Source organism: Scyliorhinus canicula, chromosome 17 (assembly GCF_902713615.1).
Source record: "Scyliorhinus canicula chromosome 17, sScyCan1.1, whole genome shotgun sequence".
NCBI lineage: Eukaryota > Metazoa > Chordata > Chondrichthyes > Carcharhiniformes > Scyliorhinidae > Scyliorhinus > Scyliorhinus canicula.
In genome coordinates this window covers 105788279-105926418 of record NC_052162.1, presented here as the reverse complement: position 1 = coordinate 105926418, position 138140 = coordinate 105788279, and the positions used below count along the sequence as shown (strand labels likewise).

Genomic DNA, 138140 nt, shown 5'->3' with positions numbered 1-138140 from the left:
CAGGATGACATCCGGGCAATAGTAAGGGATGACATCGGTGCTATGGAGGATAAGGTTGAATCCATTTGGGTGGAAATCAGGAATAGTAAGGCAAAAAAGTCACTGATAGGAGTAGTCTATCGGCCACCAAATAGTAACGTTATGGTGGGGCAGGCAATAAACAAAGAAATAACTGATGCATGTGGCAGGGGGATGGGAACCAATGCTGGAAGTTGGAAGGTAGTAAAACAGGGACAGAAACAAAAGGAAGTAAGGGGAAAAGTGCAAGGCAGAGAAGACATAGTCAGAAATCCATAAGGGCGACAGTACAAGGTACAGTGACTGAGGGGAGCACAGTGAATAGGCCCAGTAATAACAAAAGGAATAAAACTGGAGATGTTAAGATTCAAAACAGAGGTAAAAAAAACCAACATAAGTGGACTTTACCTGAATGCTCGTAGTATTCGGAATAAAGTAAATGAGTTGGTGGCACAAATCATCGTAAATGACTATGATTTAGTGGCCATTACTGAAACATGGTTAAAGGATGGTCACGACTGGGAGTTAAATATCCGAGGGTATCAAACTATTCGGAAGGACAGAGTGGATGGTAAGGGAGGTGGTGTTGCTCTGTTATTTAAGGATGACATCCGGGCAATAGTAAGGGATGACATCGGTGCTATGGAGGATAAGGTTGAATCCATTTGGGTGGAAATCAGGAATAGTAAGGCGAAAAAGTCACTGATACGAGTAGTCTATCGGCCACCAAATAGTAACGATATGGTGGGGCAGGCAATAAACAAAGAAATAACTGATGCATGTAGAAATGGTACAGCAGTTATCATGGGGGATTTTAATCTACATATCAATTGGTTTAACCAGGTCGGTCAAGGCAACCGTGAGGAGGAGTTGATAGAATGTATCCGCGATAGTTTCCTAGAACAGTATGTAATGGAACCTACGAGGGAACAAGCGGTCCTAGATCTTGTCCTGTGTAATGAGACAGGATTGATTCATGATCTCATAGTTAGGGATCCTCTCGGAAGGAGCGATCACAATATGGTGGAATTTAAAATACAGATGGAGGGTGAGAAAGTAAAATCGAATACTAGTGTTTTGTGTTTAAACAAAGGAGATTACAAGGGGATGAGAGAAGAACTAGCTAAGGTAGACTGGGAGCTAAGACTTTATGGTGGAACAGTTGAGGAACAGTGGAGAACCTTCCAAGCGATTTTTCACAGTGCTCAGCAAAGGTTTATACCAACAAAAAGGAAGGACGGAAGAAAGAGGGAAAATCGACCGTGGATATCTAAGGAAATAAGGGAGAGTATCAAATTGAAGGAAAAAGCATATAAAGTGGCAAAGATTGCTGGGAGATTAGAGGACTGGGAAATCTTTAGGGGGCAACAGAAAGCTACTAAAAAAGCTATAAAGAAGAGTAAGATAGAGTATGAGAGTAAACTTGCTCAGAATATAAAAACAGACAGTAAAAGTTTTTACAAATATATAAGACAAAAAAGAGTGGCTAAGGTAAATATTGGTCCTTTAGAGGATGAGAAGGGAGTTTTAATAATGGGAAATGAGGAAATGGCTGAGGAACTGAACAGGTTTTTTGGGTCGGTCTTCACAGTGGAAGACACAAATAACATGCCAGCGACTGATAGAAATGAGGCTATGACAGGTGAGGACCTTGAGAGGATTGTTATCACTAAGGAGGGAGTGATGGGCAAGCTAATGGGGCTAAAGGTAGACAAGTCTCCTGGCCCTGATGGAATGCATCCCAGAGTGCTAAAAGAGATGGCTAGGGAAATTGCAGATGCACTAGTGATAATTTACCGAAATTCACTAGACTCTGGGGTGGTCCCGGTGGATTGGAAATTAGCAAACGTGACGCCACTGTTTAAAAAAGGAGGTAGGCAGAAAGCAGGAAATTATAGGCCAGTGAGTTTAACTTCGGTAATAGGGAAGATGCTGGAATCTATCATCAAGGAAGAAATTGCGAGGCATCTGGATAGAAATTGTCCCATTGGGCAGACGCAGCATGGGTTCGTTAAAGGCAGGTCATGCCTAACTAATTTAGTGGAATTTTTTGAGGACATTACCAGTGCAGTAGATAACGGGGAGCCGATGGATGTGGTATATCTGGATTTCCAGAAAGCCTTTGACAAGGTGCCACACAAAAGGTTGCTGCATAAGATAAAGATGCATGGCATTAAGGGTAAAGTAGTAGCATGGATAGAGGATTGGTTAATTAATAGAAAGCAAAGAGTTGGGATAAATGGGTGTTTCTCTGGTTGGCAATCAGTAGCTAGTGGTGTCCCTCAGGGATCCGTGTTGGGCCCACAATTGTTCACAATTTACATTGATGATTTGGAGTTGGGGACCAAGGGCAGTATGTCCAAGTTTGCAGATGACACTAAGATGAGTGGTAAAGCGAAAAGTGCAGAGGATACTGGAAGTCTGCAGAGGGATCTGGATAGGTTAAGTGAATGGGCTCGGGTCTGGCAGATGGAATACAATGTTGACAAATGTGAGATTATCCATTTTGGTAGGAATAACAGCAAACGGGATTATTATTTAAACGACAAAATATGCCGCTGTTCAGAGAGACTTGGGTGTGCTAGTGCATGAGTCACAGAAGGTTGGTTTACAAGTGCAACAGGTGATTAAGAAGGCAAATTGAATTTTGTCCTTCATTGCTAGAGGGATGGAGTTTAAGACTAGGGAGGTTATGTTGCAAATGTATAAGGTGTTAGTGCGGCCACACCTGGAGTATTGTGTTCAGTTTTGGTCTCCTTACTTGAGAAAGGACGTACTGGCACTGGAGGGTGTGCAGAGGAGATTCACTAGGTTAATCCCAGAGCTGAAGGGGTTGGATTATGAGGAGAGGTTGAGTAGACTGGGACTGTACTCATTGGAATTTAGAAGGATGAGGGGGGATCTTATAGAAACATTTAAAATTATGAAGGGAATAGATAGGATAGATGCGGGCAGGTTGTTTCCACTGGCGGGTGACAGCAGAACTAGGGGGCATAGCCTCAAAATAAGGGGAAGTAGATTTAGGACTGAGTTTAGGAGGAACTTCTTCACCCAAAGGGTTGTGAATCTATGGAATTCCTTGCCCAGTGAAGCAGTTGAGGCTCCTTCATTACATGTTTTTAAGGTAAAGATAGATAGTTTTTTGAAGAATAAAGGGATTAAGGGTTATGGTGTTCGGGCCGGAAAGTGGAGCTGAGTCCACAAAAGATCAGCCATGATCTCATTGAATGGCGGAGCAGGCTCGAGGGGCCAGATGGCCTACTCCTGCTCCTAGTTCTTATGTTCTTATGTTCTTATGTTCTTATGTAGAAATGGTACAGCAGTTATCATGGGGGATTTTAATCTACATGTCGATTGGTTTAACCAGGTCAGTTAAGGCAATCTTGAGGAGGCGTTTATAGAATGTATCCGCGATAGTTTCCTAGAACAGTATGTAATGTTCCATTACATTCCCTACGTAGGTTCCCTACGAGGGAACAAACGGTACTAGATCTTGTCCTGTGTAATGAGACAGGATTGATTCATGATCTCATAGTTAGGGATCCTCTCGGAAGGAGTGATCACAATATGGTGGAATTTAAAATACAGATGGAGGGTGAGAATGTAAAATCAAATACTAGTATTTTGTGTTTAAATAAAGGAGATTACAATGGGATGAGAGAAGAACTAGCTAAGGTAGACTGGGAGCAAAGACTTTATGGTGGAACAGTTGAGGAACAGTGGAGAACCTTCCAAGCGATTTTTCACAGTGCTCAGCAAAGGTTTCAGCAAAGTGCTCAACAAAAAGGAAGGACAGTAGAAAGAGGGAAAATCGACTGTGGATATCTAAGGAAATAAGGGAGAGTATCAAATTGAAGGAAAAAGCATACAAAGTGGCAAAGATTGGTGGGAAACTAGAGGACTGGTAAATCTTTAGGGGGCAACAGAAAGCTACTAAAAAAGCTATAAAGAAGAGTAGGATAGAGTATGAGAGTAGGGACCTGGAGCTGGAGCTGGATGAACTTCGGATCATTCGGGAGGCGGAGGGGTTATTGAGAGGAGTTATAGGGAGGTAGTCACACCTCAGGTAAACGAAGAAGGTAGATGGGTTACCGTCAGGGGAGGGAGAGGGAACCGGCAGGCAGTGCAGGGATCCCCTGTGGTCGATCCACTCTATAACAAGTATACCATTTTGGATACTGTTGCGGGGGATGACTTACCAGGAGTAAGCAATGGGGCACAGGTCTCTGGCACAGAGTCTGTCCCTGTTGCTCAGAAGGGAAGGGAGAAGAGGAACAGAGCACTTGTCATTGGGGACGCCATAGTTAGAGGAACAGACAGGAGGTTCTGTGGGAACGAAAGAGACTCACGGTTGATGTGTTGCCTCCCAGGTGCCAGGGTTCGTGATGTCTCTGATTGTGTTTTTGGGATTGTTAAGGGGGAGGGGGAGCAGCCCCAAGTCGTGGTCCACAAAGGTACCAACGACATAGGTAGGAAGAGAGATGGGGATTTGAGACAGAAATTCAGGGAGCTAGGGTGGAAGCTGAGAGCTAGAACAAACAGAGTTGTTATCTCTGGGTTGTTACCCGTGCCACGTGCTAGCGAAGTGAGAAATAAGGAGAGAGAGGAGTTGAACACGTTGCTACAGGGATGGTGCAGGAGGGAGGGGTTTGGTTTCCTGGATAATTGGGGCTCATTCTGGGGTAGGTGGGACCTCTACAAACAGGATGGTCTTCACCTGAACCAGAGGGGTACCAATATCCTGGGGGGGAGATTTGCTAGTGCTCTTCGGGGGGGTTTAAACTAATTCAGCAGGGGGATGGGAACCTAAATTGTAGTCCCAGTGTACAGGATGTTGAGAGTAGTGAGGTCAGGGATAGGGTTAAAAGTTCAAAAGAGGGCACCGGCAAGCAAGACGCTGGTTTGAAGTGTCTCTACTTCAATGCCAGGAGCATCCGGAATAAGGTGGGTGAGCTTGCAGCATGGGTTGGTACCTGGGATCTCGATGTTGTGGCGATTTTGGAGACATGGGTAGAGCAGGGACAGGAATGGTTGTTGCAGGTTCCAGGATTTAGATGTTTCTGTAAGAACAGAGAAGATGGTAAAAGAGGGGGGGGGGGAGGGTGGCATTGTTAATCAAGGAAAGTATTACGGTGGTAGAAAGGACGTTTGAGGACTCGTCTACTGAGGTAGTATGGGCCGAGGTTAGGAACAGGAGAGGAGAGGTCACCCTGTTGGGAGTTGTCTATAGACCTCCGAATAGTTCCAGAGATGTAGAGGAAAGGATTGCAAAGATGATTCTCGACAGGAGCGAGAGTAACAGGGTAGTTGTTATGGGGGACTTTAACTTTCCAAATATTGACTGGAAATACTATAGTTCGAGTACTATAGATGGGTCAGTTTTTGTGCAGTGTGTGCAGGAGGGTTTTCTGACACAGTATGTAGACAGGCCAACAAGGGGCGAGGCCACATTGGATTTGGTACTGGGTAATGAACCCGGCCAGGTGTTAGATTTAGATGTAGGTGAGCACTTTGGTGATAGTGATCACAACTCGGTTATGTTTACTTTAGCAATGGGCAGGGATAGGTATATACCTCAAGGCAAGAATTATAGCTGGGGGAAAGGCAATTATGATGCTATTCGGCAAGATTTAGGATGTATAGGATGGGGAAGGAAACTGCAGGGGATGGGTACAATCGAAATGTGGAGCTTTTTCAAGGAACAGCTACTGCGTGTCCTTGATAAGTATGTACCTGTTAGGCAGGGAGGAAGTTGTCGAGCAAGGGAACCATGTTTCACTAAGGAAGTTGAAGCACTTGTCAAGAGGAAGAAGAAGGCTTATGTTTGGATGAGACATGAAGGCTCAGTTAGGGCACTTGAGAGTTACAAGTTAGCCAGGAAGGACCTAAAGGGAGAGTTAAGAAGAGCGAGGAGAGGACAGGAAAAGTCATTGGCGGATAGGATCAAGGAAAACCCTAAGGCTTTCTATAGGTATATCAGGAACAAAAGAATGACTAGAGTAAAATTAGGGCCAATCAAGGATAGTAGTGGAAAGTTTTGTGTGGAATCAGAGGAGATAGGGGAAGCGTTAAATGGATATTTTTCATCAGTGTTTACACTGGAGAAAGACAATGTTGTCGAGGAGAATACTCAGGTTCAGTCGACCAGGCTAGATGGAATTGAGGTTCAAAAGGAGGAGGTATTATCAATTTTGGAAAATGTCAAAATAGATAAGTGCCCTGGGCCAGATGGGATTTATCCTAGGATTCTCTGGGAAGCCAGGGAGGAGATTGCAGAGCCTTTCTCCTTGATCTTTATGTCGTCTTTGTCGACAGGAATAGTGCCGGAAGACTGGAAGATAGCAAATGTTGTCCCCTTGTTCAAGAAGAGGAGTAGAGACAACCCTGGTAATTATAGACCTGTGAGCCTTACTTCGGTTGTGGGTAAAATGTTGGAAAAGGGTATAAGAGATAGGGTTTATAATCATCTTGAAAAGAACAAGTTGATTAGCGATAGTCAACACGGTTTTGTGAAGGGTAGGTCATGCCTCACAAACCTTATTGAGTTTTTTGAGAAGGTGACCAAACAGGTGGATGAGGGTAAAGCAGTTGATGTGGTGTATATGGATTTCAGTAAGGCGTTTGATAAGGTTCCCCACGGTATGCTATTGCAGAAAATAAGGAAGTATGGGATTGAAGGTGATTTAGCGGTTTGGATCAGTAATTGGCTAGCTGAAAGAAGACAGAGGGTGGTGGTTGATGGCAAATGTTCATCCTGGAGTTCAGTTACTAGTGGTGTACCGCAAGGATCTGTTTTGGGGCCACTGCTGTTTGTCATTTTTATAAATGACCTGGAAGAGGGTGTAGAAGGATGGGTTAGTAAATTTGCAGATGACACGAAGGTCGGTGGAGTTGTGGATAGTGCTGAAGGATGTTATAGGATACAGAGGGACATAGAAAGCTGCAGAGCTGGGCTGAGAGGTGGCAGATGGAGTTTAATGCGGAAAAGTGAACGGTGGTTCACTTTGGAAGGAGTAACAGGAATGCAGAGTACTGGGCTAATGGCAAGATTCTTGGTAGTGTAGATGAACAGAGAGATCTCGGCATCCAGGTACATAAATCCCTGAAAGTTGCCACCCAGGTTAATAGGGATGTTAAGAAGGCATATGGTGTGCTAGCCTTTATCAGTAGGGGGATTGAGTTTCGGAGCCACAAGGTCATGCTGCAGCTGTACATAACTCTGGTGCGGCCGCTCCTTGAGTACTGCGTGCAGTTCTGGTCACCACATTATAGGAAGGATGTGGAAGCTTTGGAAAGGGTTCAGAGGAGATTTACTAGGATGTTGCCTGGTATGGAGGGAAGGTCTTACGAGGAAAGGCTCAGGGACTTGAGGTTGTTTTCGTTAGAGAGGAGAAGGCTGAGAGGTGACTTAATAGAGACATATAAGAGGGCAGCACGGTGGCCTAGTGGTTAGCACAACCGCCTCACGGCGCTGAGGTCCCAGGTTCGATCCCGGCTCTGGGTCACTGTCTGTGTGGAGTTTGCACATTCTCCCCGTGTCTGCGTGGGTTTCGCCCCCACAACCCAAAAATGTGCAAGTAGGTGGATTGGCCACGCTAAATTGCCCCTTAATTGGAAAAGCTAATTGGGTAATCTAAATTTATTAAAAAAAAAAAAAAAATAGAGACATATAAGATAGTCAGAGGGTTAGATAGGGTGGACAGTGAGAGTCTTTTTCCTCGGATGGTGATGACCAACACGAGGGGACATAGCTTTAAATTGAGGGGTGGTAGATATAGGACAGATGTTAAAATGGATGATGGTGAAAGGCAGAACGAGATGTCAATGGAACAAGTAAAGACACAGATGGTGGGAGGGCCATTCTGTGTCAATCAGCTTGCTCTTGAACCAAAGAATAGAATCATAGAATCTCAACAGTACAGAAGAAAGCCATTCGGCCCATCAATTCTGTACTGACCCTTGGAAAGAGTATCCTGCTTAGGCCCACTTCCCGACGGTATCCTTGTAACTCCACCTAACCTTTTGGACACTAAGGGGCAATTTAACATGGATAGTCCACCTAACCTGCACATCTTTGGACTGTGGAAAGAAATTGGAGCACTGAGAGAAAACCCATGCAGACACAGGGATAATGTACAAACTCCACAGGGACAGACACCCAAGATCAAAATTGGACCCGGATGGCCCTGGCCCACTATCAATGTGAGGCAGCAGTGCTAACTATGCCACCGCATCGCCCCTACTCTGTGAATATTTTGCTTCTCTGTTCACCCAGATCACTTTTCTGACACACATTGTGTAGTAATCCACGGGAGGCAGGAGTTCCGTCACCACACCAATATTTATTTACAATAACGATATTACAGGAGCAGCTACAAACAGTGCTGCTAGCAGTCCAGTCAACTTAAGACTGCTCACAAAGCCTACACAGGTGATTATATGGGCCCCCTCAATGAGCTATCATTGAGGGAGCTCATACTCCAATTGGCCAACCAATAAAGCCAATTGGAGATCATTACACCCCTCCCCCCCAAGGTCCGAGGAATTCCTGCCAGCTGGCATTCCTCTGAGCTTCTTCCTGCTCCTCATGTCTGGGTCTGTCACCTCTGTGTCGTCCGCCGGGTCGTTTTCCGAAGTGGGCGGGGTGTACCTTGATGCTCGTCTTTTCCTTGACGACCTCCTTGGAAGTTGTTCGTCCTCCTCCTCGGGGAGAGGTGTCGCGACGGCCTCGTCGAGTGTGTCCTTCTCCGACTCTGATGACTGGATGACGGGGTCTGGAGAAATTGCTCGGGGCTGGGGTGTTCCGTCTGGGCTATCCCAGCTTGAGGCGGTCCTGCTTCGCCTGCCTCCAGGTGTGGTTCCGCTGCCCTTATTTGGTCTAGGTGTTTCTTTAGCACCTTACCTCCTATTGAAACCTCATAGGATATGGGCCCTGTTTGGGACTCTACCGTGCCTTTGACCCACGTTGGTCCTAGTATAATGAAAAAGGATCTTCAGCGTGTTGATTGTAGCGAACTTCTGGGAGCCCTTGTCCAGTTTTAGCTGCAGGTAGGCGTGGCTCATGTCTAGTTTCGTGAACAAAAGCCCACCTGCCAATTTGGCATATAGGTCGTCTATTTTCAGGATTGGGTATTTGTCCAGCAGTGTGTATTTGTTTACGGTCTGTTTGAAATCTCCACAGAGACGTATCGAGCCATCTAGCTTCAAAATTGGTACCACCGGCGCTGCCCATTCCGAGAATTGTACTGGTCTGATAATGCCGTCGCGCCGTAACCTTTCTGTTTCTTTCTTCCTTAATGCAAAAGGTACCGGCCTGGCCTTACAAAATTTCGGAAGGGCTTCTGGGTCCACGTACAAAGTTGCTTTGGCGCCTATGATTTCCCCCAAACCTTCCTGGATGACCTCCGGATATTTTTGGAGTACTCCACTCAACTGCCCGCTTCCACTCTGGAAAATTTTCATCCAATCTAATTTTAGGTCTTTCAGCCAGTTCCGTCCAATTAAGCTCGGTCCGGAACCCTCTACTATCGTCAACGGTAATCTGAGCAATTGTTTCTCATATTCCACAGGTACATGAGTCGTGCCTAGAACTTCCAGGGGTTCCTGGAACTTAGGTTTTAAGTTTCGTCGATGTTTTTGTTAGGGTTGGTGGCTGGAGTCCATCTTTGATTTTTCTAAATGCTGCCACTCCCATTACTGATACGGCTGCACCCGTGTCTACTTCCATTATTGTCGGCCGCCCGTTCACCCGTGCGGTAATCCTAATGGGTTCTGCTTTCTTCGTTGTAATATTATATAATTGTTCCCCTTCGGAGGAGGATGGGGCGTCTAGGTTGTGTACTTCCCTGCGTCCCCACCTGCTATTCCTCTTTTGCCACCTCCTTCTAGAGTTTCTGTCGTTGTTACCCCACTCTGTCTGGTGCCAGAAACGCTCCTTCTCTGTTGAGGGAGCCTCATCCGGTACTTCCCTCTGTCTCCAGTTAATCCTGGCAGACTTGGAGGCAGTTCTGGGGTTTTCCTTTTTCCCTCTATTCCTCAGGTTTTTCCTGAGAGTGGCTATCTGGTAGCAGGACCCGTTGTGGTAGTCCCTCTCACAGGTATCTACCTCCATTGGCGTGCCCTGTAGTTCCTGCGCCCCACTTGCTGCCTTTTCTAGGGACAGTGCGAGCTGTAACGCCTGCCTGCAGTCTAGCTCCGTTTCCGCCAACAGGCGTTTCTGTATTGTGAGGTCGTTTATACCACACACTAACCGGTCCCGAAGCATTTCATTTAGCGTCGGGCCGAACTCACATTTTTCCGCCAGCCTTCTCAGGCGGGTCAAGAAATTTGTGACTGACTCCCTGTCTTCCCGCTTCGCTGTGTAGAATCTGTACCTATGCAAAATGAGGGGTGGTTTTGGGTCGTAGTGCTCTTTCACCAATTCCGTTACTTCTTGGAAAGTTTTCGTGGCCGGCACATCGGGATAAGTCAGACTATGTATAATGGCGAAAGCGGAGGGTCCGCACACCGACAGCAGGATAAGCCGTCTCCTTTCGTCCGTCAGTATATCATTTGCCCGGAAGAAGTAACACATTCTCTACACATACTGGGACCAGTCCTCAATAGCCGGGTCGAATGCCTCTAACCTCCCAAAAAACGGCATTTTTAAAATGGCAAGGCTTACCCTCCGAGTGCGGCAGCTGGTCTCCGCAAAATTCGTAGTTTACCTCGTTGCCACTGTAGTAATCCACGGGAGGCAGGAGTTCCGTCACCACACCAATATTTATTTACAATAACGATATTACAGGAGCAGCTACAAACAGTGCTGCTAGCAGTCCAGTCAACTTAAGACTGGCTCACAAAGCCTACACAGGTGATTATATGGGCCCCCTCAATGAGCTATCATTGAGGGAGCTCATACTCCAATTGGCCAACCAATACAGCCAATTACACATTACACATTGACAAATTTAAAATCCTTCCCCTCAATTATGCAGAATAAACACTTTGGGCGGGTTCCTCCGTTCGCTGAAAATCGCTTATTGTCACAAGTAGGCTTCAAATGAAGTTACTGTGAAAAGGTGACTCCGAAATCGGGAAATGCGATTAGGTGAACTATAGGTTCTGGCACCAAAATCGTGGCGGGGCACTGATTTGACAACAAATTGCAATTCCCTAGTGACTCGACAACAGAGTCAATATGGTCTGCATGCACATACAGTAAGCACCATTTACATATTAGTGGGCCTGACCGGATATTCTCCGGGGCCTCCCATGATTCTCCTCCTCTGATGGAAGTTCCCGATGGCGCAGTTTACTTCATAGAATTTACAGTGCAGAAGGAGGCCATTCGGCCCATCGAGTCTGCACCGGCTCTTGGAAAGAGCACCCTTCCCAAGCCCATACCTCCCCCCTATCCCCATAACCTAGTAACCCCACCTAGCACTAAGGGCAATTTGGACCCTGAGGGCAATTTAGCCTGGCCAATTCACCTAACCTGCACATCTTTGGACTGTGGCAGGAAACCGGAGCACCCGGCAGAAAACCCACGCACACACGGGGAGAACGTGCAGACTCCACACAGACAGTGACCCAAGCCGGGATTCAAATCTGGGACCCTGGAGCTGTGAAGCATTTGTGCTCACCACTATGCTACCGTGCTGCCCTTGTGCTTTTAAAAATCGTGAAACCTGTATTGTGACTGCTGAGGGAGGGAGAGGGGTACGGAAAGTATCCAACATCGCCATAGTGTGCTGACATTTGTGCCACTGGCCAGGGGGGACTTCTGCCAGGGGTGGGGGGAATAGTGGTAGGTGGCTGTGAGCTCAGAGTGGACAGACATGGAACACCTTTGCCATAGCCGGAAAGGCAGCCATGCAGCTGCGCAGGCCACTCACAGCCCACTGTAACTTAGGGCCACAAATCATATAGGTGTCCCCACAGACCACACACCCAACCCCCCATGAGATTTCCTCTAGACCCAGCTGACCCATCAGCTGCATGTGCATGCTCCAGTGCAACCAGCGCCATCTTATTGACTGGGGTGAGTGTGTGTGGGGATTGTAATGTGTATATGTGACTACAGCTTGTCAGCCTCCTGAGTATCAATTAACGGACCCGACAAATCCCGCACCATTTTTCATTGGAATCGGTCATGTTCCATGTGGTGCCAGTGCTAGCCCCTCCATGATAGCTGAATCGGTTCAGGTTCAGCGGCAGTTTTCCTGTCATGGAATGCATGAATCCTGCCCTGGCGCCAACACTTAGTCCCAGGAACGGAGAATCCAGCCCTTCAGTAATCAAACACACAAGTCACACAGAAAGAAACATCTTCATTCTGACTTGAATAATGTTCAGAGGGAGTTTCGAATTTCTCTCCCTAATCTTATTAACCAAATCATTCTCATCTGGATCCTGTTTCACTTGGGCCCGTCACTATCAGTCCCCCAGGAAGTTGCCATTTTAATTGTGATTAAGCAGTTTTGTTGGTTCAGTGGCTTGAGTGGAAAGTGTCATCATTCATTGTACATTAGGCCACGCTTACAAACTTGTCTCTGACACTCCCAGTGAAGTGGAGGCAGTTTTCACTCACAAACCAGTAACTGATAATAACAAAGTGGGAAAGATTCAGTTTGAGCAGTGACACTGTTGTAGGCATGGAGAGCTGGGGTTCACTCAGGAAAGAAGCAAAGCTTAAAAACAGTGGTGCCCAAATTGGACCCAATGACCCTGAAATTCAGAGAGTAATTTTCTCCTGACAGGGATAGCCGGGCATACAGCCAATCCAGATTTTTCAACACAGTGAGATAATTGTCAGAATGCAATGGGAGAGCACAAAATTGGCCACCAATTCATGCATGAGGGCACCCAGTTCCCTCTGAACGAAGCACTCTGAAATTTGGTTTGGATTGGATATGTTCATTGTCACATGTACTGAGGTACAGAGAAAAGTATTGTTCTGCATGCAGGTTAGACAAATCATTCCGTACATGAAAAGAAAACATAAAAAATACACAAACATAAAATAGACAATGTAGATACATAGACACAGGCAGTGGGTGAAGTATAGATTAAAGTAGAACTAATAAGTAGAGAAGATGTGTGAAGAGATCAAATGAGTACATAAGAGGGTCATTTAGGAGTGTGGTAACAACAGGGAATAAGTTGTTTTTGAATGTTTGTGCGTGTTCTCAGAATTTTGTATCTCCTACCCGATGCAAGACGTTGGAAGAGTGAGTGAGCCGGGTGGGAGGGATCTTTGATTATGCTGCCTGCTTTCTCCAGGCAGCGGGAGGTGTAGATAGAGGGCGCGATTCTCCCAACGGGTGACTAAGTGCCGACGCCGGAGTGAAAACCGGAGTGTTTCACTCCGGCATCGGCGGCCGCTCCTCGTCCCTTATTCTCCCACCCCCAGGGGGCTAGGAGCGGCGCCGCGTCAATTTCGCGCGCCGGGCCTTGGCGCCCGTGTCAAAGCGGCACCGCATAAATGACGCGGCCGGCGGCGCTTAAATGACGTCACCCGCGCATGCGCAGGTTGGCCGGCACCAACCCGGGCATGCGCGGTTGCCGTCCTCCCCGCGTGCGCCCCGCAAGACATGGAGGATTGATCTTGCGGGGCGGCGGAGGAAAAAGAGTGCGTCCTTTAGAAACGCCAGCCCACTGATCGGTGGGCACTGATCGCAGGCCAAAGCCCTCCTGAGCACCATCCCGGGGGCCGGAGAATCGCCGCTCGACTGTTAGAAACGGCGAGCGGCGATTCTCCGAGTGGCCTGTCATTAAACTCGGCACGCCGTTTTGGGGGGGGTGGGAGAATCGCGTGCGGGTGCCAGGGCGGCGTGGCGGGAATCGCCCGGCACTCCCGCGATTCTCCCACCCGGCGTGGGGGTCAGAGAATCACGCCCCCAGAGCCAATGGATGGGAGGCAGATTCGCGTGATGGACTGGGCGGTGTTCACGACTCTGAAGATTCTTAGGGCCTTGGGCTGAGCAGTTGCCAGAACAGGCTTTGATGCAGCCAGATAGGATGCTTTCTGTAAAAGTTGGTAAGACATGCTGAATTTCCTTAGTTTCCTGAGGAAGTATAGGCGCTGTTATGCTTTCTTGGTTGTAGCATCGACGTGGGTGGACCAGATTCTTTTTAAATTTAGAGTACCCAATTCTTTTTTTTTACAATTAACGGGCAATTTAACATGGCCAATCCACCTACTCTGCACATTATTTTGGTTTGTGGGGGCGAAACCCACGCAAACACAGGGAGAATGTGCAAACTCCACAAGGACAGTGACCCAGAACTAGGATCAAACCTGGGACCTCGGCGTCGTGAGGCAGCTGTGCTAACCACTGCACCACCATGCTGCCCTGGACCAGGACAGATTTTTGTAGATGTGCACACCTGGGAATTTGAAGCTGTCAACCATCTCCACCTCGGCCCCACTGATGCAGACATGGGTGTGCACAATACTTTGCTTTAGTTTTGCTGACATTGAGAGAGAGATTGTTGTCATTACACCACTCCACTAGGTTCTCTGGGTGCGATTCTCCGCACTCACGACGGGTTGGAGAATAGCGGGCGGCGCAAATTTTCACGGCGACGCTGGTCCGCCGCCCTCCCGCTATTCTCCGAACCCCGCACAAACTCCAAGTCGCCATTCCCGCCAAACGCCTCGAACGCGCCCCCGACACGACCAGAATCGCTAGTTTTTGGCCCCCCGCTATTCTCCGGCCCGAATGGGCTGAAGTCGCGACGTCATCACGCACTGTTTACACGGCGTCAAACGCACCTGCTTTTCAAGTTCGTCAACCAGTCGTGCTGGCTGACAACAGCTTCGAGGAGGTGAGCGCACCGCTCAACGCACCGCTGGAGTCTGGCCACAACGGGGAAGGCATCCCTGAGAACGGGAGGGGGGTCCAGAGCGGGGGGGGGGAGTGGGGGAGACAGAGGGGGGGAGTGGGGGAGATGGAGGGGGGGAGTGGGGAGATGGAGGGGGGAGTGGGGAGACAGAGGGGGGAGTGGGGAGACGGAGGGGGGGAGTGGGGGAGATCGGAGGGGGGGAGTGGGGGAGACGGAGGGGGGAGGGAGTGGGGGAGACAGAGGGGGAGTGGGGGAGACGGAGGGGAGGAGTGGGGGAGACGGAGGGGGGGAGTGGGGGAGACGGAGGGGGGGAGTGGGGGAGACGGAGGGGGGAGTGGGGGAGACGGGAGGGGGAGTGGGGGACGGAGGGGGGAGTGGGGGAGACGGAGGGGGGGAGTGGGGGAGACGGAGGGGGGGAGTGGGGGAGATGGAGGGGGAGGGGGGAGACGGAGGGGGAGAGTGGGGGAGACGGAGGGGGGAGTGGGGGAGATGGAGGGGGGGAAGTGGGGGAGACGGAGGGGGTGGAGTGGGGGAGACGGAGGGGGGAGTGGGGGAGACGGAGGGGGGAGTGGGGGAGATGGAGGGGGGGAGTGGGGGAGACGCAGGGGTGGAGTGGGGGAGACGGAGGGGGGAGTGGGGGAGATGGAGGGGAGGAGTGGGGAGATGGAGGGGGGGAGTGGGGAGATGGAGGGGGAGTGGGGGAGACGGAGGGGGAGTGGGGGGAGATGGAGGGGAGGAGTGGGGGAGATGGAGGGGGGGAGTGGGGGAGGCGGACGGGGGAGTGGGGAGATGGAGGGGGAGTGGGGAGATGTAGGGGAGTGGGAGGAGGGGGAGTGGGGGAGATGGAGGGGGGTAGTGGGGGAGACGGAGGGGTGAGTAGGGGAGATGGAGGGGGGAGTGGGGGAGATGGAGGGGGGAGATGGAGGGGGGGGAGTGGGAGTGGGGGGGGTGTTAGGGAGAGAGTGAGCGAGTGACCCGCCCAACCCCGTAACAAAATGTCTGCCACCATGCCATGGCGTGCTGGTCACAAGGACAAGGTCGCTGTTTGCCCTGTGGCTTACGGCCACAGGCCACTGACGCACCGGTGAGGAGGACATAGTTAACTGCCCGTTGGATGCAGAAAGTGACCAGGGGTTAGGCTGCCCGCGTGTCAGCAGCGCGTCCAGGCCACCGGGACACACAGGTATCCCGTGGCAGGCAGCTGCCGAGGTGTCGACTAACCTCCGTCTAACATGTCCCGTTTCTCTGCCCCCACCACCCTTCTGTAGGTTAGCACAATGTCTGTGAACAGAACGGCTATGTTCTGCGCAGTGGTTGGGGCCGCTGCACTGCATTTGGAGATGCAGCAGCATCCACAGCCACAACCCACAGTGGATGCAGGGCCAGCTGCAGCAGCAGAGGGACGGGCTGAGGAGTTGCCAGTCGTCGAGCAGCATGGGGAGGAGGAGGAGGAAGAGGAGAGAGTGAGGGTGCAGCCACGGCGCCAGAGGCGACGACCAAGGCCGAGGGTGTGCCGTGTCCGGGTCTCTTTCCTAACAATGACGGACATCACCTGCAGGAGGACACGCCGGCTGAGTAGGCGGACGGTGATACATATCTGTCACCTCGTGGCGCACCTCGCCCCACGTGGAACGGGAGGAGGACACACGATCCCGGTTGCCATCAAGGTGACGGTTGCTCTTAACTTCTATGCGACCGGCTCCTTCCAGTCTCCAAGCGGCGACGTCTCCGGGATCTCCCAGTCATCGGTCCACAGGTGCATCCGGGATGTGACCGACGCCCTCTATGCCATCGCGGACCTCTACATCACCTTTCCCGAGGACCGAGCAACTCAAGACTCACGAACTCGTGGATTTGCCAGAGTGGCCGGGATACCGATGGTGCAGGGGGCAATCGATTGTGTTCACGTCCCCATGCGCCCGCCTGCAGGGGGCAGGGACGTGTTCACAAACAGGAGGGGGACATACTCCATGAATATCCAGGTGGTATGCGACCCCCACATGAGGATCATGAATGTCTGTGCAAGGTTCCCAGGGAGTGTGCATGACTCCTACATACTGGCGCAGTCGTTCATTCCTGCGATGTTTGAGGGACGTCCCCCCCGGCTGAGGGGCTGGCTGCTAGGCGACAGGGGTTATCCGCTGAGGTCTTGGCTGATGACGCCTATATGGAGGCCTCAGACCAATGCAGAAACACGATACAACGAGGTCCATGCAGCAACCAGGGGTGTGGTGGAGCGCTGCCTTGGCCTCCTGAAGATGAGATTCAGGTGCCTGGACTGCTCCGGAGGGGCCCTGCAGTACCAGCCCGACAGGGTCGCTCGCATTGTTGTGGTCTGCTGTGCGCTGCACAACATCGCGATGCAGAGGGGAGATGACCTGCTGCAGGAGGCGGAGGGAGAAGCCAGTGGCAGTGGTGCCAGCACAGAGGAGGAGGAGGAGGAGGAGAGGGAGGAGGAGGAGGAGGAGGAGGAGGCTGGCGGAGTGGCGGGTGCAGCACGCAGACACGACCCAGGTGCTGGTGATGTCCAGGAGGCGGCACGGTGGACCCGTCGAGGACGGCGGGCACACGACGCCTTGGTGGCAGCACGGTTCACGCATCGCATGTGACGTCCCCGCTGAACACCAAACCACCACCTGCATTGCTAGACATGCAGAGGGTCAACACACAACTGCTACCACCACAACCCACCCCCTCTCAGTGTACAGTGCTCCACTTCGACATCACCCTTACCACTGGGTCCAGACGGTATGGCACAACATTGATGGCTGTGTCAGCGGGTGTGATCAGTGCCATGTGGAATGATGACAGCCCGCTCTGCGAAGAGCTGTGAGCTCAGAATCGTTTGAGAGAGTCTGACCCACGGCATTAGCTGAACCATCCACCTTGGTGGCCGCTGAGTTCGTCACGGACACTCCATCACGTGTCCGCGTGGGCTAGCTGTGGGAGGGGGTGGGGGGAGGGGCAGGGACTGCACACCCGGCACCGAAGTTTCACCGCTCGTCAACCCCAGCGACACTCGGTCACCATCACGATTCCTGTGGCTGTGGAACAATCACACGGTATTACAAGTAAGGTGGAACAGTGCGTTTAATGTGAACAAACATTTACAGGTGCCCTAGCCCCTACAACTAAACTGTGCCCTTCACCCGTGCCAACTTACTCTGTGTCTCTCTTTGTTGCCTTACGTCTACCACTACGTCTACGTGAGTCCCCAGATGATACAGCAGGAGTGGAGGAGGACTGCTGCGAATCGCCCCCTTCGACTCGTTTCTCCTTGGCCAAGCGTTTCCTGGGGCAACCCGGCCTTGATGGGCCAGGCTGCTCTGCGGGCGTCTCGGACGACGTTGTACCACCCTGCTCTGCCTGCTGCCCATCCGATGCACCAGGGATGGGACGGGGGGAGGCCGAGAATTCCGGGACGTCCCGTGATGGAGTTAATGGGACGGGCCCCGAAACCTCCTCCTCCCTCAGGGAGCCCGGTGGCCCCCGGGCCTCACTTTGGGACAGAGGTGCGAGCGGGGATGTGCCCCGACGCGCCACCGACACCTGGCGCTGCCAGTCCTGGAGGCCTGCGATGGTATCCACGAGGATCCGAACGTTTGCAGACACGGAGTCCAGAGAGTTAGACTTTCCCGCCAGGGACTGTGCGACCTCAACCTGTGTGTGCACGACGCCATCCAGCACATGTGTCAGGCGGTTGATGCTCTCGGCGACTGACTGCTGCGACTGGGCCATGACCTGGCGAGACTGGGCCAAGGACGGCAGGGCGCCGGCAATGTCGTTTTGGCTCTGGCACATTGCTGCCTGTGAGAGGGCAACCCTGTCCAGGGCAGAGGATGACGCGCGCACATTAACCCCAACGCCTTGCATAACCTGACCCATTGCCTCCACCGCGGATGCCACCTGTGCAGTGTCGGCCTGGGTCGCTGCCATGAGTGGCACCACTCCCTGCCCGTGGACGCGGTTCGACTCCTCTAACAGCGTCTGCAGAGCCAGGAAGACAGCCCTCATCCCATCATTGTTTCCCTGGGTTTCTCAACCCACCGGCTGTGTGGGTGGGTTGAGAAACTCCAGGAACTCAGAAAACGTCTGGGAGCCAGCTGCATGCTGGGCCTGGCCTGGCCTCCACCAGTTCGGGCCCTCGTCTGCTCCGACCTCCACCTGCTGTACCTGCTCAGCTGTGATGTGCGAACCAGACTGTGACCCAGGAGCCTCATCACTAAATAGGCCAGCCGGGGTGAGTGTCTCTGGGATGATGGATGGTGTGGGAGATAGCAGTGCCGCAAGATCGAGGTCGTCTTGGTTTGACGCCTCCTCTATGGTATCGGCCCGCTGAGAGGCCGCAGGGCGTTCGCGGGCCATTTCTCTCTCTTGTGGTGTCGCCGCCCTCTGGGCGTCCTGCTCCACAGATTCTGTTGGGGAGGATGGGACTCCTCGCTGATCAGGCACCCTCTGTCGTGCGGCCCCGGGTGAGGTGGGGCCAGATGCGTGTCTCCGCCTGGAGGCAGAAGGCCCTGGTCGTTCGGCATCACGTCCTAGGGAAGAGAATGAAACGGCTTATTTAGATTCGCTCGGCCGGCCGCTGGACAGTCCCAGTGGACAGGGTGTGAAGGGACAGAGGATGGGGGAGGTGTCCAAGTGGGCAGGGTGTGTGAAGGGACAGAGAATGGGGGAGGTGTCCAAGTGGGCAGGGTGTGTGAAGGGACAGAGGATGGGGGAGGTGTCCCAGTGGGCAGGGTGTGTGAAGGGACAGAGGATGGGGGAGGTGCCCAGTGGGCAGGGTGTGTGAAGGGACAGAGGATGGGGGAGGTGTCCCAGTGGACAGGGTATGTGAAGGGACAGAGGATGTGGGAGGTGTCCCAGTGGGCAGGGTGTGTGAAGGGACAGAGGATGGGGAGGGGGGAGGGGGTGTTTGTCATGGAGGGTTGTCTCACTTGTTGCAGTTCCGCCAACCTCGCATAGCGCGACCTCCCGGGTGCCAGACCCGCCAACAAGGTCCAGTGCCCTCTGCTCAAACGTGGTGAGGGGGTGCAGGTTGGGCGAACCCCCTCCAGTCTGGTGCCGCTCACGGGTGTTGTGAGCGGTCTTGGCCTGTTGGGGGAGGGGACATAGGTAGATCATTACAATACGGCAGGTATCAGCAGTCCGTTCAGATACTGGCACAGTTTGGGGGTCAAGTTGTCATAAGACCATTGCATCTCTCCACGGAGGCCAGAGCGCTGGGTCTGTGACAACTTTGTGAACCACCCTCAAATAACTCTGCCCCAATCCCCCTCCACCCCCCGTGCCAGGGGGAGAGGTGAGTGATTAAGTTAAGGGGGGAGGGATGGTTCTGACCAGGGGGCACCCTCTTGGCACTTACCCTGGCAGCCCTGGTGAGGTCGTGCAGCTTTTTTCTGCATAGCTCTGCTGAGCGAGGGGTCTGCCCCACAGCACTAACGGCAGCAGCCACCTCACGCCAGGCCTGGAGCACCGCGCTGGCAGGTTGGCGATGCCGTCTACGCGGGCAGATGATGCCCCTCCTCTGCTCGACAGCATCGAGCAGCGTCTCCACATCGGCCTCAACAAACCTAGGGGCAGCTCTCCTGGGCTCCGACATCATGGCCGACAGATTCTGTGCTCGCCCGTGCCTTTCTATGGCGTCGGGCGGCGTCACGTGGGCGTGGTCGTGTCGCCATCGCGTTCCGTCGTCATCGCGCACGTAATTGACGCGGCCGCGTTCCTAGCCCATTTCCCTGATGTGAATACGTCGGGAAATGGACCCTTCCCGACTGTTGTAAAACGCGCCCGTTTTTACTGCCGACTTCGCGATTTTTCGCGGGTGCGGAGAATCGCGCCCTCTATCTCCTGCCCATATAGTGACTCGTCATTTTTTGAGATCCGACCCACTATAGTTGTGTTGTCAGCAAGCTTGTAGATGGAGTTGGAGCCAAATTTTTCCAGGCAGTCGTGTGTGTAAAGGGAGTATATCAGGGGTCAAAGAATGCAGCCTTGCGAGGCATCGGTATTGAGGACTATTGTGGAGGCTGTTTATCCTTACTGATTGTGGTCTATGGGTCAGATAGTCGAGGATCCAGTTGCAGAGGGTCGTTGAGGCGTCTGGTAACAGAGTGAAGAACCAAGTTTGAGATTTTGGAGCTTTGATATGAGCTTGGCTTGGATTATGGTGTTGAAGATGGAGCTGTAGTCAATAAATAGGAGTCGGATGTAGGATTTCTCTCCATTTAGATAATAATTGCCTTTCCTTTTTTCCGACCACAGGGGATAACCTCATACTTATCCACATTAAACTCCATATGCCAAATTTTGGCCCAATCACCTAACCTATCTGCATCCATTTGTAAATTTCTTACCTCCTCATTGCAACTTAATGTCCCATCTATTTTAGTGTCATCGGAAAATTTGGCTATAGAGCCTTGAATCTCTGAATCCAAGTCATTAATATAGATTGTAAACAGTTGGGGTCCAAGGGCCAAACCCAGTGGCACCCCACTTGTTATGTCTTGCCAACCAGAAAATGATCCAGTGCAGAATTCTTTGTCAGCTGATGCCGAAATCTGGGAGTGTGATTGGACGGAGAATAGCTTCTGACACCAAAATCACCGCTGGCGCCAGTTCGACGCCAAATCGCGATTCTCCATCACCTCAAAAACGGCGGCATTGCATTCCACTCCGTGCATACTTTAAACACGTTTTGAATATCATCAGTGGGCCCACCTGTGATTCTCCACCTCCGATGGACCGAGTTCCCCACGGTGTGATTCACTTGGGCTTTCAAAATTCATTAACCTGTATGCTGCGCCCATGAAGTCGAGACATCCTGAGTGAGACACAGCCAGAGTGGGAATTGGAACTTGGTAATTTGGTGCAGTGAGGTAATTCAGTGCAGAGTGGGAGAAGGTGCTTTTCCCGTACCGTTTTGTTTTTCTTCTTCTGGCTTGTAACTGTTAATCTGCAGGGAGAGAACCAGAGAGCATCCTGGGAAGGTAAGTGAGTTTTATTACCTTTTCAAATTGTGTGGGGGAAAACTGAAGTGACATCACAGCAAAGCTGTGACCTGATTGGCTGGTTGGAAATCTGTTAAATTTGAAAATGAAATATTGCAAAGCAAGTCTAATTGAGAAACTAGATAGTGGAGTAACTCAACGTGAGGGCAGAGATCGGTATTTAGCATTTAATTTTATGGTAAAAATCTAGCGTCAGGGCCATATAGTTAATTGTAACTCAATCTAACAGTAATTCAAGTGTTTATTTTAAATTAATTAACTAGTGCTTAAATGTCACTCAGCGGGGTGCAGTGCTCCAACTGTGAGATGTGGCAGATCTGTGATGCTTCCTGCGTTCCGGTCGACTACATCTGCAGCAAGTTTAACCAATGGCAGCTCCTCACAGACCCCATGGTTCGGCTGGAACAGCAATTCGATGCATTTAGGAGCATGCAGGTGGCAGAAAGCGTCATAGATAGGAGTTATAGAGATGTGGTCACACCTAAGGTGCAGGCAGAGAGATGGGTGACCACCAGAAGGGGCAGGCAGTAAGTGCAGGAATCCCCTGTGGTTATCCACCTCTCAAACAGGTATACCGCTTTGGATACTGTTGGGGGAATAGCCTATCAGGGGAAAACAGCTGCAGCCAGAGCAGTGGCACCACGGCTGGCTCTGATGTTCAGCAGGGAGGGTCAAAACACAGAAGAGCAATAGTCATAGGGGACTCCATAGTCAGGGGCACAGATAGGCGCTTCTGTGGACGTGAAAGAGACTCCAGGATGGTATGTTGCCTCCCCCGTTCCAGGGTCCAGGATGTCTCAGAACATGTAGTGGGCATCCTGAAGGGGGAGGGCAAACAGGCAGAGGTCGTGGTACATATTGGTACTGATGACATAGGCAGGGAGGGGGATGAGGTCCTGCAGCAGGAGTTAAGTGAGCTAGACAGACAGTTAAAAGACAGGACCTCTAGGTTTGTAATCTTGGGATTACTCCCTGTACCATGTGCCAGTGAGGCTAGAAATAGGACGATAGAGCAGCTAAACATGTGGCTAAACAGGTGGTGTAGGAGGGAGGGTTTCAGTTATCTAGGCCACTGGGAGCTCTTCTGGGGCAGGTGTGACCTGTATAAGAAGGACAGGTCGCATCTAAACTGGAGGGGCATAAATATCCTGGCCACCATATTTGCTAGTGTCATACAGGAGGGGTTAACCTTGTATGGCAGGGGGGTGAGTACCGGAGCAATAGGTCAGAAGGGGTAAAAATTGAGGGAGAACTAGGGAATAGGGCCAGTATGGCTTTGAGGAAGAGCAGACAGGGAGATGTTGCTGAAAACAGCAGGACTGGTGGCCTGAAGTACATATGTTTTATTGTAAGATGAATAACATGTAAGGCAAATGAACTTAGAGCTTGGGGATTAGTACCTGGAACTATGATGTTGTTGCCATTACAGAGATCTAGTTGAGGGAAGGACACGATTGGCAGCTAAACGTTCCAGGATTTAGATGTTTCAGGTAGGATAGAGGGGGATGTAAAAGGGGTGGAGGGGTTGCGCTACTGGTTAGGGGGAATATCACAGCAGTACTGCGGGAGGACACCTCAGAGGGCAGTGAGGCGATATGGGTAGAGATCAGGAATAAGAAGAGTGCAGTCACAATGTTGGGGGTTTACTGCAGCCAGCGGGAGATGGAGGAGCTAGGGGCTTGGACGGGGCAGTTTGTAAGGAGCATCCAGGAAGGCTTCTTAAAACAATATGTAGATAGTCCAACTGGGGAAGGGGCTGTACTGGACCTGGTATTGGGGAATGAGCCCAGTCAGGTGGATGAAGTTTCAGTAGGGGAGCATTTCAGGAACAGTGACCACAATTCAGTAAGTTTTAAAGTGCTGGTGGACAAGGATAAGAATGGTCCCAGGGTGAAAGTGCTAAATTGGGGGAAGGCTAATTATAACAATATTAGGCAGGAACTGAAGAACCTAGGTTGGGGGAGGGTGTTTGAGGGTAAATCAACATCTTGACATGTGGGAGGCTTTCAAATGTTAGTTGAAAGGAATTCAGGACCGACATGTAACTGTGAGGAAGAAGGATAAATGCGGCAAATTTCGGGAACCTTGGATAATGAGAGATGTTGTCGGCCTCGTCAAAAAGAAAAAGAAGGCATTTGTCAGGGCTAAAAGGCTGGGAACAGATGAAGCCTGTGTGGAATATAAGGAAAGTAGGAAGGAACTTAAGCAAGGGCTAAAAGGGGTCATGAAAAGTCATTGGCAAATGGGGTTAAGGAAAATCCCAAGGCTTTTTAACGTACATAAAAAGCAAGAGGGTAGTCAGGGAAGCCACTGAAGGACAGGGGAGGGAATCTATGTGTGGAGCCAGAGGAAATGGGCGAGGTACTAAATGAATACTTTGCATCAGTATTTACCAAAGAGAAGGAATTGGTGGATGTTGAGTCTGGAGAAGGGTGTGTCGATAGTCTGGGTCGCATTGAGATCCAAAAAGACGAGGTGTTGGGCGTCTTGAAAAATATTAAGGTAGATAAGTCCCCAGGGCCTGATGAGATAGGTATCCGGTAAATTTCTCAAAATCAATTGCTCGAATGCTAATTGCTCGAAGTCAGTTGATCGAAAAATTATTTCTCGAACTATCAATTGATCGAATGATAGATTCATTACATAAAAAAGCAACTAATAAAAAAACAATTAATTGGTTCAATAAATAATACCAACAATTAAAATTCATAATTTTATTAGTCTTTACAATTTATAAAAAGTTTAAAATACCAACAATTAAAATTCATAATTTTATTAGTCTTTAAAATTTATTAAAAGATTTAAAAAATAAAGTTAAAATTCAGGATTGCCAATATATGTTGGCTACTCTATTAGTATGCAATATTGTGTGCAACACTTCTTAAATATTCTTCTACATTTCCCGTTTCGTTATATTTTGATACAATATTCTGTAATCGTTGTGCGCAGTCACGGTATTTTTTTCTGCTCACAGCTGTACTCACACCTCCCACAAATTGTTCGATTTGCAACTCATGTAAACTTTGCTCTCGCTTTAAGCCATCTATAAACTTCCAAATCGACGGATGACAAGCACTTAGTTGATGTTGGAAACTGTTGTGCCATCCCTCAATAGAATTGTTCGTTTTCGGCAATCCTTCTTTGACGTAATCGAAACAGTTCCACATTTCATGTTTAAATATAGGAGTACATCTACGGTTGTGTCTATTGGCCGACCAATCCACGTATCTTCAAAGTAATCCACTACTCCTTGAAGTTCATCTGGAAAAATCTCATTTTCAGTTAAAGATTCAAATGTTGTCACAACATTGGGTATTGGTATAAATGCCAATGCAGATAAGAGACGAGGTTTAAAAGCAAATTCGGCATTGGTGTCGTATATAAGCTTTAGGCCACTTCCTTGAATTTTTCTGTAAAGGGTTTGACAAAAATGAATAAAACACCCACGACATTTAGACATTGGAAATTCTTGTTCTATGGCCTTAACCATGGCCATTTCAAAATCAATCATTATTGTCAATGGCTGGAATATAGGGATTTTTTCTTTTAAAGCCATCAGGAACTTCCTATACGTTTCTTCAGTCTTGTTAGGTAGCAGTGCATATACAAGGGGTATAACAGTACCCAATTTCACACCATGTATTGTATACAATTGAAAAAAAATCGAGGGCACAGTTTTAAATGTTCCATCAGCATACCAGTGCTCCGAACGTACTAAGATATCGAGATTCTTTTGGGTTGCAAACATTAATATACGACCATTTGTGGGACCAGAGTCATAAATAAGGAATAAATCTCCTTTGCTGGTTTTTGTAAACTCTTCAGGGATATCAAGATCGAGGTAACTAGTAGGCAAAGCATGTCCAACATTCTTTCTTGCGCGTGTATTGCGTATGGTTCTTTTCATATTTTCTACTGAAGGGAGCTTCACAGCTGCAGCACCACTTACCTCAATTGAGGCACATGATACAATATATTGCGGTGTATCTCGACTATTCATCGCATGTTCTTTCACTTTCTCCATTGCTTTAGTAGCTTCAATTCCAGCAGCGTCTCCTGCATGGTTGTGATTCCCACTTTGTTTCGTGATACTATCATCAATTGTGATAACACGCGCACAACATTTTCTTGTTTTGGACATTTCACATTTCCAATATATCTTATTGTTAACCGCTTTGTCCTTAATATATAGGTGACCATCCAAACACAATTTCTGCTTCCCTTTTTCGCTCGCTATGAAACTTAAATCTATCTTGAGGGTTCGTTCGAGGTTTTCAGAATTAATAGTATTTAGCTGTGGTGTTTAACGGTTAATTATTTATTAGTTTTCGTTTAAAGAGTGAATTGCTTTGAAAGAATTGGTAATTAACGTTTAAATATTTATCACTGATCGTTTAAAGAGTGAATTGCTTTGAAAGAATTGGTAATTAACGTTTAAATATTTATTAGTGATCGTTTAAAGAATGAATGTCGGCTTTCGAGCAATCTGTCTTTCGATCAATTGATAGTTCGAGAAATTATTTTACGAGCAATTGACTTCGAGCAATTAGCTTTCGAGCAATTGATTTCGAGAAATTTACCTGGAACCGATGAGATATACCCCAGAATACTGAAGGAGGCTAGAGAGGAAATTGCTGAAGCCTTGACAGAAATCTTTGGATCCTAACTGTCTTCAGGTGATGTCCCGGAGGACTGGAGAATAGCCAATGTTGTTCCTTTCTTTAAGAAGGGTAGCAAGGATAATCCAGGGAACTACAGGCCGGTGAGCCGTACGTCAGTGGTAGGGAAATTACTGGAGAGAATTCTCCGAGACAGGATCTCCTCCCATTTGGAAGCAAATGGACGTATTTGCGAGAGGCAGCACGGTTTTGTGAAGGGGATGTCGTGTCTCACTAACTTGATAGAGTTTTTCAAGGAGGTCACTAAGATGATTGATGCAGGTAGGTCAGTGGATGTTGTCTATATGGACTTCAGTAAGGCCTTTGACAAGGTCCCGCATGGCAGACTGGTACAAAAGGTGAAGTCACACGGGATCAGAGGTGAGCTGGCAAGATGGATACAGAGTGGCTAGGTCATAGAAGGGAGAGAGTAGTGCTTTTCTGATTGGAGGGCTGTGACTAGTGGTGTTCCGCAGGGATCAGTGCTGGACCTTTACTGTTCGTAGTATATATAAATGATTAGGAGGATAATGTAACTGGTCTGATTGGTAAGTTTGTGGACGACATAAAGGTCGGTGGAATTGCGGATAGCGATGAGGACTGTCAGAGGATACAGCAGGATTTAGATCGTTTGGAGACTTGGGCAGAGAGATGGCAGATGGAGCTTAATCCGGACAAATGTGAGGTTATGCATTTTGGAAGGTCTAATACAGGTAGGGAATATACAGTGAATGGTAGAACCCTCAAGAGTATTGACAGTCAGAGTGATCTAGGTGTACAGGTCCACAGGTCACTGAAAGGGACAACACAAGTGGAGAAGGTAGTAACGAAGGCATATGGCATGCTTGCCTTCATTGGCCGGGGCATTGAGTATTAAAATTGGCAAGTCATGTTGCAGCTGTATAGAACCTTAGTTCGGCCACACTTGTAGTATAGTGTTCAGTTCTGGTCACCACACTACCAGAGGGTAAATCATGTTTGACTAATTTTGTAAAACTGATATTGTATCTGATATTGTTGGTAACGTGGCTTGTTACATCTTCAAAGAACTCTAGAAAATTAGTCAAACATGATTTACCCTTCAGAAAACCTTGTCAACTCTGATGGATGTGGAGGCTTTAGAGAGGGTGCAGAAGGATTTACCAGGATGTTGCCTGGTACGGAGGGCAATAGCTATGAGGAGAGGTTGAATAAACTTGGTTTGTTCTCACTGGAACAATGGAGGTTGAGGGGCGACCGGATAGAGGTCTACAAAAGTGGGGGTAGTGGTTGCCTGGAACTCGCTGCTGGAGGAGGTGGTGGAAGCAGGGATGATAGTGACATTTAGGGGGCATCTTGACAAATACATGAATAGGATGGGAATAGAGGGATACGGACACTGGAAATGTTGAAGATTTTAGTTTAGACAGGCAGCATGGTCGGCACAGGCTTGGAGGGCCGAAGGGCCTGTTCCTGTGCTGTACTTTTCTTTGTTCTTTGTTCTGGCACGATGGCTGCTGAGAGAGTGAGGGTGTATGGACAGTGTCCAACATCGCCATAGTTTGCCGACAGTCATACCGCTGGCCATGAGGCTTCTGCCAGGGCTGGGGGAGTAGTAGGGGGTGGCCAGGGGTTGGGGTGGATGGACACAGAGCACCATTGCCACAAAAGCAAGGCAGCCATGCAGCTGTGCACATCGCTAACAGCCCACTTTAAACCTAGTGCCAGTGGTTGTATAGGTGTCCCCCGCAGCACCCGCCTGAGTGCCCTCTGATCCCAGCCGACTGATCAGCTGTATGGGAATGCTCCAGCACAATCAGTGCCATCATTTGACTTCAATAAGTGTGTGTGGGAAGTGTGCGGCTGCAGCTTGTCAGCCTCCTGAGTGTCAATCATGGACCCGACCAATTCCTCACCGTTTTTCACGGGAATCAACTGCGTTCCACGTGTTGTCAGTGCTAGCCCCTCATCGGTAACAAATCGGTCCAGGTGTGACGCCAATTTTTCTTTCGTAAAAGTCCACGGATTCTCCGTTGGCATCAGCACTTCGTCTCAGAAATAGAGAATTCCGCACCCAGTCGTCTATTCAAGCTGATCAATTACGCCTAATCTAAAGTGATCGTACTTTTTTTGCACCTTATCAAATACCTTCTGGAAGTCCAGATATATTACATCTACAATATCACCATTACCAACCTGGCTTGTTACATCTTCAAAGAACTCTAGAACATTCGTCAAATGTGATTTACCCTTCAGAAAATCATGTCAACTCTGATGGATTTCATTTTGACTTTCTAAAGGATCTGTTTCTATTTTGAATGACCGATGGTTCACTGGTCTATAGTTTCTTACTTTCTGCATAAGGGCATTACATGAGCCTACCATTGCAGTAACTACTGAGCTTGGTATCCAATCGCTCCATGAAGCTCACGGTATTTCTAACATGTGGAGAGAGGAACAGGCTGAATTTTCAGGTGGGTGATATTTGATGGATGGTGAAATGTCTACTTTGGGGAGCAGGGAGTTAAAAGATGCAACTTGAAAGCGGCAGAATATGACATGTGTCAGTTACATTTGAAATGAAATGATTTAGTGATTGATATCTGCTATGTGTTGCCTTGTAATAATAATAATACTAATCTTTATTTTCACAAGTCGGCATACATTGACACTGCAATGAAGTCACTGTGAAAAGCCCCTAGTCGCCACATTCCAGTGTCTGTTCAGGTACACAGAGGGAGAATTCAGATTGTCCAATTTACCAATTTGTGTTGTCACTGGTGGTCAGGCATGAAGAAATAGCAAAATTAGAGTGGAAAATTTCTCAGTTATGCAGTTCACAAAAACACTGCTCCCAGCACAGTTCGGGTATAGACCGTCCTGATGGGACAGGCCCCACTTTCTCCAATACCGTGACTCCGGTAACAGACGGGTAGCAGTCGGTTCACCCTCCATTGGTTGCGGTGCAGGGTCTAGGGCCTAATTTGTTGGGGTGAGACTGGTGAAGAGTCCTCCATTTCTACTGGCAACAGAGTTTTTGGATGGGCACCGGAAGCCTGTATGACGAACTGGGTAAATACCCCAAAGTGTTCCAGGAACATTTGGGTATAATAAAGGGGACCAAAGCCCATATCTACGTGGATTCTGATGCTCTGTCTCGATATTTCAGAGTGAGGCCTGTACCTTGTGCTTTATCTGCAGAGGTCGACATGGAACTTTGGTGTCTGCAGGATCTTGGGGTCTTATGTCCCGTTCAGGTTGTGGAGTGGGCCGAGCCTGTGGTGCCGGTAATGAACCTTGACAAGACTGTCTGCCTCTGCAGAGATTTAAAGCTCACTGTGAACCGTGCATCACATCTGGACCACCATCCAATGCCCTGAGTAGGGGATTTATATGCCAGATTGGCAAAGGATGCTCTTTCAGGAAACTGTACATGAGCCAGCCCTGGAGTGCAGAGTGTACATCACCATTAATATTCATCGGGGATTATTTGAGTATACCTGCCATCCATTCGGAGTTTTGTCGACCCTGGTGATTTTTCAACGGGTGTTGGAGAACATTTTGCAAGGCCTCCCAAAGGTAGTTGTCTATTTGGATGATAGACATATTATGGAATCTAAAGAAAGGAACATATCGATAATCTACAGGAAGTGCTCCAGCGGTTTTCCCATGTAGGTGCCCGGCTAAAGAGGGGAAAATGTATTCTGCGCAAAAGCAGTGATGTATCTTGGTTATAGGGTGGACAGGGATGGTCTACGCCTAGAGTGGAATTGGGGAAATGCTGGCCTATGGGTGGGACAATGGTACAGAACAATCCCACTGTGTTTGCTTTGAGAATCCTGGTGGATGCAGAACAACGCTGGATTCAGATAGAGAAAGAAGGCTTGTCAGTGAATTTTAGGATAAAAAAAGTTCCATCAGTACGCTTGTTTTGTCACGATAACCAACTACAAGTCACTACTTGGCCTCTTTAGGGAGGATAAGGGAACCCTAACGATTGCATCAGCTCGGATCCAGCATTGGTCACTCCTGCTCGCTGTATACGAATATTCAATCCAGCACTCCCAGGCATGCAAATTGCCATCCAAATTGCTAACGCCATCTTCCATTAGCTGTGTGAGCAAGGCTGATGAGGTGATTGCAACTCTCAACTTCATGGTGATGGCTGCTCAGGTACATACATGGACACCATGAGACCCAGGATTGGCGAAGCTTCACCTCATGCTGTTAGATGGCGGGAAGCAGGGGGCCCTTCTGATAACCCTCCAGTCTTTTGCCCAGAGGTTTGCCGAACTCAGTGTAGAAGACAGCATCATATTGCGGGTGGTCAACCACCCACAGGAGCAGGAAATCCTGATACTGGACCTTCACAGTAGCCATCCGAGGGCATCTAGGATGAAAACATTGGCCCACAGTTATGTCTGGTGGGCCAGCATCGATGGGGACATTAAGAGGGATGTACGCAACTGCCAGACATGCCAGGAACATCAGAAACTGCCCCTGGCAGCCTGCCTTCATCCTTGCGAATGGCCAGGACACCCGTGGGTGCACCTCTCCACAGATTATGTGGCATCCTTCATGGGTTCCATGTTCCTTGTGGTCGTGGATGCCAACTTGAAGTGGATAGGGTTTGCAAGATGGCCTCCACAACATCCCAGACTACATTAGAGAAGCTCTTGGATATTTTTAGCACCCATGGAATCCCCAAGGTCATGGTGACGAACAATGGGACGCCATTTACGAGTGGAGAATTCACCATATTTATGAAGAGGAATGACATTCAGCATATTCAAACCACAGTTTGTTTGATATCCAATGGAGAATGTGCAGACATTTCCTCCAATATTGGGAAGTCTGAAGCTATTGTTTTCATTCTCAGATCTCACTGAACGATGACACAAGCTGTGTCTATCTGAGTTACATCTATATCAACTCACTCACTCAGTACGTTACCATATGTTCTGAGTTACATTTATACAGACTTACTCACTCAGAGAATCACAGAATAATACAGCACAGAAGCCCTTCAGCCGATCAAGACTGCACTGCCACACAAAAACACCTGACCTGGTGACTTAATCCTTTCTTGCCAGCACTCGGCCAATAGCCTTGAATATTATGAGGTGCCAAGTGCTCATCCAGGTACTTTTTAAAGGATGTGTTTCCACTCGCCTCTGCCACACTCCCAGGCAGTACATTCCAGAATGTGAGGAAACAAGTGTTTCATCACATTCCCCCGAAACATCTTGCCCCTGACCTTGAACTTGTGTCCCTTTTGCAACTGACCCTTTAAATAAAGGGAACAGCTGCTCCCTATCCACCCTGTCCATGCCCCTCATAATTTTGTACACCTCGATCAAGTCACCCCTGAATCTTCTCTGCACCAGCAAAAACAACCCAAGCCTATCCAACCTCTCTACATAACTTAAATGTTCCATCCCAGGCAACATTCTGGTCAATCGCCTCTGCAACCCCTGCAGTGGATTCACATTCTTCCTATAATGTGGCGACCTGAACTCCACATGGCTGTGGCCTCATCAATGTTCCATACAATTCCAACATGGCCGCCCTACCTTTGTAATCTATGTATCAATTAATAAAGGCAAGTGGCCCATATGCCTTACCACCCTATTTCACCTGCCCTTTAGAGGTCTATAGGCAAACATGCCATGGTCCCATTGTTTCTCGGACCTTCACAGTGCCATACCATTTATCGAATACTTCTTTGATACATTTCTCCTTCCAAAGTGTAACACCTCACACTTTTCAGGGTTAAATTCCATCAACCAAATATTCTGCCCAATTTGACCATCCCATCTATATCTTCCTGTAACCGAAGACACTGCACCTCACTGTGAACCAACTGGCCAATCTTTCTGTCACCCGCAAACTTACTGATCGTTCAGGTACATGCAGATATAGAATTTCACAAAAAAGATTTTTCCAACTTTCTCAGTAGCACTGCCCTCTTCGTTGATGTCGGTGGTGGGGCTGGAGGGGAGGGTCAGCTCGATGATCTGTGGGGAGGATTTGGGGGGGAAGATATGGTGTCTCTGGAGGGGTTAAGACCAATTGGGAGGAGGGGTTGGTGATTTTGCTGGAGGAGGCGCTGTGATGTGAGGTGTTGCGGAGGGTGAATGCTTCAACCTTGTGCGCAAACGCTAAAGATAGTGTACAGAAAGAATCTGACGAAGTCGAGGATGAACTCGGTTGTATGAGGGGGTAGAAGATATCTGTGAGCGGTGTGGGAAGGGCCTGGCCAAAATGTCCTGGTCCTGCTTGAAGTTGGAGACATTTTCAGCGTCATGTCAGTGATCTTGCATGTGGATTTAGAGCCCAGTTCCCTGGGGGCCATATTAAGGGTGTCAGACTTGCAGATGTGCTAGCCTTTCCCATGTTGACTGCTCACAGGTGGGTCTGGTTGGGGTGGAGGTCAGTTGCTCCACCCTGTGCCTCGGGGATTTAAATGAGTACTTAGTCTGGATTCTCTGCGCCGCCGCGCCACATTTTTGCCCCGACCCGCCGACTGGATTCTCCGTTACGCTGGCCAGTCAACAGGGGTTTCTCATTGTGGGGCTGCCCCACACCATTGGGAAACCCCCGGGTGCCAGCAAAATGGAGAATCACGGCGATGGAGAATCCAGCCCCTTGTATTTGGAAAAGGTGAAATTTGCTCTCAGGGGGCAAGTGAGGGGTTCCATCAGGGAGGGGATTTGTTGGGCAGCATGGTGGTGCAGTGGTTAGCACTGCTGCCTCATGGCGCAGAGGACCCGGGTTCGATCCCGGCCCCAGGTCACTTTGTTTTGTGGAGTTTGCACATTCTCTCCATGTCTGCATGCTTTTCACCCTCACAACCCAAAAATGTGCAGGGTAGGTGGATTGGTCATGCTAAATTCCCCTTAATTGGAAAAAAAACGTTTTTTTATTTTTTAAAAATCTCTAATCTCCAGTCACACACCCTCTGAAATTTTTTTTAAAGTAATTTTATTCAAAACTTCTAACATTTAATGCACACAACAGTACTAAATAAATCCAACATCAAACTCGCCCCCCCCCCCCCCTCCCAAACCCGACTCTCCAATTAACCAATTCCCCCCCCCCCCCCCCGGCTGCATGACGGGAGGGGCCACGATCAAAGCTGTGTCCTTGGTGCCCTGAGGCAGCAGAGCTAACCACTGCAGCACTGTGCTGCCCTGGCGATTACAGAGATGAGGCCATGGCGAGATTTGAAAACAACAATGTGAATTTTCAAGTCACGACATTGCTTTGCCAGGACCCAATGCAGGTCAGAGAGCACAGGGATGATGGGTGAACACAGAACACACAGTGCAGAAGGCGGCCATTCGGCCCATCGAGTCTGCACCGACCCACTTAAGCCCTCACTTCCACCGTATCGCCGTAACCCCTCCTAACCTTTTTGTTTGGACACCAAGGGCAATTTATCATGGCCGGTCCACCTAACCTGCACGTCTTTGGACTGGGGGAGGAAACTGGAGCACCCGGAGGAAACCCACGCAGACGGGGCAGAACGTACAGACTCCGCACAGACTGTGACCCAGCGGGGAAATCGAACCTGGGACCCTGGCGCTGTGAAACCACAGTGCTAATCACTTGTGCTACCGTACTGCCCACAGAAAGGGACTTGATGTGAGAAAGCACATGGGCAGCGGATGAAGGTTTGAGCAGCAGATGAGCTGGGCTGGGGTGGAGATAGGCGACATTATGGAGATTGAAACATCTGGTAATAGTGATGATGTGGATATGTGGTTAGAAACTCATCCTGGGGCCAAATATGACACAGAAATTGTGTAGAGTGTGATTCAGACTCCGACAGTTCCCAGGGAGAGGGATGGGCTCGGTCGTTAGGGAATGCAGTTTGTAGTGGTGACTGAAGACAGTGGCTTTGGTCTTCCCAAATATTTATGGGAACAAATTTCTGCTCATCCAGTAGTGGATAATTTAGTACCAGTGAAGTAATGGAGGGTGACAACTGGGTTTTGTTAGTGTACATGTGAAAATTAATACAGTGCTTTTGGATGATGTCACCTCGGGGCAGCATGTAGATAAGAAATAGGAGGGGCCAAGGATAGATTCTTGGGGGCACCAAGTACAAGACCTTTGGAGAGAAATGGGAGGTTGGAGATGGGGCAGTAGTTTGTAACTACAATTGGATCAAGTGTTTTTTCGATGAGTGATAATTTGAAGGCAAGAGTGATAGTGCCAGAAGAGAGAATAATTAATAATATCAATGAACTGGTCAGCAGTTTAGTGGGAAGAGGGTGAATGGAACAGAATATGGCACATGTTGACAAAGTTGAGCACTGAGAGGGATGTGGGTTCAGACCTCAGACAAACGGGAGCTTGAGACAGTTTGTCCCTTTGGGCGAGTGAAAGGCAGGGAAACAGCAGAGGCAGCTGATCGGATTGTCTCAATCTTCGAGACAAAGAAGCTCCATGAGCTCCTCACGTGTTGTCGGAGGGAAGAGCCATTCAAAAGGAACTAACTTGTGTGAGATGTTAAGAACACTCGACACACAAAGTTGATTTGTTTGATTTATCCATATCAATACATATTAATGTACTGCATTTTATTAACATTAGCAGAAACGTACACCAGTGAACATAGAATTTACAGTGCAGAAGGAGGCCATTCGGCCCATCAAATCTACACTGGCCTTGAAAGAGCATTGTACCCAAGCCCACACCTCCACCCTATCCCCGTAACCCAGCAACCGCACCTAACCTTTGGACACTAAGGGGCAATTCAGCGTGACCAACCCACCTAAGCTGCACATCTTTGGGCTGTGGGAGGAAACCGGAGCACCTGGAGGAAACCCACACAGACAGGGGGAGAACGTGCAGACTCCGCACAGTGACTCAAGCCAGGAATCTAACCCGGCTCCCTGGCGCTGTGAAGCAACAGTGCTAACCATTGTGCTGCCCTACAGTTCTGGATGTGATCAACTGAAAAATCTAATCTAATTACTTATGAAGTTGCTGGTGTTTCAGCAAATTGGATGAAGTAATGAATCTCTTCCCACACTGAGAGCAGGCGAATGGCCTCTCCCCAGTGTGAACTCGCTTGTGTCTCAGCAGGGTGGATGAATGAGCAAATGTTTTCCCACACTCTGAGCAGGTGAATGGCCTCTCCCCAGTGTGAGTGCGCCGGTGCCCCCGGAGTTGGGATGAGGTAGTGAATCCCTTCCCACACTCTGAGCAGGTGAACGGCCTCTCCCCAGTGTGACTGCGCTGATGAACAGTGAGATCGTACGACGACTTCAAACCAACCCCGCAGTGAGAGCACTTGAAAGGTCTCTCATCAGAGTGAACATGCTGATGGCGTGTTAGTTCCCCGGAACTTTTAAAACACTTCCCACAGTTCGTACATTTAAAAGGTTTCTCCTCGCTGTGAACTCGCTGGTGTTGCAGCAGACGGGCTGACTGAGTGAATCCCTTCCCACACTCGGAGCAGATGAACGGTCTCTCCCCAGCGTGAATTCGCTGGTGTTCCAGCAGGTGGGATGAAGTAATGAATCCCTTTCTACACACGGAGCAAGTGAACGGTTTATCCCCGGTGTGAGTGTGACGATGATTTACCAGCCTGAACTTGTCATAGAACCTTTTCCCACAATCCCCACAGTTCCACAATTTCTTCCCAGTGTGTCTGCGTTTGTGTTTCCACAGGCCAGATGATCGGCTGAATCGTTGTCCACACGCAGAACACTTGTACGGTTTCTCTCCACTCTGAACGGTGCTCTTTCCTTCCATGTTCAAAATCCACTCAAGTTACAATAAATTGGTCAGATACCTGTTGTCATTTTTAGTTTCAGCTTCCCGACTGAAAATTGTCCCCTTCTAATTTTCTGTGAAATTGATTTAAAACAGAAAAAAAGAGAGTGAGAGAGAACCCACAAAAACACAAAGACAGATTGTGAAATTGAGCTGAATGAATCTGGTAATTTGAGAGACCAACTGAAATATTATCATCTCCAAGTTACTCTTTAAGTCAGGCATTTGCACAGTGGAGGGGGGTCACGACCGGCGGGTAGGTCGCGGGTGGGTGTTGGGAGGGTTGTGGAGCCATCCTTCACGGCCTTCCCGATAACGGGAATTCAAGCACAAAGGCAGTAGCAGCCGGCTTTAAATATGACTGCAGCGACCCGCTTTAAAAATGCGGCCGTGTTGCATATGCATGCCAGCTCATCAGTGCACATTCCCGCAACCCAGGGTAACACATCCTCCTCCTGACATGAGAGTGCTGACCCAGGAGAAGATTTTTTTTTAAAAATCAATTCAGTCTTCATACATCTGACTTGAATGTGCTCAATGGATAAGCCTGCAGAACTCTCTTTGATAGTAATTCCTCCTCATCTGTGTCTAAAATTATCACATTGTAATTTGCAGCTAACATGCCCAGACTATAAACCACTCATCTGAGGAAAACATATATTCTGCATTTGCTCTGTAGAGTCCTGAGAGAATAATGCCTGCTTCAATGAGGTCAGTTCTCATTCCTGTCCAGCGTGGGTGGCGAAGGCAGGCCGGCGAAGGCAGGCCGGCGTGGGTGGCGAAGGCAGGCCGGCGAGGGTAGGCCGGCGTGGGTGTCGAAGGTCGGCCGGCGTGGGTCGCGAAGGTAGGCCGGCGTGGGTCGCGAAGGTCGGCCGGCGTGGGTCGCGAAGGTCGGCCGGCGTGGGTCGCGAAGGTAGGCCGGCGTGGGTCGCGAAGGTAGGCCGGCGTGGGTCGCGAAGGTAGGCCGGCGTGGGTCGCGAAGGTCGGCCGGCGTGGGTCGCGAAGGTCGGCCGGCGTGGGTCGCGAAGGTCGGCCGGCGTGGGTCGCGAAGGTCGGCCGGCGTGGGTCGCGAAGGTCGGCCGGCTTGGGTCGCGAAGGTCGGCCGGCTTGGGTCGCGAAGGTCGGCCGGCGTGGGTCGCGAAGGTAGGCCGGCGTGGGTCGCGAAGGTAGGCCGGCGTGGGTCGCGAAGGTAGGCCGGCGTGGGTCGCGAAGGTAGGCCGGTGTGGGTCGCGAAGGTCGGCCGGCGTGGGTCGCGAAGGTCGGCCGGCGTGGGTCGCGAAGGTCGGCCGGCGTGGGTCGCGAAGGTCGGCCGGCGTGGGTGGCGAAGGTCGGCCGGCGTGGGTGGCGAAGGTCGGCCGGCGTGGGTCGCGAAGGTAGGCCGGCGTGGGTCGCGAAGGTAGGCCGGCGTGGGTCGCGAAGGTAGGCCGGCGTGGGTCGCGAGGGTAGGCCGGCGTGGGTCGCGAAGATCGGCCGGCGTGGGTCGCGAAGATCGGCCGGCGTGGGTCGCGAAGGTCGGCCGGCGTGGGTCGCGAAGGTCGGCCGGCGTGGGTGGCGAAGGTAGGCCGGCGTGGGTGGCGAAGGTCGGCCGGCGTGGGTGGCGAAGGTCGGCCGGCGTGGGTCGCGAAGGTCGGCCGGCGTGGGTCGCGAAGGTCGGCCGGCGTGGGTCGCGAAGGTCGGCCGGCCTGGGTGGCGAAGGTAGGCCGGCGTGGGTGGCGAAGGTAGGCCGGCGTGGGTGGCGAAGGTAGGCCGGCGTGGGTCGCGAAGGTCGGCCGGCCTGGGTCGCGAAGGTCGGCCGGCCTGGGTCGCGAAGGTCGGCCGGCATGGGTCGCGAAGGTCAGCCGGCATGGTTATCAAAGGATGGCTGGTCGGTAAAAATGGGTACCGGGCAAAATAGTTTGAAAAACACTGCTCTAAGTGACCCACCGTCCTGTCTTTTCTGGGGCTTTTCACTGTAATTTCATACTTGTGACAATAAAAGATTATTATTATTAGTAGTGGATGAACAGAAATTTCCACCATTTAAATATTGGGAAGATTGAACCCAATGTCTTTAGTCACCAATATAAACTGCACTCCTTAGTCAGTGACTCCATCCCTCTCCCTAACATCAGTCTGAGGCGGAAGTACTATTCACAACCAGAGAGAAATATTTCATTCCAAGATAGTCTTCCAACCACATATCCACATTATCACCCAGACCGACTATTTCTACCTCAGTAACATCGCCCAACTCCAACCCAGTCTCAGCTCATGTGCTGCTGAAACACTCATTCATTCCTTTGTTACCTCTAGACTTAACTATGCCAATGAACTTCCTGCCGGCCTCCCACATTCAACTTCCCTGGAATCTTGAGGATCAATACCTCTGCTGCCCATGTGCTAGTTCACCCATCACCCCGGTGCTCATTGACCTCCAAAGGCTCTGGGTTAAGAATCTCCCAAATGTTAAAATTCTCATCCTTCTTTTAAAATTGCTTTATACTCTCGCCCCGCCCTATGTAATGTCCTCCAACCACACAACTCTCCGACATTGCTAAGCTGCTCTAAACACAACCTCCTAAAAATTCCGATTTTAATTGCTACAATTTTGGAGGCCTCACCATCAAGTGCAAAAATTCAAGGCTTTGGAATTTCCTCCCTTTGGTAAGGCAGATAAAGAAAAGCTGTTCCCATTGGCTGCTTACAAAAACAGTATAGCCCAGACCAGCTGGCGCATGTGTTCGTGGCCATCTTCAACCTCTCCCTCCTCCGTTCCATGGTTCCCGCTTCAAGAAGACCGCCATCGTATCGGTGCCAAAGAAGAACCAGGCAACGTGCCTCAACAACTACCATCCGGTGGCCTTGACATCTATCATTATGAAGTGCTGAGAGGTTGGTCATGAGACACATCAACTCCATACACCCAGAATGCCTTGATCCACTGCAATTCACATACCGCCACAACTGGTCCACAGCAGGCACTATCTCCCTGGTCCTAGACTCATCGCTGGATCATCTCAAATACAAAGACTCCTATGTCACACTCCTATTTATTGACTACAGCTCTGCCTTCAACACCATATTTCCAGCCAAGCTCATATCAAAACTCCAAAACCTAGGACTTGGTTCCTCCCTCTGCAACTGGATCCTCGACTTCCTGATCCACAGACCACAATAAGGATAAACACCTCCCCGACAGCCCTTAATTCTGCGGCCCCACAAGGTTGTATACTATACTCCTCATACACATACAACAGTGCAGCAAAATTCAGCTCCAACTCCATCTACAAGTTTGCTGATGACACAACCGTAGTGGGTCGGATCTCAAACAACGATGAGTCAGTGTACAGGAGGGAGATAGAGAACCTAGTGGCATGGTGCAACGACAACAATCTCTCCCTCAATGTCAGGACAACTAAGGAGCTGATCATGCACTTCAGGAAGCGAAGTGTTGTACACACCCATGTCTGCATCAATGGTGTCAAGATGGAGATGGTAGGGAGCAGCATGGTGGCACAGTGGTTAGCACTGCTGCCTAAGGCGCCGAGGACCCGGGTTCGAATCCCGGCCCTGGGTCACTGTCCGTGTAGAGTTGGCACATTCTCCCCGTGTCTGCGTGGGTTTCACCCCCCACAACCCAAGCGGAAAGTGGATTGGCCACTTAAACGGCCCCTTAATTGGAAAAAAATTATTGGGTCCTCTAAAAAAAATTTTTAAGATGGAAATGGTTGACAGCTTCAAGTTCCTAGGTGTACACATCACCAACAATCTGTCCTGGTCCACCCACATCACTGCTATGACCAAGAAAACACAACAGCGCCTATACTTCCTCAGGAAACTAAAGAAATTTGGCATGTCTACCTTGACCCTTACCAATTTCTACAGATGCACCATAGAAAGCATCCTATCTGGTTGCATCACAGTTAGGTAGGGCAACTCCTCGGCCCAAGACCGTAAAAAACTGCAGATTTATGAATACAGCTCAGTCCATCATGCAAATCCACCTCCCATCCATCAGTGTCAGTCACAGGATAGACTTTCACAACAAAAACAGAAAATACTGGACAATCTCAGTAGGTCTGACAGCATCTGTGGAGAGAAAAGGGAGCTGACATTTCGAATCTGGATGACTCTTTGTCAAGGCTAGAGAGAACTGGAAATGGGGTCAGATGTATATTGTGGGGCGTGGAGCAGTGGGGTTGGATAAGGGGCCAGCTATAAGTGGAGATTGACAAAGATGCCGAGCACAGAAGACAAAAAGAATATAAATGGGGCGGATTAAGGCTAAGAAGGGTGGCGATAGCGGCACATAAAGAGATTAGAATGTGTGAATGGCAGAACAAATTTGACCAGTGTGTCAAAGGGCAACTTGGAACAGATGGCCAAGTGAAGTGGAGGAACAATAGTGAGGGAAAATCAGATCAATGGAAGAAATGAAAATAAAAATGGGATGAAGGTGCAGGAGAGAGTTCACAGTCGGAAGTTCTTGAACTTAATAATCCGGAAGGCTGTAATGTGCCTAATCGCATGAGATGTGGTTCCTCCAGTTTGTGCTGGGCTTCACTGGAACATTGGAGCAGGCCAAGGATGGACATGTGCATCGGAGAGCAGGAGGGGGGAGTTGGAATGACAAGCGACAGGAAGGTCTAGGGTCCTGCCTGTGGCCGGATCGGAGATGTTCTGCCAAGCCGTCACCCAGTCTGCGTTTAGTCTCTCCAATGTAGAGTAGACCACATTGGGAGCAGCAAATGCAATAGACCAGGTTGAAGGAGGTGCACATGAAGAGTGTTTCAGGCCTGAGATGGTGAGCAGCGAGGAGTTAAAGGGGCAGGTATTACACCTGCTGAAGAGGGTGAAGTTGGGGGCTGATGGAGGAGTGGACTAGGGTATCACGGAGGGAAGATGTTTTCAGTGGTGGAATGATGCTGGAGTTGGCGGAACTGGTGGAGGACGATTCTGAATGCAGAAGCTGGTGGGCTGAAAAGTGAGGACAAGGGGAACCCTATCCTGGATCTGGGAGGGAGAAGAGGGGGTGAGGGCAGAAGTGCGTGAGATCGGTTGGACACAGCTGAGAGCAACAGTGGGTGGGAAACCATGATTAATGAAGAATGAAGACATGTCAGCAGCACCATTTTGGAAAGTGGCATCACCAGAACAGATGCGACCGATGCAAAGGAACTGGGAGAATGCGATGGAGTCCTTACAGGATGTGGGGCGTGAAGAGCTGTGGTCGAGGTAGCTGTGGGTGTCAGTGAGTTGAGTTTGTAATGGATATTAGTGGACAGCCTATCGCGAGAAATTGAAATAGAAAAAGTCAAGGAAGGGAAGGGAGGGCAGCACGCGGCGCAGTGGTTAGCACAGCTGCCTCACGGCGCCAAGGTCCCAGTTCGATCCCGGCTCTAGGTCACTGTCCGTGTGGAGTTTGCACATTCTCCCCGTGTTTGCGTAGGTTTCACCCCCACAACCCAAAAGATGTGCAGGGTAGATGGATTGCCCTTAATTGGAAAAAATGAATTGGGTACTCTAAATTTATTTTATTAAAAAAAAGGAAGGGAAGAGAAGTGTCAGACATGGGCCATGTGAAATAGCAGTGAAAATTGGAAGCAAAATTAATATATTTTTCCAGGTCCAGATGGGCACATGAAAGAGTACCAAAACAGTCATTGATATACCGATAAAAGAGTTGTGGCATCGGCTGGAGTAGGACTGGAACAACGGATGTTCCACATGAGGAAGAAGGGAGCTTATGCAAGGTTGAGGAAGCTAGGATCTGGCCCGGCATGAGAGGGTTGCAAGGTAGCCAGGAAGGAACTTACAAATGGACATGGAGAGCTAGAAGGGGGCATGAAAAAGCCCTGGTGGGAAGGATTAGGGAAACCCCAAGGCGTTCGACACATACGTGAGAAACAAGAGGATGATCAAAGAGAGAGTAGGGCCAATCAGGGATAGAGGAGGTAACTTGTGTCTCGAGTCTGAGGAGATGGGGGAAACTCTAAATGAATATTTTGCTTCAGTATTCATTAGAGAGGGACCTTGTTGTTCGTGAGAACAGCGTGAACCAGGTTAATAGGCTCAAACAGGTAGATATTAAGGAGGATGCTTTGAAAAGCATCAGGATAGATCGGCCTCCTGGCCAGACGGGTTTTATACCCAACGTTACTACGGGAAGCAAGGGAGAAGATTGCTGCGCCGTTGGCGATGATCTTTGCGTCCTCGCTCTCTACTGGAGTAGTACTGGATGATTGGAGGGAGGCGAATGTTGTACCCCTGTTCAAGAAAGGGACTATGGAAATCCCTGGGAATTACAGGCTAGTCAGTCTTACGTCTGTGGTGAGCAAAATACTGGAAAGGATTCTGAGAGATAGTGGGCGGGATTCTCCCGTACCAGGCAGGGCACTGGATGTGGTGTGTATGGATTTCAGTAAGGCATCCGATAAGGATCCCTATGGTAGGCTCATTCAGAAAGTCAAGGGGCATGGGATACAGGGAAATTTGGCTGTCTGGATACAGCATTGGCTGGCCGAAAGAAGACAGCGAGTGGGAGTGGATGGAAAGTATTCCACCTGGACCAGTGGTGTCCCGCAGGGTTCTGTTCTGGGACCGCTGCTCTTTGTGGTTTTTATATATGACTTGGATGAGGAAGTGGAAGGGTGGGTTAGTAAGTTTGCCGATGATACGATGGTTGGTGGAGTTGTAGATAGCGTATAGGGCTGTTGCAGGTTACAACAGGACATTGACAGGATGCGGAGCTGGGCTGAGAAGTGGCAGATGGAGTCCAACCTAGATAAATGTGAAGTGATTCATTTTGGAAGGTTGAATTTGAATGCTGAATACAGGGTAAAAGGCAGGATTCTTGGAAGTGTGGAGGAACTGAGGGATCCACGTATATAGATCCCTCAAAGTTTTTTTAAATAAACATAGAGTACACAATTTTTTTTTCCCAATTAAAGGGCAATTTAGTGTGGCCAATCCACCTAACCTGCACCTCTTTGGGTTGTTGGGGTGAAACCCATGCAGACACAGGGTAGAATGTGCAAACTCCACATGGACAGAGACCCAGGGACAGGATTTGAACTCGGGTCCTCAGTGCCGCAGTCCCAGTGCTAACCACTACGTCACATGCCATCCCTAGATCCCTCAAAGTTGCCACCCAGGTTGACAGGGTTGTAAAGAAGGCCTATGATGTGTTGGCTTTCATTAACAGGGTAATTGAGTTTTAGAGGCTCGCGGATTTGTTGCAACTTTATAAAACCCTGTTTAGACCATACTTGGAATATTGTATCCAGTTCGGGTCGCCTCCTTGTAGGAAGGATGTGGATGCTTTGGAGGGTGCAGAGGAGATTTACCGGGATGGTGCCTGGAATGGAGGGCATGTCTTATGAAGAAAGTCTAAGGGAGATAGGGCTTTTCTCACTGGAGAGAAAAAAGAAGAGAGGTGACTTGATAGAGGTGTGCAAGGTGATGAGAGGCATGGATAGAGTGGATAGCCAGAGACTTTTCCCCAGGGCGGAAATGGCTGTCACGAGGGGACATAATTTTAAGATGATTGGAGTAAGGTATAGGGGAGATGTCAGAGGTTGGTTCTTTACACAGAGAGTGGTGGTTGTGTGGAATGCACTGCCAGTGGAGGTGGGGGAGTCAGAGTCATTAGGGACCTTTAAGCAGCCCTTGGGCAGGCGCATGGGCAGCAGTAAATTGAAGGGGTGTAGATTAGGTTGATTTTAGATTATGATAAGGATTAGCACAACAAAGCATTGTCTTGCATCTTTGACTATATATATATATATATTTCGGGAACATACCTCTTCATTCACCTTAGGAAGGAACTGTGCTCCGAAAGCTAGTGTTTGAAACAAACCTGTTGGACTTTAACCTGGCCTCTTACTGGATAAAATGAGACATGTTGAAGGCGAAATTATTGAGAGGAAAAGTTCAGCCAGATGAGGAGAGTGTTGGCGAATTGGGATTGTTCAGGCCTCTGTTTGAGGAAGAAGCGGAAAGCCCTCCTGGTGGGGAATGGAGATATAGAGGGATGGGATCAATTTAAAACATTGTCTCCTCCTGCTGCCTTGAGCAGGATGACTGCGCGTGCGCCCTGTTGCACACTGGGAAGACTATAAAGATGGCATCATTTAATTTGGGCCTGCAGCCGCCACCCCGCAAGCGCTGCCTCGTTTGACGCTAACGCGGGAAGGAGAGATGCTTAGAATAATTTATCGCCCTCCGCTGGGCGATTATGAAGCATCTCCACCCACTGCGTTGCCTCTGTTACCTTCCGATAATCCGCAGTTCCTCAGCAATGGCAGAGCCGAATTAACACCATTGTGCATTTGGAGCGCCCATACTGCGCATGCACTGTTCCGTCCCAACACTGCGCATGCTCTATTCGCGACTTACTCCTGCGCCTGTGCAAGCGCCTCCTGTGGGGAACGCTGGATAAGAGTCCCGCCATTTAAAGAGAAATGTTCAGCAGAAAATGATTTTATGTGAGCCTATAATAATCTGAGCCTATAATAATCTGAGCCATAGGGCCAATGAATGAAATTACGAAATCAATTTATATAATACCCAATGCGCATAGGCCCTTCGCCATTGTTATGCCCTGAGTATAATTAAAGGCAGAGCAAACCCCTACAGTTTGTTGTGAACTTAAGTGAGGCTCAACAGGGAGATTGGACAAGTGATTTCCCCCATATACAGAACATTTAAGAGAAAATGCTGGAAAATCGCAGCAGGGCTAGCAGCATTTGTAGGGAGAGAAAAGAGCTAACGTTTCTAGTCCAGATGACCGTTTGTCAAAGCTAAAGACAGAGAAAGTGGGAAATATTTAGACTGTGGAGTGAGAATGAAAGATGAGTCATAGCCACAGAAACCCAGGGAAACGGGTGCTAATAGCCACAGAAAGCAAGGGAAAAGAGTGCTAATGGCAGTCACCAGAGAGAACAAAAGGTGTGGAAGGCCAAACCGCAGAGAAACTAACATTAGAGGGTGAATTGTGAAGATGTAGATGTGGGGGAAGGGAAAGCGGGAAGCAAAGGGGAAAAAAGGTAAGGAAACGTGGATAAAATGGGGGGGAGGGGGGGGTAGATATGTATCAAGAAATGCAAGAGAGAAATAAATGGTAAAAGACAGTTAAAATGAAATGGGATGAAAACAAATGGGTAAAGGTGGGATAGAGCTAATCATCTGAAGTTGTTGCATTTGTGTTGAGACCGGAAGGCCTGCCCGCCTTGACCCATTTGTTTTCATCCCATTTCATTTTAACTGTCTTTTACCATTTATTTCTCTCTTGCCTTTCTTTATATATATATTTAACCCCCCCCCCCCACCCCCCACCCCCCCCCCCCACCCCCCACCCCCCCCCCCCCCCCATCTTATAGAACATACAGTGCAGAAGGAAGCCATTCGTCCCATCGGGTCTGCACCAACCCTGTTCCTGTAACCCAATAACCCCTCCTAACGTTTTTTGGTAACTCAGGGCAATTTATCATGGCCAATCCACCTAACCTGCACGTCTTTAGACTGTGGGAGGAAACCGGAGCACCCAGAGGAAACCCACGCAGACACGGGGACAACGTGCAAACTCCGCACAGACAGTGACCCAGCGGGGAATCGAATCTGGGACCCTGGCACTGTGAAGCCACATTCCTATCCACTTGTGCTGCCCACAATCTCTTGCCTTAATATATATTTACCCCCCCCCCTCATCTTATCCAGGTGTCGGGGGGGTGGGGTGGGGTGGGTGATATGCAGGGTCACAGTAAAATTCTCGCTGGAGCATGTGTGTAAAACTCAGCTGATGGTTTGTTGCCAATCGGAATACTATCCCACCAGCGTCACCAATAATGTTGCTCTTTAGAGTCGCCAATATGATACTGAGGCTCTTTTTATGATATGATGTTATGTCCCAATAGCGTCGCAAATACTGTGGGTGTTTCTGTTTCTCTCACTGAACCACAAGACTTTCCTGTATGTCGGTCAAATGACCACACAACCAGTTAGTCAGATCAAGTTCAAAGATGGTTTATTTACACACAAGGGTTACTTCAACATGCAAGCACAATATACTACAAGTTAAACTACATCTATCAACTACAATAACCTATACTTGACTTCAGGCGAATGGTAATTTGGAAGCGGATAAGGCCTTTATCTTGATCTCACGTGGCTGGTTTGAAGAAGTGGCTCTGTCTCTGCTTGGCTCATCCATCAGGTAGCGATCATTGGTCTTGAACTTGGCTGTCTGGTCGTTATGCTGCAGTTGGGCTGGCACAGACCGGATCCAAAACAGGCTGGCACAGGCCGGGTCCAAAAGAGACAGAACACATGGCTGTGTCCTCTTTTATCCCTCTGGGGTTTCACGCTCTGAGGCGGTCCTTGATCTTGGACCCAATAATTCGACAGGCTTTGATCACTGCCTTCGATTTTGACCAATGAAAGGTCCGGTGCCTTGGTGGCTGGGCGGTGCCTTAGTGGTCATTGACCTTGGCGGTTGGGCTCTCTGAGCAAAGGGGGTGGTGCCGATCAGTCTGTGTCTGTATCGGTTACTTGAGTACAGTCCTATTGTTCTGGGGAAATGGGCTATTAGAATGCAAATGAGCGGGGGTTTCGATCAGGTCTAGCTACCTGCGTTTCAAATACACAGAAGCTCTGTATCTGTCTGAGTCCTGGGTTTGCCATAATTCCCATGGTCCTTTGCAGGTAGCCATCTCAGATGGCTACATCCCGCCCTCTTGATCCTGAACGCGAAACGTGGTGGATCACACTGTTGATCCCTTATCATCCTTGGTTTTGCCAGTCACCCTTGGTCAAGGACAGGTTGCACACTACTCTGTCCTACATTTTGGGCATTTACGTAATTCTACTAACACAATACAAATTACTAATTTCTAACGGGTCACTACAAAACATTTCACTATTAAACATTTAACTTATCTGCACAATTGAATCTCTAACTAACACTATCTAAACTACTCTTATGCTGCTGGTAAATATAAAAAAGAACGTATGTACAGTACAAAAATTTTAAAACAGCAGCATTACATTTCTACATAATCTAGCAAAGTTATAACCATGTATGACCATGTATGAAGTACATGGTTATAATTCTTACAGCAGGTAATTCAGTTTTGTTGAATGCCGAAAAAGGGGGCTCGAACTGTATATATCGGGGACCAGGAGGCTTTTGCTCGCCATTGACGGAGTCGAAGTGTCTGAATGACACTGCAGATTATTGCAATTACTAGAAGGGCCTCTACTTTGTATGAAAGAGGGTTCCAATGGGCAATGTTTTTGCACCAAGTAGGGGTGTCAGTGTCTATCTCTATGTGTGGTGTAGTGGCCGGGCTAGGGGGTTCATGTTGTGTGGTGGTATTCGGGGCTGGTGTAGTGTGCATTAATAGTCTGTTGCGCGCGCAGTTGTAGGAGTCCAGCGAAGATCAAAGCTTATGTCAGCGGTCCTTGCTTCATTTTGTCGTCTTCCGTGTATTCCTGGGGGTGCAAGCATAATATCTGTTATCGTCGGTTAATATCTCATTTTACTTGTCTTCTCTCCTTAATCCAATTTCCCATTATGATCGTCACCATGTGTGACTATCTCATTTTATTTTTAAATAACGTTTTGAGAGACATGAAATACCAATTTCTAAATGCAGAGATGCTCGCAGCTTGTGGTCAATGCGGGGCGTGGACGGACAATTTCTCTGACCAGTCTTTTTTTTACTTGTAGCCAGTGGTGGTTGAGGCTCATCTTAACCAGCCGAATTTTAGGGCGTCCAGTTTCATAAAGTTACTTTGTCCCAGGGTCCAGAGGTAATTCGTGTGTAGCAGCAATGTGGCAACCAAGTGTGTCAAACGTGCAAATAGCAGCCCCCCGAACGACCAAAGGGTCGCGGAAGGTAAAGGGAAGAGGAGGGCAGTGTACAGAGTGTGGAAAAGGGCATTCTTTAAACCACAATAAAAGAGCAGAGAAGGGGAAACTAAGTCCTGCAAAGACAGTGAAAAGTGTAAAGAACCATTCCAGAGTACTTGAAATTATGGGAACATGAGGTGCATGTGGGCCGTGGCAGGGCAAGAATGGGTGGAATCCCAGGGTAAGGCGGTGATCAGTGCCATTGGAGAGTCGTTTTAATACCCAAACTTCATTATGTGTGTGGTCTGCGGGGTCGTAATTCACACAAGCCTTATGGCCTGCTTCTGTGGCATGCGTCCTCATTTAAGTGTGCGTGGTTCAAATCCCCAAATACTGCATAAAATGGATCCAAAGGCGACCTGCAAATGCGGTCGGATGCTCTCCCTTCTTTTGCCTACAGTGGTTTAAACCTTCTACCGGATCTCCCTTGTTGTACCCAATTGCATCTAAAATGGCCGTTTTCATTTCCTGTAGGGTTCCTCATGCTACAAACTGGGGTTCGGGCAAAGCTGATGTTACGGATTGGCTAAGGCTCATAACTATGAGTTTAACTTCCTCTCTTTCATCTAGACTGTACATAACTTTCTGTTGGCGCACTTCCTCAAAGAAGTTGTGCGGGTCTGCGGTGGGATGAAATGGAACGATTTTGGTGCAAGCATCTCTCAACTGGGTTATGGATAGTGGGGTAGTGTAAACAAAATCAGGCTCATCTTGATCCGAGGACTTGTGCTGTGTGGTAACTGGATTCCTGGGGGGGTGTGCTGCTGTGCAGTCGGTGGTGCGGGTGCTTTCCTTTTTGGGGCATGGGGGCCCCCGATTCTGATTTCCTGTATCCTCAACATATCTCTGGGCAATTTCATTTAATTCTTGCCAATCGGAAGCACATTCCTCATCTTAATTTTGTCCAAAGGTATATCTAAATCCATTCTGCACTGAATGCAGTGACTGTAGTTTCTCTATTTGTTGTCTGCATTTCGCGTGGTCTACTGTGCTCTGTCTCTGTTCTTTCATGGAGCTGTGGAGCGCTCGCAAAACTGCCTTTAAATCCGCACATTGACTGCTTAGCTGGCCTACCTGCTATTCTGTTTCTTCTCTTACCAGGACTGCGCGCTGTGTATCTTGGTAGGCTTTATCGTATTGGGTCTGAAAGCTGCTAAGGTGAACTAAACAAGATTGGTGTGCACGTTTCACATCAGCCATCTCCTTATCCTTAGCTGCCAACTGTTCCTGGAGTTGCTCAATTATCTTTTCACTTTCAGTATTGTTTCCCTCATTCTTCTCTTCTTTCACAACTAACTGCCTAGGGAGCGTCTTCACGACCTCCTCTGTGCCTTGCAACTGTGCCAAACAGGGCACTATTGCCATCGGCTTTTGGACAGTCACTGCATTTTTCTTATGGACCTCAGTTAGGTTGTCCCATCAAATTTGTCCTTTGCTTCCTGGACCTGACTCATCATTTGCACAAAAAGTGGACTAAAGGGGCCATCCTTTCCCCTTTAAATACTTCCTCAACTCTTCCTCCCATATGGGGCATAGCTCTGCTCTGTTGGTTGTTGCAACCTCGGGTTCCTGTGGGTTTATTAAACGTTCCATCGCTTTTGTGGCCATTGCTTCTAATATCTCTTTTCTTTCCTCTAATCTCTCATTCCTACCGTTAATCTTTGTTTCCTATCGTTAATTTGGGACAGGGGGATAAGGCGGCAATTTGAACTGCACTTATGGCCTAAGCTATTTTCCGGTTCACAATTCCCTCAATAGTTTTGACACAATCTAACGAGTTTACCTTATATCTCTGTTAGTATGCATGCAGGTTAGAACACATGTCCGAAATTCGATGATTGGTTGACATGGGCTTGCACTTGTGGTTCTTTCTTTCTCTCGCAATTGGATTTCAAAGTTTTGTGGGTTCTCTCGGAGTCACTTCTAAATCAAGTCCCGTCAGAGGTCACCAATAATGTTGCGAATTGGAATACTATCCCACCAACGTCACCAATAATATTGCTCTTTAAAGTCGCCAATATGATACTGAGGCTCTTTTTATGATATGATGCCATGTCCCAACAGCGTCGCCAATACAGTAGGTGTTTCTATTTTTCTTACTGAACCACAAGGCTTTCCCATATATCGGTCAAATGACCACACAACCAGTTCAAGTTCAAAGATGGTTTATTTACACACAAGGGTTACTTCAACATGCAAGCACAATATACTACAAGGTAAACTACACCTGTCAACAACAATAACCTATACTTAACTTCAGGTGTCCGGCACAATGCAAGTGGATAAGGCCTTTATCTTTTTTTAAAAATAAATTTAGATTACCCAATTGTTTTTTCCAATTAAGGGGCAATTTAGCGTGGCCAATCCACCTACTCTGCACATTTTTGGGTTGTGGGGGCGAAACCCATGCAGACACGGGGAGAATGTGCAAACTCCACACGGACAGTGACCCAGAGCCGGGATCGAACCTGGGACCTCAGCGCCGTGAGGCAGCTGTGCTAACCACTAGGCCACCGTGCTGCCCTATTAGGCCTTTATCTTGATCTCACGTGGCTGGTTTGAAGAAGTGGCTCTGTCTCTGCTGGGCTCATCCATCAGGTAGCGATCGTTGGTCTTGAACTTGGCTGTCTGGTCATTATGCTGCAGTTGGGCTGGCACAGACTGGATCCAAAACAGGCTGGCACAGGCCGGGTCCAAAAGAGACAGAACACATGGCTGTGTCCCCTTTTATCCTGCTAGGATTTTTCTCTCTTTTGGGCGGTCCTTGATCTTGGACCCAATAATTCGACAGGCTTCGATCACTGCCTTCGATTTTGTCCAATTAAAGGGGCGGGTGCCTTGGTGGCTGGGTGGGTCCTTAGCGGTCATTGACCTTGGCAGTTGGGCTCTCACAACAAAAGGGTGTGGCGCCAATCAGTCTGTGTCTGTATCGGTTACTTGAGTACAGTCCTATTGTTCTTGGGAAATGAGCCATTAGAATGCAAACAAGCGGGGGTTTCGATCAGGTCTAGCTACCTGCGTTTCAAATACACAGAAGCTCTGTATCTGTCTGAGTCCTGGATTGGCCATAATTCCCATGGTCCTTTGCAGGTGGCCATCTCAGATGGCTACAGGTTGCAAGCTTGATGGTAAGGTGAGCTGTGGCAAAGACACAGAGTGACCAGAAAGCAATATGGACAGATTACATGAATGGGCATTAAGATGACTTTGATTTGATTTGATTTATTGTCACATGTATCGAAGTACAGTGAAAAGTATTTTTCTGTGGCTGAGAGAACGTACACAGTACGTATATAGTAGCCAAAAAGAATAATCAACAGAAAACATTGACAAATGGTACATCGACAAACAATGATTGGTTACAGTGTGGCACAAGGGGCCAAACAAAGCAAATACATGAGCAAGAGCAGAATATGGCATCGTCAATAGTGTTCTTACAGGGATCAGTCTGAGGGGAAGTCGTTGATGAGTCTTTTAGTTGTGGGGAAGAAGCTCTTCCCATTTCTGGATGTGTGGCTCTTCAGGCTTCTGTACCTTCTACTTCATGGAAGGTTCTGGAAGAAGGCAATGCCTGGGTGGGAGGGGTTTCTGATCATGCTGTCTGCCTTCCTGAGGCAGCGGGAGCTGTATACAGAATTAATGTGGGGGTGGCAAGCTTGGGCTGAGTTCACCACACTCTGCAGTTTCTTGCAATCTTGGACCGAGCAGTTGCCATACCAGGCTGTGATGCAGCTAGATAGGATGCTCTCTATCACACATCTGCAGATGTTTGTGAGAGTCGATGCAGACTTGCCAAATTTCTTTAGCTTCCGTAGGAAGTAGGCTTTCTTGACAGATCAGACAGAATATCAGAAAGCAATGAGATACGCTCATGTGTACTTGGACAAAGAATGTTAAAAGGTTAATGTGCAGCAAATAATTAGCAAGGCAAATTACATTTTGGGCGGCACAGTGGCACAATGGTTAGCACTGCTGCATCACAGTGCCAGGGACCCGGGTTCAATCCGACCTTGGGTGAATGTATGCGTGGGTTTCCTACGGGTGCTCTGGTTTCCTCCAACAGTCCAAAGTTGTGCAGATTAGGTGGATTGGCTATGCTAAATTGGCCCGAGGTGTAGTTGCGGAGATAGTGCGGGGTTTGGACCCTAGGTCGGGTGCTCTTTTGGAGGGTTGGTGTGGATTTGATCAGCAGAATGGCCTCCTTCTGCACTATGGGATTCTATGATTCTATTTTATGACCGAGACTGCTTACAATGTATGTGAATGACTTAGAGGAAGGAAGTGAATGTAGCCAAATTTGCAGTCGGTATAAAAATAGGTCAAAAGGCAAGCTGGGAGAGGAATACAAACTGTTTGCAAAGAGATACTGATTGGTTAAGTAAGTGAGTAAAAAGTTGCAAAAGAGGTATAATGTGCAAAAATGCGAAGTTGCTCATTTTGGAAGGGAGAACAAAAGAACAGAATATTGTTTAAATGGAGAAAAACTGCAGAAAGCTGCAACACAAAGGGACTTGCAGGCACTTGTGCACGAAATACAGTGAGCTAGTCCACAGGTACAGCAGGTAATTGGGAAGGCTAACGTTGGCCCTTACTGCAAGGGAGTTGGCATATAAGAATGGGGAAGTCTTGCTGCAACTGTACAAGGTACTGGTGAGACCACATCGGGAGCACGGGCAGCAGTTTTGCTCCCCTTATTTAAGGAAATAAATTAAATTGGAGGCGGTTCTAAGAAGCATCGACACAATGGACCAAATAGCCTCCTAATGAACTGTGCCATGTTACCATTCAATTTCTGTACGGCATTCTGAAATATCCCAGCATAATTTTATTTCTGCAAAGGGTGGCACAGTGGCACAGTGGTTAGCGCTGCTGTCTCACGGCGCTGAGGACCAGAGTTCCATCCCGGCTCCGGGTCACTGTCCATGAGGAGTTTGCACATACTCCCCGTGTCTGCATTGATCTCACCGCCACAGCCCAAAAGAAGATGTGCAGGGTAGGTGGATTGGTCAAGGTAAATTGCCCCTTAATTGGAAAAAAAAATTGGGTACTCTAAATTTATGAAAAACAATATCCTATTTCTACTGAATAAGTGCAGCAATAGAATGCAGTGTGAAATTTTACACAGTACTCATTTTCGTTCTATACCCAGTGTTTCTGTAGTGTAGTGGTTATCATCCCCCACCATCTGGCCTGGACTTGCAAAATCCTACCAACTGTTCTGGCTTGAGACAATTCACACCTCTTTAACCTGGGGTTACCCCTCTCTCTGGATCTGTAAAGATTTGATTACCCGCAAATGCTCGCATTCCAAGCATTGTCTGGCATCTCTGGCTTTGTCTATATAAATGTTTCTGGAACATACCTCTCCATTCACCTGAGGAAGGAGCAGTGCTCCGAAAGCTCGTGTTTGAAACAAACCTGTTGGACTTTAACCTGGCGTTGTAAGACTTCTTACTGTGCTCACCCCAGTCCAATGCCGGCATCTCCACAGCACGTCTTTGGACTGTTGGAGGAAACTGAAGCACCTGGAGGAACCCCATGCAGACACAGGGAGAATGTGCAGACTCCACAGAGACAGTGACCCAGGCTGGAAATCGAACCTAGGACCCAGGAGCTGTGAAGTGACAATGCTAACTACTGTGCTACCGTGCCGTCCAGGAAAACGCAAATAGATTATATCCCACTCACTAAACCTATGAGTGACATTTACACAATACCCGAGTGAGTGTGATTTAGAGATGTGGATCAGAAATTGGCTAGTTGAAAGAAGACAGAGAGTGGTAGTTGATGGGAAATGTTCAGAATGGAGTTCAGTTACGAGTGGCGTACCACAAGGATCTGTTCTGGGGCCGTTGCTGTTTGTCATTTTTATAAATGACCTAGAGGAGGGCGCAGAAGGATGGGTGAGTAAATTTGCAGACGACACTAAAGTCGGTGGAGTTGTAGACAGTGCGGAAGGATGTTGCAGGTTACAGAGGGACATAGATAAGCTGCAGAGCTGGGCTGAGAGGTGGCAAATGGAGTTTAATGTGGAGAAGTGTGAGGTGATTCACTTTGGAAAGAATAACAGAAATGCGGAATATTTGGCTAATGGTAAAATTCTAGGTAGTGTGGATGAGCAGAGGGATCTCGGTGTCCATGTACATAGATCCCTGAAAGTTGCCACCCAGGTTGATAGGGTTGTGAAGAAGGCCTATGGTGTGTTGGCCTTTATTGGTAGAGGGATTGAGTTCCGGAGCCATGAGGTCATGTTGCAGTTGTACAAAACTCTAGTACGGCCGCATTTGGAGTATTGCGTACAGTTCTGGTCGCCTCATTATAGGAAGGACGTGGAAGCTTTGGAACGGGTGCAGAGGAGATTTACCAGGATGTTGCCTGGTATGGAGGGAAAATCTTATGAGGAAAGGCTGATGGACTTGAGGTTGTTTTCGTTAGAGAGAAGAAGGTTAAGAGGTGACTTAATAGAGGCATACAAAATGATCAGAGGGTTAGATAGGGTGGACAGCGAGAGCCTTCTCCCGCGGATGGAGGTGGCTAGCACGAGGGGACATAGCCTTAAATTGAGGGGTAATAGATATAGGACAGAGGTCAGAGGTGGGTTTTTTACGCAAAGAGTGGTGAGGCCGTGGAATGCCCTACCTGCAACAGTAGTGAACTCGCCAACATTGAGGGCATTTAAAAGTTTATTGGATAAGCATATGGATGATAAGGGCATAGTGTAGGTTAGATGGCCTTTAGTTTTTTTCCATGTCGGTGTAACATCGAAGGCCGAAGGGCCTGTACTGCGCTGTATCGTTCTATGTTCTATGTTCTATGAGTGAAACTTTCTTTGAGCTTCAATCGGGAAACTTTGGCTGATACAACTTGTGAAAACTTGCTCCTCATGAATGTTTCTTCACATATGAAAGGAACTAAAATCAAGTTTGGTTTATCACACGCAAGGTTCCATGGTCAGGAACATCATCAAAATTTATTGTTTTTAAGAATTCCGTACAAGTACAAGTTTATTGTTGAATGTGAACTGAATAAAATATCAAGCAAAATATTGAATATGTGTTCTATACCATTTCTCATAAAACACATTTCATAAAATCGCCTGTGCTTTCTGCTGGCAGCAAGTGTTTGGAGAGTGTGGGACAGGAATATTGCTGCTTTTCCCTTATTTAAAAAACAATTTAGAGTACCCAATTCTTTTTTTTCCAATTAAGGGGCAGTTTAGCATGGCCAATTCACCAAGCCTGCACATCTTTTTGGGTTGTGGGGGTGAGGCCCACGCAGACACAGAGAGAATGTGAAAACACCGCATGGACAGTGACTCGAGGCAAGGATTAAAATAGATGGTTGTAATTGAATGGAATCATTTCATTGATTTCTAATGTGTTATATGTAGATATATGTTAACCTGAAATATATTTTAAATGTTCAGAATAAATTTTCATTAAATTAGTAATGCAAGTAACACCGGATAACAGCAGAGCCAGTCGCGCTCGAGAAATATTTTTATTGTTTCCCAATACCAACCTGGAACTGTGTTACAATGAATGTTCATGGAGGGAAACAATGAAGTCCCGAACCACCAACCTTTCGGTTAACAGCCAAACGCACTGACCAATTGTGCTGCACAGGTTAACCAAAACCAGAATGTCTGTGAGCTAAAGCTTCAGATTGCTGCCACCGGATTGACAATGGTTATCAGTTTCACTCTTCCAAAATAAAAGGTGGGACATTCATTGTGGATTCATGGGAACAGTCTGATCCGGCCCACTGCACTAACTGTCTTTCCTACAACCCTGTTCGAATCTTTCGGTGTCTTGTGTGTTACCAAATATTCTGATTACCCTGAAGCTGGGGTGCCACAGCGGCGCAGTGGTTAGCACTTGCTGTCTCATGGAGCCGAGGACCCCGGTTTGCTCCCGGCCCTGGACCACTTTCTCTATGGAGTTTGCACCTTCTCCCCGTGTCTGTGTGGGTCTCACTATCACATCCCAAAGATGTGCAGGATAGGTAGATTGGCCATGTTAAATTACTCCGTAATTGGGAAAAAAAGAGGGCACTTTAAATTTGAAAACAAAACGTTTGAATTCCTGATGTGCAGTAAGGAGAATACTTTCAATGTCTCAAATCAGTTTATTTTACTGTTAGGTTCAGAGTCAATGTTCGAGAGTTCAAAGAAGGGAAATGTCTCTTAGCTGACTCTGCTCAGTCAAACAGTTCACCTTTATTTTTCCTCTGATTCTGGTTCCCAAAGAGTTTCTAAAGATTCACAAAGCTGGAGACTGGGTTTTCTGGTTTGTTTCCTTCTCCATTCTTTCCACCTGGCAACTGACATTTGCCAAAATCTTGGGTGGAAATCTTCTTTGGCTGACGCCAAAATCACGAAACGTAATAGGGCGGAGAATAGGTTCCAACAAAAATTACGGCGGGTGCAGATTTGACACCAAATCGAAATTCTCCGTCACCTCGACAACGGCGTCAATGCGGTCCGGAACACACATACAGTAAACACCATTTGCATGTCATTAGCAGGACCAACCCGGTATTCTCTGGGGCTTCCGCGATGGTCTGAGTTGTCGATGGCGTAGTTCACTTTTGCTTTTAAAAATTGTGGAACCGGTATCGTCGCTGCTGAGGGAGAGGGGGCACGGAAAGTGTCCAAAATCGCCAGTTTGATGACAGTTGTGCCGCTAGCCAGGGGCTTCTGCTAGGGCCAGTGGGAATAGCAAGGGATGGCCAGGAGGTTGCCTGTGGTGTTGGGGTGGACGGGTACCTTACACCATTGCCGCAGCGGCAAGGCAGCCATGCACATAGGGGCTGGTTTAGCTCACTGGGCTAAATCGCTGGCTTTTAAAGCAGACCAAGCAGGCCAGCAGCACGGTTCGATTCCCGTACCAGCCTCCCCGGACAGGTGCCGGAATGTGGCGACGAGGGGCTTTTCACAGTAACTTCATTGAAGCCTACTCGTGACAATAAACGATTTTCAATTTTTTTTTCACATTGTTAACAGCTCACTGTGAATTTAGGGCTGTGGGTGATATTGGTGACCTCCCAGGCCACCGTCCTAGGTGCCCTCTGGCTCCAGCCGACTCATCAGCTGTATGGGCGTTTTTCCCCAAGTGCCATCTTGTTGTCTGGGATAAGTGTGTGTGGGGATTGTAAAATGTATATGTGGCTGAGGCTTGTCAGCCTCCTGAGTGTCAATGATGGACCCGGTGAATCTCACACCATTTTTATTGGAATCAATTGTGTTCCACTTGGTGCTGGTGCTAGCCCCTCAACAGTTGCTGTATCGGTTCAGGTTCGGCGCTAGTTTTGCTGTCATGAAAGACAACAAATTCTGCCCCAGTGTCAACACTTAGTCTCAGGAATTGAGAATCCATCCCCTTCTCTCAATCCTCTGCCTTGCATCATGTCCAGGGATGAGGAAATATTTGTGGAGAGATTGCAGAGACGGAGACGTTTCTATTTAGGATGAAAACAGGAGGCTGTGGAAACACCTTGTGGGAACAACTCGAACTAGCGGTCACTGTTTACAAGTAAAGGTCCGCGCGCTTAAATCAGATGAAGAGATTTCTTCCTCTCGGAGGGTCATGAACTCTCTTCATTAAAAGGTACTGGAAGCAGTCTATGAATATTTTTAAGGCACAGGGAGACAGATTCTTGGGATGGCACAGGGTGAAAGGATATCGGGTGTAGGCAGGAATGTGGAGTTAAAAGATGAAATCAGATCAACCTTGATCTTACTTAATGATAGAGCAGGCTCGAAGGGCTTTCTCCTGCTCCTCATTTGTATGTTCATATGTAACTTGCATTGAGATATTAGAAAGGCCCGACACACCAGGTGTTTAACACAAAGCTAATTCATTGCACTTTTACCTTCCATGACTCTTATAACGTGACTGGAGTCCATTAACATAATCAACAGACCCCAATGAAAATAGTTCAGTCCTGGATACGATGAAACTAAAATCAATCAGTGTGATTACTTGTCAGCAGATGGACAATTGAAGCCCTTCCTGCACTTATGTGCTCACCCATCACCCCTGTGCTCACTGACCTGCTAAAGGTTCCCTATTAAGAAGCAGAAATTTAAAAAATATCTAAAGCTTGTTTTCCTCCATGGTTGCGACCATCCCTATCTCTGTAATCTCCTTCAGACACACCCTCCCAGATTTTTACAATCATGTGATTCCGGCCTCGAGAACAATCCTGATTTTAATCGCTCCACCATTCGTTCTTTCACTTGCCTGGGCTACAAGCTCTGGAATTTCCACCGTAAAACTCTCCACCTCTCTTTCCACCTTAAAACCTCACTCTTTGACCAAGCTTTTGGTTGCCTGCCCTTATATCTCCTTATGTGGTTCAGTGTCAAATGTTTGTCACATTTCATTATGTTCAAGGTACAATATAAATACAAATAATGATTTTTTTAAAATAAAACTTTTTTTTAAATTTACGAGTACCCAATTTTTTTTTTCCATTGAAGGGGCAATTTAGCATCACCAATCCACCTAACCTTTTAGGTTTAGCAGCGCCAATCCACATAATCCACCTAGACTTTTTCCCAGGGTAGAGGGGTCAATTACTAGGGGGCATAGGTTTAAGGTGCGTGGGGCAAGGTTTAGAGATGTACGAGGTAAGTTTTTTTACACAGAGGGTAGTGGGTGCCTGGAACTCGCTGCCGGAGGAGTGGTGGAAGCAGGGACGATAGTGACGTTCAGGGGCATCTTACCAAATACATGAATAGGATGGGAATAGAGGCATATGGACCCCGAAAGTGTAGAAGATTTTAGTTTAGACGGACAGCATGGTCGGTGCAGGCTTGGAGGGCCGAAGGGCTGCTCCTGTGCTGTACTTTTCTTTGTTCTTTGTTCTAACCTGCATATTTTTGGGTTATGGGGTGAAACCCACGCAGACGTGAGGAGAATGTATAAATACAAATTGTCAGACTTGAATATATATTGTTGATCAGTCTCAGCAATAATACATTGTAACTCAAAGTGCAAAGCAGTTTGTAGGAGAGTGCACAGGTGCTATATATTGCACATTACCCCCATCACAAAGATGACGGCCACACACGACCCCTGTTGCACTTTGCCCGTTAGGAAGATGGCGGCCATTATCTCGGCCGTGTAACTGGGAAGAAGGTGCGGACCCGCTCAGTATAAATGAGGGAGCAGGAAGTTCTTTTTCGGGGATTGCGGTATACACATGTTTACGAAGCCTATCCGCCGGGTTCATCGCTTCCTTCGTTCCGTCAATTTACCCATTTACTTATCGTACATCAAATAATCGACTGTATTGTCGCCATCACTCACACTGCGCATGCCTCACGCCCAGCCCGGCCCCTCTCTCCCTATTGGTCCAGAGCTGCTGTCAATCAGCCAGGCATTCAGATACAATGTTTCAGGTCGCTGACCTTTTATCCAGACTGGAATAATTTAGATATTTTAATATTTTACAAAGAGAGTCAGGGTAAAGAGAGGAGGAAAAAACAAACGGTCTTGTGATAAGATGGAAGGCGAGAATAATTAAACGACAAAGGAAGTGATCGTGCAAGACAACATTGGGTGATAAAGACACAAGTAAATAAACTAAAGGGACAAGTGAAGAAACAAAAGAGGAGGGCCAAATAAGTACATGATCTGGAATTGTTGAAATAAATGTTGAAGCTCAAGATCACACGAATTGTGGGTAACACTGTTGCTTCAGAGCTCCAGGGTCCCAGGTTCAATTCCTGGCTTGGGTCACTGCACGGAGTCTGCACATTCTCCCCATATCTGCATGGGTTTCTTCCCATTAGTCCCGAAAGACATGCTGTTAGGTGAATCGGACATTCTGAATTCTCCATCTGTGTACCTGAACAGGTGCCGGAATGTGGTGACTAGGGGCTTTTCACAGTAACTTCATTGATGTGTTAAAGTAAGCCTACTTCTGACAAAGATTATTATGACTGAATCGTAAACATCCACCAATCTGGATTTCGTCTCTTCAGTGGAGAGGAGATCCCATTATGAATAATGAATAGCAAGAAGTACAAATATATCTCTGCGTCACCTGGAAAGGTGTGTGGTCTAAACATGACGGCAGTGAACATTTTTCATGAAATCTGTAACCTTAGTTACAAGGACGCTCCATGGGATCCTAACAATTGTTGGAGGTGAGAATGGAGCAGACGAAGGTGAAGGACAGCCCTTCAAAAGGAACTAACTTGCGCAAGAGATATTAAAAAGGTTCAGCAGTGTGGGCTCAACATTGTTGATTTATTTGATTTTGAGGCAGAATATTAACATATATAACCAGGGCTGGATGTTATCCACATCAGCAGAAAAATACTCAAATGAACATGGTTTAGTCCTGGATATGATTGGCAACAAAGTCCTTGTGAACTTTCTGGTGTGTCACGAGGGTGGATGAATCACTGAATATCATCCCACACTCTGAGCAGGTGACTGATCCTCCCCAGTGTGAACTCGCTGGTGTGCACTGAGTTGAGATGACCACCTGAACTCAGTCCCACAGTCAGAGCACCTGTACGGTTTCTCATCAGTGTGAACACGTTGATGAGACATCAGATCCCAGGAGCTTTTATAGCACTGCCCACAGACCGGGCATTTAAAAGATCTCTCCCCAGTATGAACGCGCTGGTGTCTCAGGAGCTTGGATGAGTCAGCGAATCCTTTCCCACACTCGGAGCAGGTGAATGGTGTCTCTCCAGTGTGACTGCGTTGATGAGTTTTCAGCTCAGATGGATATCTGAAACCCTTTCCACAGTCCCCACATTTCCACGGCATCCCCCCACTGTGACTACGCTTGTGTCTTGACAGGCCAGATGATTGGCTGAAGCCCCGTCCACACACAGGGCACGTGTATGGTTTCTCCCCACTGTGAACGATGCTTTTTCCTTCCATGTTTAATATCCAATGATATTCAGGTTACGATAAATTAGGTGACTCTGTCAGATGCTGATGTGATGTTTGCTTTCAGTTTTCCACCACAAATCCTCCCCTTTGAATTAGATCTAAAACAGAAAAAAAGGAGTGAGACAGAACCCACAAAAACACAAAGGCAGGTTGTGAAATTGAGCTGAATGAATCTGGTAGTTTGTGGGGTCGGCAGCAAGAAACATTGACCATGAAAGCTGCTGGTTTGTTGTAAAAATCCAACGGGTTAACTAATGGCCTTCAAGGAAAGGAACCTGACACCCAATCTGAACCGGCACAAGACTCTAACGTTCATAACAAGAGCGAGACGGAGAGAGTGAGAGAGACAGAGCGAGAGAACAGAGTGAGAGACGGAGCAAGAGAGAGAAAGCGAGAGACAGAGAATGAGAGAGACAGAGAGCAAGAGAGACAGAGAGCGAGAGAGACAGAGAGCGAGAGAGACAGAGAGCGAGAGTGACAGAGAGCGAGAGTGACAGAGAGCGAGAGTGACAGAGAGCGAGAGTGACAGAGAGCGAGAGTGACAGAGAGCGAGAGACAGAGAGCGAGTGACAGAGAGCGAGTGACAGAGAGCGAGAGGCAGAGAGAGAGACAGACAGCGAGTGACAGAGAGCGAGAGACAGAGAGCGAGAGACAGAGAGCGAGAGACAGAGAGCCCCTCCAGGGCATAATGTGACTTAGCCAGCTAACTTGGCCACATTTTTCAGGAAGGCAGAGTCACAAAGAAACAGCTTGTTCAGCAAAAAACATTTCTTATCAGCAGTCCCCTGACAGCCGTTATGAATACAGACAGTGATTCCAGTCAGGAACAAGGTTACGATGAGGGGATTGTATATACAAAGGGCGGCACGGTAGCATAATGGTTAGCACTGCTGCTCACGGTGTCAAGGACCTGGTTTTGATCCTGGCCCCGGATCATTGTCCGTGTGGAGTTTGTACATTCTCCCCTTGCCTGCTTGGGTTTCACCCCCATAACCCAAAGAGGTGCAGATCAGATGGATTGACCGTGCTAAATTGCCTCTTAAATGAGAAAAAAAATAATTGAGTACTCTAAAATTAAAAAGAAAGTACCAAGGTGGCACAGTAGCAGTAGCGGCATTGTTACATCACAGCTCCAGGGTTCCAGGTTCGATTTCCGGCTTGGGTCCCTATCTGCGCGGAGTCTGCACTTTCTCGTGTCTGCATTGGTTTCCTCCCGGTGCTCCGGTTACCTCCCACATTCCAAAGATGCACAGGATAGGCAGCTTGGCCATGCTAAATTGCCCTTAGTGTCATGGGAATAGGTTGGAGACGTGGGCTTAAGTAGGGTGCTCTTTACAAGGGCCGGTGCAGACTTGATGGGCCAAATGGCCTTCTTCTGCACTGTAAATTCTGTGATTCTATGACAGTGCTAAGGAGGTTTGGAAAACATCAGGAGACCATGAGTGAGGCATATGTTGCCTAAAAACAAATTTCACTGATCAGTGTAAGTAGTCTACAGCCACAATGATTGGATTATGTCCATTTGAGATGGGCTCCTAGCCTTTTGAAACTTGTATAATTACTGAAGAACGATGTAAATTTAGAGTCGACGTGGAACTGCCCCAGATTGCTCTCCCATGCATGCGGTGGAGAATACATAGAACAGTACAGCACAGAACAGGCCCTTCGGCCCTCGATGTTGTGCCGAGCAATGATCACCCCACTTAAACCCACGTAACCCGTATCCCAACAATCCCCCCATTAACCTTACACTACGGGCAATTTAGCATTGCCAATCCACCTAACCCGCACATCTTTGGACTGTGGGAGGAAACCGGAGCACCCGGAGGAAACCCACGCACACACGGGGAGGACGTGCAGACTCCACACAGACAGTGACCCAGCCGGGAATCGAACCTGGGACCCTGGAGCTGTGAAGCATTGATGCTAACCACCATGCTACCGTGAGGCCCCATAATACAGATGGTCTTTAACCAGAGTTGCTGTTTCCATGAGTCTTTGTGTTAGCGGAGTTGTAATTAGGAAGGGAAATCCGGCAATTGGCGCAGTAGTTAGCACTGGGATGGCGGCGTTGAGAACCCCGGTTCTAATCCCGGCCCTAGGTCACTGTCCGTGTGGAGTTCACACATTCTCCCCGTGTCTGCGTGGGTTTCACCCCCACAACCCAACTATGTGCAGGTTAGGTGGATTGGCTACGCTAAATTGCCCCTTAATTGGGGAAAAATAAATAAATGGGCACTCTAAATTTATTAAAATAAAGGAAAAGAAATCCAGTCAGTCTCTAAAATCGCTCCCACAGAAATTGGTGCTACGAGCAGGGTTGTCCACCGGACACCAGAGGCATATGACGCGCCACCTAAGCGGGTGAGTACATTATTATTTACCACCCAGTAGATAGAGGAACCGTGCATCAGACAGCCGGACCCATAAGTTGAAAGAACCGAACAAAATTGAGAAGTAGTGACAGACGCACACAACGCTGAGTACGTTCTAAGGGTCGGATGAACAAAAACGGACTTTAGTACCCCACTGATTAGCAGAGCAAGTAACCCTGCGCTTGGGAAAGGCACAGAGAGGTTAGAGACGTGCCAATAATTGATGACGGCCAAACTTGGAGATCCTGGATGGGGATCCCAAGGCAGCATAATACAAACTACAGTGACTGAACATAAAATTAATAAGAAAAATGGTGTTGAGAGAATATTATTCAGAGTCGCAAAAAGCTTGGTGGTTAGGACAGACTAAAAATAAACCGGAAATGGCAGCTGTCATACTTGCTGCAAGATGAAAAACCATCTCGGAAGCAAGGCGCAGTATAAACAGGTAGCTGCTGTTAAAGCAGCACAGGAGGAAACACTTAAAGAACCAACAAAAAGGATGGTAGCGGGACTATATCCCATACTCTGCAAAATAGAAGAGGATGGGCCCAGGGTAAAGTAGACTGGGGAAACCTAGCAGACTAAGCAGCCCGGCATAATGACAATCCACTCCCCCTAAAATACAAAGGCCCCATCCGTTCCCATAGCACCAATTCAAACCAGAGAGAAAAAAAACCCACCATGGGAGGAGAATGGCCACATCGGTCACTCACGAAATGCCCTGACTGCAACAGAGAAACAAATGTCTGTGGGCAAACTCGGGCTGTTGCGCCACGACCATACAAACTCAGCCTTCTGGGAAATTATGGACGAATTAAGGGAAATTCATAACCTAACCCTAGACAACATAATATTATTTGTAAAGGGAAAACTGGCTGGTCCAATTGCCCACAGCACTACAAAATAGGAATTGGATAACTGCGGCAGGCAGGACGGCCCAACAAAAATAGGATGGATTCCTACCGACTCTCCACTGCACTGTAATAAATGGTGGGAGGCTCAGATTAGTGACAAGACAGACAAAGCTGTTGTCATCATTCTGAGCCTGTACGAACAGGAAGCAAAGTTGATGCATTAACAAGATTTAAACCTAATGACCGTCATTCCAGGGGCAACCACGGAGAAGCAGCACTGTTTATGATTTAGAGGGAGAGGCAGCCGACCTCGACCCCTGGTAGAGATAGCCCCTTTTCAAATGGTGGTGGAAGTGCAAAGACAAGGAAGGTCTTTTGCTTTTGCATCACAACAAAACTGATCAAATAAAGAATTAGTTAGGTTATAGCACGGTGGGACAGTGGTTAGCATTGCTGCCTCACGGCACGAGGTCTGATCCCGGCTCTGGGTCATTGTTCGTATGGAGTTTACACATTCTCCCAGTGTCTGCGTGTCCCCCCACAACCCAAAAATGTGCAGATTAAGTGGATTAGCCATGCTAAATTGCCCCTTAAGTGGGGAAAAAAATAATGGGGTACTCTACATCTATATTAAAAAAAAGAATTAGTTGGGTTATAGATGAAATACAAGTTTGTGTTGTTCTGAGTCAAGGTCAGATTATAAACTTGCAGTTCGGCAGCGATCTAATTTGAATTCTTCAAAACAAGTTAAAAGTGAACTGATGAAGACTCACTTGAGAGTGAAAGACCAGGTGAGACTTAAAAAGGGCTGGGTTAGTCAGGTGTTTCACTCTGGACTTGACGGAAGGGCTCGAGGGGTAGCGGTAATGGTCAGCAAAAGAGTACGCTTCCAGATGGAGAAGGTGGTGGCAGATCAGGGGGGTAGATATGTGATTGTGACAGGGGCGCTGGAGGGGAGGTTAGTGGCACTGTTAAGTGTATATGGCCCCAATTGGGATTCGCAAAGAAGGTGTTTGGGGCCATCCCCGACTTGAACACACACAAACTGAAAGTAGGGGGGGGACTGGAACTTGGTGCAGGAGCCAAGGTTGGACAGGTCACGGCGGCGCTCGCTGGTCCCATCGGGGACGAAGGCATTAACTGGGCTGATGGTGGCAATGGGAGGGGTGGACCTTGGAGGTTTCTGCACCCGAAGGAGCGGGAGTACTCACTTTTCTCAGCAGTCCACACTTTGGAAGTTGACAACAGAATCCCAAGAACGTTTACGTAATTCGTTTTGCTTATCATTGTTTTCAAGCACTTGATATGTTTCACTGCTAGTGTTTGAAACATCTTTTTGTGTGTCTGATTCGAGCATTGATGTTTTCTGCCTGAAATTGTAATCTTTGAGATCATAGTTTAAGGGATTTAAGTCAAATGGTTGACAAAACCTGGAGTCGTTTTTCTGGCCAGAGGCATGATTCCAGGATACATTTTTTAAAAAATTACAGTACCCAATTATTTTTTTTCCAATTAAGGGGTAATTAAGCAATTAACCACCTACCATGCACATCTTTGCATTATTGGGGTGCGACCCGCACAAACACAGGGATATTGTACAAACTTCACACAGTGACCCAGGGCTGGGATCGGCACCGTGAGGCAGCACTGCTAACAACTGCGCCACCATGCCACCTATGGTTCCAGGACTATTTGATCAACATGTGGGAATTTTAATCCAGATACAAATTCACACATGTAAGAATGCGATAATTTGAATTCAATATAATTGATTGGAGTTTGGGATATCTAAAATGTTTATGTCCAATCCTTTGTTGGATTGATCTTGTTCTCCACGAGGTGGAGACTGTTTATTGACTTCTTTAAGGGACAGTAGCAGTCAGTGGGGTGGCATGTGTTCTTTGTTGGGGTGGAGGGTGCTGTGTGTGAAAGGACAGAGTTATACACAGGAATAGGGGCAACTGTGCCTGGTTAATTGTTGCTTTTTGCCCATTTCTGTTCAGCATATGTTTGAAAATATCTACAATAAAATATTTTTAAAAATATATGTGTTCCTGGCAGAACAAAGGTAATCAGCTTGTCAAAGGGCAACTAGGAACAGATGGCCCAAGTGAGATGGAGTGACAATGAAATGGGGAAAACAGATCGTTGGAAGAAATAGAAATGGGGTGGAGATGAGAGTACACAGTTAGATGTTGTTGAACTCAATGTTAAGTTCGAAAGGCGGGCAGCATAACATGCCTAATCAGATTAGGTGCTGTTCCTTCAGTTTGCGCTGGGCTTCACTGGAACATTGCAACAGGCCAAGGTCAGATATGAGAGCAGAACCGAGTTGAAATAGCAAACGATAGGTCTGGGTCTGCATCTGGACAAAGCGAAGGTGCTCTGCAAAGCGGTCAGCCAGTCTGCGTTTAATCTCTCCAATGGAGAGGAGACGATATTGGGAGCAGCAACTGCAACCGACCAGATTGAAGGAGGTGCGTAGGAAGCGCTGCCTCACTTGAAAAATGTTTAGGCCTTTCGATGGCGAGCAGTGAGGAGACAAAGAGTTGGGTCCTGCCGCATTAAGCCCGCTGGAAACATGGCGGCCGTAAACTCGGGTCTGTCGTTGAGAAAAACCTGTGGCTCTGCTTAATTGAAACGGACGACTTGGAAGTTCTTTTTCAGAGTTCGCGCGAACTTTGCAACATGCTTACGAGGCCTCCCCACCCACCTGCATTACCCCCTCCGTTCCGCTATATTTTTTTTCTCTATTTACCGATTCCTGATCCAACAAAGAAGCGTCTCTCAATCGCCATTAATCACACTGCGCATGCTCCACTCCCAGTTCCGCTCCGCCCCTCATTCAGTCCGATTGGTTGGAGGACCAGCCTCTCCCGCTTGGTCCTCCCTTTCTATTGGTCCAAAGCTACCGTCAATCACCCCGGCATTGTGCCGGTTTCAAATGATGAGAGCAGCCATAAAGTCAGCCTAACTTGCTGGTTATTGGCAGCATTCTTTGTTTGGGAATTAGAGCTAGAGATGAATGGTCAGTTCCCCTCTGTGCGGGGTGGGGAGGATTCACATTCATTTCCCTAGTGATGATGTGGCGGTGCCGGTGTTGGACTGGGGTGAGCACAGTAAGAAGCCTTACACCAGGTTAAAGTCCAACATCACAGTTATCATAGAATTTACCGTGCAGAAGGAGGCCATTCGGCCCATCGAGTCTGCACCAGCTCTTGGAAAGAGCACCCTACCCAAGTTCAACACCTCCACCCTATCCCAATAACCCAGTAACCCCACCCAACACTAAGGGCAATTTTGGACACTAAGGGCAATTTATCATGGCCAATCCACCTAACCTGCACATCTTTGGACTGTGGGAGGAAATCGGAGTACCCGGAGGAAACCCACGCACACACGGGGAGGATGTGCAGACTCCGCACAGACAGTCACCAAGCCGGAATCGAACCTGGGACCCTGTAGCTGTGAAGCCATTGTGCTATCCACAAGGCTACCGTGCTGCCCTCCACAAGGCTACCGTGCTGCTCTCCACAAGGCTACCGTGCAGCCCTCCACAAGGCTACATGTTCGTTTCAAACACTAGCTTTTGGTGGAAAAAGAGGCAGGAGCAGTGCTCCGAAAGCTAGTGTTTGAAACAAACATGTTGGACTTTAACCTGGTGTTGAGACTTCTTACTGATTTCCCTAGTGCACTGATTATCACCTTTACATCAGAAAGCCCCCTCTTCAATCCTGCCTGGAAATGTTTCAAATTGTTGTTGAGGAGGAATTAACAGGGAGTTTAATTTCATATTGAACAGGTGGAGAGTTATTGTCTCATTCTTTAAAAGCTAATTCTTCACCTTGAAAAATTATGAATGATTTTGACAGGCTAAACAAGAATATGCTGTTTCCACTGGTTGGCATTCATGATGTCGAGATGCCGGCATTGTACTGGGGTGGGCACAGTATGAAGTCTTACAATACCAGGTTAAATTCCAACAGGTTTGTTTGGAATCACGAGCTTTCAGAGCACAGCTCCTTCACCAGGTGAGTGAAGAGGTGCATTCCACAAGCACATAGAACATAGAACAGTACAGGCCCTTCGGCCCTCAATGTTGTGCCGAGCCATGATCACCCTACTCAAACCCACCCTATACCCATAACCCAACAACCCCCCCTTAACCTTACTTTTATTAGGACACTACGGGCAATTCAGCATGGCCAATCCACCTAACCCGCACATCTTTGGACTGTGGGAGGAAACCGGAGCACCCGGAGGAAACCCACGCACACAGGGAGAGGACGTGCAGACTCCACACAGACAGTGACGCAGCCGGGAATCGAACCTGGGACCCTGGAGCTGTGAAGCATTTATGCTAACCACCATGCTACCCTGCTGCCCCGAAATCAAATTGGAGAATGTGGGCATCGATCCCACTACCTCTTACATGCAAAGCAAGCACTCTACCATTTGAGCTAATTCCCCCAGACTATACAGATAAAGTCAATGATACAAGATGACATTTGAATGTGAGTCTTTGCAGGTAATTAAGTCTTTCCAGGTCCAGACGGTGTAGCAGGAGAGAGGAATAATCAGTTTAAAGAGGTGTGAATTGTTTCAAACCAGGACAGTTGATAGGATTTTGCAAGGCCAGGCCAGATGGTAGGGGGTGAATATAGTGTGACATATATAGGATCCACCACCCTGGCCACATCCTCCAAGTACCTCTTCCTCCACTGGGCAAAGTTCTTGTGCAGAAAGGACACAAGTTGTTTCGTCGACCACGGGTCAGCAAACCCAGACCCTCTGTCATCTTCCCCTGTGTCGCAGGCTCCAAACCACCTTTCAGCGAATGTACCCTCCTTTTTCGACCACTTCTGGTCCACGAATGCATAAACCGGTAGGATACTCTCTACTTCCACCTCACCAGCACCTTGTACCATCACTCAACTCTGCCGTTAATTGGGGAAAAGGTCCAAAACGTCCATCACGAGAGGAAGCACCGTTATAGAGTATTGAATTCTAAGGCGTGTCTGTGGTCACTCCCTGTTAATTCCTCCTCAACAACAATTTGAAACATTTCCAGGCAGGATTGAAGAGGGGGCTTTCTGATGTAAAGGTGATAATCAGTGCACTAGGTTGGTATGTTGCCTCCCTGGTGCTCAGATCAAGGGTATCTCAGAGTGCTACAGGGCACTCTGAAGGGGGAGGGTGAACTGCCAGTGGTCATGGTACACATTGGTACAAACAACAGATTTAAAAAGGGATGAGGTACTAAAAGCAGAAATAGGGAGTTCGGAAGTAAGTTGATAAGTAGGACCTCACAGGGAGTGATCTCAGGATTATTACCAGTGTCACATACTAATCAGAGTAGAAAGAGCACGATATATCAGATTAATACATGGCTGCAGAGATGGTATGAGGGAGAGGGTTGTTGGGAGTCTTGGGACATTGGGACCAATTCTGGGAGGTTTGACCAGTGCAAACAGAACAGGGTACTTCTGGGTATGACTGGGACTGATGTCCCAGAGTGAGTTTTTGCTCGAGTGGTTGCGGAGGGTTTAGACAAAAATGGTAGGGGGATGGGAACCAATGCATGGAGTCAGAGAGGGGAAATACGGAAAAGAATGAAAGACAAAAGGGAATAAGAAAAGTGAAAGGCAGAGAAAACAAGTACCAAAATCAAACACGGCCACTGTGAAAAATAGTGGGAACAGGACAAGGAATGTGGAAAAGCCAAGCCTGTTGCTCTGGTTACTTGCTATAAATACGAACATAGAACTTATAGTGCAGAAGGAGGCCATTTGGCCCATCGAGTCTGCACCGACCTACTTAAGCCTTCACTTCCACCCGATCCCCGTAACCCCAATAACCCCTCCTAACCTTTTTGGTCACTAAGGGCAATTTATCATGGCCAAACCACCTAACCTGCATGTCTTTGGACTGTGGGAGGAAACCGGAGCACCCGGAGAAAACCCACGCACACACGGGAAGAACGTGCAGACTCCGCACAGACAGTGACCCAGCGGGGAATCGAACCTGGGACCCTGGCGCTGTGAAGCTACAGTGCTATCCACTTGTGCTACTGCGCTGCCCAAATATGGCGGTTAATAAGGTCGCCTTTCTTAATCCTAATCCTACTTTCAGAGTCGCCAGGTATCTCTCGATACTGCCACAAGGTTCAATCCGAATACCGATCAAAGAGCCAATACACCAGTTAATTAGTTCAAAGTCAATACTACTGTATTTACACACAGTAAGGCCTACTCATGCACAATAACACTACAGGCTAAACTATATCTATCATTAACACCTATACTTAACTTCGGTTGCCCACTTAGGTCAGAGGACCAATGGCCGATGTTCGGATCTGAAGCTGTTGGGTTTGAAGAGGTAACAGGAGTACAGTTAAGGCCGTCGTCTGGTAGTGAGCGTTGAACTTGAACTTACTTGCTTCTGGTGATGCTGGTGGAAGGGTCTCTCCGCTTGAGAGCCGAATCCAAGAGGCTGAACCTTTGGCGCGGGTTCCTTCTTATACTTGGAGGGGCTTTGCACGCTTTTAGGTGGACCTTAAACTTGGTGCCAATTAATTGGGCAGCTTCTTGATCATTGTCATCGATCTAAACCAATAAAGGGGTGGGTGCCTTGATGGCTGGGCGTGTCCTAGGTGGCCGTTTGCCTTGCTTTGTTTGTGTCTTCTGGTTGGGGTAGTGGCGCCGGACTGTCTGGGACAGTATCGGCTACATGAGCACTCGTTCTTTGTTTCCCGGAGATGGGCCAAAAATATGTAAATCGACCCAGAGTTTCGATTCCGTCTGCTCCCTATAGGCTCTGTGAGTGTCATTTTATATACTAAAAGTGGCCATCCCAGATGGCTACAAGCCTCAAGGCTTTGTGCCTTAGTGCGCGGAGCATTCACAATAAAGTGGATGGGAATTGAGCATCCAGGGATACTCATTTAGTATTGAGGAAGAACAGACAAAAATGAAAAAGGGTTGCATTGCTGGTTAAAGAAGAAACCAATGCCATTGTAACTTCATTGCAATGTAAGCCTACTTGTGACAATAAAGATAATTAAAAATTAGTGAGGAAGGATATTATCACCCTCCGAGTGAACACATTTTTCATCTCAGCACTAAATGACCGTCCCCCATTTCCGGACACTGAGACCCGTTGTTTTAGCTCTTCTCCTGCTCCTCTCAGCCAGAGGAAACAACGTCCCTGCATCCAGCCCTGCCAGAATGTTGTACATTTCAATGAGATTCCTTCTCATTTTTCTAAACTCCAGAGTAAACTCCAGGAGATTTGCACATGAAATTAGCTGAATGACATATTAATGTCAGTCCTTCATTATAGTTCACCACATTCAGCATCGGCCTGTTATGAACCGTCTTGTGGTACATCTGCTGAACATAAGCTTACCACGGCTCTGCTTTAGTCTTACTGGAAGCCAGTGTGAAAATGTGAACAATTCCAAAGCTTAACAATGTAAGACTGGAAGGAGATTGTGACTGTGAATACTTTGCAGTGTGCACATTCCAGTAATCATTATCTGGGGGAATCAGGAAGATGAGATGCTGATGTTTCTTTACCCTGTCATCTGTAAACCCCACCTCTTCACAATACCGTCTCTCCTACGCTCTCTGTTCCTGCTTTCCAGGTGAAGCTCATGTTCACCAACTGTCTGTGTTTGCATCAAGCAGCCAATTGACCCTAGGATCTGGAGAGCCAGGGGAGCTGGAGGGGTGGCAGGGACAGAATCATTAAGAAATGCGACATAGAATTTGATTTGAGTCATTTTCTTTCAGAGATGAATATCTGCCACTGTTGCCTTGTAAGTTTCACAGGAGCTGCAGTAATTTGGTTGATTTTGAACTTGAAAATTACACAGGAGCAGCTTGTGGGATTATTTCACCTCATCTGTCAATTTCATATTGCAATGGTAGGGGTTTCCAGAACCAGGGATCACAGTCAAGAATAGGGGGAAACTATTTAGGACTGGGATGAGGACAAATTTCTTCACAGAGCAGTGAGCCTGTGGAATTTGCTACAACAGAAAGCGGTCGAGGCCAAAACATTGTATGTTTTCAAGATGTTTGATATAGCTCTTGGGCTAAAGGGATCAAAGGATGTGGGGGAGGGGGGGGGGGCGGGGAGTGGGAACAGGTAACTGAGTTGGATGATCAGCCATGATCATGATGAATGACACAGCAGGTCGACGGGCCAAATGGGCTACTCCTGCTCTTAATTTCTGCCTTTCTTTGTTACGTTGTGTCACAGATATGAAAAAGACGCGACGCAAAGTGTACTTAACACCAAGCTGATTTATTTGAATTTTGTCTCGAATAGCAACACCTGGAGTTTATTAACAGCAGCTGAGACTCCAATGAACAATGTTCATTCTGGATTTGATCAACAGCGAACGCCAATCATTGTAGTTATTCATGATTTTGCTGGTCTGTCAGTTCGTCAGATGACTGAGCGAATCCCTTCTCAAACTCTGAGAAGGAGTACGGCCTCTGCCGAGTGTGAATTTGCTGGTGCCGAGTGAGGTTAGATGACGTCTTGAACCCAGTCCCACAGTGAGAGCACCTGAAAGGTTTCTCGTCGGTGTGAATATGTTGATGCCGCATCACTTCCCCAGAACTTTTAAAACACTTCTCGCATGCTGAACATTTAAAAGGTCTCTCATCAGTGTGTACTCTTTGATGTTTCAGCAGACTGGATGACTCAGTGAATCCCTTCCCACATCTGGAGCAGGTGAATGGCCTCTCCCCAGTGTGAACTCGCTGGTGCCGAGTGAGGTGAGATGATTCCCTGAACCCGGTTCCACAATGAGAGCAACTGAACGGCCTCTCATCAGTGTGAACACGTTGATGGGATATCAGTTCCCCGGAACTTTTGAAGCACTTTCTACAATCTGGACATTTAAAAGGTCTCTCATCAGTGTGGACACGTTGATGGTGTCTGAGCAGAGTGGATGAGTCTCTGAATCCCTTCCCACACTTGGAGCAGGTGAATGGTCTCTCCCCAGTGTGAATGTGCTTATGTTTAGTGAGATTAGATGATGTCTTGAACCCAGTGCCACAGTGAGTGCATCTGAACGGTCTCTCATCAGTGTGAACACGCTGATGGTGTATCAAGTCCCTGGAACTTTTAAAACACTTTCCACAGTCTGGGCATTCGAAAGCTCTCACGTCGGTGTGAACTCGCCGGTGTCTCCACAGGCTGGATGACTGAGTGAATCCCTTCCCACACTCGGAGCAGGTGAACTGCCTCTCTCCGGTGTGGCTGCACCTGTTTCTTTCAAGGTCAGTTGGGGAATTGAATTCCTTCCCACAATCTGCAGACTTCAACAGCTTCTCCCCTTTGAGACTGCATTTATGTTTTGACAGGCCAAATGATAGACTGAAGCCTCGTCCACATACAGAACACATGTACGGTTTCTCCACATTGTGAATGGTGCTTTTTCCTTCCATGTTCAAAATCCAATGATATTCAGATGACGATAAATTGAGTGACTCTGTCTGACCCGGCAGTAATGTTTGGCTTCAGTTTCTCGACTGCAAATCCTCCCCTTCTAATACCCTGTGAAACTGATTTAAAACAGAAAAGCAAGTGAGAGAGAACTCCTTAAAAACACCCAAGATACAGGGGAAGGCGGTCCCGCAGCTCAGGCGGGAGAGGGGGGTTGTCTTTGAGTATGGTGCGAACGCCAGTCATTTGCTGGCGGGCCAACTCCGCTGGCAGCGAGGGAGATTGTGCGGATTAGTGATAGGACAGGTATGTTGGTGGCGGCGCCGGAGCAGGTGTGTAAGGAGTTTGAAGTCTTTTATAGGGTCTTTTATAAGTTGGAGCAGCCGGGGATGAAGGAATTTCTGGAGCGACTGGAGTGTCCGGAGGAGGAGAGGGCGGGATAGTACGGAACGGTGGGGGTGGAAGAAGTGCATGCAGCAATAGGGAAGATGCAATCAGGTACGGAACTGGGGCCGGATGGGTTCCCTGTGGAATTTATTAAAAGATTCAAGGATAGAGTGGCACTGCTGATGGTAGAAATGTTTGAGGATACAATGGTTAGGAGAGTATTGCGAGAGACGATGAGGCAGGCATCCATTTCTGTATCACATAAAAAGGAAAAGGATCCGATGGAGTGTGGGTCGTACATCCCATTTCTCTACTGAACATGGATGCAAAGATATTGGAGAGAGAATCATAGAATCTACAATGCAGAAGGAGGCCATTCAGCACATCAAGTCCGTACCAGCCCTTGGAAAGAGCACCCTACATAAGCCCACATCAGCACCCTATCCCCGTAACACCACCTAACTTTTTGGACACGAAGGGGCAATTTAGCATGACCAATCCACTTAGCCTGCACTTCTTTGGACTGCGGGAGGAAACCAGAACACCCGGAGGAAACCCACACAGGCACGGGGAGAAAGTGAAAACTCCACATAGGCAATCATCCGAGGCTGGAATTGAACCCGGGTCCCTGGAGCTGTGACAGCAGTGCTAATCACTCTGCCACCGTGCCGCCCCTTTGTGGTGGCGGTGAGGTTGGAGAGTGCCTTCCCAAGGTGGTAGGGGAGGATCAGACAGGGTTCGTAAAGGGCAGGCAGCTGTTGAATGTGGCGCTTTTTCCGACAGAAGAGAGCTGGACGTGGTCAATGTCCGTGTGGAGTTTGCACATTCTCCCCGTATTTCTGCCCCCACAACCCAAAGATGTGCAGGGTAGGTGGATTGGACACGCTAAACTGCCACTTGATTGGGAAAAAAAATTAATTGGGTACTCTAAATTTATTTTAAAAAGGGAACTGGACGTGGTGGCAGCATTAGATGAGAAGAAGGCGTTTTACAGAGTGGAGTTATTCATTTGCGGTGCTGGAGAAGTTTGGGATTGGGACTAAGTTTGTGGCATGGGTGAAATTGCGAAACAAAGATCCAACGGCATGTGTGCGGATGAACAATATGAATTCGGGGTACTTTCCATTATTTTGGGGAATGAGGCAGGGATGCCCCATGTCCCCTCTTCTGTTTGCGCTGCTGACTGAGCCCTTGGCCATTGTTCTGAGGGATTCGGACTTATGGAAGGGGTGGAAAATAGGGTATCTCTACACGGACGATCTGCTGCTGTAAATCTCGGACCTGAGCTTGTTGGTGAGGGATATAATGGAGTTGTTAAGGAAATTTGGGGCGTTTTCAGGGTATAAGCTAAATTTAGGGAAAAGCTGGTATTTTGTGGTGTCTTCCCCAGATGCAGAGGTGGGTCTGGGAGGGCTGCCATTCCGGGTAGTGACAACACATTTGAGGTATTTGGGGTGCAGGTGGCACAGGACTGTGTAAGCTTAATTTAATGAATCTGGTTGGGAAGGTGAAGGAGGACTTGGCGGATGGAGTAGCCTCCCCTTGTCACTGGAAGGCCAGGTGCAGGCAGTAAAGATGAACACTCTGCCATGGTTCCTGTTTCTGTTCCAGTGTCTGCCGGTCTTTTTGCCAAAGTCATTCTTTTGGGGGGGGGGGGGGGGGGGGGTGCAGACAGGCTGGTATCGTCGTTTCTGTGGGCAGGGAAGGTGGCTAGGAAAAGGGTGGCTAGGAAAAGGAAAGCGGTAGCCCAAAGGGGACAACAGATGATGGTTCAGGGTATAAGCTAAATTTAGGGAAAAGCTGATATTTTGTGGTGTCTTCCCCAGGTGCAGAGGTGGGTCTGGGAGAGCCCTTCCGAATTTGTTATTCCATTTCTGAGCGGCGAATGCGTAGAAGGTGCGGGGATGGAGTACAGAGATTGAGGTTTTGTGGGTGCAGATGGAGGCGGTTCCTGTAAAGGGTTGGAGTTGCAGGCTCTGGCAATGGCGTTTACCCCAGGATAATACGCGGGTAGTCCTGTGATGCTAGACACACTGAAGATTTGGAAGCAAATTAAGTTGAGGGCAGTCACGAGGGTGATGCTGATAAGAGGGAACCATGGGTTTGAGCCAGAGAAGATGGATGAGAGTTTCTGGGGATGGGAGGAGAGAGGGGTGAAAGAGATGAAGGACCTTGCTTTTAAAGGGGAAAGCTTGGAGGAGTTGGGGGTGATGTTTGGGCTCCAAAATGAGGGCTTCAGTTATATGCACGTGAGCAACTTTGCAAAAATAAGGTCTTCCCGAACTTCCCGGTGACACCGTCCTTCTTGCTGCTGGAGGTGCTGTCGCTGGGGCGGGGTGTGTGTGGCTGGAGCGTGGAGTCGTTTTGGCGATTATGGAAATGGATAGGGTGTGCATGGACGGGTTAAAGCAAAGAGGGAGGGAGGAAGAGCTGGGGATGGTTTTGGAGGGGGATTATGATGTGAGGTTACAGGGCGGCACGGTGGTGCAGTAGTTAGCACTGCTGCCTACGGCGCTGAGGGCCCGGGTTCAATCCCAGCCCTGGGTCGGTGTCTGTGTGGAGTTTGCACATTCTCCCCGTGTGACTCACCCCCACAACCCAAAAAATATGCACAGAGTAGGTGAATTGGCCATGCTACTTTGCCCCATAATTGGAAAAAAATAATTGGGTGCTCTAAATTTATCGCAAAAAAAGAGAAACAAAAAATGGGGTGGAGTGCTGCAAAGGGTCAATGCCTCAACTTTGTGCGTGAGGCTGGAGTTGATTCAAGAGAAGGTGGTGTATAGGGTGCACTTAATGAAGGCAAGGATGAGTCAGCTGTTTGAGGGGGTGGAGGATGCAAGCAATGTGTGAAGGGCCCAGCCAATCATGTCCATACATTCTGGTTCTGAAGTTGGAGGGGATTTTGGGCATCGTTCTGGACTTGGATCTGGAGCCGGTCTCCTGGAAGCCATATTCGGGGCGTTAGACCTGCTGGAGTTGCAGAGGGTGCAGGGGCAGATGCCTTCGCCCTCGGCTCATTGATCACTCGCAGGAAGGTTCTGTTAGGGTGGAGGTCAACGTCTCTCCCCTGTGCCTTGGGAATCTAATGGAGTTCCTGTATTTGGAGGTGACATTTGCTTTGAGATAGAACATAGAACATTACAGCGCAGTACGGGCCCTTCCGCCCTCGATGTTGAGCCGACCTGTGAAACCATCTGAAGCCTATCTGACCTACACTATTCCATTTTCATCCATATGTCTATCCAGTGACCACTTAAATGCCCTTAAATTTGGCGAGTCTACTACTGTTGCAGGCAGGGCGTTCCACACCCCTACTACTCTCTGAGTAAAGAAACTGCCTCTTACATCTGTCCTTTTTCTACCACCCCTCAATTTAAAACTATGCCCCCTCGTGTTGGTCATCACCATCCGAGGAAAGAGACTCTCACTGTCCACCCTATCTAACCCTCTGACTATCCTATATGCCTCTATTAAGTCACCTCTCACCCTTCTCCTCTCTAACGAAAACAACCTCAAGTCCCTGAGCCTTTCCTCGTAAGACCTTCCCTCCATACCAGGCAACATCCTAGTAAATCTCCTCTGAACCCTTTCCAAAGCTTCCACATCCTTCCTATAATGTGGTGACCAGAACTGCACGCAGTACTCCAGGAGCGGCCGCACCAGAGTTATGTACAGCTGCAGCATGACCTTGTGGTTCCGAAACTCAATCCCCCTACTGATAAAGGCTAGCACACCATATGCCTTCTTAACAGCCCTATTTACCTGGGTGGCAACTTACAGGGATTTATGTACCTGGATGCCGAGATCTCTCTGTTCATCTACACAGGTGAGGGGTTCCCAAAGAATTTGGGGTTTGTTTATTTTACCCTTTGACATGGTTGCCTTCAAAGGGTTGGAGGGTGCTTTGCCTGAACCGGTGACACAAGTCTTTGGCATCTATGAGAGCGGAGAAGGAGACAGAAAGAGCTAGCAGTGGCAGGGGGTGAAGGAGACAGATTTCATGTATTTACAATGCAAGCTGAATATAGACGGCACCTCCCAAATCTCAACTTTCACCACAATGAAGGGCCAAGGTGGCAGTTGCATATGAAAACCATCACATTCAAGTTTCCCTTCAAGTCACACAACATGGGTGGTGCAGTGGTTAGCACTGCAGCCTCACATCCATCTTGCCTGGCTCAAACCCATGGTTCCCTCTTATCGGCATCACCCTCGTGCCTGACCTCAACTTAAAGAGCTGTTGGAATTGCCTCCAAATCTTCAGTGTCGCTACCATCACAGGACTATGCGAGTACCAGGCTGGGGTGAATGCCATTGCCAGAGCCTGGAATCCCAACCTTTTACAGGAACCTACCTCTCAGGTTCGATCCCGGCTCTGGGTCACTGTCCGTGTGGAGTTTGCACATTCTCCTCGTGTTTGCGTGGATTTCACCCCCACAACCCAAAGATGTGCAGGTTAGGTGGATTGGCCATGCTAAATTTCCCCTTAATTGGAAAAAATTAATTGGGTACTCTAATTTTTTTTAAAAAAGTCACCCACCATTTTGACTACCGAATGGGTAGAAATTGCATTAAAACATTGGGAAGAGTGAAATCCCTAAACATCAACTCCAAACTCTCCCGGAAAAACGTCTGAGGCTGAACCAGAGCATTTGAAACATTGACCATAGAACATACAGTACAGGAGGCCATTCGGCCCATCGAGTCTGCACCGACTCACATAAGCCCTCACTTCCACCCTGTCCCCGTAACCCAATAACCCCATCTAAACTTTTTGGTTACTAAGGGCAATTTATCATGGCCAAGCCACCTAACCTGCACGTCTTTGGACTGTGGGAGGAAACTGGAGCACCCAGAGGAAACCCACGCACACATGGGGAGAATGTGCACACTCGGCACAGACAGTGATCCAGCAAGGTATCGAACCTGGGACCCTGGTACTGTGAAGTCACAGAGCTACCCACTTGTGCTACCGTGGTGTCATATTTGACCATCATCCAAAACTCTGCTGCCCGTGTTTATTCACACCAAATCTTGTTTATCCATCACCCCTGTGCTCACTGACCTATAAAGGATCTGGAATCAGAAGTTTCAACATTAAAACATTCCCATCCTTGTTTCCTCCCTGATTATGATCGCCTCCAAACACATTCAAGATCTCTACACTCATCTAATTCCGGCCTCTCGAACAATCCTGATTTTAATCCGTCCCCCATTGGTGACCATTCTTTCATTTGCCTGGGCTGCAAGCTCTGGAATTTCCTCCTTAAACCTATCCACCGGCACCTCACTTTCCTCCTTCCAGATTTTCCTTCAAACCGCCCTCTTATACCAAGCATTTGGTCACCTGCGCTCATATCTCCTTAGGGTTCACTGTTTACACAGCATCTTTACGAAGCCTGTTCACAAAAGTTTTTTCCCATTTACCGACTCCATATCGAACAAAGAAGCGCCTCACCATCGCCATTAGGCAGAACGCGCATGCTCCACTCCCAGCTCGGTCCCGCCCCACTTTACCCCGATTGGTTGGAGGATCAACCACTCCTTCTCGGTCATCTAGCCTCGCCTCCCCTTCCTATTGGTCCGAAGCTGCCGTCAATCAGGCGGGCTTTGTAACGATTAGAAGGGTGAGAGCGGCCACAAAGCATGCTCGTCTTGTTTTCCAGAGATTAAGCTTGAGCTGTAGTGAACGGTCGGCACCATTGAAACTGTCCTCACCCTGCTATAAACGGAGATGGCGCTGCAGGAATCTTTAATAATCTGACACAAATCAACAGCGATCAGCCGGAATGCGCAGCTTTGAGAGAAGCTTTCTGAACGGTCAGAGCTAGAAACGGGAGAAGGGAAAATGTAACACTGTGTACGATACTTTATTTGGTTAATATTCAACAATAAAGGTGAATGATTGACCTTTACCTTCTCTGAGATTAAAAGCCTGCGCAAATGTTTCTGCCCGGTTTCGAACCGGGGACCTTTCGCGTGTTAGGCGAACGTGATAACCACTACACTACAGAAACGCTGGATGTGGCTTGTGAAAGAGACAGTTGTGTAGGGGTGTGGAGAAAGTGGGGCAGAATAGAAGGTCAGGGATAGGTAGGAGCGAAGGAGATAAAAGCAAATTACGGTGGATGTTGCAACCTGAAACAAAAACTGAAAATAATTATAATAATCTTTAGTAGTGTCACAAGTAGGTTTACATTAACACTGTAATGAAGTTACTGCGAAAATCATCTGTGGAGAAATGGTGTGGAGAGGACACCAAGAGATACACAGGTCTGAAAGGATTTTTGTTACTGTCCATCAGGAATTCAAACCAAATATCAGCTTTGGGACAATCAGAATATTTAGTAACAGACAAGACACCAGAAGACGCGATGGGAGACATCACTGGTTGTCGGAGAGCTGGTTCCTGGTGACATGGATGTATCTGCAGCAGGTGGGATCAGACTGTTTAATGTATCCACAATGAATGTCTCACCATTTATTTTGGAAGATTAGAACTGATAGACAACAATTGTCACCTGAATTTCTTTTGCATAAGTCTCTGTGGCACAATTGGTCACCGTGAACAACTGTTAACTGTGGTTTGAGACCACCCAGGGACAGAGCCTCCAGATATTTATCCCAATCAGCATTCATTGTCACACAGTTGTTAATGTTGTCGCACAGTTAACACCGAGTTGTAAATGGGAAACAAAAAAAAAAATCCCAAATGTTACTGGCTCTGCCCCTCTACCCTGGTAAAAAGTCTCTGACGATCCACTCTGTCTGTGCCCCTCATAATTTTGTAGACCTCTGTCAGGTCGCCCCTCAACCTCCTTCGTTCTTGTGAGAACAAACCGAGTTTATTCAACCTCTCCTCATATCTAATGCCCTCCATACCAGGCAACATCCTGGTAAATCTCTTCTTCACCCTCTCTAAAGCCTTCACAACCTTCTGGTACTGTGGCGACCAGAATTGAACACTGTACTCCACGTGTGGCCTAACTAAGGATCTATACAGCTGCAACATGACTTGCCAATTTTTATACTCAATGCCCTGGCCAATGAAGGCAAGCATACCAAATGCTTTCTTGACTACCTTCTGCACCTGTGTTGCCCCTTTCAGTGATCTGAGGACCTGTACTTATATATATTTATAAAATAAATAGTAAACTGTAAACTGTAAAAAATAGTCGGGACAAGGAACGTGAAAAGGTTTTGTACTTGAATACTCGGAGCATTCAAAATAAAATGGAGGAATGAGTTGCGCAGATAGATGTAAAGGATATGATATAGATGGGATTACGGAGACATGGCTCCGAGGTCGCCAAGGATGGGAACTAAACATTGAGGGTCATTCAGTTTTAGGAAGGACAAGGTGGTGGAGTTGCATTGTTGATTAAAGAAGATATTGATACAATATTGAGGAAAGATATTAGAACAGATGATGTGGAATCTATCTGGGTGGAATTAAGAAACATCAAGGGATGGTGTATAGACCACAAAACTGCAGTGGTAATGTTGGGAATAGCATTGGACAGGAAGTCAGGGATGCATGTGATGCTCGATCAATGACTCCAGAAGCGAGATTGGATGACAATTGAAGGCTTTATTGGACTAGATGTTACCCCCAGCAGCGCAGGTACAGAATGCAGCTGCTAGGGAGACACAGGTTCTTATACTCCGCCTTACTGGGCGTAACCAGCAGGCAGGCTTCACCAATGATATTGCTGTCTCAGGTACCTCCGACACCAGTGGTCTTACAGCAGCAACCTGGGTACCCTAATACCCCTAATACCGACTACCACATTCACTCCCTGTTAAAAAAAAAAAGAGTCCGGTGGGGGTGGTGGTCTCACATTATACAGTCATCGAGGTTGAGGTTATGGTGTTACCCGGTATACATTAGTACAGTGTTTTGCCTTGTTACATGTCACAACTATTTACAGTATTTATTTACATTCAAAAGGAAGCAATTAGTCGATCAGGGGCCCTGGTCGTCCCTCTGCGATCGTCGCAGTTTCGGCAGTGATGCAGGCGCCGGCTCAGGCATCCGTGGCTCCGGGAGTATGGCTTTGGCTTCTTCGGCAGCTTCATCATCCCTAGATGGGACCAGTGGGAGAACCAATCCACCTGAGAAGGGAGCGGCTGTGGGGTGCGCCGGTGGGAGGGAGGGTGGGTGTGGTGGTGGGGGTGTGGGTGGGTTCCAGCGGGCGCCATGTCCCGTAGGGAGATTGTATCCTGTCAGCCGTCGGGGTACGCCACGTAGGAGTATGAGGATTAGCGTGAAGGAGGTGGACCCTCTTGACAAATGGGTCCGACTTGTGCGCCCGCATGTGTTTGTGGAGCAGGATGGTTCCAGGAGCTGCCAGCCAGGTTGGGAGCGAGGTCCCGGAGGAGGACTTCCTAGGGAAGACCAGGAGACATTCGTGAGGTGTTTGGTTGGTCGTGGTACACAGCAGTGATCGGATGGAGTGGAGAGCATCAGGAAGGGCCTCCTGCCAGCGGGAGACGGGGAGATTCCTGGACCGTAGGGCCAGTAGGACGGTCTTCCAGACCGTTACGTTCCTCTATACCTGTCCGTTTCCGCGGGGGTTGTAACTGGTCGTCATGCTCGAGGCAATGCCCTTGCTGAGCAGGAATTGATGCAGTTCGTCGCTCATAAAGGAGGACCCCCTATCGCTGTGCATGTAGGCGGGGAAACCGAACAGTGTAAAGATACTGTGGAGGGCTTTGTAGAAGTCAGGTATTTTAAATAAACTTAATATAGGTAAGAAGACTGTTTAAGACAGAAATATTAAATCCCAGTTTTAAAATGAAAGAAATATACAACTTCCAAACTCAGACATGTGTTTGGGAAAAACAGAACCACTGATAAAAACATCACATTCTTTCAAGGGCAGCAGCAAAATCCCATGGGTTTTAAGGTGGTATAATCAAAGGTTCCATTGTTCTGAATTCTGGCCACTTGTGATAACAGCCTGAACCACATTCCATAACGTATGCAAGCTGAAACATTTTAGACTGTGTCAAAATACAGTTTCATTTATATTTTCGAAATAATAGCATGATGAGATGACATAATGTTTTAATTGTTGCAGATAAGCAACAATTGGAAGTGGCGTTGCATCATGAGGATGGACGGCTTTTTATCAAATCAAATGTGTTTTGAATATAGCTTAAACCAATTAGGATTATATTGGGGTGTGATCGGATCGCTTAAGACAGATATCAAAGAGTATATCCATGGATGATTTGGCCACCATTTTAGACAAGAGACAAGACAAGACAAGAAGAAAGACAAGTCAGAAAGACAAGAAGAAAGACAAGACAAGAGAAAAGACAAGAGACAAGACAAGACAAGAAGAAAGACAAGTCAGAAACACAAGAGAAAGAGACAGGAAAGAGACAAAGAGAACAAGACAGAAAGAGAGAGAGAGAGAGAGAGTAAAGGAAGAGAATTAGAAAAGAGTTCTGTATTCCTATTTCATTTTCATACTTTGACTTCAGCCTTTGACTTTTAAAGTTGTGTTCAGGCTATTGTCTCAGAAGATAATTCCTGTGATTCTTTGAAGAAAATCAAATTGTCTACAAACTACCTTTTAAATCATTTTCAAGTTGTAACCAATGAACTTCAATAAAACAATTCTTATTTGCACCTGACAAGTTTTTAACTTGAATTTCTACTGAGTTTCAGCAATGTCTCACCAACAACCGGCAACCGAAAATTAAATAAAACTGGATTCAAATCCTAAGATACTACAGGCTTTTACGACAGTGACTGCGGTCATGTCGGGGCAGGGCATGGGGAATGGGATCCGGGAGTACTCGTCAATCACGTTCAGGAAGTACGTGTTGCGGTCGGTGGAGGGGAGGGACCCTTTGAAGTCCATACTGAGGCGTTCAAAGGGACGGGAAGCCTTTATCAGGTGTGCTTTCTCTGGCCTGTAGAAGTGCAGCTTGCACTCCGCACAGATTTGGCAGTTCCTGGTGGTGGTCCTGACCTCCTCGATGGAGGAGGGCAGATTGCGGATCTTGATGAAATAGAAGAATCGAGTGACCCCCGGGTGGCAGAGGTCCTCGTGGAGGGCCCGGAGTCGGTCCACTTGTGCGTTGTGCCACGGGATAGGGCATCAGGACGCTTGTTTAGCTTCCCAGGACGATACAAGATCTCATAGTTGTAGGTGGAGAGTTCGATTCTCCACCGTAAGATCTTATGGTTCTTTATCTTGCCCCACTGTGCATTATCGAACATGAAAGCAACCGACTGTTGGTCAGTGAGGAGAGTGAATCTCCTCCCAGCCAGTTAATGCCTCCAGTGCCGCACAGCTTCTACTGTGGCCTGGGCCTCCTTTTCCACTGAGGAATGGCAGATTTCTGATGCATGGAGGGTGCGTGAGAAGAAGGCCACGGGTCTGCCCGCTTGGTTGAGGGTGGCCACCAGAGCTACATTGGATGCGTCGCTCTCGACTTGGAAGGGAAGGGATTCATCGATTGCGTGCATCGTGACCTTTGCAATGTCCGCTTTGATGCGGCTGAAGGCCTGGCGGGCCTCTGCGACAGGGGAAAAAACGTGGACTGAATTAGTGGGCGGGTCTTGTCCGCATAGTTGTGGACCCACTGGGCAAATTATGAAAAACATCCCAGGCAGCATTTCAGGGCCTTGGAGCAGTGTGGGAGGGGAAACTCCATGAGGGGGCGCACACGTTCAGGATCTGGGCCTATAATTCCATCATAAGAACATAAGAACTAGGAGCAGGAGTAGGCCATCTGGCCCCTCCAGCCTGCTCCGCCATTCAATTAGATCATGGCTGATCTTTTGTGGACTCAGCTCCACTTTCCGGCCCGAACACCATAACCCTTAATCCCTTTATTCTTCAAAAAACTATCTATCTTTAGCTTAAAAACATGTAATGAAGGAGCCTCAACTGCTTCACTGGGCAAGGAATTCCATAGATTCACAACCCTTTGGGTGAAGAAGTTCCTCCTAAACTCAGTCCTAAATCTACTTCCCCTTATTTTGAGGCTATGTCCCCTAGTTCTGCTGTCACCCGCCAGTGGAAACAACCTGCCCGCATCTATCCTACCTATTCCCTTCATAATTTTAAATGTTTCTATAAGATCCCCCCTCATCCTTCTAAATTCCAACGAGTACAGTCCCAGTCTACTCAACCTCTCCTCATAATTCAACCCCTTCAGCTCTGGGATTAACCTAGTGAATCTTGCACTATGTAGCTGAGGATGGCTAGACGGTTGGTGCTGAACACGCATTTGTCCTTGTTGTAAGTTAGGTTAAGGATTTTTGCAGTACAGAGGAATTTACGGAGGTTGGTGTCGTAGTCCTGCTGATCGTGGCCGCAGATGGTGACGTTATCGAGGTACGGAAACATGGCCCGCAAACTTTACTGGTGAACCATTCGGTCCATCTCCCGTTGGAAGACTGAGACTCCATTTGTGACACCGAAGGGAACCCTTAGGAAGTGGTAGAGCCCATGTGCTTCGAATGCAGTGTATTTGCAGTCGCTAGGGCGGATGGGGAGCTGATAGTATGCGGATTTTAGATCCACCGTGGAAAAGGCCTTGTATTGTGCAATCTGATTAACCAGATCAGATATGCGGGGGAGGGGGTACGTGTTGAGCTGCGTATGCCTGTTGATGGTCTGACTATAATCGATGACCATCCTATGCTTCTCCCCGGCCTTTACAACCACTACTTGAGCTCTCCAGGGACTGTTGCTAGCCTCGATAAAACCTTCCTTCAGTAACTGCTGGACTTCCGACCTAATGAAGGTCCGGTCCTGGCCACTGTACCGTCTGCTCCTAGTTGAGATGGGTTTGCAATCCGGGGTGAGGTTCACAAAAAGGGAAGGCGGCTCGACTTTGAGGGTCGAGAGGCTGCAGACAGTGAGGGGGGTATAGGGCCACCGAATTTAAAGGTTAAACTTTGGAGGTTACATTGGAAATCTAACCCAAGGAGTGTGGCAGCGCAGAGGTGAGGGAGGACGTAGAGGCGGAAATTTTTTAATTCCCTTCCCTGGACTGTGAGGTTCGCTACGCAGAACACTGTGATCTCCACAGAGTGAGACCTGGAGGCCAGGGAAATTCATTGATTAACTGGGTGGATGGGAAGAAAACAGCGCCTTACCGTGTTGGGGTGTATGAAGCTCTCTGTGCTCCCGGAGTCGATCAGGCAGGATGATTTATGTCGTCGCGGTTGAGAGCGTTCGGCGTCGGTACTTGTCCAGGGTTACCGAGGCAAGTCGTGGCAGAAGCTGGAGGTTTTCTTTGGGCGATGTGTGGTCATCCGAATCGGGGTCCCGAGACTCCAGCCAAGATGGCGGCTCCCACTGGTCGCACATGGCTGGGTGTGTGCAAGATGGCAGCGCCCATCCGTCGCGCGTGGTCCCTGAGGAACAAGATGGCAGCACCCAGAGGCCGCACGTGGCTCAGGAAAAGGAAGATGACAGTGCCCGCTGGACGCAAGTGGCTCATGGAGAGGGTTAGGGTGGTGGACCCGGTTCACCCTCAGCGACCGCCAGGGCCTGGCATACCGCCATGAAATGGCCCTTTTTGCCGCACCCTTTGCAGGTGGAGGAGCGGGCCGGGCAGCACTGCCGGGGGTGCTTGGCTTTCCCGCAAAAATAGCAGCGGGGCCCTCCGAGGTTGCCTGGTAGCCGTGCAGCGCAAGCTTGTGGGGGGGGGGATGGGGGATGTATCAGAGTCGGCTGCGGGGGGACGGGGGTTCCACGCTGCCCAAGGGGCTGCCGCGCGATCGGGGACATACGCGCGGTCGCTTTGGGAGGCCACATCCATGGAGCTAGCAAGGGCCTGTGCCTCCGTGAGGCCTAGTGTCTCTTTCTCTAGTAGCCGCTGACGGATTTGGGAGGACAGCATACCTGCAACGAATGCATCCCAGATCAAAAGTTCAGTGTGGTCACTGGCTGAAACTTGCGGGCAGTCACAGTTCCTACCTAACACCAGGAGCGCACGGTAGAATTCCTCCAGCGATTCCCCGGGGATTTGTCGCCTCGTCGCTAGCAGATGTTGGGTGTAGACCTGTTTACTGGGCGAATATAGTGTCCATCGTGGCCTCGAAATTGTCCGCATCCTCGATGAGGGTGTAGATTTCTGGGCTCACCCTCGAGTGAAGAACTTGCATCTTCTGGTCCTCCGTGGGTGTAGTTGTGGCCGTCTTCCGCAGCTCCCCACCCACTGAGGTGAACTGGTCGATGTGTTGCGATTGTGCCTCTGCCACCCACTTCAACTTCTCTCCTAGGGCAGCACGGTGGCGCAGTGGTTAGCAATGAGGACCCGGGTTCAATCCTAGTCCTGGGTCACTGTCTGTGTGGAGTTTACACATTCTCATTGTGTCTGCGTGGGTTTCACCCCCACAACCCAAAGATGTGCAGAGCAGGTGCATTGGCCACTATGGCAGTAGAATGGTTAGCATTGTTGCTTCACAGCGCCAGGGTCCCAGGATCGATTCTGGCTTGGGTCACTGTCTGTGCAGAGTTTACACATTCTCATTGTGTCTGCGTGGGTTTCTTCCGGATGCTCCAGTTTCCTCCAATTCCCGAAAGATGTGCTGTTAGGTAATTTGGAGATTCTGAATTCTCCCTCTGTGTACCTGAACAGGTGCCAGAATATGGCGACTAGGGACTTTTCACAGTAAATTCATTGCAATGTTAATGTAAGCCTACATGTGACAATAAAGATTATTATTATAAATTACCCCTTGGAAACAAATTTCAAAATTAAAAAAAAACTTTCTTTGCTCTTGTACTTCAATCCACGTTTTGTCAATGCCAACTTTATTGGGGCAATCACCAGGAACTGAGGCATCTTCTGAATGAAATGAAAATTGCTTATTGTCACGAGTAGGCTTCAATGAAGTTACTGTGAAAAGCCCCTAGTCGCCACATTCCGGCGCCTGTCCAGGGAGGCTGGTACGGGAATGGAACCGTGCTACTGGCCTGCTTTAAAAGCCAGCGATTTAGTTGAGTGAGCCCCCCCAGCTCTCCATTTCAAACATTTCCAGGTCTATCAAATGTCATCCACCTGGAACGTTATCCAGTTCCTCGGTCCACTGTTTCCGCCCACTTTGCTGTGCATTGGCAGCTGCCTTTAATTCCTTATCTCAGTAGTTAGAACCTTGTTCTTGTGAACTCGAGCTTGGCAGTTCGATTCTTAATGGGGTCTTTAATTAATGTTTAGCTGATACTGTAGTATCAAGTTAGGTGGAAAATCAGTTATGGGAAGGGCACAGAGAGACTGTGAAGACAAGTGACAGGTTAGGGGAGTGGGCAACAAGTTGGCACATGGAGTTTAATATCAGGAAGTGCAAAGTTACCAGGAAAATGAATGGTTTGTAGCAAGGGGTTTGCGAACAAGATTAAAGATGTCCTGCTGCAGTTATATTGGGTTTTCTGAGACTTCGTCTTAATATTCTGCCCTGTTTTGATCTCCCAGTTTGAAAAGGGATTCACATGCGACCACATTGAAAACCGCGCTATGTTACCGGCATTGAGACTGAAATAGATCAGAAGCAAATACGTTGGGCTGGGCCATTGGAAAACCAGAGCCTGCTCGGCCAGTTAATCAGCTCATCCGGAACCGTGGATCAAATATCAATTTCCGGTCAGAAACACAATGAGCTGTAGTGAACGGTCGGCACCATTGAAACTGTCCTCACCCTGATACCTGTATTAACGGAGATGGCGCTGCAGGAATCTTTAATAATCTGACACAAATCAACAGCAATCAGCCGGAATGGGCAGGTTTGAGAGAGGCTTTCTGAACGGTCAGAGCTAGAAACGGGAGTCAGGAGAAGGACACTGTGTACGATGCTTTGTTTGGTTAATATCCAACAATAAAGATGAATGATTGATCTTTCCCTTCTGTGAGATTAAAAGCCTGTGCAAATGTTTCTGCCCGGTTTCGAACCGGGGACCTTTCGCGTGTTAGGCGAACGTGATAACCACTACACTACAGAAACACTGGATGTGGATTATGAAAGAGACGGTTGTATAGAATTTCAAACTGTGGTGATAACTTGTTCAGCAGAAACAGAATTGGGCTGTGATATTTCAGAATGCTGCACAGAAATTGATCGAACAAAAGAGGTGAAATAAAAGCAAAACATTGCTGTTGCTGAATATCTCAAATAAAAACACAGAATGTTGAATAAACTCCACAGATCTGGCAGCATCTGTGAAGAGAGAAAATGAGTTCATGTTTTGAGTCAGTGTGACTGTTCTGCAGAACAAAAGAGGGATAGAAATAGACTGGATTGTATTGTGGGAGAGGGGTGTGGAGAAAGTGGGGCAGAATAGTAGGTCAGGGATAGGTAGAAGCGAAGGTGGTTTAGCTCACTGGGCTAAACCGCTGGCTTTGAAAGCCGACCAAGCAGGCCAGCAGCACAGTTTGATTCCCGTACCAGCCTCCCCGAACAGGCGCCGGAATGTGGTGACTCGGGGCTTTTCACAGTAACTTCATTGAAGCCTACTCGTGACAATAAGCGATTTTCAATTTTTTCAATTTCAAAAGCATATTACGGTGGATGTTGCAATCTGAAACAAAAACTGAAAATAATTACAATAATCTTTATTAGTGTCACAAGTAGGTTTACATTAACACAATGAAGTTACTGTGAAAATCATCTGTGGAGATAAGCTTTGGAGAGGACACCAAGAGATACACAGGTCTGAAAGGATTTTTGTTACTGTCCATCAGGAATTCAAACCAAATATCAGCTTTGGGACAATCAGAATATTTAGTAACAGACAAGACACCAGAAGACTCGATGGGAGACATCACTGGTTGTCGGAGAGCTGGTTCCTGGTGACATGGATGTATCTGCAGCAGGTGGGATCAGACTGTTTAATGTATCCACAATGAATGTCTCACCATTTATTTTAGAACAGTACAGCACAGAACAGGCCCTTCGACCCTCAATGTTGTGCCGAGCCATGATCACCCTACTCAAACCCACGTATCCACCCTATACCTGTAACCCAACAACCCCCCCCTTAACCTTACTTTTATTAGGACACTACGGGCAATTTAGCATGGCCAATCCACCTAACCCGCACATCTTTGGACTGTGGGAGGAAACCGGAGCACCCGGAGGAAACCCACGCACACACGGGGAGGACGTGCAGACTCCACACAGACAGTGACCCAGCCGGGAATCGAACCTGGGACCCTGGAGCTGTGAAGCATTGATGCTAACCACCATGCTACCGTGAGGCCCCTATTGGAAGATTAGAACTGATTGAGAACAATTGTCATTCTGGAAGCGGCAATCTGAAGCTCCAACTCACTGACACCCAGGTATCACCTGAATTTCTTTTGCATGCATCTTTGTGGCACAATTGGTCACCGTGAACAACTGTTAACTGTGGTTTGAGACCATCCAGGGACAGAGCCTCCAGATATTTCTCCCCATCAGCATTCATTGTCACACAGTTCCGAGTTGCCAATGGGAAACAAAAGAAAAAATCCGAAATGTTACTGGCTCTGCTGTTTTCTGGTGATCTTATGTACAAAGAACAAAGAAAAGTACAGCACAGGAACAGGCCCTTCAGCCCTCCAAGCCTGCGCCGACCATGCTGCCCATCTAAACTAAAATCTTCGACACTTCTGAGGTCCGTATCCCTCTATTCCAATCCTATTCATGTATTTGTCAAGGTGCTCTTTAACGTCAGTATCGCCCCTGCTTCCACCACCTCCTCTGGCAGCGAGTTCCAGGCACCCACTACCCTCTGTGTAAAACACTTACCTCATACATCTCCTCTAAACCTTGCCCCTCACACCTTAAACCTATGCCCCCTCGCAATGGACCCCTCTACCCTGGGAAAAAGTCTCTGACGATCCACTCTGTCTATGCCCCTCATAATGTTGTAGACCTCTGTCAGATCGCACCTCAACCTTCTTCGTTCTTGTGAGAACAAACCGAGTTTATACAACCTCTCCTCATAGCTAATGCCCTCCATACCAGGCAACATCCTGGTAAATCTCTTCTGCACCCTCTCAAAAGCCTCCACATGCTTCTGGTAGTATGGCGACCAGAATTGAACACTATAGTCCAAGTGTGGCCTAACTAAGGTTCTGTACAGCTGCAATATGACTTGCCAATTTTTATACTCAGTGCCCCGGCCAATGAAGCATATCAAATCATTTCTTGACTACCTTCTCCACCTGTGTTGCCCCTTTCAGTGATCTGCAGACCTGTACTTATGTATATTTATAAAATAAATATTAAACTGTAAAAAGTAGTCGGGACTAGGAACGCAAAAAGGTTATGTACCTGAACACATTCAAAATAAAATGGAGGAATTAGTTGCGCAGACAGATGTAAAGGATATGATATAGATGGGATTATGGAGACATGGCTCCAAGGTGGCCAAGGATGGGAACTAAACATCGAGGGTCATTCAGTTTTTAGGAAGGACAGACAGAAAGGAAAAAGTGGTGGAGTTGCATTGTTGATTAAATAAGATATTGATACAATATTGAGGAAACATATTAGAACAGATGGTGTGTAATCTGTCTGGGTGGCATTAAGAAACATCAAGGGATGGTGTATAGACCACGAAACTGCAATGGTAATGTTGGGAATAGCAGTCGACAGGAAATCAGAGATGCATGCTATAAAGGAACATCTGTGATTATGGGTGACTTTAATCTGCATATAGATTGGGTGACTCAAATTAGTCACAGTACAATAGAGTGCAATAGAGAAGGAACTTCTGGACTTGTCCAAACAAGGATCTTTATTGAATCACATGTGGTAAGATAGCGATCTGTTACAAAGCAAGTTATCATGGAGTTGCTTTGTACTCCTCTGGAACTGCACCAGTGTTGCTCGTTCTGGGTGAGTGTGCTTAACACTCACTTTTGCTCTGTTTCGTTACTTAGCTTTGGAGTCGCCAGGTATCGTTAAGATACCACAAGTTTCAAGGTCAAGTTCAAAGCAATAAAACCATACACCAATTAGTAAGTTCAAACAAGACACGTTTATTATATTACAGTAATCTACTAATCACGCATATAAACTATAAGACTAGGCTAATCCTACCACTAATAGGCCAAATACTTATCTGGATAAGGGGACTGCCGGATCAGTGAACAACGGCTTCTAGCTTTGTCCTGGGTCCGCAGGCTTCCAGTAGTTATGGTCTAAAGGGGTCCTGAGTGTCTATTCCCGTAGCGTGTGTTGTGACTTACTTGTTGGCGTCTGCTGTCCAGACCTCTCCTCCACAAGGTTCTTCTGCTGCAATGGTGTTCTGCTGGGAGGGCTGGCTGGTCAAGGAGAGGCTGGCAGAGAGAGCGTGCTGGGGTCGCGGTCTCTGTCTTATACTCCTCTCAGGGTCTTGCGCCCGCCTGGGCAGACCCTCTATACTCTCGCAATCGATTGGGTCTCTTCCCAATCGATTGATTTGAATTCCCCAATAACGGGGCAGTATCTCGATCACTGGGGCGGTTCTTGGGACTTATTGTTTTGGGCTTCTTTGGCGCCGAAAAGTCTGGCCTTCCATTGAATGTATCGATTAGTGTTAACTCGTTTCTTTTCATAGTGCTGTCTGGTTTCTGCAGCAGTCCAAATATACAAACGCTTTGCAAGCTGCTTGCTTTTTACAACATGTCCATTTTCCCTGCATTCCTTGCAATCTTCCATTTTGGGCAGTGGTCACCCCAGGTGGCTACACTAGCACGACAGTTCACTTGTATGTCTGACAAGCATCCGCTGATGGCCGGATGTGCCCCCACTTATATGGAGTGCCTTGTCATATGACCCCATGGTGTGTCTGTACTACCACCTGCTGGTTGGAGGTCGCACCACCAGCCATCTATGATATTGCTCACAGGGATATCACCACATCCCACTTCCTCAGAGAACATTAAGATTTGTTTTCAACCAACTTTTAACTTTATACATTCATGATATGTCTAACATAATAAGTTTAACTAGGGTGTCCATAAACATGATATGCCTGGCCAATGTCTGCCTCTTACGCACAGGTCATTGTGCCTCCCTCACAGAATCACCTCTGTGATCATTTGCCAGCCTTTGTGAAGACTGGTTTATGTGCTGGCCTGTTTCTTCTTCTTCTCTTTGCTCTGTGTCTTTGGAAGGCCTGTGTCCATAATTTGCCACTCTTCCGTCACCAGCCTCTTTCTTTTGCGCTTCCTGCCACAACGCTGTTTGCTGCTTTTCTTTGTTTCTGTTTCTGATTTGTTCATGGGGTGAGCTTCCAGTCTTCTCCTCTTTCTACTTTTTGTTCTGAGAATAAAATGACAAAGTCTCCTGTGTTTGTGTTTTGGCTTGGCAGCCTCTGGTTCTGTGGTGGTTTTCACCCTGTGTTCGGAGAACTTTGGGGTTTCAGGCGAATCCTGAGGGGCCAACGCCCCCACACTGAGTTGCATGACCACACCCACTTGTGTCCTCAACGGAATGCCAGAGCGCTTTGCTTTCTGGTGCCTGTGTCGAGGTTATCACTACGGCAACTGGTGCCGTCCCACCTTGGCTCGCTGGAGCATTGCTCAATTGCTCTTCTTTGCTGGAGATTACGATGCTCTCTGGTTATGATGATCCAGGCATTGGGTCACCTTGGTCAAAAACAAGAATGCATAAGTGATCCGTTGAGCTGCATAGCGAGATCGTCATCAGCTCCTCCTTTGGGTGACTCTTGGAGTTGCCAATCACAACAACATCCGAGTTGCTGTCATCATGTTCATCATCAAAATCTTCCCAGTCATCGTCAGTGTCCACAAGGATCTCCACTGTTTCAGTCTTGGAGTCGTCAAACTCTCCAACATCAGAGTTGCTGCCATCATTGCATCATCAATGTCACGCGATGATTTTGAAATCAACTGCAGGAATCATAGAATTTACAGTAGAGAAGGCCATTCGGCCCATCGAGTCTCCACCAGCTCCTGGAAAGAGCACCCACTTAAATTCATACCTCCACCCCATCCCCGTAACCCAGTAACCCCACCTAACCTAAGGGCAATTTAGCATGACCAATCCACCTAACCTGCACATTCATGGACCAGTGCACGCGAAGGAAACCCACGCAGACACGGGGAGAATGTGCAGACTCCGCACAAACAGTGACCCAAGCTGGGAATCGATCCTAGGAACTTGGAGCTGTGAAGCAATTGTGCTAACCACTGTGCTATCGTGCCATCCATTCCAGGTCTTTGAATCATCTCAAAGACCTGTAACGAATTACCACGTACCTGTGGAGCCAGTTTCTCTTATATTGCAATGATTTCTTTTGTTTCTAGCTTGGTCAGTGGTTGGTCCTCCGTGGTATCGGCAGCTTCGATTATTGCTTCTATTTTCGAGTTCACCATCTCTGAGCTCCTGCTCTTCTCAGTGATCAGTGCGGTCCGGGCGTCCCCCGTGACCACCTCGTCATTCCACCAAAGTAGCACTTCTTGAGCCTTTTCATTGAGTCCGACTTTGCTCGTGCGAAAAAGATCTACAAATAGTTCATACTGGTCTTCATCTGTCTCACCTTCCATGCCATTGCTGTCGGCATCTTCTTCAAAATCTTCAAATATACATTTGTAGTAGTCATCATCGGATTCAGCATTGTCTGCAATGATTTCTCCTGTTTAATATAACATCGCACACGGAATTATGGGTTCACGCAGTAGACCACCAAGTTCAAAGTCAGCCTTGAATTTGGCTGCCGAATGTTGGCTGAACATTCCACTCTTTCGAACTTCATGAGGACTAAAGAAATTAAAGAACAATTCAGTTGGTTCAGTTTTTGTAACTGTTCTGTGAATGCTTCGACCTTTGTGCTTCGGTGTCATTTGAAATGTGACATTTTTGCCCTCCCTCCAGTCGATCATACAGCTTGTGCACCCCATGATTTCTGGTTCATCCAAGAATAATTTAAGCAGCCCAGAATCCAACTGATATACTTTTGTGATCACCTCATTTGTGAAATACTCATTGGGCTCAAATGTAAACTCTAGAGTGAAGCTCCACGACTTCTCATGCTCTGTCCATTTAACATTCACATCTTGCAGATGCTTCTATATGCGCTCGTCAGGCTCCCTTATCATGCCATTGAGCACACTCATGTTCTTGAAGAAAGTTTACTGAATTGCGGAATGCTCGTTGGCTATTCCATTTCCTCGTCTGATTTGTCATCCTCCACCTGGGTTTCTTCCAAATCCTCAAACGGTGCACACTGTAATGTCTTGGAGGGATCTGAAGTATTCAGTTGGCCAGCCATCTTCTGGGACACAGTCGCTCAACTAAATTCAGGGATTCACATGAATCTGTTCCTAGGATGGACTCAATGTCCATATCAATAATATGAAACAGCAACTTGTACCTCATGACGTCTACGGAGAGTTCAAGTTCACATGTACCGAAAGTCTCCATTGTTCTTGTTCCGGAAGCCCTGGGCCGATCAGCGACTTGCAGCTGCATGTTCAGATTTTGCACAGCAACCATCTGAGGAGATTGGCTGTTGTTTTAGGGATAAAGTCACATCGTAACAGTGAATTATTCAGTAACACCATTGATTTCCATCCAGTTTTAATGATTTCCTGAGAGTTCTTACGAGCTTCAGTCTTACTTCAAATTTTGTTTTCATCATTTTTATTCAGACTCTTCTGGTCACGATGAGATCATTGAAAAACTGTTCTTTGGTATTTATCTCATCAACAACATATACTGATCTTATATGGTCCATTGTAGGACGCGCAAAACATTGCTTTGCAAAATGTCCAATACGACTGCACCTGGAACAAACTTTTCCAAAGGCCGACCATTGCCTTGGCCACGTTGAGTGCCACATTTTTGGCACAAGGTGGCAACGGCGGCTCCTGTCAGCCGCTTAAAATGGCCACGCGCACAGAGACCACGTTTCTTCATGACGTGCGTCACAGCACTCATGGCGCTGGCACCAAATCCTCCTCTTGCAACAACCTCTCCTGGAGCTAATCATTAGCTACACAAAGACAATTTGGTCGTGGATGAGCGAAAGTTCAGGCTACTGTAGTTGCATGACTGGGCCTTCAGCTTCAAGTCAGTGACAAAACAGTCAAACTATTCACCAGGTTTTTGGATACGGAACATATATCGCTCAAATGCCGATCAACTTCATTATATTTCTTGTGATCTTCCTCATTGTCGCGTGCAAATGAGTTAAACAGTTCAATCGCTTGTGGATCTGCCACTGTTAGCAACAACGCGATTCGCCTTTCGTCAGGCTAGGCTTGCAGGCCTGGGGTGAAATATAGAATTTGAACTGCTGCTTGAATAGCCGCCAGTTTTCATCCACATTGATATCTGAAGCTGGTGGAGGCTCTTATGCTTTAGCGTCTTCTAGTGCGTTAAGTCACGTCAGGTTGCAGTTTACCTGACCAGGCTGTCTGTTGAATTCCTAACTTTGTCACTGCCGTCAGTTTCTTCAAATTTCCAGCACTCTTCGTACCATGTTGTGTTTGGTGTTCGATGTCTGGCAAGGAATCTACCAAACAACTTGTCCAAACCAGGATCTTTATTGAATTACACATGGTAAGAAAGCGATCTGTAACAGAGCAAGTTATCATGGAGTTTCTTTGTACTCCTCTGGAACTACACCTAGCACGACTGTTCACATGTACATATTACAACCATCTGCTCATGGCCGGATGTGCCCCCACTTATATTGGTGTGTCTTGTCACATGACTACTGTCCTGAGACAGCATGGTTTGTCTGTACCGCCACTTGCTGGTTGGAGGTCACACCACATATTGCTTACAGGCACATCACCAGTGTTCTGGACCAGTATGTTGAGGACCAACAAGGGAATAGGCCATCTTGGACTGGGTGTTGTGCAATGAGAAACAATTAGTTGGCAATCTAGGTGAGAGAACCCTTGGGGATCAGTGATCATAATATGGTGGAATTCTGTATCAAGGTGAATAATGAGGTAGTTGATTCTGAGACCAGGGTCCTGAACCTCAATAAAGGTAACTATGATGGTATGATCTAACCTGGGACCTCGGCGCCGTGAGGTAGCAGTGCTAACCACTGCACTGCCCAGAACAGTGAGTTTTATAATGGTTGTGACCATTTTCCAAAATGAGAGCTGCTCACGTATAAACTGATGTGAAAACCCCTTCATGACAGAATCTTTTTGTGGAAGCTGAATTCAGGTGAAACCTTAGACATGTGTCAGAGAAATTATTCCAACTTTAGAATCATAAAATTATATTCTTCACAATTTTTGTCTCTTTCTTCAAAACTGTGCGTAATACAAAATATCATTAAAACATTGGGAAGTGTAACTGTGACATGGTTGTAAGATAATAAAATACGTTAATATTTAACATCAAACAGGAATGAGGCAACCTTTCCTCATACTTCGATATGAATAAGTTTGTGTCCACTTTTAAACAGGGGACGTTCGGCAAATGTGATAATCACTACACTTCAGAAAAAGCTAATACATGGAAATTGTTTAAAGTTTGAGAAAACTTTATTCAGAAAAAGATGAATTATCAATGTGTTTAAAACTTGAAGTGTGTCAGTTGCTTTCAGTGATGAATGTCTGCCATGTGTTTTCACAGGCGCCGCAGTGATTAGGTTAAAAGCAAATTACTGTGCATGCTGGAATCTGAAACCAAAAGAGAAAATGCTGGAAAATCTCAGCAGGTCTGCAGCATCTGTAGGGAGAGAAGAGTCCAGATGATGTTTCGAGTCCAGATGACCCATTGTCAAAGCTTTGTCAAAACTCGAAACGTTAGCTCTTTTCTCTCCTTACAGATGCTGCCAGACCTGCTGAGATTTCCCAGCATTTTCTCTTTTGGTGGCACTGATTAAGTTGGTGGTTTTGGAAATTGAAAGTTACCACATGAGCCGTTTGTGGGACTATTTGACCTCCCTGCCGATTTCATGTTCCAGCTAACAGCAATTGGTGTTGTGATTGGCTGAAGAAGTCACTTGTGTTTAATCTAAACATGGCATTTTGTCGGAGAAATGTGTTTCTGGTGAAAGATCTGGACTGAAGATAAAATGCAAAGGCCTCATTGATAGGCCGGATTAAAAGGCTGCTAACCAGCTTCTCTGGTTAGGATTCGGTGCTCTCAATGGTTTGGTTCCTGGAGGGAATGAAAGTTTGTTGCTGTCCACCAAACTGTTAAGTGGACCGGAATTGCTTCCTCATCAAAGAAGCTCTGCCAGAATCAGTGGAGTGAGATTTGTAATTTTATGTCTGTGCAGCAGATCAAGAACAAAAACAGAGGCTGGAAGAAAAGGACAAAGACAGGCTGCAAAGTGATAGAAATACTGATGCATAGTACAATCTGGGTGTTAATGGGTCAGATTTTATCATTTACATTCACACAAATATCTCCCAGACCTGGGTCCAAATCTCAGAAAAAATTGCAAGAAAACCTTGAGGTCAAAGGAGCTGAACACAAGAGAAGAAATGAAGCTCAAAGAAAGTTTCACTCACTTGGGTATTGTGCAAAAGCAGCTCGGAGGTTTAATGAGCAGGAAATAATCTACTTGCGTTTTCCATTATATTGGGATGATTGACCAGGGATGGAGTACCTTGTGTCCCAGGGATGGACAGTAACCCGCTGATTGAAGCTGCAGTTGCGCCTCTCTGCTGCCAACGGGTGATTGGAAAGTGTGCGGCTAGAATTTGCTGCTTTTAAAAAACAAATTCCAATTAAGGGCAATTTAGAGTGGCCAATCCACCTACCCTGCACATCTTTGGGTTGTGGGGGTGAGACCCACACAGACACGGGGAGAATGTGCAAACTCCAGTGACTTGGGGCCGGGATCGAACCCGGATCCTCAGGGTCGTGAGGCAGCAGTGCTAACCTCTGCACCACCCTTATTGTTGCTTTTCTGACTTCACAGATAACATCACAGATTTCTAATGGATGAGATGTAGATGAAATACTGCGGTTCTTTAAAGGTAACTGCAGGTGCCCCACATTAATTAGTTGCACTTGCAGATCAGGATAGCTCAACAACTCCACATACTGTCCAAAGGGGATTTCTCCCGATGCAGTGGGACCAACATTCCTGTTTTAACTAACACCACCAAATATCTGGATGAATCATTTAGTCTGATTGCTGTGTGGAACCTTGCTGTGAACAAACTGGCTGTCGTGAAACCTTAACAACTTATATTTATAGAACTGTTTAATGTAATAAATCATCCCAAGGTGCTTCAGAGGAGATTCAGAAAGAAATAAATTGACACTGAGTCACATGGGCGCTATTAGGGTTAATGGACAAAACCTGGATTGGAGACGCAGATTTTCACAAACATCTTTAATCAGGAGAGAGAGAGTTGGAGAGGTTTCATTGGGAATTTCAGAGTTTCACACTGAGGCATGGCCACTAATGGTGGAGTCGCTATATTCAATATTCAAGAGACCAGACTCTTGAGGAGTGCAGGTATTTCAAAGGGCTGTGTGACTGGAGATTACAGAGATAGGGAGGGGCAAGGGCCTGGAGCGATTTGAAAACAAAGTGAATTTTTAAATCGAGGCATTGCTTGACCAGGAGCCAATGCCGGTCAGAGAACGCAGGGGTGGTGGGTGAACAAGACTTGGTGTGAGAAAGCACACAGGCAGCGGAGTTTTCAATGATCTCACGTTTCCATGTCGGGGTGGAGTGAATGTGAGAGGCTGACCAGGAATGGATTGGAATCATCAAGTCTGAAGGTACTGCGGGCATGGAGAGGGTTTGAGCACCAGATGGGGTGGGGTGGGGTGGAGACAGGCAATGTTATGCAGATTCAAATATCTGGGATTAGTGAGGGTGTGAATATGTGGTTAGAAACTCATCCTGGGATCAAATATGACACAGAGATTGTGAAGAGTGTGGTTCAGCTTCAGACATTTCTCAGGGAGAGTGATGGACTCGGTAGCTGGGGAACATAATTTGTAGTGGTGACTGAAAGAAGTGGCTTTGTTCTTCCCAATTTTTAATGGGAGGACATTTTTGTTCATCCAGGACTGGATGAGGGAGAAGCAGTTTGATAAATTAGTACCAATGGAGGCATGGAGAGGGATGGTGGTGAGGTAGAGCTGGGAGTTGACAGTGTACATGTGAAAACTAACACGGTGCTTTTGGATGATGCCACCTAGTGGCAGCATGTGGATGAGAAATAGAATGGGGCCAAGGATATATCCTTGGGGAACACCAAGTACATGGACTTTGGAGATGAAAGGGAGGTTGGAGATGGGGCAGTAGTTTGGAAAGACAACCGATGATTTGAAGGTGAGAGGAACAGTGCCAGAGGAGGGAGAGCAAACAATGAACAATTTCAGCTAATATGGTATCAGTAGATCAGCAATTTAGTGGGAATAGAGTTAGGGAGCAGGAGGTGTATCTCATGTACAGAATGAGCACTGAGAGGAGATGGGAGATTGAGATAAACTGGAGAAAGATGCGGGTTCAGGTCGTGGACATTAAATACAGTTGGGCCACTGAGCTGTAGGAGGGAGGGGAGCAGCAGAGGCAGCTGATCAGATTATCTCAACCTTAATGACAAAGAAGCTCCATGAGCTCCTCACACGTTGTTGGAGGTGAGGGTGGAGGAGACAGGGGAGAGGGAGAGCCCTTCAAAAGGAGCAACTTGTGTTAGAGATATTAAAAAGATCGATACACAGCAATTAGCACAAACCTGATTTATTTGATTTTTCTGCAGAATATAAGCCATTTATCGAGCCGGAGTTTATTAACATCAGCAGAAACAGACTCCAATGAACATGATTCAGCCCAGGATGTGATTAATAGCAGAGTTCTGCAGTTTCTTGTGAACTTGCTGGTGTCTCATCAGGGAGGATGACTGGGTGAATCCCTTCCCACACTGGGAGCAGATAAATGGCCTCTCCCCAGTGTGACTTCGCTGGTGCACAATGAGTTCAGATGATGTCTTGAACCCAGTCCTGCAGTAAGAGCATCTGAATGGTTTCTCATCAGTGTGAACACGTTGATGGGACATCAGGTTCCCAGAACTTTTATAGCACTTCCCACAGTCTGGGCATTTAAAAGGTCTATCATCAGTGTGAACTCGCTGGTGTGTCAGGAGGTTGGATGACTGAGTGAATCCCCTCCCACACTGGGAGCAGGTGAACGGTCTCTCCTCAGTGTGAATTCTCTGGTGTACAGTGAGATCAGATGATGTCTTGAACCCCGACCCACAGTGAGAGCAACTGAACGGTCTCTCGTCAGTGTGAACACGTTGATGGGTTACCAGGTTCCCGGAACTTTTAAAGCACTTCCTGCAGACTGGACATTTAAAAGGTCTCTCATGAGTGTGAACTCGCTGGTGGGTCAGCAGTTGGGTGGAATCAATGAATCCCTTCTGACACGCGGAGCAGGTAAACGGTCTCTCCCCAGTGTGACTGCGTCGATGAGTTTCCAGCTCTGATGGGTAATTGAATCCCTTCCCACAATCCTCACATTCCCACGGTTTCTCCCCGTTGTGGCTGCATTTATGTTCTGGTAAGTGAGATGATTGGCTGAATCCCTGTCCACACACACCACACGTATACAGTTTCTCCACATTGTGAATGGTGCTTTTTCCTTCCATGTTCAAATTCTGATGATATTCAGATTATGATAATTTGGGCGACTCTGTCAAATCCTGATGCAATGTTTGGTTTCAGTTTCCCGACTGCAAATCCTCCCCATCTAATCCCCTGTGAAATTGATTTAAAACAGAAAAAAATGGAGTGAGAGAATCCATAAAAACACAAAGGTAATTGAGCTGAATGAATCTGTTAATTTGTGGGCCGGCACAAGGAGAAAGTGACCATGAAAGCTGCTGGATTGTTGTAAAAACCCAACTGTGTCACCAATGTCCCTCAGGGAATGGAACCCGTCACCTAGCTGAGGTTTACACAAGACTTTGTCCTCTACAGCAACATCAGGAGAAGACCAAACAGAGTCTGCTCTGTCATTCAATACCACTGTTGCTGATCTTGGCCTTCCACTTTCCAGCGCTACCCATATTCCTCGACTTCCCGAGAGATCAGAAATCTCTCCATCCCAGCCTGTAACATATTAATTGATGGAGTATCCCCAACCTGCTGGGTTAGAGAACTCTGTGTGATGAGAAAGAAAAGACAGAAGAGTCGGTGAGACAGGGAAGAAAGAAATTTTGCAGACTTTAAGCTAAACCAGAACTTGGGCAGAATCTCCCACACATAGAATTTACAGTGCAGAAGGAGACCATTCAGCCCATCGAGTCTGCACCGGCTCCTGGAAAGAGCACCCTACCCAAGGTTAACACCTCCACCCTATCCCCATAATCCAGTCACCCCACCCAACACTAAGGGCAATTTTGGACACTAAGGGCAATTTATCATGGCCAATCCACCTAACCTGCACATCTTTGGACTGTGGGAGGAAACCGGAGCACCTGGAGGAAACCCACGTACACACAGGGAGGATGTGCAGACTCCGCACAGACAGTGACCCAAGCCGGAATCGAACCTGGGACCCTGGAGCTGTGAAGCGATTGTGCTATCTACAATGCTACCGTGCTGCCACCTCAACCTCCACTATAAGGAAGGGTCAGGATGGCAGGTGTATGTTAACACCATCATCCCAAGTTTCACTCCCAAGTCACACACCATTCTGACTTGTCTGACATCTGGTAATGGACAATCAGAAATTTCTTCCATTTAATATTGGGAAGGCTGAAGCCATTGACTTCATTCCCCGCTACAAACTCCACTCCCGAGACACTGACTCCATTCCCCACCCTGAAAACTGTCTGAGACTGAACCAGACTATTCACAACCAGGGTGAAATATTTGACCCCAGGATGAGTTTCCAACCACATATCCACATCACCAGGACCAGCTATTTCCACCTCAATAACATCGGCCGACTCCACCCCAGTCTCAGCTCATCTGCTGCTAAAACTTGTAATCCTTTGTTACATTTAGACTTAACTATCCTAACGCACTCCAGGCCGGCCTCCCACATTCAACCTCTGAGGCTATCCAAAACTCTGCTGCCCAGGTATTTACTCACACCAAGTCTTGATCACCCATTACCCCTGTGCTCACTGGCCTACAAAGGCTCGGAGTTAAGATGCAACAAAGGTTTACGTTTCTCAACCTTTTTTTCCCCAAATCCCTTCATGGTTCCTCCTCTCCCTATCTCTGTAATCTCCTCCAACCTCACAACCCTCTGACCTATCTGTGCTTCTCTAATTCCAGCCTCCTTAGCATTTCATATTTTAAATCGCTCCATCACTGGTGGTCATTCTGTCAGTTTCCAAGATTCCAAGCTCTGAAATTCCTACTGAAACCTCTCCACCGCACTTTCCCCCTTTTAAAATATTCCGTAAAACCACCTCTTTGACGAAACATTTTAAAATCTGCACGGATATCTCTTCGTGTGGCTCACTGTAAAATATTACTTTATAAAAATCCTGTGAAATGCAGAGCGAAACTCCATCTCCACGTGTGTAGGACTGAGCCTAACGCAGCTAAAAGTGGTGCACAGAGCTCACCTAACCAGTATCCGAATGACCCGGTTCTTTCCAGAGGTGGAGGATGAATGCCAACGGTGCCAGGAAGGCCCGGCCAACCACACCCACATGTTCTGGGCCTGTCCCAGATTTGTCAGGTTCTGGATGACCTTCTTTGAGGCAATGGCCAAAGGTTGTGGGGGTGAGGGTGAAGCCATGCCCAAATGTGGCAATCTTCAGAGTATCAGAGCAGCCAGAACTTTTTGTGGGGCAGGGGCCTCCCTAATCGCCCGCTGGAGAATCCTGCTCTGCTGGCAATTGGCAGCACCACCCAAAGCGGTAGACTGGCTATCCGAACTGGCCGAATTTCTAAGGCTGGAGAAAATAAAATTTGCCATCCAGGGGTCAGATGACGGTTTGCACAGGACATGGAAGCTGTTCACCAACTTGTTCCAAGATCTTTTGTAGCCAGCAACCAGTAGAGTGGGGGTGTTGGGGGGTTGGGGCGATATGGTGTCAGGTTGCAAACAAGCCACAGGAAAAAGTGCAGAAGGAGATGGGGGGGGGGGGGGCGCAAAAGTAGGCAAAAGAGTCAAGGGAGAGAACCGCAGGGCACGCTGAAAACCAAGTAAATGGTAAAGACACACGGTAAATATGCGATTGGGCCAAACTGGGGATTGTAACAGAGACAGATCGGCTAAAGAAGGAGCGCGGCCAGAGCGGAAGGGGAGACAATTGTCTGAAAATATATGTGTTGATTTCTGTTTGTCTCGGTCTTTTGTCGTCTTGTTCTTGTAACTTTAATTTCTCCCTTTTTTTGCACGGGTACGCAACAGGCAACTTGTGACATGCAACTTACAAATTTAAGTGTGCAACTTAAAATGTGAAAACCCAATAAAAACAATTTTTTTTAAATTAAAAAAAAACTTGGAATGTGCTATTACACAAAAGGTGCTATATAAATACATATTGTTGTTGATTTGGACATACATCATTGTTCCTTCGCCATCGCTGGGTGAATAATCTGTAACTCTTTACCTAACAGCACTGTGGGAGCAACTTCACTACACAGACTGCTGTGGTTCAATAAGGTCAAACATCATCTCCGCCACAGGAAACTGGGCATTGACAAGATATGTTTGTGACTATGGAGAGAGAAAGAAAGTCACCGTTTCACATTATTCTGAATGAATTACAGAGAAGAACAATGGTGCAGAACTTGATGCTGAATGCAAATGCAGAAGGAGAAGAGAAATGGACTATAGAGCAGGGAAAACAATTCCCAACTGTGGAAGATACCGTGGGAAGATAAAACTGATTATTCAGCTGCAAATGGTCAGGGGATGGACAGTGGTGGGAACCTCATTTAGACAGTCAGTGGAAGTGATAGCAAAATATAGATAGATTGGAGAGTTGGGCAGAGAAATGGCAGATGGAGTTCAATCCAGGCAAATGCGAGGTGATGCATTTTGGAAGATCTAATTCAAGAGCGGACTATATGGTCAATGGAAGAGTCCTGGGGAAAATTGATGTAAAGAGAGATCTGGGAGTTCAGGTCCATTGTACCCTGAAGGTGGCAACGCAGGTCGATAGAGTGGTCAAGAAGGCATACAGCATGCTTGCCTTCATCGGACGGGATATTGAGTACAAGAGTCGGCAGGTCATGTTACAGTTGTATCGGACTTTGGTTAGGCCACATTTGGAATACTGCATGCAGTTCTGGTCGCCACATTACCAGAAGGATGTGGATGCTTTAGAGAGAGTGCAGAGGAGGTTCACCAGGATGTTGCCTGGTATGGAGGGTGCTAGCTATGAAGAAAGGTTGAGTGGATTAGGATTGTTTTCATTGGAAAGACGGAGGTTGAGGGGGGACCTGATTGAGGTCTACAAAATTATGAGAGGTATGGACAGGGTGGATAGCAACAAGCTTTTTCCAAGAGTGGGGGTGTCAATTACAAGGGGTCACGATTTCAAGGTGAGAGGGGGAAAGTTTAAGGGAGATGTGCGTGGGAAGTTTTTTACGTAGAGGGTGGTGGGTGCCTGGAATGCTTTGCCAGCAGAGGTGGTAGAGGCGGGCACGATAGCATCATTTAAGATGCATCTAGACAGATATATGAACGGGCGGGGAACAGAGGGAAGTAGGTCCTTGGAAAATAAGCGACAGGTTTAGATAAAGGATCTGGATCGGCGCAGGCTAGGAGGGCCGAAGGGCCTGTTCCTGTGCTGTAATTTTCTTTGTTCTTTGTTCCAGTTAAAATAAAGTAGAAGAAAAGTCGCCATGTTTACCCCTTTGAGGGGGAGAGATGACTGGTGGTGATTTAACCTGAGGATCACCACATCTTAGTCCTTCATGAATAAACTCAGCTGGTACAGGTATTGAACCCGCGCTGTGGACCTCTCTCTGCATCACGAACCAGTTGTCTGGCCAACTGAGCTTAACCGGTCCCCAAAATGGGGGACGGGGCTGATGGGGGAGGGAGCCTTCGACAGGCCCATTGAGGTGGGTCTGGTGCACAGGGTACTGTGGATGAGGCTGTAAGTGGGGAAGCCACTGAGGGCAATGGTGGTGGGGGCTGTATTGGTTCCTGAATGAAGAGAAGATCTTGAGGTAGGTGAGGCAGACCAAGAAGTGCGCCTGGGAGCGGAGTGAGCTGTGGATTTATCAAGACCTGGGAACGGAGCTGGGCAAGGAGAAGGCCAAGTATAATCGGATAAAGGCCACCCTCTACAAAAAGGGGATGATGTTCAGGGTTTTGTAACCTGCATCTTGTGGGTGATGCATTAAAAGCAAGAATTTTACTTTGACTTTATGAGAGACCATGGCCTGGGAGAAGTGTGAGAACATTGAACTTGCAGAGGAGTTCTGTGTAAATAGTGAGGCATATTGGGTGGGTGGATTGGGCATGTTACAATGGGGGAGTGGAAATGGTGAGTGTGCCTTTTGTTTTTCTTTCTTTGTTGGGAGGGTTGGGGGGAGAGGGGTGGATTGTGAGTGGTCAGGGAAGAGTTAGGGTTAGCGACCATCCTAGCTGGGTGGGATAGTTAATGAGGGTGAAGTGGGGGGTTGTCAGGAGGAAGGTGTGAGGGACGGGGAATGGGTTGGTTCTTTGTTTGGGTCTGTGCAAGAGGGAGGGTGTTGTGGGTGTGGTTGGTGTAGCCCAGTTGGAAGGAAGAGATGGCGGCGGACATGTGATGCCGCCCAGGGGCTGGCTTAAAAAGAGTATGGCTGATTGGCAAGGAAGGCGGGGTGAGGGAGGTGGGGGGGGGGGGGGGGGGGGGGGGGGGGGAGGAACTTCCGACCAGGCTGGTCATGTGGAACATGCAAGGGTTGAATGGAACCATTCAGCGGTCGTGTGTTTTCGCGTTCTTGAGGAGTTTGAAGGCGGACGTTGGGTTTTTGCAGGAGACTCAACTGACCTTGGGGGAATTGGAGAGGTTGAGGAAGGGTGGGGCAGATGTTCCACTCAGGGTTAGACATGAAGACGGGCGGGGGGGGGGGGGGGGGGGGGGGGTGGCGGTGTTGGTTAATAAGAGGGTGGAGTTTGAGGTGGGGGATATTGTGGCCGATCTGGGGGTAGATATGTGATTGTCAGTGGGAAATTGGAGGGGATGCTGGCAGTACTGGTGAATGTTTATGCCCTGAATTGGGATCAGGTGGACTTTATGAGGCGGGTGTTAGTGAGGATTCCAGACATGGACACGAATAGGCTGATTATGGGGATAATTTCTATACTGTTCTCGATCCAAGATTGGACCGGTTGAGTCCTAAGTCATCGAGGGTGTCGGTGGTGGCTAGGGAGTTGAGGGGGTTCATGGATTGCATGGCGGGAGGCGGGGGGGTGGCGTGGACCAGTGGAGGTTTGGGAGCCGAGGGCAAAGGAGTTCTTGTACTTCTCACACGTACACCGTGATGGATAAGGCGGGGGGTGGCCAACTCGAAGTAGTCAGTGATTGTGGTTTCCAACCATGCACCGCACTGGGTGGATGTCAGGTGAATTGGACATTCTGAATTCTCCCTCTGTGTACACAAACAGACGCCGTAGTCTGGTGACTAGGGGATTTTCACAGTAACTGCATTGCAGTGTTAATGTAGGCCTACTTATGATAATAAAGAATATTATTATTTGCTGGTTGTTCAGGGGAGGCCCAACAGCCACAGTGGAGGTTCGATGTGGGGCTGTTGGCGGATGATGGGATGTGAGAGCGCGTGAGGGCCGCCTTTCAGGGCTTTGTGGAGCTGAATGACGCGTGGGTGGTCACGGCTGCCACGTTGGGGGAGGCACTTCAGGCAGTAGATAGGGCTGAATTTATTTTGATCCGGGCGCATAGGGAGAGTGTGGAACGAGAGGAGAGGGCAAGGCTGGTAGATGAGAGTGGATTGGAGGTACTTGGTGGCACCAGAGAAGAGGTTGTTAAAGGAGAGGCAGAGGCTCCAGATGGGTTACTGTCCACAGGGAAGGCGGTGGGGCAGTTGCGGAGGGCCTAAGGGGCAGTGTACGAGTGGGGGATAAGGAAAGTAGGATGCTGGCCCACCAGCTGAGGAAGCAGCCAACCACGAGGGCGATCGGTAGAGTAAGGGATGAGAAGCGTATGGTGGTGACGGACCCACAGGGGGTGATTTGAGGCCTTCTACGGGAGCCTGTACAAGGCGGAGCCTCTGCCTGGGGAGGAGGGGATGAGAGATCCTGAATGGGTTGGAGTTCCTCAGAGTGGAGGAGGAGAGGGTGCAGGGACTGGGGGAAGGGGGGGGGGGGGTCCCTGTTTGGGCTGAGGGAGGTGTTGGACTGCTGGAGTGCGACACAGGCAGGGAAGGCTCTGGGGCAGGACGGATTCCCAGTGGAGTTTTATGAGAAGTTTGGTGTGGAGTTTAGTAAGGATGTACAATGAGGCAAGAGGTTGGGGGGAGTCTCCCCCACATTGTCGCATTCTTCCATCTCCCTGATTTTGAAGAAATATAAGGACCCGGAGGAGTGAGGGTTATACCCCCTGAAATCACTGCTTAATGTTGAAGCAAAGCCGTTGCCAAAGGTGCTGGCATCATAAATAGGAGATTTGTGCCAGGGTGATAGGGGCGAACCAGACAGGATTTATGAAGGAAAGGCAGTCGTCGGTGTATGTGTGCAAGCTACTTAATGTTATTATGATGCCCTTGAAGTGGATGCAGGTAAAGGAAGTAGTGGCAATGGACGCCAGAAGCCTTTGATTGGGTGGAGTGCGTGTATTTATTGGAGTTGTTTGTTTGGTTTGGGTTTGGTCAGGGGTTCTGGATTGGATTCAGCTGCTGTACAGGGCGCCAATGGTGAGCGTTTGAACGAACAGGAAGTGCTTAGGGTACTTCGGGCAGGCATGTCAAACAAAGAACAAGAACAAAGAAAAGTACAGCACAGGAACAGGCCCTTCGGCCCTCCAAGCCTGTGCTGACCATGCTGCCCGTCTAAACTAAAATCTTCTACACTTCCTGGGTCCGTATCCCTCTATTCCCATCCTATTCATGTATTTGTCAAGATGCCCCTTAAATGTCACTATCGTCTCTGCTTCCAACACCTCCTTCGGCAGAGAGTTCCAGGCACCCACTACCCACTCTGTAAAAAATACTTGCCTCGTACATCTCCTCTAAACCTTGCCCCTCGCACCTTAAAACTATGCCCCCTGGTAATTGACCCCTCTACCCTGGGAAAAAGCCTCTGACTATCCACTTGTCTATGCCCCTCATAATTTTGTAGACCTCTATCAGGTCGCCCCTCAATCCATCGTTTCAGTGAGAACAAACCGAGTTTATTCAACTGCTCCTCATAGCTAATGCCCTCCATACCAGGCAACATCCTGGTAAATCTCTTTTTCACCCTCTCTAAAGCCTCCACATCCTTCTGGTAGTGTGGCAACCAGAACTGAACACTATACTTCAAGTGCGGCCTAACTAAGGTTCTATACAGCTGCAACATGACTTGCCAATTCTTATACTCAATGCCCAGCCAATGAAGGCAAGCATGCCATATGCCTACTTGACTTGACTTCTTAGGGCAGCACGGTGGCATTGTGGATAGCACAATTGCTTCACAGTTCTAGGGTCCCAGGTTCGATTCCGGCTTGGGTCACTGTCTGTGTGGAGTCTGCACATCCTCCCCGTGTGTGCCTGGGTTTCCTCCGGGTGCTCCGGTTTCCTCCCACAGTCCAAAGATGTGCAGGTTAGGTGGATTGGCCATGATAAATTGCCCTTAGTGTCGAAAATTGCCCTTAGTGTTGGGTGGGGTTACTGGGTTATGGGGATAGGGTGGAGGTGTTGACCTTGGGTGGGGTGCTCTTTCTAAGAGCTGGTGCAGACTCGATGGGACGAATGGCCTCCTTCTGCACTGTAAATTCTATGAAAACTACCTTCTCCACTTGTGTTGCCCCTTTCAGTGACCTGTGGACCTGTACACCTAGATCTCTCTGACTGTCAATACTCTTTGAGGGTTCGACCATTCAGTGTATATTCCCTACCTGCATTAGACCTTCCAAAATGCATTACCTCACATTTGTCCAGATTAAACTCCATCTGCCATCTCTCCGCCCAAGTCTCCAAACGATCTAAATCCTGTTGTATCCTCTGAGTCCTCATCGCTATCCGCAATTCCACCAACCTTTGTGTCATCTGCCAACTTACTAATCAGACCAGTTACATTTTTCTCCAAATCATTTATATACAGTACGAACAACAAAGGTCCCAGCAATGATCCCTGTGGAACACCACTAGTCACAGCCCTCCAATCAGAAAAGCACCCTTCCATTACTACTCTCTGCCTTCTATGACTAGCCAGTTCTGTATCCATTTTGCCAGCTCACCCCTGATTCCATGTGACTTCACCTTTTGTACCACTCTACCATGAGGGACCTTGTCAAAGGCCTTACTGAAGTCCATATAGACAACATCCACTGCCCTACATGCATCAATCATCTTTGTGACCTCTTCAAAAAACTCTATCAAGTTAGTGAGACACGACCTCCCCTTCAAAAAACCATGCTGCCTCTCGCTAATACGTCCCTTTGCTTCCAAATGGGAGTAGATCCTGTCTGAAAGAATTCTCTCCAGTAATTTCCCTATCACTGACGTAAGGCTCACCAGCCTGTAGTACCCAGGATTATCCTTGCTTCCCTCCTTAAACATCACGTCTTTCGGGACTTGTGGGTGGAAACCGGAGCGCCGGAGTAAATCCACGCAGACACGGGGAGAACGTGCTGACTCCATACAGATGATGACCCAAGCCGGGAATCGAACCTGGGACCCTGAAGCTGTGAAGCAACATTGCTACTCACTGTAGATTATAGAACAGTACAGCACAGAACAGGCCCTTCGGCCCTCGATGTTGTGCCGAGCAATGATCACCCTACTTAAACCCACGTAACCCGTATACCCGTAACCCAACAATCCCCCCATTAACCTTACACTACGGGCAATTTAGCATGGCCAATCCACCTAACCCGCACATCTTTGGACTGTGGGAGGAAACCGGAGCACCCGGAGGAAACCCACGCACACAGGGGGAGGACGTGCAGACTCCACACAGACAGTGACCCAGCCGGGAATCGAACCTGGGACCCTGGAGCTGTGAAGCATTGATGCTAACCACCATGCTACCGTGAGGCCCCAATACTCTGTGCTGCCCTAATTTGAGGGCACTGATTTTGTTGCCCTTACATTTTCACCAGTCTGGTACTCCAGACCACTACTCCAGTGGTGGTTTCGGCATTATGGGTGTGGAGCCAGTGTAGGCAGAACTTCGAGCTGCAAGCATGTCGTTGTGGGCGCTGATTATGTAACAACCAAAGATTTGTGCAGGCGGGGCTGGATGCGATGTTCAGGGGGCGGCAGCAGGTGGGGATAGAGTACTTTCGCGACTTGTTTGTGGGAGGTAGGTTTGCGGGACTGGAGTTGGAGGAGACGTATAAGTTGCCGATAGGGAATTGTTTTAGGTACCTGCAAGTGACAGATTGCGTGAGGAGAGAGGTACGTCCTTCCCAGGGCTGCGGCCTCCGGTGTTGCAGGACAAGTTCTTGTCGGACGATAATATTGGGGAGGGGAACGTGTCGGACATCGACAGGAAATTGATGGAAGGGACACTCTGGTGGAGGAGATTAAGGGCAAATGGGAGGAGTTGGGCAGGCAGGTGCGGGCTGGGACGTGGAAAGTGTAGAGATGTAGATTTCTGGCGAACTATAACCAAGGCATGATGGGATACTTGGCCATAATTGTGGTGTATTGAAAATACTGCTGAGAGGCAGGAATAGTTGGAAGGTCCTCTTTCCTGTGTATTGTAGTGTCACCTCCTTATCTGTATTTATCTGTTTCCACACATTGTCACACACACATAGGCATGTATTGATACATTATCCATACAGCTAGAGTGCATCCTGGCTTTGTCAGGACTCACAGTTTGAAGCTAATTAAGGTCTATTAGGATTTTAAGCTGAGTAAGGTTCTTTTTTTTAGGCGGCAAGTTTCAAAGTCATGTGGTTTACTCCAGTGTATAAATATGGAGGAGAGCAGCTTACTTTGGATTCTCGCCCTAACCCTTGTTTAGGCACAGTCTCCCTTTGTTGCAAGTAAAATAAATAAACTGTTGATGTTAGCCTGTATTTTGTTGGTTGAGTCTTACTCGGAGTCGGGTTTTCTACACAAGGCGCCTTGCGGACTTTGAACACATCCTCGTCGTGTGCGAGGTTAAGGTTCATCCACTCTAGGGTGGTGTATCGAGCCCACATGACAGTTGCGAGGATGAGCTGGGTCTTTACAAGGGTGGAGGATAGGTGTGGGCAGTGTGTGTGTGTGTGTGTGTGGGGGGGGGGGGGGGGCACGAAACACGTCCACATGTTTTGGGCGTGTCCAAAGCTGAGGGGGTTCTGGCAGGGGGTCTTGGATGTTATGTTTGAAGTTCTGGGTGTAGTGCCGGGTCTGGAGGTGGCGATATTCGATTTGCCGGAAGACTCGGGAGTCCAGGTGAGGAGAGAGGCCAATATATTGGTCTTTGCCTCCCTGATAGCTTGTGTTGGCGGAACTCCGAGCCAGCAAAGGCAGGGGTGTGGATGAGTGACCTGGCAGAATTCCAGTGGTTGGAGAAGGTCAGGTTTGCTTTACGGGGGTCAGACAACCCTGAGAAGGGGTTCACCTGGAGGTGGAAGCCGTTCATTGGTTTCCTCAAGGTGCATTGAGGAGTTAGCGGGGCGGGCAGGGGGAGAGAAGGAATAAGGGGGGAAAATTAAGGTGGCAGGGGAGGTTGGGGGCTTGTGCTTTCTGTTCATGTTGATGTTTTGGTCTGATATTTTCAAGTATAGATGTAAAAAGCCTTGAAAATTTTAAAATAAATTTAGAGTACCCAATTATATTTTTTTCAATGAAGGGGCAATTTAGCGTGACCAACCCACCTAACCTACACATCTTTGGGTTGTGGGGGTGAAACCCACACAGACACGGGAAGAATGTGCAAACTCCACACAAACAGTGACCTGGGCCGGGATTCAAACCCGGGTCCTCAGCGTCGCAGGCTGCAGTGCTAACCACAGCGCCACCTGCCGCCCTAAAATGCCTTGAATAACAATATATATTTTTTTAAAGCACTGGAGTCAGAAAAACCTCCCAGTTGAGGAAATATATTTATTTTTAATTAATTTACGGGATATGGGCATTGCTGTTTAGACCAGCACTAGTTTAAAAGTGGCAAGAGTAGATTGACTACTACGGTTTATTTTTGAGTGCCCATATTTTCCTTATTTATTATTCATTTCCGGGATGTGGGCGTTGCTGGTTAGGCCAGCATATATTGCCAATCCCTAGTTGCCCTTCAGAAGGTGGTGGTGGGTTGCCTTCTTAAACCGCTGCAGTCCTTGAGGTGCAGGTACACCCACTGTGCTGTTAGGGTGGGCATTCCAGGATTTTGATCCAGAGACTGTGAAGCACGCAATATCAAGTCAGGCTGCTGAGTGACTTGGAGGGGAACCTCCAGGTGGTGGGGTTCCCAGGTATCTGCTGCTCTTGTCCTTAGACGGTAGTGGATGTGGGTTTAGAAAATACTGTCTCAGGAAACTTGGGTGGGTTCCTGCAGTGCATCTTAGAACATAGAACATAGAACACTACAGCGCAGTACGGGCCCTTCGGCCCTCGATGTTGCGCCGACCTGTGAAACCATCTGACCTACACTATTCCATTTTCATCCATATGTCTATCCAGTGACCACTTAATTGCCCTTAAAGTTGGCGAGTCTACTACTGTTGCAGGCAGTGCGTTCCACACCCCTACTACTCTCTGAGTAGATGGCACACATGGCTGCTACTGTTCGTTGGTGGTGAAGGGATTGAATGTTTGTGGAAGGAGGAGCAATCAAGCTGGCTACTTTGTCCTGGACGTTGTCGAGATTTTTGAGTGTTGTTGAGCTGCACTCATCCAGGCGGAGAATATTCCATTGTACTCCTGACTTGTGCCTTGTAGATGGTGGACAGGTTTTTTTTGGGAGTGGGGGTGGAAGAGAAGGGGGTGTTCAGGAGGTAAGCTACTCGCCGTAGGATCCCTAGATTTTGACCTGCTTTGGTAGCCACAGTATTAATGTGGCTAGTCCAGTTCTGTTTCTGATCAATGGTAACCCCCAGGATGTTGTTTGTGGGCGATTCAGTGATGATAATGTAATTGACTATCAACGGATGATGGTTAGATCCTCTCTTCTAGGAGATGGTCATTGCCTGGTACTTGTGTGGCACGAAAGTAACTTGCCACTTGTGAGCCCAAGCCTGAACATTGTTCAGATCTTATTGTAGTTGGACATGGATTGCTTCATTGTCTGAGGAGTCACAAATGGTGCTGAACTTTGTGCAGACATCTGCAAACATCCCCACTTCTGACCTTATGATGGAAGCGAGGTCATTGATGAAACAGCTGAGAATGTTGGGCCCCGAGGACACTACCCTGAGGAACTCCAGCAGTGTATCCTGGAGCTGAGATGATTGACCTCCAACCACCACAACCATCTTTCTGTGTGTCAGGAATGACTCCAAACAGTGGAGAGTTTCCTGCCCTATTCCCATTGACTTCAATTTTGCTGGGCTCCTGGATGCCATACTAGGTCAAATTCTGTATTGATGTCAAGGGCAGTCACTCACACCTCACCTCTGGCATTCAGCTCTTTTGTCCATGACTGAACCAAGGCTGTATGAGGTCAGGTGCTGAATGACCCTGGTAGAATATAAACTGAGCCTCAATGAGCAGGTTATTGCAGTGCTGTTTGATAGCACTGTTGGGCCACTCGTTCCATGACTTTGTTGATGGTGGAGATTAGACTGATAGGGCAGTAATTGGCAGGGTTGCATTTGTCCTGTTTCTTGTGTACAGGACACACACCTGGGCAATTTTCCACATTGCCGGGTAGATGTCAGTGTTGTACTGGATCCACTTGGCTAAGGGTATGCAAGTTCTGGAGCACAAATCTTCAGTATATCGCCGGAATATTGTCAGAGCCCATAGCCTTTGGAGTATTCAGTGCCTTCAGCCGTTTCTTGACATCATGTGGAGTGAATCAGATTGGCTGAATACTGACATCTGTAATGCTGGGACCTCCGAAAGAGACCGAGATGGATCATCCACTTGGCACTTCTGGCTGAAGATTGTTGCAAATGCCTCAGGCTTGTCTTTTGCACATTTGTGCTGGGCTCCTCCATCATTGAGGATTTGTACTACTTATGGAGCCTCGTCCAACAATGAGTTATTTAATTCTACTTCTGCTGATGGCCCACAGCGCCTCATGGATGCGAAGTCTTGAGTTGCTGGATGTGTTTGAAGTCTATCCCATTTAGCTCAGTGTTAGTGGCACACAACACAATGGAGGGTATCCCCAATGTGAAGATGGGACTTTGTCTCCACAAGGACTGTGGGGTGGTCACTTCAACCAATTCTGACTTCCGGTGGCAGCCATGAGTGGTTGCACACAGGGCAGCTCCTGCTTGAAGGCACAGAAAAGAGCTCTTTTTACCCGATACTATGTGGAATTTTGATGAAAAGGTGTAGGTGAAGGTCGGAGGAGTAGTTTCCCTTGGGAGTGGTATGCCTGCCGGTTACCAAACCCAGCAGAAGACGGTGAGAGACCAAGCTAAAGAGTTGGAGGAGACCCGTGGTGCAGCAGCAGCCAGTTCAAGGATGGCTGCAGGGGAAGGACTGCTACAAGGTGGAAAGCCGCAGATAGAGCAGTTGATGGCTTTTATTAAGGAGAAATTCCATCAGTAGGGAACTTCTACTGATTCCACCATGGACAGATGTATCTGCAGAAGGCAGACTGAAATGAAATGAAAATCGCTTATTGTCACGAATAGGCTTCAATGAAGTTACTGTGAAAAGACCCTAGTCGCCACATTCCGGTGTCTGTTCGGGGAGGCTGTTACGGGAATTGAACCGTGCTGCTGGTCTGCTTTCAAAGCCAACGATTTAGCCCAGTGTGCTAAACAGCCTGGTGAGGATAAGGTCAAATATGTCTTTCCCTTGGGGAGCGGGCTGATGTCACCATGCAATTGTCAGTGTGTGATGATGTCACAGACACAAAACATCTGGGCCAGTGCAAACCTGTGATCACCACACGTTGTGGAGGATGGAAGGGTCCTGAGAGAGTGCAGCGATTTATCAGAATGATTCAAGGAATGAGGGATTTTAATTGTCAGATTAGATTGGAGGATATAGGCTTGTTCTCCTTGGAGCAAAGGAGATTGATGGGAGATTTGAAAGACGTACAAGTTTATGATAGATATAAATAAGGCAGGTAAGGAAAGGCTCTTTCCATAAACTAATTTTAGAAGGATTATAGACACAGATTTAGACCTTGGATGACAGATGGATGATGTGAAGAAGAAATTTTACACTGTTAAGATGTAATGACCAGGAACTCAATACTTACATTCAGAGGCTGAGAATATCTGGGTCCTGATAAATTGAGTCACTGCCAGCTTTTGATGTGATGTTTGGTTTGAGTTTTCTGTTCGCAAATCCTCATATCCTGCAAAAAGGAGTTTATAAAAATTCCACCAGTCAGTCCAGGATAGTAAATAACAACATTGTCTCCTTCTGCTGCCGGCAAAAGGATTGTTGCGCATGCGTCCTGCTCCACAACCGCTCTCCCGGGCCGAGCAGAGGGAATATTCCAGGCATTGCTGGACTGCTCGCTGCAATCGCGGGGCTGGAAGTTTCTGATTCAGGGTCTGCGGCCTGCACCGAGTCTTTATGAAGCCTCCTTGTTTACTACGCTGACTGCATTCCCACAGCCCACTCACCCACAAACCGTTATTCTGGTACAGTCGCCATTTTCTCACCCGCTCTCCGCGGCTCCGGTACAGACCAGCACTGCGCATGTCCAGGGAAAAGACCGCAAGGCGCATGCTCGATTCACACACCGACATGTGTACCCGAAGGATCACTTGCTGTTTGGATAGGGCACATTCTGGTCCGCTATGAATGCTGGGTGAGAGTGCTCTCATTGGAAGCCAACATTGTCGTAGCCATAATTTTTTTAGTGTTCTGACGATGATGAGAGTCTCAGGGACAAAATATAAAATTATTCATTCAATTGTTACAATAAAGCTCATGGGCATCTACAACAGTCCTGTCCTGGGTGAAATGAAGAACAGGAAAGGGACACTTCGATGTGAATGCACTGGTGTCTTAGCACGTGAGGTGCAGAAGTTATTTGTTTTCCATACACCGAACATTTATGTTCCGTCTTATCAGTAAGAACGAGCCTATTGGGGATTAAATTATTTGAGCCTTTAAATTCGGATTGTTAACTGATGTCCAATCCGGGCAAATCCCAGAGCACACAGGAAGGATCCCTGAATCTTCTCCAACAGATGTGTATGTTGTTGTGTCAACTAATCAACTACTTGGAACTATGATGTTGTTGCCATTACAGAGACCTTGTTGAGGGAAGGACAGGATTGGCAGCTAAACGTTCCAGGATTTAGATGTTTCAGGTGGGATAGAGGGGGATGTAAAAGGGCTGGTGGTGTTGCGCTACTGGTTAGGGAGAATATCACAGCTGTACTACGGGAGGACACCTCAGAGGGCAGCTAGGCTATATGGGTAGAGATCAGGAATAAGAAGGGTGCAGTCACAATGTTGGGGGTTTACTACAGGCCTCCCAACAGCCAGCGGGAGATAGAGGACCAGATAGGTAGACAGATTTTGGAAACGAGTAAAAACAACAGGGTTGTTGTGATGGGAGACTTCAACTTCCCCAATATTGACTGGGACTCACTTAGTGCTAGGGCTTAGACGGGGCAGAGTTTGTAAGGAGCATCTAGGAGGGCTTCTTAAATCAGTATGTAGACACTCCAACTAGGGAAGTGGCTGTACTGGACTTGGTATTGGGGAATGAGCTCGGCCAGGTGGTAGAGGTTTCAGGAGGGGAAATTTCCAGGGAACTAGAGGAGCATTTTAGGAACAGTGACCACAATTCAGTAAGTTTTAATGTGCTGGTGGACAAGGATAAGAGTGATCCAAGGGTGAATGTGCTAAATTGGGGGAAGGTTAATTATAACATTATTCGGCAGGAACTGAAGAACCTAGATTGGGGGCAGATTTTTGAGGGTAAATCAACATCTGACATGCGGGAGGCTTTCAAATGTCAGTTGAAAGGAATTCAGGACCAGCATGTTCCTGTGTGGAAGAAGGATAAATACGGCAAATTTCGGGAACCTTGGATAACGAGAGATATTGTACGCCACATCAAAAAGAAAAATAAGGACTATAAGGCTATAAGGGCTGTAAGGCTGGGAACAGATGACGCCTGTGTGGAATATAAGGAAAGTAGGAAGGAATTTAAGCAAGGAGTCAGGAGGGCGAGAAGGGATCATGAAAAGTAATTGGCAAATAGGGTGAAGGAAAATCCCAAGGCTTTTTACACATACATAAAAAGCAAGAGGGTAGCCAGGGAAAGGGTTGGCCCACTGTGAATAAAGAACAAAGAACAATGAAAATTATAGCACAGGAACAGGCCCTTCGGCCCTCCCAGCCTGCGCCGTCCAGATCCTTTATCTAAACCTGTCTCCTGGCAAGGGAATCTATGTGCAGAGCCAGAGGAAATGGGCAAGGTACTAAATGAATACTTTGCATCAGTATTCACCAAAGAGAAGGAATTGGTGGATATTGAGTCTGGAGAAGGGTGTGTAGATAGCCTGGGCCACATTTAGATCCAAACAGATGAGGTGTTGGGCGTCTTGAAAAATATTAAGGTACATAAGTGCCCAGGGCCTGATGGGATCTACCCCAGAATACTGAAGGAGGCTAGAGAGGAAATTGCTGAGGCCCTGACAGAAATCTTTGGATCCTCACTGTCTTCAGGTGATGTCCTGGAGGACTGGAGAATAGCCAATGTTGTTCCTTTGTTTAAGAAGGTTAGCCAGGATAATCAAGGGAAATACAGGCCGGTGAGCCTTACGTCAGTGGTAGGGAAATTACTGGAGAGAATTCTTTGAGACAGGATCTCCTCCCATTTGGAAGCAAATGAAAATGAAAATGAAAATCGCTTATTGTCACGAGTAGGCTTCAATGAAGTTACTGTGAAAAGCCCCTAGTCGCCACATTCCAGCGCCTGTCTGGGGAGGCTGGTACGGGAATCGAACTGTGCTGCTGGCCTGCTTGGTCTGCTTTCAAAGCCAGCAATTTAGCCTTGTGAGCTAAACCAGCCCCTATGGACGTCTTAGTGAGAGGCAGCATGGTTTTGTGAAGGGGAGGTCGTGTCTCACTAACTTGATAGAGTTTTTTGAAGAGGTCACAAAGATGATTGATGCATGTAGGGCAGTGGATGTTGTCTATATGGACTTCAGTAAGGCCTTTGACAAGGTCCCTCATGGTCAACTGGTACAATAGGTGAAGTCACACGGGATCAGGGGTGAGCTGGCAAGGTGGATACAGAACTGTGTAGGTCATAGAAGGCAGACTGTAGCAATGGAAGGGTGCTTTTCTAATTGGAGGGCTGTGACGAGTGGTGTTCCGCAGGGATCAGTGCTGGGACCTTTGCTGTTCGTAGTATATATAAATGATTTGGAGGAAAATGTACCTGGTCTGATCAGTAGGTTTGCAGACGACGCAAAGATTGGTGGAATTGCGGACGGCGATGAGGACTGTCAGAGGATACAGCAGGATTTAGATTGTTTGGAGACTTGGGCAGAGAGATGGCAGATGGAGTTTAATCCTGACAAATGTGAGGAAATGCATTTTGGAAGGTCTAATGCAGGTAGGGAATATAGTGAATGGTAGAACCCTCAAGAGTATTGAAAGTCAGAGAGATCTCGGTGTACAGGTCCACAGGTCACTGAAAGGGGCAACACAGGTGAAGAAGGTAGTCAAGAAGGCATATGGCATGTTTGCCTTCATTGGCCGGGGCATTGAGTATAAGAATTGGCAAGTCATGTTGCAGCCACACTTGGAGTATAGTGTTCAGTTCTGGTCGCCATACTACCAGAAGGATGTGGAGGCTTTTGAGAGGGTGCAGAAGAGATTTACCAGGATGTTGCCTGGTATGGAGGGCATTAGCTATGAGGAACGGTTGAATAAACTCGGTTTGTTCTCACTGGAACGACGGAGGTTGAGAGGCGACCTGATCGAGGTCTACAAATTTATGACGTGCATAGACAAAATGGATAGTCAGAGGCTTTTCTCCTGGGTAGAGGGGTCAAATAATAGGGGGCATAGGTTTAAGGTGCGAGGAGCAAGGTTTAGAGGAGATGTACGAGGCAAGATTTTTACACAGAGGGTAGTGGGTGCCTGGAACCCGCTGCTGGAGGAGGTGGTGGAAGCAGGGACGATAGTGACATTTATGGGGCATCTTGACAAATACATGAATAGGATGGGAATAGAGGGATACGGACCCAGGAAGTGTAGAAGATTTTAGTTTAGTCGGGCAGCATGGTCGGCACGGGCTTGGAGGGCCAAAGTGCCGGTTCTTGTGCTGTACTTTTCTTTGTTCTTTGCTCTTTGATCAAATTAATTCAATACTACATTCAGCTGATGAATAAACTTTTAAAAATATGATTTTCCAGCTCAGATTGGAATCTCTGATCCTTTTGACAATGAGTTCAACATTCTCATCTAAGGAAGAGAGAAACACGGAACTGATAAATCTGAAATAAAAATAGAATGTTTTGGAATTTTAAAGAGGTCTGTTACATCTGTAGAGCGAAAGAAACATAGTTTTCATTTCAGATCTGGGACGTTTTTCAGCAGAGCTGTGCCAAATAAGTGCACGGACCTGACAATTAACTGAAAATTGATCAGCCAGTTGGTTTTCAGGACATTCATAAAGCCTTCTGGTTACTTTTAATGACTTTTAAAAAATGCATTGATATGTACAGGTTCTGCTGGTTGTCTGCAAGTCAGAGTCAAGTTCTGCAGAATTCTCTGTTCTCTATTAGTGTCATGGAGCAAGAAATGTGTGAATTGTCCCACTGACACACAGTATGAAAGTAACTTGCAACTTGTTTCCTTCTCATTGCTTCTTGTTTTCGACAGGTTAATCACCTGGAATAAACTTCAGGCCCAGGGTGCTGGGAGGTAAGTGACCAGAGATTTCAAGACCAAGTAATTGATTTCTGATTTAATGTTAGAAAACGGTTCTGTACTCAGTAACTTTTTTGACAGAGGTTGCTGGTCTCATCCACTCGTGTGATTAAAAAGAATAACAACTGACCTAATGTTGTAAGCAGTATATTCCAGTCTTCACATTTTGTCTTCATTGGGCAGCACCTTATCCCAGGCATCAGCCACACATATATATCCCCATAAGACACATACTTGGGCACATGAGATGTGAATTGGACTCCAGGGGCTGGATTCTCTGAAAACCGGCACGATGGCAGGGACCCGGCGGCGTAAACGGCACGGATCACTCGGGCGTCGGGCCCCCCCAAACGTTGCAAAGTCTCCGGGCCCGAATGGACGAGCAGCGGCGTGACGCCATTCGTGACGGCGTCACCCGCCATGGACGTGCTGCATCACTGACGCCGCGCGATGTCAGTGCACAAAAGACGCGGCCCCAACCCCCCCCCCCCCCACCCCCCGGAAGACCCGCTAAGGTGGACGCCCGCCGCGCAGCCCCGAGGTTCCAGGATGCAGTAGAGGAGAAGAGGGAGGCCCTATACCCCGGACATGGCCGCAGGGTCGCACCATGCCTGAGCCGGTGCCTGTGGAGGGTGGTGGCAGAGGCCGTCAGCGCTGTGGCCAAGGACAGGCACCCAGTGCCACAAGAAGGTGAGTGACCTCGTCAGGGCAGCCAGGGTGAGTCCCCCCCCCCCCCCCGCACCCCTCCCCCCCGATGTGCGGCACACCCCTAGGTGCAACCAACCCTAACCCAACCCTAACCCTAATGTTCTGTGCACCTCTGCCAAGGTACGTGCAACCGCTGCGTGCATTCATATACCTGTCTAACACTGTTGCCCTTTACCCCTGCCACCCACACGCCTGCCCCCCACAAGAGAAGCGCGCACACAACAGAGAGCATGAGAGGACTGGAGGGGGCCCAGCTTATGAGAGACCACTCACTGTTCATGAGGAAACGGCCCTGGAACTGGCAGGCGGACCTGAGGACCGGGAGGTTGCCGATGCAGAGGTCAGGGGCCCACCAGCAAGTGAGCCACCCATGGCCTGTCCCCATTCCCCCATATCCCCCCTCCCCCATATCCCCCCCTCCACATATCCCCCCCTCCCTCATATCCCCCTCCCCAAATCCATCATATCCCCCCTCCCCCATATCCCCATATCCCCCTCCCCATATCCCCCTCCCTCATATCCCCCCTCCCCCAAATCCCCCTCCCGATATCCCCCTCCCACATATCCCCCCTCCCTCATATCCCCCCTCCCCATATCCATCATATCCCCCTCCCCCATATCCCCCATATCCCCCTCCCCCATATCCCCCCTCATATCCCCTCTCCCCCATAACTCCCCTTTTCCACCCTCCCCATACCCCCTCCCCCACATCTCCATTCCCCCATATCCCCCCTCCCCATAATCCCCCCTCCCCCATATCCCCCTCCCTCATATCCCCCCCTTCCCATATCCCTCGATCACCGCCCGCGTGTCTAACCATGCATGCTGTATTGTGTACTGCAGGACCAAACGTTGCGGCACCCATCCCCGCGGATGCCGACCGCCCGCAGGACGCCCCAGGGCGGCCACGAGAGAGCGAGAGACCTGGCCCCTCTGGCATGCGACGCCCGCAGGATGCCCCAGGGCGGCCACGAGAGAGGGAGAGACCCGGAGCAATAGGGAGATGACCTCCCACTGTTTCGTGCAGGTGTGGCGACGCAGGCGTGTGACACCTAGTGATGAGGGGAGCAGCCACAGGCCCCCGTCGCAGCTGAGCCAGGACACCACTACCCAGGGCAGCCCTACCCAGGACAGCCCTACCCAGGACAGCCCTATCCAGGCCACCCCTACCCAGGACAGAACTACCCAGGACAGCCCTACCCAGGACACAACTACCCAGGACAGCCCTACCCAGGACACCACTACCCAGGAAACCATTACCCAGGACAGCCCTACCCAGGACACCACTACCCAGGGCAGCCCTACCCAGGAAAGCCCTACCCAGGACACCACTACCCAGGAAACCACTACCCAGGACAGCCCTACCCAGGACACCACTACCCAGGAAACCACTACCCAGGACAGCCCTACCCAGGACACCACTACCCAGGAAACCACTACCCAGGACAGCCCTACCCAGGACACCACTACCCAGGAAACCACTACCCAGGACAGCCCTACCCAGGACACCACTACCCAGGACACCGACACACATGACACCGAAATACAGGACACTGACACACAGCGGACGGGTGGAGACGAACCACCACCCTAGAGTACCATGTACTCTGAGTCGCACGATGGTCATGACACAACGCCACTGCTGTCTCCGACACCCTTCACCATCGCAGAGACACTCACCTCGGTTGGGCACTTTAGTGATGAGGCTTCTGGTACACTCACTGGTGCGCACAACACAGACGGACCGGTACAGCAGGTGGAGGTAGGAGAAGCAGAGGGGCCGGGAGGTCAGAGGGCAAGCGAACATCTGCCGCCCAGATGGGTCCTGGGTTCCTGGTGTTACCAGACCCACCCATAGACCCAATGCAGCCACCAAACCTGGGACGAAGGAAAGAGGATGATGGTTGGCTTGCAACGGCTGCAGACGCAGGTGGAGGAGTCCGCCTGTGTCCAGGAGCTGGGAGTGGTGCCGGTCAAGCGTGCCACCCAGGCCGAAACCGCAAGGGTAACGTCCGCGGGGGAGGCAATGGATAGAACATAGAACATAGAACAGTACAGCACAGAACAGGCCCTTCGGCCCTCGATGTTGTGTCGAGCAATGATCACCCTACTCAAACCCACGTATCCACCCTATACCCGTAACCCAACAACCCCTCCCCCCCCTAACCTTACTTTTTAGGACACTACGGGCAATTTAGCATGGCCAATCCACCTAACCCGCACATCTTTGGACTGTGGGAGGAAACCGGAGCACCCGGAGGAAACCCACGCACACACGGGGAGGACGTGCAGACTCCACACAGACAGTGACCCAGTCGGGAACCGAACCTGGGACCCTGGAGCTGTGAAGCATTTATGCTAACCACCATGCTACCATGCTGCCCCAACGACGGTGTCAGACATGGGGAGCAGGATGCAAGGCCTGGGGCATCCCGTGAAGGAGGCGTGTGTGGCCCAGGACATGGCTGCCCTCTCACAGGAAGCCATGAGTCAGAGCCAGTAGCAGATGACAGAGGCGATCAATGCTGTGGCTCAGTCTCAGCAGGCCATGGCCCAGTCTCAGCAGGTCATCACTGAGGGCATCAGCGCCATTGGCCATGTGCTAGCTGGTGTCGCACGGTCACAGACAGGGATAGATTCTCATGTCTGCAAACCTGCAGACCCCTGTCGATACCAGCGCCAAGTGTCAGGGGGGCATCGGATGGCCGGTGCGTTCGCACCCCCGACCCATGTAGAGGCCCCCTCCCCGGCGCTCACCCGCCCCTCCCCGGCACTCGCTCTCCCCCCCCTCCCCGACACTCGCTCTCCCCCCTCCCCGGCACTCCCGGCACTCTTCCCCCCCTTCCCCGGCTCTCTCCTCCCTCCCCGGCACTCGCTCTCTCCCTCCCGTCCCCAGCACTCACCCCCCCTCCCCGGCATTCTTTTTCCCCCCCCCCCTCCCCGGCACTCTCTCCCCACCCCCCTCGGCACTCTTTCCCCACCCCCCACCCTCACCGGCACTCTCTCCCCCCCCACTCCTCGGCACATGCACTCTCCCCCCCTCCCCGGCACCTTCACCCACCCCCCTCCATGGCCCTCTCCCCCCTCCTCCGCACTCGCACTCACCCTTCTTCCCCAGCACGTACCCCACTCCCCGGCACTCACCCGCCTCTCACCGGCACTCTTCCCCCCCTCTCCCCGGCACTCGCTCTCCCCCCCTCCCCGGCACTCCCACCCCTCCCCGGCACTCTTCCCCCCCTCTCCCCGGCACTCGCTCCCCCCCCCTTCCCCGGCACTCCCGGCACTCTTCCCCCCCTCCCCGGCACTCTTCCCCCCCCCCTCCCCGGCACTCTTCACTCCCCCTCCCCGGCACTCTTTCCCCCCCCACCCCGGCACTCCCACCCCCCCTCCCCGGCACTCCCACCCCTCCCCGGCACTCTTTCCCCCCCCGGCACTCTTTCCCCCCCCCCCCCTCCCCGGCACTCGCTCTCACCCCCCCCCCCCCTCCCCGGCACTCTTCACCCCCCCTCCCCGGCACTCTTCCACCCCCTACCCGGCACTCTTGCCACCCCCCCCCCTCCCCGGCACTCGCTCTCACCCCCCCCCCCCCCCCCGACACTCTCCCCCCCCTCCCGGCACTCACTCTCTCTCCCCCCCTCCTGGCACTTGCTCTCTCTCTCCCCTCCCGGCACTCGTTCTCTCTCCCCCCTCCCCGGCACTCGCTCTCTCTCCCCCCTCCCCGGCAGTCGCTCTCACCCCCCCTCCCTGGCACTCTTCCCCCCCCCCTCCCTGGCACTCTTCCCCCCCCCCTCCCTGGCACTCTCCCCCCTCCCCGGCACTGTCACCCCCTCCCTGGCACTCGCACGCACCCTCTCTCCCCGGCACTGTCACCCCCTCCCTGGAACTCGCACGCACCCTCTCTCCCCGGTACTCTCCCCCCCTCTCCGGCATTCTCCCCCACCCCCCCCGGCACTCACTCTCACCCCCCCTCCCTGGCACTCTCCCCCCCTCCTTTGCACTTACCCCCCCTCCCAGGCACTCACCCACGCTCCCTGGCACTCACCCACAACCCCCCCCCCCCCACACAGCCCCCCTCGCACACCCCCCCATCCCCCCCACACACACAGACTGCGGCCTCGCCGTCACTTCTGCTGTGGCCACCCCCCCACACCGTAACCTATCTTCACGCTGTACGGCGCCAACCATCAGCACTGGTTGACGCCGTTATATAGGTGTTCTGATTTACGCCGACATGACCCATGGTCACGTCGGCGGGACTTCGGCCCATCCGGCCGCGGTGAGGAAATGGCCACTCTGCGGTTTCTGAATCGCTATGATATTAACAGAAATAGGCACACTAAGAACATAGAACATACAGTGCAGAAGGAGGCCATTCGGCCCATCGTGTCTGCACTGACCCACTTAAGCTCTCAGCTCCACCCAATCCCCATAACCCAATAACTCCTCCTAACCTTTTTTGGACACTAAAGGCAATTTAGCATGGCCAATCCAGGAGCTGGTTTAGCACACTGGGCTAAATAGCTGGCTTTTAAAGCAGACCAAGGCAGGCCAGCAGCATGGCTCAATTCCGGTACCAGCCTCCCCAAACAGGCGCCGGAATGTGGCGACTAGGGGCTTTTCACAGTATTAATTTGAAGCCTACTTGTGACAATCAGCGACTTTCATTTCAATCCACCTAACCTGTACGTCTTTGGACTGTGGGAGGAAACCGGAGCACCCGGAGGAAACCCTCGCAGACACGCGGGGGAACGTGCAGACTCTGCACAGCCAGTGACCCAGCAGGGAATCAAACCTGGGACCCTGGTACTGTGAAGCCACAGTGCTAGCCATGTGTGCTACCGTTCTGAAGTCTCACAACACAGGTTAAAGTGCAACAGGTTCATTTGAAATCACAAGCTTTTGGTGTGCTGCTGCTTCATCAGGTGAAGTGAACAGAAATGGGATGGAAAAGGGTTCAGTTTGAGTATGGTTACACTGCCAGAGGAATAGACAGCTGGAATTTACCCAGGGAATCAGCAAAGTCTTAAGAATATGGAATCCATTCCGGAGCTCTGCTCTGTCTCTGAGCTGAAAACGAAGAAATAGACTCACACGATAATTAGAGAGTTGATCCACGCTTCTCAAAGACACTGATGACACCCAATGTGAATGTGACAAATGTAACCCCTCCCTCATTGTCCTCGGTCTGTTTGCTATCTTTGACACCACTGACCATCCCAGGGGCTGGTTTAGCACAGTGGGCTAAATAGCTGGATAAACGGAAATTACTGCGGATGCTGGAATTTGAAAGCTGCTTTGACAAAGAGTCATCGGACTCAAAATGTTAGCTCTTATCTCCTCCTAGAGATGCTGCAAGACCTGCTGAGATGTTCCAGCATTTTCTCTTTCGGGCTAAATAGCTGACTTGCAATGCAGAACAATGCCAACAGTGCGGGGTCACCGGCCTCCCCGAACAGGCGCCGGAATGTGGCGACTAGGGGCTTTTCACAGTAACTTCATTGAAGCCTACTTGTGACAATAAGCGATTATTATTATTATCCTCCTCCAGTGCCTCCACTGTTGCCCAGCTGGGTGGGACTGATTCCTTTCTTAACCATCTGATTGTTGCCTGAGATCAAGTGTCACCGAACTGTGATATAACATATTTTTCATTATCACTTGCAGTAACTGTATTTTACTGACTTCCTCTCACACCAGCTGCCCAGGATAAGGTCAGCAGAGAAAACTGAAAGAACGCTAGCGCACCACCCAAGCACAGACTGCTAAAATATGTGCCCCTCTTACAGATTTCATGAAAATGTTCAGTGCCACCTGTAGCTTCCCACGTTCAGGCCACAAACATTTCCAGGTGTTGCAGAGATTTACTTTTACTTCTTGTGATTTATTCTTGTGCATTCACAATATGATTTCATCTACACAGAGGTGACTAAATCCAAAAAGGCAGATTTTTTTTTAGATAATAACCATTGGGCAGCACGGTAGCACAGTGGGTAGCACTGTTGCTTCACAGCTCCTGGCTTGGGTCACTGTCTGTGTAGAGTCTGCACGTTCTCCCCGAGTGTGCGTGGGTTTCCTCCAGGTGCTCCGGTTTCCTCCCACAAGTCCCGAAAGATATGCTGTTCGTTGAATTGGACATTCTGAATTCTCCTGCGTGTACCCGAACAGGTGCCAGAATGTGGAGACTAAGGGCTTTTCACAGTAACTTCATTACAGTGCACTTCCTACAGTGTAAGCTGACTTGTGACAATAAAAATTCTTATTATTCAGTCGGCAATGGTGACATTTGACTTTCAACATTCATTTCAACAATTTCAAATCCTAACTTCGGTAGCACAGGTGGATAGCATTGTGGCTTCACAGCGCCAGGTTCCCAGGTTCGATTCCCTGCTGGGTCACTGTCTGTGTGGAGTCTGCACGTTCTTCTCGTGTCTGCGTGGGTTTCCTCCGGGTGCTCTGGTTTCCTCCCACAGTCCAAAGACGGCAGGTTAGGTGGATTGGCTATGCTAAATTGCCCTTAGTGACCAAAAAGGTTAGGAGCGGTTATCAGGTTATGGGGATAGGGTGGAAGTGAGAGCTTAAGTGGGTCGGTGCAGACTCCATGGGCCGAATGGCCTCCTTCTGCACTGTATGTTGTATGTATCTATGTATAACCACCTCTCCCATTATTTCAGACAGTAGGTGCTGGTAATGGTTCTGCTGTTACCATTTACCCCAGCTCTGGACTTGTCTTTTGTTTCCTCACTTGCCCCATTAGTTTATTTACTCGTCGGATTATCACCAATGTTATCTTACACCATCATTCCCTTTCTCATTTAATTACTCCAGCCTTCCATCCTATCACAAGACTCTTCTTTCCTACTCTCTTTACCCTGACTCTGTTCTTGTTTGTAAAATATTAAATCTCTAAATTGTTCCGGGATGGATAAAAGATCATTGACCTGAAACATCTCTGTCACAATGGTGATTGACGTCAGCCCGGACCAATAGGACGAGGGGGCGGGACTGGAGGACCGAGCGGGGTCGACTGGTCCTCCAACCAATCGGAGTCAATGAGTGGCGGGGCTGGAGTGAGTGGCGCATAAGCCGTGTGAGTTAATGGCGACGATACAGATGATCTTTTATTTGCTGTTCAATTGGTAAGTGAATTAAATGGCGGAAACCGGAGCGGGGGGGGGGGGGGCGAGATGGATCTGGTGGGTGGGCTGAGAGGCTTCATAAACATCTTGGGTAAACCGTAAACCCCGAAAAAGAACTTCTCGCCCTCGCGTTTATACGGAGAGGGTCCGCAGCTTTTCCTGAGTTCACGGCAGCCATGTTTCCAGCTGCCAACGTTGGACAAGGCGCATGCGCAGTTGGGGGAACAGTAAGATGCGGACAGTGCAGAAGGTTAATTGAATCCGCACCGACCCTCCGAAAGAGCACCCAAAGTAATCCATAACCCCACCCAACCTGCAATTTAGCATGGCCACTCCACCTAACCTGCATATCTCTGTAAGAAGTCTTACAACACCAGGTTAAAGTCCAACAGGTTTGTTTCAAACACGAGCTTTCGGAGCACGGCTCCTTCTTCATTCACCTGAAGAAGGAGCCAATTAAGGGGTTTAGCTTGGCCAATCTACCAAACCAGCACATCTTTGGGTTGTGGGGGTGAAACCCATGCAGACATGGGGAGAATGTGCAAACTCCACACGGACAGTGTCCAGGGCCGGGATTCGAACCGGGGTTCTCAGTGCCGCAGTCCCAATGCCAACCACCGCACCACATGTCAACCTTCATACTTTTGAGTTATAATGTCATTGATGACGCAAAACAATGATACATGTCCAAGTCAGTGACAATAATTTGTATTTTTATTGTTGTTTTAACATAATAAGACTTTACAAGTCAGTTCACAGAAAAGTTAAGAAGTAACATCCACTTTGCCACATAAGTAGATATTTGTGGGCAGCACGGTAGGACAAGTGGCTAGCACTGTGGCTTCACAGCACCAGGGTCCCTGGTTCGATTCCCCGCTGGGTCACTGTCTGTGCGGAGTCTGCACGTTCTCCCCGTGTCTGCGTGGGTTTCCTCCAGGTGCTCCGGTTTCCTCCCACAGTCCAAAGACGTGCAGGTTAGGTGAATTGACCATGATAAATTGCCCTTAGTGACCAAAAAAGTCAGGAGGGGTTATGGAGATAGGGTGGAAGTGAGGGCCTAAGTAGGTTCGACCCTATGGGCCAAATGGCCTCCTTCTGCACTGTATGTTCTATGTTCGGTAGGGGACCAAAAGCTTGGTCAAAGAGGGGGGTTTTAAGGAGAATTTTAAAGGAGGAAAGTGAGGTGGAGAGGTTTAAGGAGGAAATTCCAGTGTTTGTGGCCCAGGTAAATGAAAGAACGGTCACCAATGGTGGAGAAGTGCAGAGCGTGACGTAGTGGTTAGCACTGCTGCGCATGGCGCCGAGGACCTGGGTTCGAATCTGGCCCCGGGTCACTGTCCCTGTGGAGTTTGCACAATTCTTCCCGTGTATGCATGGGTCTCACCTCCACAAACCAAAAAAAAGATGCAGGTAGGTGGATTGGCCACGTTAATTTTTTTAAAATACCCAATTATTGTTTTCTCCAATTCAGGGGCAATTTTAGTGTGGCTAATCCATTTAACCTGCACATCTTTGGGTTGTGAGAGTGAAACCCACGCAGACATGGAGAGATTGTACAAACTCCACACGTACAGTGACCCAGGGCTGGGATTCGAACCCAGGTCCTCAGCGCCGCAGTCCCAGTGCTAACCACTACGCCAAATGCTGCCCCCCTGGCCATGTTAAATTGCCCCTTTAAAATAATTGGGGCCCTCAAAATTTATTTAAAAAAAAAAAGAATGGTGGAGCAATTAAAATCAGGAATGTTCAAGAGGCCGGAATTAGATGAATGTAGAGATGTTGAACGGTGTGTGTCTGGAGGAGATAACAGAGATAGGGTGATCACAACCATGGATGAAAACAAGTGAAAAATGTTTGCACTTCTTCACAAGGAGCCTTTAGGAGGTCAATGAGCACAGGGGTGATGGGTGAACATGACATGGTGCGAGTAAGCACATGGGCAGCAGTGTTTCGGATGACTTTAAGTTTGCAGGGAGGTTGAATGTGGGAGGCTGGCTGGGACTGTGTTAGGATAGTTATGTCGAGATTTACCAAACAATTGAGAATTTCATCAGCTGATGAGCTGACATTCTAGTTGAGCGGTAATGTCCCTGAGGTAGAAATCTGTGATCTTAGTCATGATTCAGGTATCTGGTGGGAAGCTCACCTTCTGTTCAACTGTGACACCAAAATTGTGAACAGTTTGGTTGTGCATTAGACATTCCCATAGAAAGGGATGGTTTTGGTGTATCGAGAGGGAAGCTTGTAGCGGTGTCTAAAGACAATGCCTTTCGTCTTTCTGATATTTAAATGGAAGAGACTGGGTGCCAGATGAGTAAAGATGGCCTGGTGGCACAGTGGTTAGCACTGCTGCCTGACAGCGCCAGGAATCTAACCTTGGGTGACTGTGGAGTTTGTATCTTCCCCCTGTGTTTGAGTGCCCCCAGGCCCTCCGGTTTCTCTCACAGTCCAAAGATGAGCAGGTTAGGTGAATTGGCCATGATCAATTGCCTTAGTGTCCAGGGATGTGCAGGTTATGTTGCAGGTATACGGCGGAGTGGATCAGTGCAGACTCGACAGGCCAAATGGCTTCCTTCTGCACTGGAGGAATTCTATGATACTGTATTTCAGGCTGTGACTTGGAGGTGATAATTTTCACATACACCTGCTACCTTGGTCCTTCTAGGTGTTGGACATTGGGGGTTTGGGAGATTATGTCAAAGCCTTGATTACTTTGTAAATGTATGAAATATTTCTCATTCCTCCCTTTCACACTCATCACTCACTATCAGTATAACTCTCTGAATTTCTTTCCCTCCCTTGTTCTTGCTCTCTGCTGTGACAGAAGCCAATGTCTTGTAATAATATAATACTCTGTATTGTCACAAGTAGGCTTACATTAACACTGCAATAAAGTTACTGTGAAAAGACAGTAGTCGTCACATTCTGGCACCTGTTCCGGTACACGGAGGGATTATTCAGAATGTCCAATCAATTTACCTGACAGCATGTCTTTCAGGACATGTGGGAGGAACCGGAGCACCCGGAGAAAACCCACGCAGACACCGGGAGAATGTGCAAACTCTGCACAGACAGTGACAAGCCAGGAATCGAGCCTGGGACCCTGGAGATGTGAAGCAACAGTGCTCCCCTTTGTACTATTGTGCTGCCCATGTAGGCTTAGAGCGGGTTGACTTTCCTGCAGGACCTCAGTGAACCAATTGGGTTTTTCCAAAAATCCAGCAGCTTTCATGTCACTTTTTCTTAGGGCCGGCCCAAAAAGATGACCAGATTTATTCAGCTCAATTTCACAACCTGCCTTTGTGTTTTTGTGGATTCTCTCTCACTGCTTTTTTTTTGTTTTAAATCAATTTCACAGGGGAGGTTTTGCAGTCAGGAAACTGAAACCAAACATCACACCAGGATCTGAGGGAGTCGCCCAATTTATCATAACCTGAATATCATCGGATTTTGAACATGGAAGGAAAAAGCACCGTTCACAGTGGGGAGAAATCATACACATGTGGTCTGTGTGGACGAGGATTCAGCACATCTTCTGACCTGTCAGAGCACAGATGCAGTCACACTTCAGAGAAACCGTGGAAATGTGGGGATTGTGGGAAAGGATTCAATTATCCATCTGACCTGGAAAGACATTGGCGCACTCACACTGGGGAGAGACCATTCACCTGCTCCAAATGTGGAAAGGGATTCACTCAGTTATGCTCCCTGCTGTCACACCAACAAATCCACACTGGGGAGAGGCCGTTCACCTGTTCTGAGTGTGGAAAAGGATTTGTTACCTCATTCCACCTGATGAGACATCAGCAAGTACATACTGAGGTGAGACCTTTTCAATGTCCAGATTGTGGAAAATGCTTCAAAAGTTCAGAGAGCCTGATGTTCCATCAACGTGTTCACACTGACGAGAAACCATTCAGGTGCTTTCACTGTGGGAGTGGGTTCAGGTGGTCATCTGACCTCACTAAACATCAGCGCACTCACACCGGGGAGAGACCATTCATCTGCTCTGAGTGTGGGAAGGGATTCGCTGATTCATCCACCCTGCGGCGACACCAACGAGTTCACACTGACGAGAGACCGTATAAATGTCCAGATTGTGGGAAGTGCTATAAAAGTTCAGGGAATCTGATTACTCATCAACGTGTTCACACAGACGAGAGACCATTCAGGTGCTCACATTGTGGGACTGGGTTTAGGTGGTCATCTCAACTTACTGCCCATGAGCACAGTCACACTGGGGAGAAACTGTTCATCTATTCCCAGAATGGGAAGGGATTCATCCAACTTGAAGACACACCAAAGAGTTCACACTGGGGAGAGACCATTATCTGAACCAAGTGTGGGAAGGGTTTCAATCACTTAACAATCTGCTGACAGAGCAGTGAGTTCACAAGTAATCACACTGATTGGATTTTAGTTTAATCGCATCCAGGACTGAACTATTTTCATTTGTGTCTGTTGGTGATGTTAATGGACTCCAGCCATGTTTTAGGGGTATTGCCGTAGGTAAAAGTATAATAAATTAGCTTTCTGTTAAACACATGATGTTTCGAGTATTTTTACTATCTCAAAAACAAGTTACAAATGAATATACAAATTAGGGTCAGGAGTAGGCTGCTCAGCCCCTGAAGCCTGCTCTGTCAGTCAGTAAGATCGTTGTTGACCTGATTTCAACTTTAACTGCACATTCCTGCCTACACCCGATAACCTTTCACCCCCTGGCCAACCAAGAAAATATCTACCTCTGTCTTAATATCGTAGAATCTGCTACCACCACCTTTTGACGAAGATAATTCGAAAGACTCTTGACCCTCTGAGAGAGAAAACAATCTCTTCACCTCTGTCTGAAATGCACAACCCCTTATTTGTAAACAGTGAATCCATAGTTCTAGATGTTCCCACAAGAGTAAACATCCTTTTCATAGCCTCCCATCTTTACTCTAAAGAAAACAATCTCGAACTTCACTCCACAATATCTCCACAAAACTGATTTCCTTAACCCAATTGCTGACCTTAAAGTGCGCCAATCAGCCTTGTTCTCCTGTAATTAGTTCATCTTTAAATATTGGCACCAAGGTGACAAGGCACTAGGAAGTGGATTTTGGCCTATAAATATTACAGAGTGCAACTGACGTCCATATTTTCACAGCAGCTGCAATGTCAACGTTTCGCCAGCTGATGGATGTGAAACCTCACATGAAGTACACATTTTGTCTTTGAATACTACATTGTAACCTGTGTATGTTCTTATTACTCTATTCCTGTCCTTTTTACATCAAACCTCGCTTGTGTGTTCACTTCACCCTGTTTTAACTAATATAGCATAATCCCTGGCTTTGTTAAAATTACACAATCAGAGTTCCCACATCCGAAAGATCAGATCGAAGTTCTGCAGCCTCACCATGTCCAGTCCTGAAAGGCAATGGACAAAAAATACAAATAACCGGATGATGAGGGTACACAAAATTTCCCAACATCAATGATGGTGAATCCAGCACCGCAGACAAAGGCTGAAACATTTGCAACAATCTTCATCAAGAAATACAGAGTGAAGACCTCCTGAGCCTCGCCCTACTCCTGAGGTCCCCAGCATTACAGATCCCAGTCTTCGGTGAATTTGATTCACTCTACGTGGTTTCAAGAAATGGCTGTAAGCATTTGATCCTGCCAAGGCAATGGGCCCTGACAATATTCTGCAATAGAACTGAAGATTTGTATTCCAGAACTAACCATACCCATAGCCAACGACAGTTACAACGCTGGCATTGACCTGGCAATGTGGAAAATTGTATGTCCTGTACACAAAAAGCAGGGCCAATCCAATATGTCCAACTACAACCATCTCAGTCTACTCTCGAGCATCGGTAAAATGATGGAAGGGGTCATCAATTGCTATCAAGAGGTCCATACTCAGCAATAGCCTGCTGGTTTAGCTCACTCGGCTAAATCGCTCGCTTTTACAGCAGACCAAGCAAGCCAGCAGCACGGTTCGATACCCGTACCAGCCTCCCCGGACAGGCGCCAGAATGTGGCAACTAGGGGCTTTTCACAGTAACTTCATTGAAGCCTACTCATGACAATAAGCGATTTTCATTTCATTTTTCATTTCATTTTCACTGCAGATTGTGTTCACTCAGGGTGATTCAGTTTCCTACCTCATTACAGCCAAGGTTCAGACATGGACAAAAGAGCTGATCTCCAGAGGTGAATGGAGAGTGACTGCCCTTGACATCTAGAACATAGAACATTACAGCGCAGTACAGGCCCTTCGGCCCTCGCTGTTGCGCCGACCTGTTAAACCACTCTAAAGCCCATCTACACTATTCCCTTATAATCCAGATGTTTATCCAATGACCATTTGAATGCGTTTAGTGTTGGCGAGTCCACTACTGTTGCAGGCAGGGCATTCCACGCCCTTACTACAGTCTGAATGAAGAACCTACCTCTGATATCTGTCCTATATCTATCTCCCCTCAATTTAAAGCTATGTCCCCTCGTGCTAGCCGTCACCATCAGAGGAAAAAGGCTCGCACTGTCCACCCAATTAATCCTCTGAGCATCTTGTATGCCTCAAGTAAGTCACCTCTTAACCTTCTCTCTAATGAAAACAGCCTTAAGTCCCTTAGCCTTTCCTCATAAGATCTTCCCTCCATACCAGGCAACATCCTGGTAAATCTCTTCTGCACCCTTTCCAATGCTTCCACATCCTTCCTATAATGCGGCGACCAGAACTGCATGCAATACTCTAAATGCGGCCACACCAGAGTTTTGCACAGCTGCAACATGACCTCACGGCTCCGAAACTCAAACCCTCTACCAATAAAAGCTAACACATCGTATGCCTTCTTAACAACCCTATGAACCTGGGTGGCAACTTTCAAGGATCTATGTACATGGACACCGAGATCTATCTGCTCATCCACACTATCAAGAGTCTTACCATTAGCCCAGTACTCTGTCTTCCTGTTACTCTTTCCAAAATGAATCACCTCACACTTTTCTGCATTAAACTCCATTTACCACCTCTCAGCCCAGCTCTGCAGCTTATCTATGTCGCTCTGTCACCTGCAACATCCTTCCGCACTGTCCACAACTCCACCGAGTTTATTGTCATCTGCAAATTTACTCACCCATCCTTCTACCTGACCTGATCCTCCAGGTCATTTATAAAAATGACAAACAGCAGTGGCCCCAAAACAGATCCTTGTGGTACACCACTAGTAATGAACCCCAGGCTGAACATTTCCCATCAACCACCACCCTCTGTCTTCTTACAGCAAGCCAATTTCTGATCCAAACTGCTAAATCACCCTGAATCCCAAGACTCCGTGTTTTCTGCAATAGCCTACCGTGGGGAACCTTATCAAACGCTTTACTGAAATCCATAAACACCACATCAACTGCTTTACCCTCGTCCACCTGTTTCGCCACCTTCTCAAAGAACTCAATAAAGTTTGTGAGGCACGACCTACCCTTCACAAAACTTGTTGACTATCCCTAATCAAATTACTGCTTTCTAGATGATTATAAATCCTATCTCGCATAAACCTTTCCAAGACTTTGCCCACAACAGAAGTAAGGCTCACTGGTCTATAGTTACCGGGATTGTCTCTACTTCCCTCCTTGAACAAGGGGACAACATTTGCTATTCTCCAGTCTTCTGGCACTATTCCTGTAGACAATGACGACATAAAGATCAAAGCCAAAGACTCAGCAATCTCCTCCCTAGCTTCCCAGAGAATCCGAGGATAAATCCCATCCGGCCCAGGGGACATATCAATTTTCACACTTTCCAGAATTGCTAACACCTCCTCCTTAGGAACCTCAAGCCCTTCTAGTCTAATAGCCTGTATCTCAGTATTCTCCTCGACAACATTGTCTTTTTCCTACGTGAATACTGACGAAAAATATTCATTTAGTACCTCTCCTATCTCCTCGGACTCCACGCACAACTTCCCACTACTGCTCTTGACTGACCCTACTCTTACCCTAGTCATTCTTTTATTCCTGACATACCTGTAGAAAGCTTTAGGGTTTTCCTTGATCCTACCTGCCAAAGGCTTCTCATGTCCACTCCTGGCTCTTCTTCGCTCTCTCTTTAGATCCTTCCTAGGTAACTTGTAACCCTCGAGCGCCCTAACTGAACCTTCACGTCTCATCTTTGCATAAGCCTCCTTCTTCCTCTTGACAAGTGATTCAACTACTTTAGTAAACCACGGTTCCCCTGCTCGACCACTTCCTCCCTGCCTGACAGGGACATACTTATCAAGGACACGCAGTACCTGTTCCTTGAACGAGCTCCACATTTCAATTGTGCCCATCCCCTGCAGTTTCCAACCCCATCCTATGCATCCTAAGTCTTGCCTCATCGCATCATAATAGCCTTTCCCCACCTATAACTCTTGCCCTGGGGTATATACCTATCCCTTTCCATCGCTAAAGTAAACGTAACTGAATTGTGGTCACTATCACCAAAGTGCTCATCTACATCCAAATCTAGCACCTGTCCTGGTTCATTACCCAGTACCAAATCCAATGTGACGTCGCCTCTTGTTGGCCTATCAACATACTGTGTCAGTAAACCCTCCTGCACACATTGGATAAAAACGGACCATCTAAAGTACTCGAGCTTTAGCGTTTCCAGTCAATATTTGGAAAGTTAAAGTCCCCCACAAGAACTACCTTGTTACTTTCGCTCCTTTCCAGAATCATCTTTGCAATCCTTTCCTCTACATCTCTGGAACCTTTTGGAGGCCTATAGAAAACTCCCAACAGGGTGACCTCTCCTATCCTGTTTGTAACCTCAGCCCACACTACCTCAGTAGACGAGTCCTCATCAAACGTCCTTTCCGCCACCGGAATACTGTCCTTGACTAACAATGCCACCCCTCCCCCTCTTTTACCACCTTCCCTGAGCTTACTGAAATATCTAAACCCCGGAACCTGCAACAACCATTCCTGTCCCTGCTCTAGCCATGTCTCCAAAATGGCCACAACATCGAAGTCCCAGGTATCAACCCATGCTGCAAGCTCACCCACCATATTCCAGATACTCCTGGCGTTGAAGTAGACACACTTTAAACCACCTTCCTGCCTGCCGGTACA

At 48.3% G+C, this 138140-nt stretch overlaps 4 protein-coding genes, 2 long non-coding RNA genes and 2 other non-coding genes across 12 annotated transcripts; 2 read left to right on the top strand and 6 right to left on the bottom strand.

Moving 5' to 3' along the window:
• Positions 1-35034: 35034 nt before the first annotated feature.
• On the bottom strand, positions 35035-44653 carry LOC119952001 (gastrula zinc finger protein XlCGF17.1-like). Of its 2 annotated transcripts, none has more exons than XM_038775457.1 (2): positions 44535-44653; positions 35035-36357 (listed from the first exon to the last, which is right to left on the bottom strand). In XM_038775457.1, exon 2 carries the CDS (start codon positions 36260-36262, stop codon positions 35477-35479), a length of 786 nt encoding a protein of 261 aa, XP_038631385.1. In that variant the 5' UTR covers positions 36263-36357; positions 44535-44653; the 3' UTR covers positions 35035-35476. The 2 variants fall into 2 exon arrangements, with proteins under 2 accessions (XP_038631385.1, XP_038631386.1); XM_038775458.1 differs by lacking the exon at positions 44535-44653 and adding an exon at positions 44065-44527.
• A 15759-nt stretch (positions 44654-60412) lies between these two features.
• On the bottom strand, positions 60413-67169 carry LOC119952008. Of its 2 annotated transcripts, none has more exons than XR_005457737.1 (2): positions 67084-67169; positions 60413-61191 (listed from the first exon to the last, which is right to left on the bottom strand). It is a non-coding gene; the product is annotated as an uncharacterized LOC119952008 (long non-coding RNA). The 2 variants fall into 2 exon arrangements; XR_005457736.1 differs by having other exon boundaries at positions 67039-67152.
• A 5445-nt stretch (positions 67170-72614) lies between these two features.
• On the bottom strand, positions 72615-79699 carry LOC119951996 (zinc finger protein 239-like). 2 transcript variants are annotated; one of them, XM_038775450.1, is made up of 2 exons: positions 79636-79699; positions 72615-73906 (listed from the first exon to the last, which is right to left on the bottom strand). In XM_038775450.1, exon 2 carries the CDS (start codon positions 73787-73789, stop codon positions 72749-72751), a length of 1041 nt encoding a protein of 346 aa, XP_038631378.1. In that variant the 5' UTR covers positions 73790-73906; positions 79636-79699; the 3' UTR covers positions 72615-72748. The 2 variants fall into 2 exon arrangements, with proteins under 2 accessions (XP_038631378.1, XP_038631377.1); XM_038775449.1 differs by having other exon boundaries at positions 79525-79643.
• Positions 79700-79813: 114 nt separating this feature from the next.
• On the top strand, positions 79814-83317 carry LOC119952009. The gene is made up of 3 exons (XR_005457738.1): positions 79814-80074; positions 80482-80613; positions 83261-83317. It is a non-coding gene; the product is annotated as an uncharacterized LOC119952009 (long non-coding RNA).
• On the bottom strand, positions 80122-80194 carry trnav-aac. The gene has a single exon. It is a non-coding gene; the product is annotated as a tRNA-Val (tRNA).
• Positions 83318-89081: 5764 nt separating the features above from the next.
• Positions 89082-89154, bottom strand: trnav-aac. Its single transcript has one exon. It is a non-coding gene; the product is annotated as a tRNA-Val (tRNA).
• An 11661-nt stretch (positions 89155-100815) lies between these two features.
• LOC119951998 (gastrula zinc finger protein XlCGF71.1-like) lies at positions 100816-117013 on the bottom strand. 2 transcript variants are annotated; one of them, XM_038775453.1, is made up of 3 exons: positions 116946-117013; positions 116534-116632; positions 100816-101847 (listed from the first exon to the last, which is right to left on the bottom strand). In XM_038775453.1, exon 3 carries the CDS (start codon positions 101736-101738, stop codon positions 100917-100919), a length of 822 nt encoding a protein of 273 aa, XP_038631381.1. In that variant the 5' UTR covers positions 101739-101847; positions 116534-116632; positions 116946-117013; the 3' UTR covers positions 100816-100916. The 2 variants fall into 2 exon arrangements, with proteins under 2 accessions (XP_038631381.1, XP_038631380.1); XM_038775452.1 differs by having other exon boundaries at positions 116907-117009.
• Positions 117014-128946: 11933 nt separating this feature from the next.
• LOC119951997 (zinc finger protein 239-like) lies at positions 128947-133577 on the top strand. Its single transcript, XM_038775451.1, has 2 exons — positions 128947-129032; positions 132391-133577. The coding sequence occupies exon 2, from the start codon at positions 132489-132491 to the stop codon at positions 133365-133367; it is 879 nt and encodes a 292-aa protein (XP_038631379.1). The 5' UTR covers positions 128947-129032; positions 132391-132488; the 3' UTR covers positions 133368-133577.
• Positions 133578-138140: the final 4563 nt, after the last annotated feature.

What these genes read in the sequence shown, in the direction of transcription:
- LOC119952001 (XM_038775457.1), bottom strand. Translation starts at nt 36,262, where the DNA reads ATGGAAGGAAAGAGCACCGTTCAGAGTGGAGAGAAACCGTACAAGTGT.
- LOC119951996 (XM_038775450.1), bottom strand. Translation starts at nt 73,789, where the DNA reads ATGGAAGGAAAAAGCACCATTCACAATGTGGAGAAACCGTACATGTGT.
- LOC119951998 (XM_038775453.1), bottom strand. Translation starts at nt 101,738, where the DNA reads ATGGAAGGAAAAAGCACCATTCACAATGTGGAGAAACTGTATACGTGT.
- LOC119951997 (XM_038775451.1), top strand. Translation starts at nt 132,489, where the DNA reads ATGGAAGGAAAAAGCACCGTTCACAGTGGGGAGAAATCATACACATGT.